Source organism: Lolium perenne, chromosome 4 (genome assembly GCF_019359855.2).
Source record: "Lolium perenne isolate Kyuss_39 chromosome 4, Kyuss_2.0, whole genome shotgun sequence".
Lineage (NCBI taxonomy): Eukaryota > Viridiplantae > Streptophyta > Magnoliopsida > Poales > Poaceae > Lolium > Lolium perenne.
Window position 1 is genome coordinate 227,855,903 of NC_067247.2, and position 144,179 is coordinate 228,000,081.

The window sequence follows — 144,179 nt, forward strand, 5'->3', positions numbered from 1 at the left end:
CTTGCTCCCCACGAGGGGAGCCGTCGGGGCCGAGTTTTGAGCCTCCTCTGTCTTGCCATCAGTTTTAGAGGGCGCTGCTCCCTCTGTACGGGTGTGCCCCTTGGTTCTGCAGTTGGCAGCCATGGGTGCGGTCTCGCTCTACCGAGGCGAGCCGTGGCAGTGGTGGTGGTGGTTTCTCCATGCTGGTTGCTATGCTCTTGCAGCGGGTTCTTGTCGGAGTCGTCCGGCGTGGTCGGCGCGGGTGGTCTTCGCTCGTGCTCTCGGCTTGCCCACCCTTCGAGTAAATCAGACCCAGGTGGGGTTGGGGTTGCTCTCGGTGGTGCTATGCCTTTCGACTACGGCGGTGACCCCCACGTGCGGTGAGGGTGCACCGTGCGCGAGTGCTCTTGGTGTGTCTGTGTTCTGTGATGCCCTTCGACTCTAGCTGGTAGGCACACAGGCGTCGTGGCGTCGTCTCAGCCGCGCGCCCCCCTTCGGCCACTCCCCCGACGCAGGTGGTGTCGGCGCGCCGAGTGGTCTGGGATGCGCGTTGCCTTTCGACTACGTCGACGGTGCAGTGCCGTGGCTGGGTCTCGGCTGACCATTGCCGTTCGATTACCCCGGGATGCCTCAAGCTGTGATGTCCCTCCTGCTGCCGTGTCGCTGGCTCTTTCTTGTGATCGCTATGCTTGTGCCGCGATGGGTTTTCTCATCGGTCAACTGTCTCCGAGGTTTTCTCGGAGTGACCTCCTTGTCTTTCTTGCTTCTGTGTGTTGTTGGGTGTGTTATTTTCCTCTTTCTTTCCCTGTAAAACTCCGGTTCACTTGAACCCTATCTTGTAGAGGCTGAAAAGCCTCATAGGCAACTTTGAATGAAATATATTCAGGTGGGGACCCGATCTGGGCCCGCATGGGCCGGCTCTGGCGCCTCTCTCTGCGGGTGGTGGTGGCCGGCTCTGGCCCTAGTCGGCGTTGGTGGTGGTGGCTGGCTGGTTGGTGGTGCTTTGGGGCCGGTTCTCCCAAGCTTTGGGGCCGGTTGCTCCTGAGCTGTGCTTCCCGGCGTGGTGCCGGGCATCTCCCCCGGGCTCCTGATGCCTCCCGGCTAGGTGGTCTGGGCTGGCCCACTTTACCGACCGGCGTGGTGCTGGGCGGTGGGTGGCTGCCCATGGTGTGCTTGCCACTGGTGGTCGGTGGTGTGCTCTCTGGTGGTTGCGCGGGTTGTCCACCTCTGTACTCGGTCATCATCCTCAGCGGGGTGCCGTTGGGGCTGACTGGTGTCGTGGTTTTGCTGTGGCGACCATGGTGGCGACTTGCTCCCCACGAGGGGAGCCGTCGGGGCCGAGTTTTGAGCCTCCTCTGTCTTGCCATCAGTTTTAGAGGGCGCTGCTCCCTCTGTACGGGTGTGCCCCTTGGTTCTGCAGTTGGCAGCCATGGGTGCGGTCTCGCTCTACCGAGGCGAGCCGTGGCAGTGGTGGTGGTGGTTTCTCCATGCTGGTTGCTATGCTCTTGCAGCGGGTTCTTGTCGGAGCTCTCTGGCGTGGCTGGCGCGGGTGGTCTTCGCTCGTGCTCTCGGCTTGCCCACCCTTCGAGTAAATCGGACCCAGGTGGGGTTGGGGTTGCTCTCGGTGGTGCTATGCCTTTCGACTACGGCGGTGACCCCCACGTGCGGTGAGGGTGCACCGTGCGCGAGTGCTCTTGGTGTGTCTGTGTTCTGTGATGCCCTTCGACTCTAGCTGGTAGGCACACAGGCGTCGTGGCGTCGTCTCGGCCGCGCGCCCCCCTTCGGCCACTCCCCCGACGCAGGTGGTGTCGGCGCGCCGAGTGGTCTGGGATGCGCGTTGCCTTTCGACTACGTCGACGGTGCAGTGCCGTGGCTGGGTCTCGGCTGACCATTGCCGTTCGATTACCCCGGGATGCCTCAAGCTGTGATGTCCCTCCTGCTGCCGTGTCGCTGGCTCTTTCTTGTGATCGCTATGCTTGTGCCGCGATGGGTTTTCTCATCGGTCAACTGTCTCCGAGGTTTTCTCGGAGTGACCTCCTTGTCTTTCTTGCTTCTGTGTGTTGTTGGGTGTGTTATTTTCCTCTTTCTTTCCCTGTAAAACTCCGGTTCACTTGAACCCTATCTTGTAGAGGCTGAAAAGCCTCATAGGCAACTTTGAATGAAATATATTCAGGTGGGGACCCGTCCCCCCCCCCCCCGCGTTGAAAATAAAAAAAAAAACAAAAAAAAATTTCACAACAAAGCCTGGAGGTGGACAGCTCCATCCTGGGCGAGTAATTCCAGTTTCACAAAGCCTGTAGGTGGGTAGCTCCATCCGTGGCGAGTAATTCAACCATTTGGCATCCATTCAGTTTTAGAGAAATTTTACACAAAAAACATTGATAATTGATAGACATAGCTGGGTTAGCCGGTGTTTGAACTGGTTCATGGCCGTTAAAACGTTTAGTTGATTGTGCCACTGATATTATATAACGGTATTTAAGGGATAAGATTTATACCTCTTGCTTGGCTTGATGCTGTGTCCATTCCATAACTGAATCTAACTAAAACTTATTTCCTAATCTACACCTATAACAATAAAGGGATTCACCTCTTTTGCTCTTCCACTAAAATCACATAATACATCAAAATTATCATTGTGTGATACCGACATGCGGGCCAATCATGCCATAGACACAACAGCTGCTCAAACTAACCTTGTTAATGGCGATGACGGTTTCCTACGTAGAGTTAGGCAAGACGCCTCGTCCCCGTTGTGGCTCGCCACACAATGGCGTTAATGCCCACAATTGATCGTTCTCGCGCTTTCTAAGAGCTTCTTGCCTCCATTTCCCGCCCAGTGCTTCGGCTATAAAACTCAGCCACTATGCGACAACCCAAGCCACACTCACTCCTTGCCGCTTTGATCCTGCCTCACTTGCAACAATATGCCTCGTTGCCTTCCAACCACCTACGCTATGTTCGGTCACCTAGTCCCGCCGCCGGAGCTGGATCCAAACTCACAGACGCCGGAACATAACCTGCCGCCTTCGGATGACGCCAACTCATCTAACTACAACGAGTTTGGCGAGGAGGATGAGTTGGAAGCGATTCGGAAGGCAAAGGAGGAGAAGGCGCAGTGGGAAGACAAGCCGACGGACCCGGAGCAGGTTGCGATGCCCACCTCCTACGAGATGGTGCGCTGGGAGAGGAATGCCACCCGAGCTCTCGAGTAGGCCGACGCGGCCCTTGTGGAAGGTGTCATGGGCATCTCTTGCAAGAGGCTGCCAATGGAGGATGCCGCTTGTCTGCTTATGGCCTTAAGTCAAAATTTTAAAATTTGACCAAAGTTATGCAAAAGAGGATCAACACATATGACATCATATTACTATATTACTAAATTAAATATTTCAAAATTGAGAAAGTGATACTCCCTCGGTCCAAAAAGTAGGGTGTAGACTTATGAGCATAGGTATCAAGGACAAGCCAATCGCTTATTTTCTTTCCCATGCTGCCCTCGGCTGAAGGTATCTCTCCGCTCATCGTCTCTTCGCTCATCTTTTGGTGTAACAGTGGTACCCAATGCACATGTATGCAGTAAGACTGCTCATAGCTAGTAACATCACACATCTCAAGTTATTTTGGTGACATGACATGCCAATAAATGAAAAAAGAGAGTGAGGTGGTAACTAGCTATGTTACCATAACATCACACACCCAAAACAAAATGAGTCTACAATATAATAAATGACACAATGCATGACACCACATATAAGTTACTGCCACCATGAAGGTAGTAACCTAGACTAGTAACATGACATATGTTACTAATCTAAGTTACTTCCCACTATAACCAGCCTAAGAAAGAGCTAGGAACATGACATAGTAACGGAGTACTAGGAAAGAGCTGGCCAAACTCCAATGTACGCCTTCATTTTTTGGAAGATTTGAGGAAAATCTGTGCGCCTTCTTTTCTGAACCGGAGGGAGGGAGTACTAATTCAGCGCAATAAATGTGGCTTCGGTTTTGAATAAAGTTGATCAAATTTAGGGGAGTTTGACTTAAAACAAAGTAAAAAGGTAGAAATACATTACCGAGGAAAATGAGAGAGTAAGGGCATCTTTAACCCGGTGACCCAAACGGACGCGCAAGGCCGTTTGGGTGGCCGCGCGGACACCCGGACAGCGCCCCGCGTTCGCGTGTCCATTTGGGTCGCACGGTGCGCCCAACGCAGCGACCACCCATTTAGCATATTTCTTTAGGAAATAGGTCATCTGGACACACATACTTATAAATAATATCAACAAATGTAGAATAATATGTAACAATTATAGAATAATATCAAATAGCATAAAATAATATCAAATAAAATGTTGCGTGATGAAGAAATGAAATGTGCCATGGTTCGAACAAATATAAAAATTACAAATTTAGATTGTCAACTCAATTTGGGCGCTCTAGGATCTCCTTCTGCCTCTTCTGGAACCAAGCTCTCTTCGCATCACTCATGTTGGTCAAGTCGGCGTTCATGATCAGCTTGTCCCCGGCTTGCCGTTTGACCTCCACTTCCTTCGCCTTCAACTCCACCTCTTTGGCCCTTGCCATTGCTAGGAGCTCAATTTCTCGATCTTTGAGCTCAATTTCTCTAGCTTTGGTCTTGGCCTTGACCTCTTCAATCTTGATACGTCTCCAACGTATCGATAATTTCTTATGTTCCATGCTTGTTTTATGATGATACATACATGTTTTATACATACTTTATGTCATTTTTATGCATTTTCCGGCACTAACCTATTAACGAGATGCCGAAGAGCCAGTTGTTTTTTTCTGCTGTTTTTGGTTTCAGAAATCCTAGTAAGGAAATATTCTCGGAATTGGACGAAATCAACGCCCAGGATCTTATTTTTCCACGAAGCTTCCAGAAGTCCGAAAGGGAAACGAAGTGGGGCGACGAGGCGACGCCACAGTAGGGCGGCGCGGCCCAGCCCCTGGCCGCGCGGCCCTAGCGTGTGGGCCCCTCGCGTCGCCCCTAAACCTACCTCTCCGCCTATAAGAAACCTTCGTCGATAATAACTCCAGTACCGAGAGCCACGATACGGAAAACCTTCCAGAGACGCCGCCGCCGCCAATCCCATCTCGGGGGATTCAGGAGATCGTCTCCGGCACCCTGTCGGAGAGGGGAATCATCTCCCGGAGGACTCTTTACCGCCATGGTCGCCTCCGGAGTGATGTGTGAGTAGTTCACCCCTGGACTATGGGTCCATAGCAGTAGCTAGATGGTTGTCTTCTCCTAATTGTGTTATCATTGTCGATCTTGTGAGCTGCCTAACATGATCAAGATCATCTATTCGTAATGCTACATGTTGCGTTTGTTGGGATCCGATGAATATTGAATGATATGTTATGTTGATTATCAATCTATCATCTATGTGTTGTTTATGATCTTGCATGCTCTCCGTTATTAGTAGAGGCTCTGACCAAGTCGTTACTTGTAACTCCAAGAGGGAGTATTTATGCTCGATAGTGAGTTCATGCCTCCATTAAATCTGGGACAGTGACAGAAAGTTCTAAGGTTGTGGATGTGCTGTTGCCACTAGGGATAAGACATCAATGCTATGTCTAAGGATATTTGTGTTGATTACATTACGCACCAAACTTAATGCAATTGTCGGTTGTTTCCAACTTAATACTGGAGGGGGTTCGGATGATAACCTGAAGGTGGACTTTTTAGGCATAGATGCATGCTGGATAGCGGTCTATGTACTTTGTCGTAATGCCCAATTAAATCTCACACTACTCATCATAACATGTATGTGCATTGTCATGCCCTCTTTATTTGTCAATTGCCCAACTGTAATTTGTTCACCCAACATGCTATTTCTTATGGGAGAGACACCACTAGTGAACTGTGGACCCCGGTCCATTCTTTACATCGAATACAATCCACTGCAATTCTCATTCTTACTGTTTTCTGCAAACATCATCATCCACACTATACATCTAATCCTTTGTTACAGCAAGCCGGTGAGATTGACAACCTCACTGTCACGTTGGGGCAAAGTAATTTGGTTGTGTTGTGCAGGTTCCACGTTGGCGCCGGAATCCCTGGTGTTGCGCCGCACTACACTCCGCCGCCATCAACCTTCAACGTGCTTCTTGGCTCCTACTGGTTCGATAAACCTTGGTTTCTTACTGAGGGAAAACTTGCCACTGTACGCATCACACCTTCCTCTTGGGGTTCAACGGACGCGTGTTGTACGTGTGTCAAGCATATTTTTCTGGCGCCGTTGCCGGGGAGATCAAGACACGCTGCATATTAAAAATTAGTTGCTAGCTTTACTATCTTGTTTGCGGTCTCCATATTAAAAACACAAAAAATTAGTTACTTGCATTTACTTTATCTAGTTTGCTTTATTTACTATTGCTAAAATGGGTACTCCTGAAAATACTAAGTTGTGTGACTTCACAAACACAAATAATAATGATTTCTTATGCACACCTATTGCTCCACCTGCTACTACAGCAGAATTCTTTTAAATTAAACCTGCTTTACTGAATCTTGTTATGAGAGAGAAATTTTCTGGTGTTAGTTCTGATGATGCTGCTGCCCATCTTAATAATTTTGTTGAACTATGTGAAATGCAAAAGTATAAGGATGTAGATGGTGACATTATAAAATGAAAATTGTTTCCTTTCTCATTAAGAGGAAGAGCTAAAGATTGGTTGCTATCTCTGCCTAAGAATAGTATTGACTCATGGACTAAATGTAAGGATGCTTTCATTGGTAGATATTATCCTCCTGCTAAAATTATATCTTTGAGAAGTAGCATAATGAATTTTAAGCAATTGGATAACGAGCATGTTGCTCAAGCATGGGAAAGAATGAAATCTTTGGTTAAAAATTGCCTAACCCATGGACTGACTACTTGGATGATCATCCAAACCTTTTATGCAGGACTGAATTTTTCTTCGCGGAACCTATTGGATTCAGCTGCTGGAGGTACTTTTATGTCCATCACTTTAGGCGCCGTAACAAAGCTTCTTGATAATATGATGATTAATTACTCTGAATGGCACACGGAAAGAGCTCTACAAGGTAAGAAGGTAAATTCTGTTGAAGAAACCTCCTCCTTGAATGATAAGATTGATGTTATTATGTCTATGCTTGTGAATGGTAGATCTAATGTTGATCCTAATAATGTTCCGTTAGCTTCATTGGTTGCTCAAGAAGAACATGTTGATGTGAACTTCATTAAAAATAATAATTTCAACAACAATGCTTATCGGAATAATTCTAGTAACAACTATAGGCCATATCCTTATAATAATGGTAACGGTTATGGTAATTCTTATGGGAATTCTTACAACAATAATAGGAATACACCCCCTGGACTTGAAGCTATGCTTAAAGAATTTATTAGTACACAAACTGCTTTTAACAAAACTGTTGAAGAAAAGCTTGGTAAAATTGATATACTTGCTTCTAAAGTTGATAGTCTTGCTGCTGATGTTGATCTTTTGAAATCGAAAGTTATGCCTAATGAAGATAAAGATATTAAGTCATTTTCTACAGCAAACGCCATCCAAGTTAGAATTAATGAGAATATAAGATTGATGGCCGAATTGCGTGCTAGGTGGGAAAAAGAAGAAAATGCTAAAGAGAATAATATAGCTAAAGTTTGGACTATTACCACCACTAGCAATGAAAATGCTTCACATGTTGACACACCTCCTACTATCAATGGTAAAATAATTGGTGTTGGCAATGTTTCTACTCCTAATGCAAAGCTTGCAAAACTGCCCGAAACTGCTAAAACTGCTGAAACTGCATGTGATAAAACTGCTGAATTTTTTTTCCAATATTGGGGACAATGATTCCATTGCTGTAGATTATAATGGTTTAGATTTTGATGATTGTCACATCTCTGAAGTTATAAAGTTCTTACAAAAACTTGCTAAAAGTCCTAATGCTAGTGCTATAAATTTGGCCTTTACAAAACACATTACAAATGCTCTCATAAAAGCTAGAGAAGAGAAGTTAAATCGTGAAGCTTCTATTCCTAGGAAGTTAGAGGATGGTTGGGAGCCCATCATTAAGATGAAGGTCAATGATTTTGATTGTAATGCTTTATGTGATCTTGGTGCAAGTATTTCCGTTATGCCTAGAAAAATCTATAATATGCTTGACTTGCCACCATTGAAAAATTGTTATTTGGATGTTAATCTTGCTGATAATTCTACAAAGAAATCTTTGGGGAGGATTGATAATGTTCGCATTACGGTTAACAATAACCTTGTCCCCGTTGATTTTGTTGTCTTGGATATTGAATGCAATGCATCTTGTCCCTTTATATTGGGAAGACCTTTTCTTCGAACTGTTGGTGCTATTATTGATATGAAGGAAGGTAATATTAAATATCAATTCCTCTCAAGAAAGGTATGGAACACTTCCCTAGAAAGAGAATGAAGTTACCTTTTGATTCTATCATTAGAACAAATTATGATGTTGATGCTTCATCTCTTGATAACACTTGATACACACTTTCTGCGCCTAGCTGAAAGGCGTTAAAGAAAAGCGCTTATGGGAGACAACCCATGATCTTACTTCTGCACTTTTATTTTATATTTGAGTCTTGGAAGTTGTTACTACTGTAGCAACCTCTCCTTATCTTAATTTTATTGCATTGTTGTGCCAAGTAAAGTCTTTGATAGTAAGGTTCATACTAGATTTGGATTACTGCACAGAAACAGATTTCTTGCTGTCACGAATTTGAGCAGTATTCTCTGTAGGTGACTCAGAAAAATCCGACAATTTACGTGAGTGATCCTCAGATATGTACGCAACTTTCATTAAATTTGAGCATTTTCATTTGAGCAAGTCTGTTGTACATAAAAAATTCATCTTTACGGACTGTTCTGTTTTGACAGATTCTGCCTTTTATTTCGCATTGCCTGTTTTGCTATGTTTGATGGATTTCTTTATTCCATTAACTTTCAGTAGCTTTGTGCAATGTCCAGAAGTGTTAAGAATGATTATGTCACCTTTGAACATGTGAATTTTGATTATGCACTAACCCTCTAATGAGTTGTTTTGAGTTTGGTGCGGAGGAAGTTTTCAAGGATCAAGAAAGGAGGATGATACAATATGATCAAGGAGAGTGAAAGCTCTAAGCTTGGGGATGCCCCGGTGGTTCATCACTGCATATTTCAAGAAGACTCAAGCATCTAAGCTTGGGGATGCCCAAGACATCCCCTTCTTCATCGACAACATTATCAGGTTCCTCTAGTGAAACTATATTTTTATTCCATCACATCTTATGTGCTTTACTTGGAGCGTCTGTTTGTTTTTGTTTTTGTTTTTGTTTGAATAAAATGGATCCTAGCATTCATTGTGTGGGAGAGAGACACGCTCCGCTGTTGCATATGAACATATATGTTCTTGGCTTTACTCATAGTGTTCATGGCGAAGGTTGAAACTGCTTCGTTAATTGTTATATGGTTGGAAACGGGAAATGCTACATGTGGTAAATGGTATAATATCTTGAATAATGTGATACTTGGCAATTGTTGTGCTCATGTTTAAGCTCTTGCATCATATACTTTGCACCTACTAATGAAGAAATACATAGAGCTTGCTAAAATTTGGTTTGCATGATTGGTCTCTCTAAGATCTAGATATTTTCTAGTAAGGGTTTGAACAACAAGGAAGACAATGTATAGTCTTATAATGCTTTTCATATGTTCTTATGTAAGTTTTGCTGTACCGGTTCATACTTGTGTTTGCTTCAAATAACCTTGCTAGCCTAAGCCTTGCATTGAGAGGGATTACTTCTCGTGCATCCAAAATCCTTGAGCCAAACACTATGCCATTTGTGTCCACCATACCTACCTACTACATGGTATTTCTCCGCCATTCCAAAGTAAATTGCTTGAGTGCTACCTTTAAACAATTCAAAAGTTATTACCTCTTATTTGTGTCAATGTTTTATAGCTCATGAGGAAGTATGTGGTGTTTATCTTTCAATCTTGTTGGGAAACTTTCACCAATGGACTAGTGGCTTCATCCGCTTATCCAATAATTTTGCAAAAAGAGCTGGCAATGGGGTTCCCAGCCCCGAATTAATTAACTCTCATAAATTTACAAATAGACACTCCTCCATGGTATGTGATTGTTGGACGGCACCCGAGGATTCGGTTAGCCATGGCTTGAGAAAGCAAAGGTGGGGAGGAGTGTCATCTAAATAAAACTAAAATAAAAAGGCACTCCTTCATGGTATGAGATTGTTGGCGGACACCCGAGGATTCGGTTAGCCATGGTTTGTGAAAGCAAGGTTGGAAGGAGTGCCACCCAAAAATAAAAATTTCATGGGAGCCACTCTTTGAAAGTCTGTCTGGCAAGGGGGTTAGAGTACCCACTACCATTCGTTGACAACAACAAACACCTCTCAAAACTTTACTTTTATGCTCTCTTTATGTTTTTAAAATGAAAGCTCTAGCACAAATATAGCAATCCATGCTTCCCTCTGCGAAGGGCCATTCTTTTACTTTTATGTTGAGTCAGTTTACCTATTTCCTTCTATCTTAGAAGCAAACACTTGTGTTAACTGTGCATTGATCCTTACATGTTTACTTATTGCACTTATTATATTACTTTGCATTGATAACTATCCATGAGATATACATGTTACAAGTTGAAAGCAACCGCTGAAACTTAATCTTCCTTTGTGTTGCTTCAATGCCTTTACTTTGAATTTATTGCTTTATGAGTTAACTCTTATGCAAGACTTATTGATGCTTGTCTTGAAAGTACTATTCATGAAAAGTCTTTGCTATATGATTCAATTGTTTACTCATTGTTTTACCATTGCTTCGAATCGCTGCATTCATCTCATGTGCTTACAATAGTATTGATCAAGATTATGATAGCATGTCACTTCAGAAATTATCTTTGTTATCGTTTACCTACTCGGGACGAGTAGGAACTAAGCTTGGGGATGCTGATACGTCTCCAACGTATCGATAATTTCTTATGTTCCATGCTTGTTTTATGATGATACACACATGTTTTATACATACTTTATGTCATTTTTATGCATTTTCTGGCACTAACCTATTAACGAGATGCCGAAGAGCCAGTTGTTGTTTTCTGCTGTTTTTGGTTTCAGAAATCCTAGTAAGGAAATATTCTCAGAATTGGACGAAATCAACGCCCAGGATCTTATTTTTCCACGAAGCTTCCAGAAGTCCGAAAGGGAAACGAAGTGGGGCGACGAGGCGACGCCACAGTAGGGCGGCGCGACCCAGCCCCTGGCCGCGCGGCCCTAGCGTGTGGGCTCCTCGCGTCGCCCCTAAACCTACCTCTCTGCCTATAAGAAGCCTTCGTCGATAATAACTCCAGTACCGAGAGCCACGATACGGAAAACCTTCCAGAGACGCCGCCGCCAATCCCATCTTGGGGGATTCAGGAGATCGTCTCCGGCACCCTGCCGGAGAGGGGAATCATCTCCCGGAGGACTCTTCACCGCCATGGTCGCCTCTGGAGTGATGTGTGAGTAGTTCACCTCTGGACTATGGGTCCATAGCAGTAGCTAGATGGTTGTCTTCTCCTAATTGTGCTATCATTGTCGATCTTGTGAGCTGCCTAACATGATCAAGATCATCTATTTGTAATGCTACATGTTGCGTTTGTTGGGATCCGATGAATATTGAATGCTTTGTTATGTTGATTATCAATCTATCATCTATGTGTTGTTTATGATCTTGCATGCTCTCCGTTATTAGTAGAGGCTCTGGCCAAGTCGTTACTTGTAACTCCAAGAGGGAGTATTTATGCTCGATAGTGGGTTCATGCCTCCATTAAATCTGGGACAAAGGATGAAAGTTCTAAGGTTGTGGATGTGCTGTTGCCATTAGGGATAAAACATCAATGCTATGTCTAAGGATATTTGTGTTGATTACATTACGCACCATACTTAATGCAATTGTCTGTTGTTTGCAACTTAATATTGGAGGGGGTACGGATGATAACCTGAAGGTGGACTTTTTAGGCATAGATGCATGCTGGATAGCGGTCTATGTACTTTGTCGTAATGCCCAATCAAATCTCACACTACTCATCATAACATGTATGTGCATTGTCATGCCCTCTTTATTTGTCAATTGCCCAACTGTAATTTGTTCACCCAACATGCTATTTCTTATGGGAGAGACACCACTAGTGAACTGTGGACCCCGGTCCATTCTTTACATCGAATACAATCCACTGCAATTCTCGTTCTTACTGTTTTCTGCAAACATCATCATCCACACTATACATCTAATCCTTTGTTACAGCAAGCCGGTGAGATTGACAACCTCACTGTCACGTTGGGGCAAAGTAATTTGGTTGTGTTGTGCAGGTTCCACGTTGGCGCCGGAATCCCTGGTGTTGCGCCACGCTACACTCCGCCGCCATCAACCTCGTGCTTCTTGGCTCCTACTGGTTCGATAAACCTTGGTTTCTTACTGAGGGAAAACTTGTCGCTGTACACATCACACCTTCCTCTTGGGGTTCCCAACGGACGCGTGTTGTACGCGTATCAAATCTCAAGCTTCTTCTTTTGGACATCGAAGTAGTTCTTCCTGTCCTCTTCTTTCTCCCGGCGCCTCCTCTCATCCCTCTTGTCCGTGGACACCTCTCTATCCGCATGCATCTCCTTCAAAGTGCCAAACAATAGCATGGATGAAGCATCACGCTTCATGTCGGCTTTGGTTGCCTTGTGGACGACTTGCACGAGAAGCGGAGCTACTACAAGGCTGCCCACCATCAAGGTCAATGACCGTGGGATCTTTGGCGGTCTTGTTGCCAGTTAAGGTTGCCATGTACCCCTCGTACCCCTCCTGAAACTTGGGGGTGCCTTGGAGTTCCTTCCAACAATGAGGGAATGCAAAGGTCGTTTCTCCATTGTTGCTTTTGTACCATTCCAAAGCTTGCCACACCTAGAGCAAAGCGAGACAACAACGATAAACATATGTGCAAACATTGGATGAATAAGTTGAGGTTAAGAATCATACCAAGTCCTTCACACCCATGCCACTAACGGGGATCCGCTTCACGTGATCATACGCCGCCTGGGACTTGTTGCATTCCGTTTGAATTGCTCCCCACCTCTTTTGGAGCGATGTCTCGCTGCGGTCGCTCTCAAATGGCTCCAGTCCGTATTTGCGATGTTCATGGAAATAATCATAGATCCGGCGCCAGAATGCGGTCCCCTTATGCTCGGCACCCGTCAATGCATCTTGCCCGATGGTCAACCATCCTTCGACGAGCACCTTGTCCTCCTTCTCCGTGTAGTTGGTGGTTCTTTTGCTTACACGGCGAGCTCGAGCTTGTGCAGTTGCGGCTTGTGTGAGCTCCTGAGTGAACAATGCCCCCTCCTCGATGTTAATGCTGCCGGGACAGGCAGTGGTGTCCTCCTGTGTGTCAATGGGAGGTGGCTGGGGAGCCTGCTGTGTCAAAGGATATGGCATGGTCGTCGGCATTGTCTGCGGGAACGAGGGGCCTGCACGGTGGACGGTGCCTGCAACGGTGGCTGCGCGCGCTCGACCGACAAATCGTCGAGCAGGTTGCGTTCACCGGCCATCGCTGCTGCTCCCAGGTGCTTGGGGCCTTTGGAGCCGGCGCACGGTTGAGGTCAATGGACGAAGGTGACGGCCCCGTCATGGACTCGCCCACCTCCGGTGACCCATCCCGTGACGGGTACGCGTACCGCCCTGACTGCGCCCCCATTTCGTGCGCGCCGGGCATGTACGCAAACGGGGCAGTCGGCGGGTCAGTTGACCCTGGAGGAAGGGGTCGGGTCACGGACGAGGCCGAGCTCCCCCCCGAGGCCGTGCCGGTGCCCGGGATGATCATGTGCTGGCCGAGCGCTACGTGGCCGTAAAAGAGCATGGCCTGCGCCTGTTCTTGAATGACACGAGCCTTCGCCTGCGTTTGGAGTTCGAGGAGCTGCTCCGCCGCCCGATGCCGCTCCTCCGTGGCGGTGGCCTCCCTCTTCCGTTGCTCGAGCGCCCTGCGCCGGCCCCCCGCTTCTTGCTCTCCATCGCCCTCTGCTCCGCGGTGAGCTCGGGCTTCGTCGGCGGCCCGGGCTCCACGACCACCGGAGCGTCTAGTTGAGGAGCCGCCTCCACAGGAGGAGCGGCTACGGCCGCGAGCTGTGCCTCGTCTCCGATGGTGGCGGTGGTGGCGGTGACGGCGGCAGTCGCTTCGTCGGTCATCTCTAGGTTTTGGGAGTGGAGTGGAGTGTTTCTGTTTTGGGAGACAGACAGGCGGGCCAGGGACGGACAAGGGGAGGACGCGAGCGACCAGCCTTCGGCGTTCGCGGCCACGCAAACTCGTCCTAGATTTGGACCGGGTTTGGATCGTCCCGAACGCCGCGGCCATCCGTTTAGGAATGGATCCACGCGCTGGACCGCGTTTTTGTCCGATTGGACCCATCCGGACGCACAAGCGCGGGATCGATCGCCCCGTTGGAGCTGCCCTCGGCGGGCCGCTTGAAACCAGGCCGTCAGGGAGATTTTTTCGTTTTTCATGGAGAGAAGAAGGTCTATGGAGGATAATGAGGTGTGCTCCATGAATTACGGAGAGCAGTAAATCCATCGGAAAAGATGAAAGTAGCCTACCGGCGAAGGATTGTGCCCACACCCGTGAAAGCAGAAGATTCCCCTGCCGCTTTGTCTGACGCGGAACCAAACGGCCATAGTCCCGAGTCCTCCCTCTTCTTCCTTGAGTCAAAAAGCGCCCCCCCAAAGCGGCCAAGCACCAAAACCTTCGCTCATAAGTCATACCAGATCAAACCCCACGCGCGCACAACACATACTCAACCGTGCGGCCGTGCGCCTCCGCAGCTCAATCCTCGCACACGCCTTGCCCCCCGCCCAACTCCGAAATCTCACCCGTCACCACCATGAATGGCTCCGCCGCGGCGGCCACCGCCGCCGCCGCCGCCGCCGACGCGCCTCCCTCTACGCGCCACCCCGGAATCTCGTCAGACACCACCATGGACGACTCCGCTGCCGCTGCCGCCGCGCCTCCCTCTACGCGCCACCCGGGAATCTCGCCAGACACCGCCATGGATGACTGCGCCGCCGCCGACGCCGCGACGGACGAAGAAGCGCCCAAGGCGGATCGGCACACTCTAGCGAGATGGTGAGTTTTGTTTCCGCCATCACGCCTACCAAACTGCTGCCACCGATGCCGCGCGCGTGACGAACGCGTGCGCGCGTGCGTGCGTGCAGGTACCAGCTGGAGGCGCTGGAGCGGGCCCTGGCCGGGAACACGGTGGCCTTCCTGGAGACGGGGGCCGGGAAGACGCTCATCGCGGTGCTCCTGCTGCGCTCCTACGCGCACCGCATCCGGCTCCCCGCGCGGGACTTCGCCGTCTTCCTCGTCCCCACCGTCGTGCTCGTCGAGCAGCAGGCAGGGGTCGTCCAGGCGCACACCGACCTCCGCGTACGCAAGTTCTTCGGCGCCATGGGGGTCGACTTGTGGGACGACGCCACCTGGAGCCGCGTCGTCGACGAAGCAGAGGTGCTCGTCATGACGCCGCAGATCCTCCTGGACAATCTCCGACACAGCTTCTTCCGCCTCAAGGACATCGCGCTGCTCATCTTCGACGAGTGCCACCACGCCAAGGGAGATTCCCCCTATGCCTGCATTCTCAAGGTCCAAAACTCACAACCACTCTATTATTCCACCTTTTTTTTCGGGTCACATTTATTGCACCAAGTCGCCAACCACACTAGTTTGATGCTTCCTCTTGTCTTTAGACACTTCTATCAACTCCCAATTTGGATCATCGATTTTTTTTTTTGGCTAAATTTATAATTCCAGTTATTAGAATAATGGCTGTCCTATTTCCCCCCTTGTATAACAACTTTTGCAAATCCTTCAATGTATTGTAGGAATTCTACCACCCCCAACTGAATTCTAGGCCATCGGACCCTTTGCCTAGGATATTTGGGATGACTGCTTCGCCCATATATTCCAAAAGTAACGACAAAGCCATAAACTCGTATCTTCGTAAGTTTGATATTTTTAGACAATCCTCTCTGATAACCAACTGTGTCACTCAATTCATTCCATATATAGGTTTGCATCCGGCCAGCTATGCCAAGCAAATTTCTGAATTGGAGAATCTAATGAGTTCAAAGGTCAGACCATATAAGAATGCCCATCCTCCCTCTACTGAAGATAATCATTCTCCTTACTTTTTGTACATTCAAGGATAATATTTTTTCTATTTTCTGTTGAAGGTGTACACTGTTGAGAGCGAATCAGCTTTATCCGAATACATACCATTTGCCGCTACCAAGATTGTGTATTACGATGGTTCCATCACTCCATCGAACTCACATAACCATATTGTGGGTTGCTTGCAGAGATTGCAACAAAAGGTAATGTCTTAGCCCCTATGCATGATTTTCTATGCTATGCACACACTGCTTCCGGTTATTTAGTCACACTTCGCTTGCCATACAAAGTCTAGAAGACATGTACCATTACTTTTTGGTGTCACTTACTATGCAATAGATGCTCCTGTGCAATGCATTTTGTTGCATGCTCTTTTTCCCTCTTATTTACTCCTCATTTGTTTGTACACCGAGTTGGACTCAGTAATTAGTAATCCAAAATTGGAATCTGCCATCCCTTGGTGTTACTGAATTAGCTAAAATTGATGGTACAAAGATATGCTGTCCTTGCACAACGTGGCAACTTGCACAATACGGGGTCTAGTGAACTACAGTAGATGTCAAACCGTAAGATTGGCGGGAGCAACACACTGCTGTACTATTTGAGAGATTCCCAAAGCTCAATAGAACTAAGTTTGAATGTCAGCATAGTTTTGCTTGTACAGTTTGTTTTGAGGCAAACATGGTGATAATCGATATTTTTGTACACATTTGCGTAACAAGACTATGCTTATGACTGCACCCTAACATTCGCACAGCTGCCCTGTGACTTCTTCAAATCTGGCACTTGTCCTGATCTCAAGGAAGATGCTATGTTGTAGTATACTCCCTCCGTTTCAATGCTTAGGGCGTATATTATTTGGCTCTTCGATTAAGGAAATCCAGCGAAATCAGATCTTTCCAGAGTTACCCCTATTAAATCGTGTAGTTAGTTCCTTAATTTTCTCCTCCACTTTAAACCGTCTCCTCACTTTTCTCCACGCATGGCATGCATGCCTTCTATCTCTCGTTTCCAAGGTGCAATAACTACTCCTTAGGCTGCATGCATCGTGCTCGGCCAATTGCCGGCTCCACAATTACTGCTCTGTGTCAAACTTTTAGGCCCAAATAAACAGCCGGAAAGGGTAGTTTTGGGAAAACTGGGTAAGTCACATCATGCGCCTTAAGCTATGGCGAAAATCTGAAAAAATGTATACGCCCTAAGCATTGAACCGGAGGGAGTATTTGTAAGGGTGCTCCCACACTTGATAACTGCATCACCAGTTCACCACTTCTCTTCTGCACTTTTTTTCTTTTCAGTTTGACACCCAAATTGATATAGGTTGTGTCATGCACCTAGTTACTGTTCTGTTTTACATATTCTGCCGTTCTTGTCTCATTGTTAAACAATTACGTATTACTTTGTGGATTTTGAATACATCAATACGCACTCCGGCTTATAATTTATTAGAAGAAGACGGAGTTAGATATTCATAAGAAACTTTAATGTTATGAAGTATCTGTTGATTCCTCTACTATTGCCTTGGTTTAGTTTACACCCTCAACTTGCTGTTTGCAAATAGACTACTGAACCCCATTATAACATGGGTTTGTCCAATACATCCGCCCTAATGTCATCCTTGCAAGCGTTGTCACCCAAATAATCAGCCCTATCTATTAGTATTTGGTTGCTCATTTTTGAAGATGTAATCGTTTCTGCCTGCGCAAATTGACCAAGCTACTGGGATAATTATCGCCGTGGAGAAAGCCAGCACCAGCCTGTTCTTAAGAGATCAGCAATTATGTCATGAAAATTTGAGCCCAAAATCCCTCTGTACACAAATATTTAAAGCAAGATTGGCAAATTTACAGTGTAAGAAAGGTGCTCTGTAGCATCAGGTACCTGCAAACCACACATGACACCTGTGTGATGGAATGGAGAAATTTTTATTGACATACATGTCCGAGTGCAAACCACACAACACAATTCACTATTTTTCCAATTGCATACATAGATGTTTCCATAGTTGGAATGTTCCTGTACAAATGCATCATATTTTGTTTCGCTCGCCTTCTGGTTCATACTGGTGCAATTTTGATTTATGTGAATGCATGGCCTTGTTGTAGCACTTTCAGGAACTTCTTTAACACTGTTTACATTCTCTTAGCATTTAGAAGTTCTGGAAGGAAGTTTGCATGGCTCGTCTCTGGAAAATGCGAAACAAAGGATATCAAAATTACACCGGACATTCTTATATTGCACAGCTAATCTAGGAGTGTGGCTGGCGGCAAAGGTGTGATGAGGACATATGATGATTCATTCCTGTATATTGTTTCTGTAGTTTTGAAATGCCCGAATCTTTTTGTTTTCAGGCTGCCGAGGTACAATCAACTAAGGAAAAACTCTTATCCTTTTGGGGTGACAAATTAGATAAAAATGTTGAAAGCTTTATTAGAAAATATTGTGAGGAAGTATACAGAGAGCTCTCTTGTTTCTCAAAGAGAGGTAGTCACATGGTTGCAATTCTTTTGTCTTTCCTGAATTTTTTGACATTGTGTAGGCTTTTGGGGAAATTGTGGATGGGTTGGTCACTTGGACCTCCACACCCTCTCATATATATAGCTCAACTTAGGCTTACATGTTAACTCATACACTAGAATAGTCTAGACACTACTACTATACTAACACTCCCTAGAATACTCTAGACTTTGCTAATAAACTAACTTAGATTCTAGCACACTACTGGAATATTCTAGACTTTCCTAGGAGACTACTACTAATCTCCAATTCCCCTAGAGCATTCTAGACTCTACTAGAGTACTATTACACTAATCTTAGATTCCAACACTCCCCCTCAAGATGGGCCATGGATATCTATCATTCCCATCTTGTTACATGCCAACAAACATTCCTTACTACCTAATCCTTTGGTTAGACAATCTGCTATTTGTTCTCTAGAGGTTACATGGCTTAACTTCAAGGTTCCTTCGTCAAGCCGTTCTTTAATGAAGAATCGATCTATTTCCACATGCTTTGTTCGGTCATGCTGAACGGGATTGTTAGCAATGTTTATTGCTGACTTGTTGTCGCACCAAAGATTCAATGGCCCTCTCCGCAGTAGCTTCAATTCTGATAGGAGGCCTTTCATCCATAACATCTCACACAAACACACCGCCATTGCTCTATACTCGTCAGCTTGATCTTGAGACCACATGCTGCTTCTTGCTCCTCCAAGATACCAAGTTTCCTCCTACGAAGACACAAAAGCCTGATGTTGACCTTCTGTCATCAAGGCAACTTGCCCAATCAGCGTCACAATATCCCTCCACACTCAAGTGCCCATTGGCCTTGAACCATAGACCTTTTCCAGGACTTCCTTTCAGATAGCGTAAAATTCTATAAGCTGCCTCTAGATGTCCACTTCTTGGGTCATGCATGTAGCGGCTCACCACACTCACGGCATAAGATATATCAGGTCTCGTATGGCATAAATAGATAAGTCGACCAACAAGCCGTTGGTAGCGCTCTCTATTAACTGGATCTCCTGACTGAGCACATAGCTGGTGATTTTGCTCAATAGGAGTTGAAGCAGGCCGACACCCAAGCATACCAGTCTCATTGAGTAGATCCAACACATATTTCCGTTGAGAGAAAACTATTCCTTTAGGAGATCTCGCAATCTCAATACCCAAGAAATACTTGAGTTGTCCTAGATCCTTAACCTCAAATTCTCTGCTCAATCTCCAGTGATAACAATGTCATCCACATAAACTGCAAGGATGGTAATATGACGCCCTGAATACCTATAGAACACGGTATGATCCCTATTACATTGCTTGTAACCCATATTGCGCATGGCTCTCCGGAACCTATCAAACCATGCTTGAGACCATACAAAGACTTCTTCAGTCTGCACACCTTCCCCTGGGTGTTGGAGTTACTAAAGCCAGGTGGAATGTCCATATAAACTTCTTCCCGGAGATCTCCATGCAAGAAAGCATTCTTGACATCCAGCTGATGCAAGGGCCAACCAAAGTTAGCAGCACAAGAAATAAGAGTTCTTATAGTACTCATCTTTGCAACAGGCGCAAAGGTCTCGTCATAGTCAATCCCATATGTTTGACGTAACCCCTTGCCACCAACCTTTCCTTGTATCATTCTATCACCCATTTGCAAGTAACCGGACGTTTTCCAGCTGGAAGAGTAACAAGATCCCATGTATTGTTCTTCTCAAGAGCTTTCATTTCCTCCAACATGGCCTCGTACCACTTTGGGTCTTGTTTTGCTTCTTTCCAATCTCTTGGGATCACCACAGATTGCAATGATGCGATGAAGGCCCTGTAGTTCGTAGATAGAGATGCATATGATACATAATTAGCAATGTCATGCTCCTCCTGGTACCAATTTGGAGGTTTTCTAGCTGCAGCTCGGGTTCCTTTTCTTAAGGCAATGGGCAAGTCCATTGAATCCCTCGTAATAGATGGATCTGCGTCATCAGACAATTCATCAGTTTCAACATCTGTTGGAGCATGTTGCTCCCCCTGCACCTGTGTGTCACTTGTCGTGGGAGCCTGTTGTTGCACATGTTGCTCCCCCTGCACCTGTGTGTCACTTGTCGTGGGAACCTGTTGTTGCTGCTGCTCATGCTGCGATTTTCTCCGTGTATACACTTTCAAGTTCTCTTCCTCGTTTGGCTTTCTCCATCTCTCTTCACTTGTAGCTTGTCTCCTTGTAGACACCCTTAGATTTTCTTCCTCATTTGGCTTTGTCCATCTCTCTTCACTCGTAGGAGATGGAATTGAACCAACAACAACTCTGGATGGTTCATGTTCCTTTGTCCTCAAAAGTTCACTCTCCCCCTCTTGACTAGCTTCGATTGTGCTAGGAGAGTCAAAGTCAAACAACGAGCTGAGGTCCGTCTTCTCTCCATAGAACGGCTCAGACTCTCTAAATGTCATATCCATGCTAACAAATGTTCTCCGCTCACTAGGGCTCCAACACTTGTAGCCCTTTTGTCCAGATGGGTATCCAATGAAGATGCACTTCACAGCACGAGGATCCAATTTTCCCACCGAAGGTCTATGGTCTCTAACAAAGCAAGTACACCCAAACACCTTTGGCGGAACGATGAACTCATTTTGGCCATAGATCGTTTCATATGGAGTCTTCATCCCAAGCACTCTTGAGGGCATCCGGTTGATGAGATAAGTAGCAGTCATAACCGCTTCACTCCACAAGAATTTGGGCACATTCATGGTAAACATAAGTGATCGAGCCACCTCCAGCAGATGACGATTCTTCCTTTCAGCTACTCCATTCTGTGGAGAAGTATCAGGACATGAAGTTTGATGAAGTATTCCTTTTTGGGAAAGAAAATTGCCAAATTCATTGTTCACATACTGGTCCCATTATCTCATCTCCGATAATTTGAATACTAGCGTTGAAGCGATTTTGGACATATGCATAGAAGTCCTTGAAGCATGTAAGCACCTCACTTTTATGTTTCAGAAGATATATCCAAGTCATTCGGGAGTAGCAATCAATGAAGGTGCCAAAATATCATCCCGCTAACAGAGACCACCAGGGAAGTCCATACATCAGAGTGAATCAGTACAAAGGGCAACGTGCTCCGCAGTCCACGACTCACATATGATGTCCTGGTGTGTTTTCCAAACTCACATGCATCACACACAAGTTTTTCTTTGTCCACCTTCTTCATTTCTTCAGGGAATATCTTACTCATAGTATCAAAGGACATATGGCCCAATCGACAATGTTGGTGTATCAACCTTGCCTCATCATCATTGGTAACAACTGTGAGAGCAGTGCACAACGCTTCATCGGTTTCCCTTCTATCCAAGTACCACAATCCCTTATGTCTCACACCTATCCCAAGCCTCCTTCCAGTCTTCCTCTCTTCAATTATACAATTCTATCGATCGGCAATTATTCGACAATCAATATCATCAACCAAAGAGCTTATAGACACCAAACTCACCGGAAACGATGGAGCATATAATACCGAAGACAATGTAATGGACGGAGTGCATTTCACTGTGCCGACCCCTTTCACAGGTTGATAAGTTCCATCGGCTGTTTGGATTGTCTCTTTATGCATGGTGGATGTGGAGTATATGATGCAAACTCACTCCACTTACCCGTGACATGTGCTGATGCTCCCGAATCCAGAATCCAATTTGAACAAGTTCCATTTAATGCAGGAGCCTGACTTGAGATTGCTTCTTCTGTTTGTGCAAGATTCACACAATTTCCTAGGATAGTTGTTTTTCCACTTTGTTTTGGAATTTCTGCACTCTCCCTTGATTGTCTCAACTTCTCAATCTCCTTGAGCAATTGAGTCATTTTCTCAAGTAGCTTCTCAATTGTTTGATTCTCCCCCATTGATCAATATTGCTGAAAATCACCAACAAACCAGCTTATGTGCTTCTTCTCTTCTCTGCTATATTTGACCTACTCTTGCAGATCTCTCGACCCCTCTGGATCTTTCTTCTGGCTGCACACGCAGCTTAGGTCTCTCCTCTGTCCTCTACTCGCACACGCAGAAATCAGCACCTTTGCTTCTCCCTCTTCACTGCAAGCCACAAGCAGCTGCACCTCACCCAGCTGCTCCCTTCACCACCACTCCGAACGCTGCAGACGGTTGGCTCCGCACCTCTGCAGCAGCTCACATCAACACTTCTACCTGGGCAGCACTCCACTCCTCTGCCCGTCTGTTGTATTTCCCCTGGATTTTGCGGAACTCCACCTCACTCCACCGAATCACCACAGGCAGCCCGTAGCACACACCATCACTGCCTCTAGCTCTGATACCATGTAGGCTTTTGGGGAAATTGTGGATGGGTTGGTCACTTGGACCTCCACACCCTCTCATATATATAGCTCAACTTAGGCTTACATGTTAACTCATACACTAGAATAGTTTAGACACTACTACTATGCTAACACTCCCTAGAATACTCTAGACTTTGCTAATAAACTAACTTAGATTCTAGCACACTACTGGAATATTCTAGACTTTCCTAGGAGACTACTACTAATCTCCAATTCCCCTAGAGCATTCTAGACTCTACTAGAGTACTATTACACTAATCTTAGATTCCAACACATTGTGTAGTCTGTACATGACCGTTCTGCTAATGGTGTCATGTACTGTTATCTCAAAATCATTCTTTCTTGATAATTACTGAATATTAAGTTTTGTATCTACACCTACTGTAGCTACTGATGTGCTAGGCTGGTAGCTAGACACCTATTGATGGCATAGCGCAATTTACTGATTTTCTAGGCTGCTAGCTAGACCAACTTACTAATCAAAAAGTTAGGCTTTTTACGTTGAGGTAGACAACATGACCTGAGGCTGAGGTAGATAACAAAGTCATATTCCCTTGTGATAGCATATGGTCCAAACTTGAAAATAAATCATACTCATCTGTAACTCAAATTTAAGGATTGCAACATGATTTTTAGATGCTGTTTTCTCAGGTCATATTGGCGAAGATTTTGCAGCCGATATACAAGATGGGCTATTGACGTCTAAAGTTCATTGCCTTGTCCAATCTCTTCTGGAATACAGGTGATAAAATACTTGGCCCTTATATTAGTATGCAAGAATGGTTTACATTTCTGTTCCCTTTGTAGACTTGTAGTTGCATTTGCTTGGCTGCAACAGGCTGACACAAATAAATGATATTTATGCCATAAATTTTGTATGTGGTGAACAACAATGTGCTGTACTCCTTTAGTTCCTTTTTCCACTTCATCAACTCTCAACCTCTGTCCACCTTCAGTTAATATATCAAATGCTGCACATGGTTGTAAATATAAATCAGCAAAACTAATAAGAATATCCAGGAAAAATACCGTAAAAATAGAATATTAAATGTAAAGGCTATGGTAAAGTGCATAAGTTACATAAACATATAGATTGGTCACTCTCAGTACAATTAGGAAACAGTTCCATGTTTCTTCAAGAATTGATTTTAGGCAGATATTTTGTTTTAGCGATGTTTTTTGTGCCTAGGTAGTTCCTATTAAGCCTTTGATCCATTTGAACTTTGTTTGGTCGAAGAATAACTACTATCTCTCGCTCTCTCAGGCATGTGCAAGACTTGAGATGCATTGTATTTGTCGAGAGAGTTATTACAAGCATTGTGTTGGAATCCCTCCTGTCCAGTATCAGTCAAATGTCTGGGTGGAATGTTAAATACATGGCAGGGGACAATTCGGCTTTGCATCCTCAGAGTAGGAAAAAACATACTGAAATTGTTGACTCCTTTCGAAGTGGAAAGGTTTACCATTAATTTTGTTATGCTGTGGCCACACTCTGTCAATGATATTGCTCTGATGAGAAAATGTTTTTCCTGTAGGTACATCTCATTGTCGCCACACAAGTTTTGGAGGAGGGCCTGGATGTGCCAAGTTGTAACTTGATAATTCGGTTTGATCCAGCAGCAACTGTATGCAGCTTTATACAGTCACGTGGACGAGCTAGGATGCAAAACTCTGACTATGTTTTGCTTGTTAGAAGGTATGCCTCTAATTTGCTGCTATTTTATCGTTTTCAGTGCATAATTATTATTTAAATCTTTAGGGAATTGGAAATGTGTATCTTGTTCATGGTGAACATTATCCCTCCATTTGCTACTAAATTATTTTTTTCTTACATTGTAAGAAACATCCCTGGTTAGTGCCTATAAATGCGAGTGCCAATATGACTCCTAGTCCTGTTACGGTGATACCTCAAACAATGGGAAGAGTAAGATCGAATGATGCTTTACTCTTTACTCAAATGTATAGTTGACTTGACTAATATTTCGTGAACCATGAGCAACCATAGCATGCTTATAATTGGTTTCGAATTGGAAGGAATTTTGAGTAGAAAGCCAGCCAGTTTCTGCGCTAAACTAGTATTGAGACTGGCCAGTGCTTATGAGTATCTTTTGAGTCGGTAGTGGGACAGGAGCTGTTGGTTCTAGTCCTACTAATCAAATTTCTTGTTGGCTTATAGAATGTTGATACTTAAATATTTTACTCAGGTTGTTTTAAATTGATACATTAGTATCCATTTCGACCTTAAGTGGCATATAACCTGCTTGATGTTTTGTTGTCATCATTATTTTGCAACTTATTTGACATGTTCACATCATGATGATACAATTTTTGTTTCTGTACCAGAGGAGATGCAGAAGCTCTTTCTAAGACAGAAAAATTTCTTGCAAGCGGACAAATAATGCGCGAAGAGTCTCTGAGGCTGGCATCTACTATGTGTCAACCACTTGAAAACACCTTGTGTGAAGAAGATCATTACTGTGTTGAATCTACTGGAGCAATTGTGACTATGAACTCCAGCGTTCCGTTGATTTACTTTTTCTGCTCAAAGCTCCCATTTGACGAGTCTGTTTTCCTTTCCATAACTAATCGTTTCCTTTTGCTTCATATTGCAAACAATTTCCAGTCACAAATATCATGTTTCTCATGTACCATTTTTCTGTCTGTTAGGTATTATAAACCTTTACCAAGATTCACTATTGATAAGGCATTATGCTCATGCACCCTGCACCTTCCGAAGAGCAGTCCTGTACAAACAGTTTATACAGAAGGAGAAGTTTCTGTCCTCAAGAAGGCAGTTTGCCTTAAGGCCTGCCGAGAATTACACGCCATCGGCGCCCTGACAGATTCTCTGTTACCAGAACTAGGTGTTCCATGGGAAGAAGAACCCGACATTGGTATGCTTATTGATGATGAATTCGACTAAAACTAATTCATTTGGTACAATATTTGTAACTTTCTATTCTGATTGATTATACATGTGAGTAGTTTTGTATGCAGTTGTGATGGTTGATTATGTAGCTTGGATTAATTTATTTTGTTAGTTGTGATAGTACAAATTTGTAGTGTTGGGCACATACTCTTTTCTGACAGCCAAAGAGGATCCCAGAATAGAGTTGGGAATGTTGAGTCAATCTCGTTTGGAAACTTATTTTCCTTGTCTCCTTGCAGTTTTGTTGTTCAATTTGAATGAATACATTACATGCAGTTGGAAATCTGGAATGATATTCTGTATTAACATTGGTTTAATGATCTTCTTGTAGTTGTTGAGAAATACCAACACGAGCAGCCTGACTACTATCCAGAAGAATTTGTGGACAACTGGTTCTCGTTTTCCTGTCTTGGCATATATTATTGCTACAAGATTTCACTGGAAGGATATTTTAAAACAACCGCTTCTCCAACTGACATACTTTTAGTGGTGAAATGTGATTTGGGACCTGACTTTGTATCTAGCTCATTTAAATTGCGTGGTGCGCAAGACTATGTTAATGTTGCCATTAAATACGCAGGAATAATTCATCTAAACCAAGAACAGGCAAGTTTTGGCTAATATCTGTCTAGTTTGGTACTCATCATGTAATTATTATATAGTCTTACTCTCTCTCATCAGCATACTTTTGTGTGTGCTAGTCTGCATGATGAAAACAAAATATTTGTTTCTTCAGGTAACTATGGCTCGAAGATTTCAGGAAACTGTTCTTTCTTTGCTTATTAACAAAGACCAGTCTAAAGGCATCGATGCTATTAAATACTTCCATGAAATGGAAGTGACCATGGGAATTGTATACCTACTACTACCCTTAGTTTCTGGTAAAGTTGATTGGTGCAGTATCAAGTTCTCCGCCTCCCAAGTATATGAAGCTAGCAACAAAGATACAAAACACTGCCATTCTTGTAAAGAGGTTGATTTACTGCAGACAAAAGATGGTCCTCTGTGCAGGTGTATGCTTAAAAATTCTATTGTCTGTACCCCTCATAATATGGAATTGTATGCTGTTACCGGGTTCCTTGAGTTAAATGCCACATCCCAACTGCATCTACGTGATGGGAGTGCCGTTACCTACATAAGCTATTTCAAGACTAGGTACAAGTTTGTCCTTTCAGTTTTAATCTGTATGCACCTGTTCCTAAGCTATCTACACTTGTATCTGTATGTACTCATTGTTTGCTTTTCCAGGTATGGTCTCGGCTTAACACATAAAAATCAGCCCTTATTGGCTGCCAGTAAACTTGTTGAAGTACGGAACTTCCTCCACAAGCGCCATTATCATGAAAATAAAAAAGGTTTCATTCTAGCTTTCTGCAAATATAGTTTTTGACTCTGTTATGATTTATTTGAAGCTTGTGTTGAGTTAATCTTTTCTGGTCAAACCCTGGAGGCCAAGTCTGTGGTTTCTTATCATCTATAAGTATGATCTGATTAAATAACTTATTTTTATATTTGAGAAGCCTTCAAGCGTTTTTAACCTTCAACTTTGGATGTGGTCTTGCTGTCAAATCAGTGTGTAGTACAGACCCATCTGGGATTTCTGTACAGCCAACTCTTGCTTGACAGTGAACCTATTCTTTTTTTTTTTTTTGCAGCTAGTATGTTCGAATTTAATATTATATTAATCCTTAATTTCATTACAAATATATAATACATGAAGTATGCTATGAACTTCATCTACATTTTAGTTTAATTTATAATTAAATTTGTACGTCAAACTGCCAGTGCTTATTAGTTGTACCGCGAGAACATCTTTTTATACAAACACTTTTGCACCACAATTGTGGAACATCCATGCCATCCGCAGTTCTTCCACCAGCAGTGCACCTACCGCAGGCAGAAGAACCGCATCCATGCCATCCGTGTCGAGGGACAGATGCTGACTGAGCACGCCGACATTGCTGCAGCCGCGTTCCTGCACTACGATGGCTTGCTGGGCACGGATGTTGCTCGCGACTGCACGCTTGACTTTGCGCACCTGATTGAGCCCGCTGCTGGACTGGACGCTCTCGAGGCTCCCTTCTCCGCTGATGAAATCTGGAACGTTGTGAAGCGCATGCCCGCCCGCAAGGCGCCGGGACCTGACGGGTTCACCGCCAAATTCCTTCGTGCGTGTTGGAACACTGTCAAGCAGGACGTTGTGGACGTGTTCCAGCAGCTCTACGACCTGCGTGGCCGAGGCTTGATGACACTGCTCCCTAAGCGCGCTGACGCGATCACCCTGGGTGACTACAGGCTAATCAGCCTCATCCATCTGATTGCCAAGCTCTTCGTGAAGATGCTGTCGCTGCGCCTGGCACTGCGCCTCGACGAGCTCGTCAGCACAAACCAGAACGCGCTCATCAGCGGCCGTAGCCTGCACGACAACTTCATCCTGGTGAAGCCGTCCTCCCGCCTCCTACATCAGCTCGGAGCACCACGTGTCCTCCTCAAGCTGGATCTTGCGCGCGCATTCTACTCCATCTAGTGGCCCTTCCTCTTCGAAGCGCTACGGCAATATGGTTTCAGGGACCGCTTCCTGGAATGGCTGGCGATCCTGCTCTCCTCTGCCAGCATGACGGTTCTGATCAACGGCGAGCCTGGGCCGCCTATCTGGCACCGGCGTGGACTCCGGCAGGGCGACCTGCTGTCGCTGCATCTATTTGTCCTTGGCGTCGACGCCCTTGTCCGCCTTGTTCAGCGTGTGATCCACTCCGGCATTCTGCAGCAGCTGCACCTGCGGCGCAGCATCCCGGCGTTCTCGCTCTATGCCGACGACGTGGTCATGTTCTGCTGCCCCACGATGGAGGATGTGGTGGCCGTGCGTGAGATCCTGCGGCTATTTGGCCACGCGTCTTGGCTGCAGGTCAACTTTGCGAAAAGCTCTGCCACGCTCATACGCTGTGACCAGAACGCCGCCACACCGGTGCTCCAGGAGCTTGGCTGCCCCATCGTCGAGCTGCCCATCACCTACCTCGGCATCCCGCTTACCTTACGGCGACCAACTGCTACGCAGATGCAACCCCTGGTTGAGCGTGCTGCTGCTGGTTTCCCCACCTGGAAGGCGAAGCTCGTGACCAAGGCAGGGCAGGTGGCACTGGTTAAATCGGTGATCACTGCCATCCCGATAGACCAACAACTCGTGCTGCCATCGCCTATGGCGGCCTGGGCGTGCCTGATCTGGAGCGCACTGGCCTTGCCCTGCGCCTACGCTGGCTCTGGTTCTCCCGCACTGATAACCGGCAAGCATGGAACGACCTAGACTTGCAGTTCATGGACGACGAGCGAGCGCCGTTCTTTGCCTCCACCACCATGGTGGTAGGGAATGGCCAGAAGGCGCTCTTCTGGGAGGACAGATGGATCGACGGCTGCGCTGTCTGCGAGATTGCGCCCAGGCTATACAATTGCATCCCCAAGCGCCGGCGCAAAATCAGGATTGTCGCCCAAGGGCTGCAGGGGAACAGCTGGGCTCAGGACATCCATGGCATTCTTGGCGTGCACGAGGCTGTCCCAGGAGCCCGACAGGCTTATCTGGAAGTGGACTGGACTGACAGTGGTACCTACACTGCCAAGTCTTGCTACCAGGCGCAGTTTCATGGCTCGACCGCGTCTAACTCCTGGAAGCTCACGTGGAAGACATGGGCGCCGCCGCGAGTCAAGTTCTTCTGCTGGCTTGCGTGCATGGATCGGTGCTGGACTGCGGAACGCCTGGCTCAGAGAGGCCTGCAGCACCTTCCCAGATGCTTGCTGTGCGATCAGATGCCGGAGACCATGCACCACCTCATCCTCGCTTGCCCTTTCTCCCGGCAGGTTTGGCATGAGGTGCCGGCTCGCCTGCGCATGACCTGCCAGCGCCCCAACGACGGCGACACCTCCCTTGATGACTGGTGGCGCAGGGCAAGGCAACTAACCCCGAAGCCCTTGAGCAAAGGACTAGACTCCCATCACCCTGCTCACACCATGGCTGATCTGTAAGCACCGCAACTCGTGTGTCTTCGACAGAGCCCGGCCCTCGGTTCGTGATCTGGTGAAGGCCATCTTTGACGAGGCAGGTTCGTGGGCTAGAGCTGGCGCGAAAGGCGTAAGGGTAGTCTTGCGGACGACTTGGGACGTGCACTGATGTATTTCCATACCTGTATCTTGCCTCCTAGGAGGACTGTAAAACACTATCTTTTCAATGAAATGAAACGTAAGTCTTTTGCGTGTTCTCGAAAAAAAAACAATTGTGGAACATTTCTCATGCTGTTCCATTTAATATTTGTTTGCCTTTTGCAGTATGATTTTTCTGCTTTATTATACATATTCTCATTAACTTGTTGATGTGTTATTATCTGCTGCCATAATCTTGTTCTTGTTTAATTGAACATATCTCAAAATAGTTTTTAATAACGGTAATTATCATTCTTCTCAAGATTTAATAATTGTATGAGGGAAGAATTTGGCATGGAGCTTAGCCTCTTTCGATAAGGCTTCTTAGAGAAGTTGGTAGAGAATGGATTCAGCCTTCACTATTGTCAGAAGCAGTAGAGGATGCCCCCTATGGGAAGTTGACATGCATCTTGGTGTCTTTAAGCGAATGCTTAAGCCTTCCCAAATTAGGGACCTTAGGAAGCATGTAATTTTTGTATAACTATCAATGAAACACACACAGGAGTTAGAAATATATCCTTTGACCATACTTGCAGAGTTCATCTGTTACAGCTGTGCCCATGACTGGCTTGACCATACCTTGTTAGTTGATACATAATTGTGCAGTTCATGTTTAAGCCCTCGAAGAATAGGGGCCTTCCGCCTTATGCAGTTTACATATTCATGTAATTATCAATGGACAGGCACAATAAGTTCAAATATACCTTTGGTCATACTCCAGTTAGCAGAACTCGTTTGTTACAGCTGTGGCCATGACTGACTTGATCATACCTTTCCTTGTTACAGAATCTTGCAATTCATATGCTGTTGAGTTGCCACCTGAGCTCTGCAGAGTTCTGATGTCACCAGTGTCTGCTAGTACTTTGTGCAGCTTCTCGATTATTCCTTCTGTGATGTACCGCATCCAGTGTATACTTCTTTCTGCAAAGTTGAAGGTTCAGTTGGGCCCAAGAATGCAACAGTTTGTCATACCAGCTCTGAAGGTTAGATTTCCAACTATACTGCAAGTAGTCTTACATGTGAGAACGAAGGCTTTATATCCCCTGTTTTTCTAAGCCTTGAAAATATTTATTGTCATTGGTGTAGAAGAGGAAGAGTGGCTAACCTTTGGGGCAGCAGCCAGCAGCTGTTGTGTTCTTTCTTAGGGTTTCTTACATACCACTCTCAGCTTATATACCATCCTAGCTTACATGTGAGAATGAAGCTTTTATATCCATTGGCGGCGCCAGGAAATGGCGCCTGGGTATTCCGTCCAAAATAAAAAAAATTGCTCTAAATGTAGTATATGAATCAAACACCACAATACTATCAATATATGAATAAGACAACACTAGCATAACAACAATAGCCACAACCACACCACAACCAAGCCTTCAGTCCCAAACAAGTTGGGGTAGGCTAGAGTTGAAACCCATAAGATCTCGAAGCCAAGACATGGTTCCGGAACATGGATAACAACAATAGCAATATTTTAATTTATAAGCCCATAATGACATGAATACATCGGTACCTTTTGATTGATAAAATGATGATATTCCATCTTACATTATAACTTTAGGTTTGCCTTTTTGGAAGAGATTGAATACATATGTATGCTACTGCCAACAATACCACTATTCTTCTTCTATAGTAAAAAAAAACAAGAAATAGAAAATTAAAATCTTGCATCTACGAAGCTAATAGGAGTGGATGATTCCTCTCAAAGCAAGCAATCAAGCAAATCAAGCAAGAACAAAATTGGGGATGAGGAACTGAGGAAGGCGGCTACCTTCAGCGCTGCTCGGGGATGCTGGGGCGGGGCGGCGCGGACAGGAGGGGCGCGGGTCGGCGGGCGGGGCCGGGGCGCCGCCACCGTGGCGGGCGCGGGGTCATCGCCTGCTCCTCCAGGCTGCATCGCCGGCGGCAGTTCGTGGGCAGGTCTAGGTCGAGGACGAGGACTCCAGGGTCCAGGCGCTGTGCGCGCGTGCTGCGAGGCGAGCGAGAAAGGGGTTCGCGTTTGCTGGTTCTCGTGCGATGCAGCGATGGCCCGGTTGGGCTGGACCAATCTGCCTTGTTGGACTGGGCCAATATCTGCATTTTTTTTTCACCTCCAAATCTTGGGTATTCCAGGGAAGACAGGGGAAGACCCCCAGCGCCGCCCATGTTTATATCCCCTGTTTTTCTAAGTCTTGAAAATATTTATGTCATTGCCTCAACAACCTGTAACTCCCCCTGCGGTTGCTGCTCCCCCTGTTCTTCTGCATGGTACTCCACCTGTTCTTCTATCCTTGGTCTCCGTGAGTACACACGAAGATCGTGCTCTTCATTTGGCTTTGGCCAACTTCTAGCATGTGGAAATTCTGGTACAATAAGTGGTATGGACCCAACAATCAGAGGTTGTTGTTGCTCCACCAGAGGAGAGCTGCTATTGCTTGCGCTGCTGCCACTTGCACTCTTCCCCTCTTGACCAGCAATATTCAGTGGCTGGTCAAGCCCTTCAAATATAGCACTCAAATCTGTTTTTTCACCACAAAAGTTGTTAGATTCCCAGAAAGTAACATCAAGATTTAGAAATGTGCATCTCTCCGAGGGACTCCAACATTTATATCCTTGCTGTAGCAGGATAGCCAATGAAGATGCACATAATAGCTCTAGGGTCAAATTTTGTCACCGAGGGCCTGTGATCACGAACAAAGCAAGTGCATCCAAACACCTTGGGAGTAACCACAAACTTGTTCTCTCCTAGTAATAATTCATAAGGAGATTTCATATCTAGTATTCTTGAGGGCATGCGATTGATAAGAAAAGTAGCAGTCATCACTGTCGCAGAGGAATCGTGGGTCATTCATGGTATAAATTGAGGTGGAGTATCTGAACATGATGTCTATGAACATGATGTCTATGTAGAATATCATGATCATATAGGAACCCGCAAAACTTCTTGTTAATATATTGTCCCATTGTCTAATCTGAGCATTTGGACTAGCACCTTGAACTGGGTTATAACATATGCGTAGAAATTCTGGAAGCAAGAAAGCACTTTATCCTTATGCTTCATAAGGTACACCCAAGTCATTCTAGAATAATAGCCAATGAATGTCACAAAATACTTATCCCACTGATAGAGGAAATAGGACATGTCCAGACATCTGAATGCACAATCATAAACGGGGATATACTTCTGAGCTCCTTACTCACATAGGTGTTTCTAGTATGTTTAGCATACTCACATGCTTCACTCTTAAGACTATTCTTATCAACTTCACTCATTACATTTGGAAAGACTTTAGTCATTTTATCAAAAGCAACATGTCGCATTCTACAATGATGCATCATAGCATTTTTCTCCTTCTACCGCAGTGCTGCAACTAGTGTTGAACTTCCTAGCTTGCATGATTCATCATGGTCCATGTACCAAAGGCCTCTACGCCTGGTTTCGGTTCCAATCTTCCTTCCACTCAGCCTCTCGTGCATAAAGAATAAATACGTATCTATCTATCATAGGTTACACGATAGTCTATTTGATCAACCAGTGCACTTATAGAGAGTAAATTCACAATGCAGGTATGTGTATGATTGATGATAGCTTAATATTTCCTTTGATTGGTTGGGCTGTACCATACCATCAGCAGTTGAATTGTTTCTTGATGCATGGGAGTGGCTGGCCTATATGATTCAAACTCTTCAATGCTATTAGCAACATGTTTCAGTCTTACCTACCGAGTAGACAAAGTGGGCGAAGTGCCCAAAACTTGCATTTGTTTGCTGCTCTCCCATCTTTACTTCACTTTTGCTTGAACTAGACTGTCCTTGCCCTTCATCCACGGCTACATGTTTGCGCTAGCACTCACTTGATGGTTGGAATACCCTGCATTCCTGCCTCTAACTCCCCTAAAATTTCCTCGGCCATACCCCCTTCCACTGCCACAATTGTGACTTAGATGCCATTTTATTCCACAATTGTGGCAATCCCGTGTCTCCTGCCTATTTGACACATAGTAAGCTGGTTTAGGTACTATCTCCACTTCCTCCATTTGTTTCAGCCTAGTTTCTTCTTGTGCCATGGCTGCAATTGCCTCTTCCAGTGTAGGCAAGTGAGGAAGATGCATCAGTGCAGCCCTCCTCCCCTCAAATGCAAGATTCAGTCCTTTCACAAATTTCATCACCCTTCTGTCCTCAATCCACTTCTTCACCGCTGCCACACAAGGCAGCACCAATGGTGCAAGGTGATCCAGATCTGCCCATGCATGTCTCAACTCTCCCACATATGTCATCACTGATATTTCACCTTGAGTCAAATCGTGTATCCTGTCTTCAATTTGAGAGACCAACATGACATTTCCCTTGCCCGAATACATCTTTGACAGGGCATCCCATACATTTGTTGATGATGCTGCAACAGCATTGGCGGGCAACCTTGCCACCATTGTCGGGTCAATCAAGCGCAATGGCGTCGCGGATCCCGCTAGATTCGAACTCGCGGGCAACCTTGCGGCCCGCCGGGGAGATAGCTTGGCATGTTGTGGCGAAGGGGGCAATGCGTATGTGGAGGCACATAGACGGTTGATGGGACTGATACTCTGTGTTGTGTGTGTGTGTGAGAGAGAGAGAGGAGGGAGCGGTGTGTGGGAGGAGTTGCGAGCACAAAAGTAAATGCAGCGTCTACCCGGCTTCTCCACGCGTGTAACCGTTAAACGTCCTAGTGCAATTTTTCCCCGCGTATTTGGTGAAGCTCCGCCACAATGGGATGGGCAGCCTCATGTAGTCCTGTTCCATGATCTCTCTTTGGTTTTGCTAGGTCAGGGAAACCTCGGGACATGGGACAGATGGGACAATAGTGTCTGCCTTCAACCTCCGCGGGATCTGCTGCCACAAGATCCCACACCACCCTGAGCTTATATACTATCCCAGGTCACTTAGGCTAATGGGCCACATGGGCGAGAATAGGAAGGATGTAGCTCATATACTGTTCAACAATTAGGAAGAGCTATACATCTTGTGTGTTTTTCATTATGAAAACTTAGGTTCTACTTTTTTAGTATGCCAATGAAATGTACGACCGAGACTGGTTATTCCTATATCAATGCTAACATTTTTTTTGAGTGGAAAACGGTAAGGGAGGCTTTGATTCACTGAGATTCCACCCAATAAACTGTAAGGGAGGCTTTGATACACTGGGATTTCGCTGATGAATCATGTCCTGAGTGTTGAGCCTGTTGTCCAGAAGCAGCCAAGCAAAAACCTTAACCCCGTGGAGCATTTGGACTGCCGGATCATGCTAATGGAAGTAGGGTTTGGGTGTGCTGAAGCATAGACTGGTAGCATTTTCTGGCCGAGAAGTGGGAGCTTCCCTAGGGGCTTTTCCAGGAGTCAGTTGCCTTATGAAGGTCTTGGGCATGATGAGAGGAATTGCTGGAGGTCATGAAGTTCATCAAAGACTTGAGTAGAGTGGGAGGTGGAAAAGCTATAATGGCCCAGTACAGTTCGGCGCACTGAGCCGAGTAAGGTTGTCCAGCACCTAAGAGTGAAGTTAAGGAAATCCGGAAAGGAGGGCTTCCAGCGATTGCTCCAGAAAAGATAAATGTCTCCCTTTGCAATGGTGTAAGTGGTTAGTCATTGGAATTGATCAGAAAGAGTTGCATCACCGGAAGGAACCAACAGTCCCAGCCGCGTGGGGGACTTAGGAGGGGTAACATCTCGTGATAAGGTTAACCGAAGGGACCTTGTGCTTGTGGTAGAATCTGTGCAATAATTTCATAAGCAGTTGGCCATTTTGGAGGGGGAGGTTAGCGATAGCAAAGGTTGTCAGAGACTTGGGCTTTGAAACTATGTCCCAGGCGGTGAGAGACCTCATGTACAAAAGATCTCCAATTTTCAGAGGCTGATGCGCCTAGCTCTATCTATATCATCAGTGACATCTTCCGGCAGCTTGAGAAGTGTTGTCCATTTTGTAGCAGCAAAGTGGAGTTATTCCTCGTGAATTTGGTGCCTGCTTCACCTTGGGCCTAGGCCAAAGTCCTTTAGAAAAAATCTTTCAGAAAAAGTGCAAATGTTACACGAGGATGACATTTGGAACCCTAGGATGCACGGATACTTAAAAAATGTGACGTATTGGCATATCGGATACACGGATACTTTCGGATACCATCGGATACTTATTCCTTGATTTTATATTTTTTTGAATAATAAAGTAATTAAGATATGCGTGAAGGGATCATATCGTGCCCAAACATGATCTATCCTATGCTTGACAGCTTCATATTGAAGTTCTGGCAGCTGCAAAAATATTTCTGTCATCTTATTAGTATTACTGAACTCCCCTAGTTTTTAAAAAATTATTGCTTATATATAATTTTGATTAGTTATTGTATACTATATACCAACAACAACAACAACAACAACAACAACAAAGCCTTTCAGTCCCAAACAAGTTGGGGTAGGCTAGAGTTGAAACCCATAAGATCTCGAAGCCAAATCATGGTTCCGGAACGTGGATAGCTAACTTCCACGCACCCCTGTCCATGGCTAAATCTTTGTCGATATTCCAAACCTTCAGGTCTCTCTTAACGGACTCCTCCCATGTCAAGTTAGGTCTACCACGACCCCTCTTAACATTCTCAGCACGCTTTATCCGTCTGCTATGCACTGGCGCTTCTGGAGGCCTCCGTTGGATATGTCCAAACCATCTGATATGTCCAAACCATCTGAGACGATGTTGGACCAGCTTATCTTCAATCGGTGCTACCCTAACTCTCTCTCATATACTATATACCAACGTTGAAAAATTGACGTATCCCGGTATCGCCGTATGTGGGTATCCTAGTTGGAACCTAGGCTGGGCCCAACCCTGGCTCCGTCCCATCAATACTAACAAAGGATCTCAGGGCTTTAAACCTTTTGCAGAAGAGTACTGAGGGAATCATTGATGCTTTGAAGGATTGCATCACCTCTATGAAAATGCGACAGAGCTCTGGAGAGGCGAACATTACAACTCTGAACTTATTGCCGAGTTTAATTTACAACCCTCAACTCCAAAGCTGGCTAGGATCCAACGTGTAACCGTCAATACCATTTAGTTTTGACCCCACTGAGACGATTTGAAGGTGGTTGTACATGACGTGGCGTCCCAGAAAACTAGTCAATGTTAATGGGGCATCCTAGCCAGCATGAATGATTAAACAAATTGTAGTCTAGGCTAGTCCCACATGCCGTATATTTCTTCCTTGTCTATGTGGTTGTTCATGAGCACTAGTCGCCGCTCACAACTAAAACTCAGCTTTCTTAACTCCTCGCCGAGCAACTCCTTTCAATTAGGGGTGGAAACGGATTGGATGCGGATCAGATAGAGCCCTTACCATATCCGTTTCCATATTTTCAAAACAAATATGGATGTGGATGTTTCCGAATACGAATTCGAAGTGGATGTTACTCGAATACGAATACGGGCCGGATGTTTTCTCAATTTGGAGCGGATACGAATAAAAGGAAATAATAGATTCATGTCTTATAATGAGCCAACTATAGAATGATAGAGAGATAAATATATTGATATAATGCATAGTAGTTTCCACTTGAATCACATAAAAGAACATTTGGCCGATTTGTTAGTTCCTCTAGTTAGGTAATTGGCATATTGGGGTCAAATTACTAAAATTGGCTAACATAATCTTATTCGGATACATATATTTCCATATCCATATTTGCTTCAAAATTCAATACCATATTTGTATTGTTTTAGTAAAATGATCCAGATATTTACCATATCCATTTTTAGTTTTCCACGGACGTCCGGATTGGGATATTACCACTTCCATTTTCAATTTCTCGAATACAGATGTCAGATAATGTAGGCTTTTGGGTAAATTGTGGATGGGTTGGTCACTTGGACCTCCACACCCTCTCATATATATAGCTCAACTTAGGCTTACATGTTAACTCATACACTAGAATAGTCTAGACACTACTACTATACTAACACTCCCTAGAATACTCTAGACTTTGCTAATAAACTAACTTAGATTCTAGCACACTACTGGAATATTCTAGGCTTTCCTAGGAGACTACTACTAATCTCCAATTCCCCTAGAGCATTCTAGACTCTACTAGAGTACTATTACACTAATCTTAGATTCCAACACTCCCCCTCAAGATGGGCGATGGATATCTATCATTCCCATCTTGTTACATGCCAACAAACATTCCTTACTACCTACTCCTTTGGTTAGACAATCTGCTATTTGTTCTCTAGAGGTTACATGGCTTAACTTCAAGGTTCCTTCGTCAAGCTGTTCTTTAATGAAGAATCGATCTATTTCCACATGCTTTGTTCGGTCATGCTGAACGGGATTGTTAGCAATGTTTATTGCTGACTTGTTGTCGCACCAAAGATTCAATGGCCCTCTCCGCAGTAGCTTCAATTCTGATAGGAGGCCTTTCATCCATAACATCTCACACAAACACACCGCCATTGCTCTATACTCGCTTACTGCAGATTGATCTTGAGACCACATGCTGCTTCTTGCTCCTCCAAGATACCAAGTTTCCTCCTACGAAGACACAAAAGCCTGATGTTGACCTTCTGTCATCAAGGCAACTTGCCCAATCAGCGTCACAATATCCCTCCACACTCAAGTGCCCATTGGCCTTGAACCATAGACCTTTTCCAGGACTTCCTTTCAGATAGCGTAAAATTCTATAAGCTGCCTCTAGATGTCCACTTCTTGGGTCATGCATGTAGCGGCTCACCACACTCACGGCATAAGATATATCAGGTCTCGTATGGCATAAATAGATAAGTTGACCAACAAGCCGTTGGTAGCGCTCTCTATTAACTGGATCTCCTGACTGAGCACATAGCTGGTGATTTTGCTCAATAGGAGTTGAAGCAGGCCGACACCCAAGCATACCAGTCTCATTGAGTAGATCCAACACATATTTCCGTTGAGAGATAACTATTCCTTTAGGAGATCTCGCAATCTCAATACCCAAGAAATACTTGAGTTGTCCTAGATCCTTAACCTCAAATTCTCTGCTCAATCTCATCTTCAGCCGGCTTATTTCATCATTATCGTCTCCAGTGATGACAATGTCATCCACATAAACTGCAAGGATGGTAATACGACGCCCTGAATGCCTATAGAACACGGTATGATCCCTATTACATTGCTTGTAACCCATATTGCGCATGGCTCTCCGGAACCTATCAAACCATGCCCTTGGTGACTGCTTGAGACCATACAAAGACTTCTTCAATCTGCACACCTTCCCCTGGGTGTTGGAGTTACTAAAGCAAGGTGGAATGTACATATAAACTTCTTCTCGGAGATATCCATGCAAGAAAGCATTCTTGACATCCAGCTGATGCAAGGGCCAACCAAAGTTAGCAGCACAAGAAATAAGAGTTCTTATAGTACTCATCTTTGCAACAGGCGCAAAGGTCTCGTCATAGTCAATCCCATATGTTTGACTGTAACCCCTTGCCACCAACCTTGCCTTGTATCGTTCTATTTTCCCTTCTGGGGATTGCTTCACGGAATACACCCATTTGCAAGTAACTGGACGTTTTCCAGCTGGAAGAGTAACAAGATCCCATGTATTGTTCTTCTCAAGAGCTTTCATTTCCTCCAACATGGCCTCGTACCACTTTGGGTCTTGTTTTGCTTCTTTCCAATCTCTTGGGATCACCACAGATTGCAATGATGCGATGAAGGCCCTGTAGTTCGTAGATAGAGATGCATATGATACATAATTAGCAATGTCATGCTCCTCCTGGTACCAATTTGGAGGTTTTCTAGCTGCAGCTCGGGTTCCTTTTCTTAAGGCAATGGGCAAGTCCATTGAATCCCTCGTAATAGATGGACCTGCGTCATCAGACAATTCATCAGTTTCAACATCTGTTGGAGCATGTTGCTCCCCCTGCACCTGTGTGTCACTTGTCGTGGGAGCCTGTTGTTGCACATGTTGCTCCCCCTGCACCTGTGTGTCACTTGTCGTGGGAACCTGTTGTTGCTGCTGCTCATGCTGTAATTTTCTCCGTGAATACACTTTCAAGTTCTCTTCCTCGTTTGGCTTTCTCCATCTCTCTTCACTTGTAGCTTGTCTCCTTGTAGACACCCTTAGATTTTCTTCCTCATTTGGCTTTGTCCATCTCTCTTCACTCGTAGGAGATGGAATTGAACCAACAACAACTCTGGATGGTTCATGTTCCTTTGTCCTCAAAAGTTCACTCTCCCCCTCTCGACTAGCTTCGATTGTGCTAGGAGAGTCAAAGTCAAACAACGAGCTGAGGTCCGTCTTCTCTCCATAGAACGGTTCAGACTCTCTAAATGTCATATCCATGCTAACAAATGTTCTTCGCTCACTAGGGCTCCAACACTTGTAGCCCTTTTGTCCAGATGGGTATCCAATGAAGATGCACTTCACAGCACGAGGATCCAATTTTCCCACCGAAGGTCTATGGTCTCTAACAAAGCAAGTATACCCAAACACCTTTGGCGGAACGATGAACTCATTTTGGCCATAGATCATTTCATATGGAGTCTTCATCCCAAGCACTCTTGAGGGCATCCGGTTGATGAGATAAGTAGCAGTCATAACCGCTTCACTCCACAAGAATTTGGGCACATTCATGGTAAACATAAGTGATCGAGCCACCTCCAGCAGATGACGATTCTTCCTTTCAGCTACTCCATTCTGTGGAGAAGTATCAGGACATGAAGTTTGATGAAGTATTCCTTTTTGGGAAAGAAAATTGCCAAATTCATTGTTCATATACTCCGTCCCATTATCTGTCCTGATAATTTGAATACTAGCGTTGAAGCGATTTTGGACATATGCATAGAAGTCCTTGAAGCATGTAAGCACCTCACTTTTATGTTTCAGAAGATATATCCAAGTCATTCGGGAGTAGCAATCAATGAAGGTGACAAAATACTTCATCCCGCTAACAGAGACCACCGGGGAAGTCCATACATCAGAGTGAATCAGTACAAAGGGCAACATGCTCCGCAGTCCACGACTCACATATGATGTCCTGGTGTGTTTTCCAAACTCACATGCATCACACACAAGTTTTTCTTTGTCCACCTTCTTCATTTCTTCAGGGAATATCTTACTCATAGTATCAAAGGACATATGGCCCAATCGACAATGTTGGAGTATCAACCTTGCCTCGTCATCATTGGTAACAACTGTGAGAGCAGTGCACAACGCTTCATCGGTTTCCCTTCTATCCAAGTACCACAATCCCTTATGTCTCACACCTATCCCAAGCCTCCTTCCAGTCTTCCTCTCTTCAATTATACAATTATATCGATCGGCAATTATTCGACAATCAATATCATCAACCAAAGAGCTCATAGACACCAAACTCACCAGAAACGATGGAGCATATAATACCGAAGACAATGTAATGGACGGAGTGCATTTCACTGTGCCAACCCCTTTCATAGGTTGATAAGTTCCATCGGCTGTTTGGATTGTCTCTTTATGCATGGGTGGATGTGGAGTATATGATGCAAACTCACTCCACTTACCCGTGACATGTGCTGATGCTCCCGAATCCAGAATCCAATTTGAACAAGTTCCATTTAATGCAGAGCCCGACTTGAGATTGCTTCTTCTCGTTTGTGCAAGATTCACCCAATTTCCTCCGATAGTTGTTTTTCCACTTTGTTTTGGAATTTCTGCACTCTCCCTTGATTGTCTCAACTTCTCAATCTCCTTGAGCAATTGAGTCATTTTCTCAAGTAGCTTCTCAATTGTTTGATTCTCCCCCATTGATCAATATTGCTGAAAATCACCAACAAACCAGCTTATGTGCTTCTTCTCTTCTCTGCTATATTTGACCTACTCTTGCAGATCTCTCGACCCCTCTGGATCTTTCTTCTGGCTGCACACGCAGCTTAGGTCTCTCCTCTGTCCTCTACTCGCATACGCAGAAATCAGCACCTTTGCTTCTCCCTCTTCACTGCAAGCCACAAGCAGCTGCACCTCACCCAGCTGCTCCCTTCACCACCACTCCGAACGCTGCAGACGGTTGGCTCCGCACCTCTGCAGCAGCTCACATCAACACTTCTACCTAGGCAGCACTCCACTCCTCTGCCCGTCTGTTGTATTTCCCCTGGATTTTGCGGAACTCCACCTCACTCCACCGAATCACCACAGGCAGCCCGTAGCACACACCATCACTGCCTCTAGCTCTGATACCATGTAGGCTTTTGGGTAAATTGTGGATGGGTTGGTCACTTGGACCTCCACACCCTCTCATATATATAGCTCAACTTAGGCTTACATGTTAACTCATACACTAGAATAGTCTAGACACTACTACTATACTAACACTCCCTAGAATACTCTAGACTTTGCTAATAAACTAACTTAGATTCTAGCACACTACTGGAATATTCTAGGCTTTCCTAGGAGACTACTACTAATCTCCAATTTCCCTAGAGCATTCTAGACTCTACTAGAGTACTATTACACTAATCTTAGATTCCAACAGATAATATGGACTATCCAGTACCAGTTTCCACTCCTACCTTTCATGCCTTCATGTTGCCACGTACCTCATCCAACGTATTGCGGTGACCGTGCTTACCTTACCTCTCTTGGACGCTTCTGCATGAGCAGGAACACTCCGCACCGCCCCCGGCGGCTCTCACCAGCCTTGGCTGAAATATTAGAGCTCGCATGGCGTATACCCTCTCATTCATGGCGGCCCGCCTGTATGTGATGATGCGGCTCTCTTAACTTAAGAGTGTGCTTCTCCTTCAGACAATCCCACTCTTCATCAGACACCTTGTGTGCATTGTGCACAACATCTGCATGAGCTCCACACATGTTCTGCTCAAGTCAACACCCCAATCCACACCTCCACGAGAACGCTACACTAAAGCCAGGCGCACATTGCGGCGTGCTGTGTGGATGTGTTGTCGATTGTTCCGTGCACTATTTCATTTCCTACCATTGCGTTCCAATCTGTCAGACCAAACTAAAACACAATGAAACTCGATAAAACTTGGCGAAACCGTGTGGCACGAATCTTATGGTAGGGAATCAACAGCATAAACATGCAGAGACCTCCCGGGATAAAAACATTTCTCGATGAATACACAAGGTTTTGAGCCGATAAAGGGAATTTATTAATATCGCGAAAATACCAATTATACCCACAGTAGGTCTCGCTCGCTTGCGTTAAGCCTATGCTCGAACCCGACGTGACATGGCACAAGTACAACAATTAGCTGGTTGTTCCATGCCTGCCCTCCAGCCTCGCTCCACGCCTTAGCCTGCTCAAGCAGCGCGCCAGATGCCGAAATGAAGCTGCACCGATAACGAATAGCCTTCTTGGTGGAGTAAAAGGCCTTTCTGATAACGAGTCAAAGCAACTTCTTCACTTTCGTGTACCCATCGAACGGCAGCCCTTTCGGGGGAGCATTGTTGGCTGGTAGTTGGTGTGTAGGAAGCCGTTGGGCACCTCATGCTTTGCTCATTGATGTTGCGGTGGGGGCATGGCGATGGCAAACCGCCTGGTTTGAGGCAAGTGAGAGCCCAAGAAAGGCAAAGATGGAGCTGAGCAAGGAGTGCGTGGGGTGATACGAAAAAAGAAAGAAGAACCACATGACAAGTGGGAGTGGCTGAGACCACTAATTGTCAAATAGTTGTGAGCTGACATGACGTGCTAACTGGGCTCTATGACTAGGTCAAAGGGATGTCATATGGTTCACAACAGCGTTGGGTTGACCCATGGCTATTTTAACCAGTATTGGTATTGGAGGTTGCGTCAGAAATTCCTAACCAGTTTTTGAAGTCAAGGGTTGTAAAATGGACTTAACAACAAGTCCAGCATTGTAAAGTGCACTTTTCTCTTAATAGAATAATTTTTTAAATAGCGCAAATCATCCATGGGGTATTAGCATTATTTTGGTTCCTGTCTAATTTGCAAATAGAATTATTTACATATTGATATCCATGGTACTGTTTTTCAATAAGCAAAATTTTGAGTTGATTTTGAGCTGTTTGCAGATACTAGAAGCGATAACAACAAAGGAATGCCAAGAGGAATTTTCTCAGGAATCATTAGAAACTCTTGGAGATTCTTTCCTCAAGTATGTCACAACACAACATCTTTATAGCAAATACAAGCTTCATCATGAGGGAACACTAACCAAGATGAAGAAGAACTTGATCTCCAATGCAGCTCTATGCCAGCTGGCCTGCAACTACAACCTTGTGGTACCCAAGATTCTACTCATACTCTGCTTTGCATAATTTTTGTAAGCTCGTCATTTTGTTCTGGAGTATATCTGGGCTTGATAATGTCATGCTGCATTATGGACCCCAAGATTATTTCATGTCCCTTATCCAAATATGTATGCCATCTTTGCAGAAGCTATTTCCGCTCTTTTGAATAGTCTAATTGCTATCTTGCCATACGGCAATGCTCTACATTTTAGCGTATATAAGAAGTCAAATGCTCTATTCAATAGTAATTTGTATGCCAAAGGAACAAATATGCTAAAAGTACTGAATATTCATAGCCTTATACTTTTCGCAGTTTTAAGCTCCTAGGATCAGGGGTTTCCTTGACCTGTATCACTTGGATACAATTTTCTCTACTGTCTCTGCTGGAGCTTGCTTAAGCTGGGTGATAACCTGTTTGTTCATATTGCCAACTAATGGCGTTTTTATATCTGTTCCTACTTCATGGTATTGGTTTGACATGGCTAAGACCAGGTTATGGAATGAAATACAAGTTCCATGTGGACAAAATTTATTCATTACTAGAGTTGCACTATGTGATTTTGTACCATATAGCATCTATTTTTTTTGTCAGGCTGCACAGAAATGGGACTTATCTATGATCATTATTTTTTGTATTAGGTGCTAGATAACATTGGTTTCCCTTCTGTTTTGTTGGCAGGGCTACATTCAAGGTGAAGAGTTCAAACCGAAATGTTGGATCATTCCAGGTCTTGGTTACGACACGAGTAGCAACAGCAAAATTTTGTCTGCAAGCTCCAATGGTATGTACAGTTTGAGGAAGATGTCTCTTAGAAGTAAGAGAATAGCGGATACAGTTGAGGCCTTAATTGGAGCCTACCTCAGTGCTGCTGGTGAACAGGCAGCATTTCTTTTCCTAAAATCATTAGGAATGGATATAGAATTTCACACTAAAATTCCACCAGAGAGGACGATTCTTATAAAATCTGAGGAGTTCATCAATGTCAGAAGCTTGGAAACAATTATTGGTTACGAATTCAAGGATCCTTTATTGTTGATGGAGGCGCTGACACATGGGTCATACCAGATTGCTGGCACAACTGCATGCTATCAGGTTGATCTGAAAGCCTTTACACCTCTATATCTGGGTTTCTGTATTCCTGTTTTACTTTATCTTTCACAAACTTCCTTTTTTCACCAAGTTCAAAGGTCTAATTATTATTGCTAAGTTGGAAAATGGAAACTATGACGGTCGGTGCAAGTTTTTTTTAGAGGATAGTCGCTGCAAGGATGGGCGCTAGAGAAACATAAAAGTCCCAACAAAGTACATTGCCCTCACTAGAGACAATGATGTTGTGACAAGTGTTTTCACATGTGATAGTGAAACCGATACCTTTCAAATCACACGATAGGATTACATCAAGGGCCAGCCCTTACTATGATTATTTTGTTCTCTCTCTTTCTGTTTTTGTTTCCATATGTTTCTGTTGGGTTTCATATTTAGCCTACCCAACTTGCCTTGGAAAAAAGCTTTTGTTGTTGTTAGTTAGTTAGTTTTGATGCAGATACCAAGGAGCTACTGCATGGTTAGTACATGTAATTCCACTTTATATGTTATACATTTGGTGGTGTAAGCCGTGAGTATAGTAGAGACATTTTTGTTGGTAGCCTACGCTTAGATGTGGGTTTTAGGGGGCTAGATAAAAAATGGGGTACCAAAAATGGACCAGGCTGATTTATGTTAGGCTACACTTGATGAATACGTGGACCACTCTGCTGGAAGAATGATATTCCTTGTTGTCTTGATGGGACCACACAATATTTAAATTTAAATTCACATAGTAACGTGAGCCTTCATAGAATTTTCTTAGTTGATATATTTGAAGATCTTTTGGTATGTAAATTCGAATGTAGTACAGGGGAGCATGTATCATTTCAAGTGAATTTAAGTCTACAAGCCGCAGTATATAGTTCGACATATGTTCTTACAAGTTTGCCTCACGCAGAGGCTCGAGTTTCTGGGAGATGCTGTATTGGACCATCTCTTCACTGTATATTTCTACAACCAGTACCCTGAATGTACTCCGGCATTGCTGACAGATCTTAGATCTGCTTCTGTGAACAACTACTGCTACGCACATGCAGCTGTTAAAGCAGGATTAAACAAGCACATTCTTCATTCTTCATCAGAATTGCACCGAAAGATGGCTTGGTACCTTGAGAAGTTTGTGCAGTCATTTACGGGTCCATCACATGGTTGGGAAGCTGGCATTGGTCTACCTAAGGTGTGTCCTTTACTTTTTTGACGACTTTGATCCTTATTTCTACACTCAGTTCCATGCATTTCTTGCATTCCTATATTCTTTTACACACCCCTTAAAACGTCTAATCTTGAACCTAGGATAGTTACCCCTAGTTGCAAGATAATGATACAAAAAATCACCAGAGTTCAGCCCATCACAGCCAATGATGCATGAAGAATATTGAACCTAGGATAGTTACCAACCGAAGTATTGTGTGTGACTACAACCAGCCAATTACCAATGAACAAATGTTTAACAGGTCTATTTTATTATATATGCAAATGCACATCACTTGAGGCATCATGGCTAGGTAACAAATATTTGAGCCAAATTGCTTTCAGTAGCATTCACTACTAGTTTCATACAAGAAAATACTAACAGTGAATCCAGTTTTCAAATTTCAAAGCTAACATGTTCAGACCAATAATGTTTTTACCAGTCTAGGATGACACGCCCGTTTTCCGCTGATTGTTTCACCACCAGTTGTAGCTAAACAGCCAAATTCCAGTCTCATGTTTTCGGAGTGTTTAATGATCTCTACCACCAAATAGTACCTCCGGCTAGTGCCTAGGTCAATAAGAAATAGCAAAAGAACGTGCACTAGTAGCCATGTTGCTATTTGGATTGACCTGTAATACTGGTAAATTTTAGGCCTGAACCAGCCTGGACCAGCTGTTTTTGGGAGTTGAATAATTGTCTATGCTTATCTTCCCTCCTAAAGATATGTTCAGGATAAATGATACATAAAAGTACAATTCCTAGGGTTTCCAGCATTTCTGTAGTTTGTCCACTCTGGGATTCTTTTTCCCAGCTCGTGGATCAAATTGACATGCTGCTTGTTTTCTAACAAAACAGGTTCTTGGGGATGTTATCGAGTCAATAGCTGGTGCAATATATATTGACAGCAAGTATGACAAAGAGGTGGTTTGGAAAAGCATGAAACAACTGTTGGAGCCTCTTGCTACGCCAGAGACTGTTGAGTGTGACCCAGTGAAAGAGCTGCAGGAATATTGTGATCGCAGATCTTACATTAAGTCTTACACAACAACCCACAAGGACGGAGTATCATCTGTGGTTGCAGAGGTTAAAGTTGAAGGGACTATCTACTCAGCAACTCAAACTGGCCATGATAAGTCTGTGGCCAAGAAGTATGCAGCGAAGTTGCTGCTAAAAGACCTCAAGGAGAAGGCGTGCCAAGATTGTATCAGTCAACCGTGACTAGCCTGTTGGTACACAAATCAAAGTTTTTGTGGGATCTTGGGACAGAGATCTGGTGCATATGAGCACCAGTGATCCCTTTTCAGAAAGGTAATTAAAAATCATATTTCTAAGTTTCAGAAAAATCTGAAAATAAATCATTGTGTAGTCAGTATATGTGGATCTGAGTATAGTGATTCAAATCTCCAAAAAAAATCAGACTTTGTTGTTTTTGTGTTACTCAGAAAACAAAATATTTGTAATTGAGATTTTATACGTTAGTGGAATACATCATTAGCTACTTTATGAAATTTGTTACATAATTTTTTGAAATATATAAATATAAATTTTGAATTTTTTAATACAATGAGAGCACTGGTGCCTATGATCCAAAAGGACTTTTCGTGGGATCTTGCGTGCACTTTACAAATGTGCAGGTTAATCTATGTCTCTGAATATTCTGCTTCATGAAAATCTGGCATGTCTTGTGGTCTGTAAGGTATCGAGTGAACTGCACACATGTAAAGTACGTGCAAAGTATCATGTACATACAAATATGCTGTAGTATTTCTACCTCTCTACTTGTAAATGTGTAAATCATTTTTTTTAGCAGGAGCGTGTAATTTTCGTTAGGGAAATATTGGTTGAATAGTTGTGTTTTACAGCTCAATAATACTTGTTGTAATTCCTTTACGCGGACATACTTCCAGTGTAATGTGAACAGCCAGATCTGCCAATGTTTGAAACATGTCGGTTTTGCTCTTTGCCTTTTCATAGTTCAATCGAGCATGCCATAAGAGGTTAAAAATGGAAAACGTTTAGAATCAGATGACCAGTCACTCTCGCAGGGACGAGAACCAATTTGTGCTTGGATGGTTAGGAGCGTAGTGGTACCTCACCCCACTAGAGTTCAAATCCTAGATTTGATCCTTTGGTGTCTTACAAAGTCGGAATATTCTTCAGTGAGAGTGTCTCATAAAGGCGGAATATTCTTTAGTGGGAAACGACGTTCTCGTCGACAGCGAGGCACCTGTGGTGATTTTGTCAATCTCAAGTTTCGCTGGATCAGTTCTTCGACGCAGTCTCTCGAAGATGCTTATAAGGGTATGGTGTGCATATGTGCGTTCATAGGGGTGGCGGGTACAAATAGCATAAAAAATGTAACCAACGTTTATTGGAAAAAACAACACCAAAGATTTGGGGCCAAAAGCGGTTAGCAGTGACCATTGAATAAGTTTCTTCAGCTTGAGTTGGGTTAAAAGCGCGGAAAGTATTTGCACCATCACCGTCCTCGAATAGAGTGTTTTCTACGGTAGCTCCATGAATAACGCATAGCAGAGCCGCGTCTAATACTCCGACAACTCCCATCATATGAAATGGGTTCAACGTCCAATCATGAATCCTTGGAAGAAAAGGATGAATCGAAATATTGCTGCTACGCCAAAACTCGGCGCAAAGAACCAACCGAATCGCCCCAGTGGATAAATAAGGAATACATAAACAAAAAAACCGCGATTGACTAGAGAATGAGATGGCATTATAAGGCCTGCCATATCAGTTCTTCGACGCAGTCTCTCGGAGATGCTCATAGGGGTAGGATGTGCATGTGTGCGTTCATAGGGGTGAGTATATGTGTTCATGGGGTGAGTGTGCGTAGCGAACCAGAAAAATCCACATATTAGATTTGTTTGTTATTTCTCTCTTATGCATAAACATGGCATCATGCATATCTTTGAACTCCAAAACTATTTTACTAAACCCTATTTCATTGCTAAAACTAATCCCTCTCTTTTATCTAAAACCAAAATATATTTCTTCCTTATTTTTCTGCTCTTAAAAATCTGTTTGAAAATGGTTTTTAAAACAAACAGAAAAAATAATAAAAAGGAAACAGTTTTTAAATATAAAAAAAGGGGAGGCAGACTCCCCAACCGGCCAGGCCAGCACAGGCCCAACCGGATCCCTCTCCCGGCCCAGCTAACCCAACCCAGCAAGCCCCACCGAAACCTAGAGCCCCTGGCTGTTTTTCACTCCACCCCCTCCGCCGCTGGCCACCCCTTCTTTGCAAAAATCCCCTCTGCTCTTTTCTTTTCGCGAGTCGATCCTCCCACCTCTCCGCTCCAACTTGCTCGAGCCCGAGTCCAACCTCGTCGCTGCGCCCTCGCTCCCCTCTCTGCTTCCCCGAGCGCCGCCTCCTCTCCTCGCTCAACCCCGACGGCCACCACTCCTCTCTCCTGGCCGTGCGCCGCCGCGCGCCCCTCCCCGGCCGTCGTTTGCGTCCACGTCCGGTGCGTCCTTCCGACCCCGCCTCGTGCTGCGAGCCGCGCCCGCATCCAGGCGCCCTGGCACCCTGCTCCGCGCCGTCGACGTCGTCTCCGCGTGCTGCGACCGCCTCGACCTTGCGCGCGCCACCAGGACCATCTCCGCGCCGCCCGTCGCCTTCCCTCCTCAAACCCCTGCTTGCTCTGCTCCTCTGTGCACCGCGCCAACCGTCGCCTTTGGCCGCGCGTGCCCGACATAGCCATGGCGCCAAGTCCGCCTCCTGCTCTGCTCGCCTGCGTGCGCCCCTCCGCTTTTCTGTCCCGAGCTCGCCGTCCTCGCCACGAGCTCTTCAGGCATGCTACCATGCGTCGCTGCACGCACATACATGTGCTCTGTATCCTGTAGTTCTTTTTTTTTGACACTGGAAATAAACTTCTATTAACCAGAGAGCACAGCCTGATCGCTGGCTGCAAGAACATGGGCAAAACCTGGAGCATATCCCGGCCATACGGCTTGGGGATTATACTCCAGCTTAGCCCCGTGCATCGCCCCCGTGCATCGAAGTATATGGGATGGTTATTGGTTGACCGAATGGCGTCGCCCCCAAGCAACCTAGCTCCGCCCGCAAGCAACCTAGCTCCGCCCGCAAGCAATCTCGCACCACCGCCCTGCAACCTAGCGCCGCCGGCGACCACTCCCCTCGATCTACATCTCCCGCGGCAAACTCTTCCCATCTTCAGAGAATCGCGCGCAGTGATTCTCCGATTTGTTCGGGATGGTTTCATCGTTCGTACTCCTGGGATTGCGATTTGGGACTCCTCGATTTCACGTTTTTACGATTTGAATCGTAATTTCATCGCTGAATCTGATCACAACGTTTCTGTTCTTTCGAGTGGGACAGCGCAGGAGATCGGAGGATTTCAAATCTTGTTCGGCCCGAGTATTGGATGTGGGTTGGACCGAATTTTTTTGGGTCGAGCCCAACGTTCTCACTCGCCCATTAGTCGTAGATGTGAGTGGATCTCGTTGCGACATGGATCTGGAGCTCCCCCAACCTCCCCAGTGGCGCCTTCTGCTGGGCCACAGCCCAACACTGTTCATCGAGCCCCGCTTTTAGCCTGCGCTGCGGAGAGGGTCAGGGTAAACCCTAATTCTTTTGGCACTGGAGCGGTGGTTTTCATCGCATCGCCTACATCCCCCAGATCTGTTCTCCCTCAACCACCTCCTCCCCGTCGCTGGTCTGGGACTACCACCGGCGACAGTAGATCGTTTGCTCAGATCGCCGCCCTGCCACGGATGGATCGGAGATTTGGAGGCCCGCGCAGATCTCCTCCAAGGAGAAGCAATTACTTCGGCTACCGGCCAAGGGCTGGATCTGATGCCGATCGAAGAGATGAGCAGCGCCGCTGGGAAGATGAGCGCCACCGTGATGAAGAATGGCGCCGCGAAGACGAGAATCGACGTCGTGAAGAGGAGCGGCGACATGCAGATCAAGAGCGACTCCGATTTGAGGAGCGCAGAAGGCTGGATGAGCGCATGCGCCTTGATGAAGAGCGCCAACGTGAAGCAACCCGTATTTCGGAGAGGGTAGCGCGCGAGCGAGCCCTTGCCGAGAGATCTCGCAAAGATGATGATCTGCGTGCTCGAGATCGATGGGCACAAAAGTAAAGTTTTGAGAGGTGTTTGTTGTTGTCAACGAATGGTAATGGGTACACCAACTACCTCGCCAACCGGACTTTCAAGAGCGGCTCCCATGAATTATTTGCATATTTATGTGGCACTCCTTCCAACCTTTCTTACACAAACCATGGCTAACCGAATCCTCGGGTGCCAGCCAACAATCTCATACCATGAAAGAGTGCCTTTTTATTTTAGTTTTATTATGATGATGACACTCCCCCCAACCTTTGCTTACACAAGCCATGGCTAACCGAATCCTTCGGGTGCCGTTCAACAATCACATACCATGGAGGAGTGTCTATTTTTGTTAATTAATTTGGGACTGGGAATCCCATTGCCAGCTCTTTTTGCAAAGTTATTGGATAAGCGGATGAAGCCACTAGTCCATTGGTGAAAGTTTCCCAACAAGATTGAAAGATAAACACCACATACTTCCTCATGAGCTATAAAACATTGACACAAATTGAGAAGCATTTTGAATTGTTTAAAGGTAGCACTCAAGCAATTTACTTTGGAATGGCAGGAAATACCACATAGTAGGTAGGTATGGTGGACACAATTGGCATAGTGGTTGGCTCAAGGATTTTGGATGCATGAGAAGTATTCCCTCTCGGTACAAGGCTTAGGCTAGCAAGGTTGTTTGAAGCAAACACAAGTATGAACCCGTACAGCAAAACTTACATAAGAACATATTGCAAGCATTATAATACTCTACACTATCTTCCTTGTTGCTCAAACACTTTTACCAGAAAATATCTAGACCTTAAGAGAGATCAATTATGCAAACCAATTTCAACAAGCTCTACAGTAGTTCTCCACTAATAGGTTTAAACTACATGAAAAAACTTAATCATGATCTACTTGAGAGCTCAAAACAATTGCCAAGTGTCAAATTATTCAAGACATATGAGGCATTTTCTGTTTCCAACCAAATCACAATAAGTGCTGTAGCTTCCAACTTTTATCATTGAACTTTAAAAGTAAAACGAAGAACAAGTGTTCATATGAAAAAGCGGAGCGTGTCTCTCTCCCAAACAAGGATTGCTAGTATCCATCTTATTCAAACAAAAACGAAAATAAAAGCACACAGACGCTCCAAGTAAAGCACATATGGTGTGACCGAATAAAAATATAGTTTCAGGGGAGGAACCTGATAAGTTGATGAAGAAGGGCATCCCCAAGCTTAGACGCTTGAATCTTCTTAAAATATGCAGGGATGAACCACGGGGGCATCCCCAAGCTTAGACTTTTCACTCTTCTTGATCATATATCACCCCCCTCTCTTGACCCTTGAAAACTTCCTTCACAACAAACTTCTCATAAACTTCATTAGAGGGGTTAGTACTCAAAAAATTTGAATCCACCTTGGTCCTGTAGTGGCACATTGCAAGAACTCAATAAAACATTACCTACAGCTCTCTATGTCTAGAAAAGCTCGCTTAAAGTCCACAAGAGACAATGCAAAAAACAGAGACAGAATCTGCCAAAACAGAACAGCCAGTAAAGACGAATTTTAATAAAATACTTCCGTTGCTCAAATCAGAAAACTCAAAACTAATGAAAGTTGCGTACATATCTGAGGAACACGCACGTAAATTGGCATATTTTTCTGATTTTCCTACAGAGAAAACAGCCCAGATTCGTGACAGATAGAAATCTGTTTCTGCGCAGAAATCCAAATCTAGTATCAACCTTCGATTAGAGGCTTCACTTGGCACAACAAAACACAAAACTAAGATAAGGAGAGGTTGCTACAGTAGTAAACAACTTCCAAGACACAAATATAAAATAAAGTACTGTAGCAAAATAACACATGGGTTATCTCCCAAGAAGTTGCTTTCTTTATAGCCATTAAGATGGGCTCAGCAGTTTTAATGATGCACTCGCAAGAAATAGTATTTGAAGCAAAAGAGAGCATCAAGAGGCAAATCCAAAACACATTTAAGTCTAACATGCTTCCTATGCAAAGGAATCTTGTACACAAATAAATTTATGAAGAACAAAGTGACAAGCATAAGAAGATAGAACAAGTGTAACTTCAACAATTTCAGCATATAGAGAGGTGTATTAGTACCATGAAAATTTCTACTACCATATTTTCCTCTCTCATAATAATTTTCAGTAGCTTCATGAACAAACTCAACAATATAACTATCACATGCAGCATGCTTCTCATGATTTCCAAACACATAATTTTTATCAAGTTCAAGAATAGTGGAATAAAAACTTTCAAACTTACTTTTATTAATAATATAACAAGGTAGTTGATCAATCTCAAGAGATATGGGACTCATAGAATAAGTCAAGGACTCTCCAATCCCATTTTCATTAGTAGTACAATTAATATTATCTAGTAACATAGGACCATCATCTAGAGCTTTATCATAAACATTTGCCAAGCAAAATTCTTTAGTACCATGCATTTCGACATCAGGCACAAACAAAGCATTATCATAAGATTTATCAAAGTAGCATGGATTATCATAAATAACAGTAGCATAATTATTCTCACAAGTTTTACTCATAGGGAATATTTCAAGAGAATCCACAGGAACATAACATTCAACTTCTTTCGGTAAGCATGGAGGACAATCAAATAGTGTAAGAGATAAAGAGTTACTCTCATTAGAAGGTTGGCATGGGTAGCTAATCCATTCTTCCTCCTTTTGTTCGTCGCTCTCCTCTTCTTTTTCATCCAATGAGCTTTCAGGTTCATCAATTTCCTCCTCTTTTTCATCCAATGAGCTTTCAGGTTCATCAGTTTCTTCTTCCACCGGTTCTGCCAAATTGCGAGTGCATTCTTGTGCATTAATGTGTCTCTCTTTATAATCAAGGATATAAGGATTCCTACTGTAGCATTCTATGCAAGAATTAAGGATAGTAGAGACATAATCTTTAAGGTCCTTACAAATAGCACAAGTTTCATAATTCTCAACCATGAAGGATTCTATCTCGGAGGCTCCCATAAATAAGACAAATTGTTCTACCTCTTCGAACCCATAATGAATATAGCAATTCCGGTTATAGTTCTTAATAAAAAATTCCTCACTAAAGCCACATTGAAATTTAAGATGATTAGTATCCTGTTGAGAGCAACAGTTTATATCATGGCGTCTAAGCAAGATTCTAGCAATTGTATTTAATTTCTCTATCATAGCACTCATTATTTTACCAGTTCTTGATTCTCTATAATTATTATAACATTCTATAAGCTCCAAGTAGGTTGTAGGTTCTCCCATAACAACAGTTTTTAATTTTTTGGTTTTTCAAATTTTTATGGATTTTTGGGTATATGAGACAAATAAAACAAGACAAAAATAAACTAAGCAAAAGTAAACTACGCAAAATAATACTAGACAGAAATAAACTAAGCACAAATAAACTAGACAAAAGTAAACTAAGCAAAACAAAATAAAATAAAACAGAGAGAGAGGTAGAGTGTACTCCCCAGGTGAACTTATGAGTAGAGCTATGCCTCCCCGGCAACGGCGCCAGAAAACAGTCTTGATGACCCACAAGTATAGGGGATCGCGATAGTCTTCGAGGGAAGTAAAACCCAAATTTATTGATTCGACACAAGGGGAGGTAAAGAATACTTATAAGCCTTAACAACTGAGTTGTCAATTCAGCTGCACCTGGAAAAGCACTAGCAACAGGGGTGATGTGAAAGTAGCAGTAATATGAGAGCAATAGTAACAGTAACACAGCAGCAGTAATAGCAATATGAGAGCGATGGCACCAGAAGATAGTTGATACTACTTCCAATGACATGTAGAACGAGTATGTAATGATGGGAGATGGACCGGGGTTCCCAGCGATCTACACTAGTGGTAACTCTCCAATAACAAGTGTCGGGTGAACAAATTACAGTTGGGCAATTGATAGGAATCAAAGCATTAAGACAGAACATCAAGATTATTAATCATGTAGGCATGTTTTCCGTATATAGTCGTACGTGCTCGCAATGAGAAACTTGCACAACATCTTTTGTCCTACCAGCCGGTGGCAGCCGGGCCTCAAGGGAAACTACTGGATATTAAGGTACTCCTTTTAATAGAGTACCGGAGCAAAGCATTAACACTTGGTGAAAACATGTGTCCCTCACATCACCGCCATCCCCTCCGGTTGTCCCGATTTCTGTCACTTCGGGGCCTTTGGTTCCGGACAGTGACATGTGCATACAACTTGTAGATACAATCTAAGCAATAATTATAAAGCTCAAATCTAAGATCATGCCACTCGGGCCCTAGTGACAAGCATTAAGAATAACAAGATTGCAGCAACAATAACTTCACAAACTTTATAGATAGACTAATCATAATGTATCATACATCGGATCCCAACAAACACAACACCGATTACATCAGATGAATCTCAATCATGTAAGGCAGCTCATGAGACCATTGTATTGAAGTACATGGGGGAGAGTATACCGACATAGCTACTGCTAGAACCCGTAGTCCATGGGGGAACTACTCACGGAGCATGGTGGAGGCGGTGGCGTCGATGGAGATGGCTTCCGGGGGCACTTCCCCGTCCCGGTAGGGTGCCGGGACAGAGACTTCTGTCCCCCGAATCGGAGTTTCGCGATGGCGGCGGCGCCCCTGGAGTCTTTCTGGAGTTTCGTCAATTGGTACGGTGTTTTTAGGTCGAAAGGGATTTTATAGGCGAAGAGGCGGCGCGGGGGGCACCTGGGGGCGCCTCACCCTAGGCTGGCGCGGGCCCAGGCTAGGCCGCGCCGCCTTATGGTGTGGTGGCCCTCTGGCCCCTCTCCGACTCTTCTTCGGTGTTCTGGATGCTTCCGGGAAAAATAGGAGGTTTGGCGTTGATTTCGTCCAATTCCGAGAATATTGCCCGAACAGCCTTTCTGGAACCAAAAACAACAGAAAACAGGAACTGGCACTGTGGCATCTTGTTAATAGGTTAGTTCCGGAAAACGCATGAAATCATTATAAAGTGCAAGCAAAACATGTAAGTATTGTCATAAAACAAGCATGGAACGACAGAAATTATGGATACGTCGGGGACGTATCAGGACTCCTTGTTGTTCACATAACACACATGTATCAATGTTTTGGTTAATACAATTATAGCATGGTATGTAAACATTATCATAAACTCAAAGATATTATAATAACCATTTTATTATTGCCTCTTGGGCATATCTCCAACAGAGAGATGGACCGGGGTTCCTAGCGATCTACACAAGTGGTAACTCTCCAATAACAAGTGACAAGTGTTGGGTGAACAAATTACAGTTGGGCAATTGACAGGATTGAAATAGCATTAAGATAGAACATCAAGATTATTAATCATGTAGGCATGTTTTCCATATATAGTCGTACGTGCTCGCAATGAGAAACTTGCACAACATCTTTTGTCCTACCAGCCGGTGGCAGCCGGGCCTCAAGGGAATCTACTGGCTATTAAGGTACTCCTTTTAATAGAGCACCGGAGCAAAGCATTAACACTTGGTGAAAACATGTGATCCTCATACCTACGCCTTCCCTCCAGTTGTCCCAATTTCTGTCACTTTGAGGCCTTTGGTTCCGGACATAGACATGTGCATACAACTTGTAGATACAATCTAAGCAATAAGTATAGAGCTTAAATCTAAGATCATGCCACTCGGGCCCTAGTGACAAGCATTAAGCATAACAAGATTGCAGCAACAATAACTTCACAAACTTTATAGATAGACTAATCATAATGTATCATCCATCGGATCCCAACAAACACAACACCGATTACATCAGATGGATCTCAATCATGTAAGGCAGCTCATGAGATCATTATATTGAAGTACATGGGAGAGAGAGTACCAACTAGCTACTGCTAGACCCCGTAGTCCATGGGGAACTACTCACGGAGCATGATGGAGGTGGTGGCGTCGATGGATATGGCTTCCGGGGGCACTTCCCCGTCCCGGCAGGGTGCCGGAACAGAGACTTCTGTCCCCCGAATTGGAGTTTCCCGATGGCGGCGGCGCCCCTGGAGTCTTTCTGGAGTTTCGTCAATTGGTATCGAGTTTTTAGGTCGAAAGGGCTTATATAGGCGAAGAGACGGAGTCGGAGGGGTTACGGAGGCGCCACACAACAGGGCGGCGCGCCCCCCTCCTGGGCCGCGCCAGCCACATGTGTGGGCCCCCTGTGGCCCTCCTCTGGTCCCCCTTTGACTTTCTGGAAGGTTCCGGGAAAAATAAGATGTTGGGTCTTTGTTTCGTCGAATTCCGAGAATATTGCCCGAACAACCTTTCTGGAACCAAAAACAACAGAAAACAGGAACTAGCACTTCGGCATCTTGTTAATAGGTTAGTTCCGGAAAACGCATAAAAACATTATAAAGTATGAGCAAAACATGTAGGTATTATCATAAAACAAGCATGGAACATCAGAAATTATAGATACGTTGGAGACGTATCAGTGACCTGTAAGGGTAGGGTGTGCTCCAGCTTGTATTGCAAACCTGTTTTTTTTTGAAACTTAAAACCTCATATATTAAGGTCAGCAAGCCGCCTCATTAAAAACCTTCCAGCCCCCTTCGGTACCCTGGAAGGAAAAGAGTGCGTCTGAAACTTGCTGCCTTCTCAACAAAGAAATTACATTGTTGTGAGCAAAGTCACATCATTCATTACATAACGGAGAATAAAACTTGGAATATCACCCTGCCAAAGCTGAGTATCATTTGATCTATAAGCATACTTTGCTAACCCATGAGCCACTTGGTTTGCTTCCCTGTGGCAGTGAACAAACGAGATCTCCGTCATATCACTAGCCTTCTGGAAGCATTCAGCTAAGATTGCAGCATAAGGACTATTAATATCCACTTCGCCGTTGCATTCTTTTATAATATCCAGGGAGTCCGTTTCTACTTGACAGGAAGTACAACTTAGTTTCTCCAGAAGTTCAAACCCCCTAAGGATCGCAGTTGCCTCAGCAGTTGCCGGGCTGAGCATATTCTCCAGTATACAGTAGTATCCCGCCATAACCTCCCCTTTTTCATTTCTCAAGACTCCTCCTGCGGCACCAGAACCATTCGTAAAATAGGATGCATCAGTATTAAGTTTTAGTTTACCTTTAGTTGGTTTCAACCACTTGGATTCCTTTTCCTTTGACTTCACCTGGCTAGCTCCAAAGTTTGCAGTAAGAGCCTTAATTGCGAAAGCTGAGTTCTTTGGAGGACTTACTCTCTCACCCTTCACTGCCTCCCTCCGTTGCCACCAAATATACCACCCTCCGACCGCAATTAATTAATGTAATGTGACTCCTTCAAGATTGGGAGCCTCTCTATTAGGTGATCGGAGGATAAACTCGAGGACAACAGAGCCTGAACGATCAGCTAGAAGTGCATGTTGAATCTCATCCGACAAACCCAATTCATTCCAAATCTCCTTTGCTCTTAAACACTTAAAAGGAATATGACAAATGTCCTCCAGACCACTTCTGCAAATTGGGCATTGAGGAGATACCTTAATATGCCGCCCTGCCAAAATGGCCAACTCAGGAAGAACACCATGTAATGCCTTCCATAGGAAAATTTTCACTTTCCTAGGAATGTTTAACTTCCACATAATATCCCATAGAGGGTTTATTTGAGCCGAGCCCTGGCCGTCTCTTCTTCTTCTCATATGTCCAAACAGATGTTGCCACTGAACATGATAAGCAGAACGAACTGAAAACAAAAGTTCTTTGTGTACTGCCATGCCACGAAATCATCCGATAGATGATGGCTTAGGGGGATCCTTAGAATTCTTTCAACATCTATCTGTACAAAATTGATCTAACCAGCTCCTCATCCCAACTATTAGTAACCGGATCAATAAGATCATTCACTGTCCTCACCAGATTATGTCCCCTTCTTGTATAAACTTTTCTTGTCGGGCTTGATGGTATCCAGTGGTCCTCCCAAATGTTCACATTTTCACCAGATCCAATTCTCCATATATGACCCCTTTTAAAAGTTTGTAAACCTGCTACAATACTTTGCCAGGTGAATGACGAACCACTCTTGGGTCCCGCATATAAAAGATAAGTATTTGGAAAATATTTTGCCTTGAGAGAACTTACAGTCAAAGAAAAGATGGAAATCATCTCACATGCTGTCTGGTTTGCATCTCCCCTTGGGCTTAGGGTTGAAGGTTTATATCATCTGGACAACACCCATATTCAGAACACGATCAACTATATTCTCAGTTTTTACAAAAATGAAAATGCTCTTCAAAAAGTCCTTTGTATCCTTTGGTGCATTTGGAAAGCTCGTAATGACTTGATATTCAAAAGAATCAAAAGTACTCCTTTACAGGTATTGTTCAAAGCAAAAGCTATACAAGCGGAAAAAGAAATTTTTTCCAATGGTAAAGATCAAGAGTTAACTAGTAAAAAAGAAAAGGAAACAAGAGTTAACTACTTAGAACCCGATCCGAATTATATTGAAAGAGGTCCCAATATCTACACTGATGCTGCCTGGAAACATAGTATCTTAGCAACAAACAGAAATCATATTCGAGAAGAGAAATCTGGTATTGGTATTTATATCGACTGGAAAGAAGGAGATCATCATACTATCTATATTCAGGCAGCCTCTGTTGCATGTTCAGCACTTCAAGCAGAAGCCCAGGCGTTGGAATTAGCAGCGCATATTGCAAGATCTCTACAACTTCAGGAACCAAAGTTTCTAACGGATAATCTCACATTGGCTCAAGTGATTCAGAAAAAAGATCCTACAGCTTATCCTGGACACTGGAGTATAAGACCGAATCTTTACCAGTTCTTTCATCATACTCAGGGTTATCAAGCCAATATCTTCAAGATCAAGAGGGACATCAACAAAATTGCTCATAAACAGGCTCAAGAAGCATTCAATATACATAGAATAGGGGTCTGCCTTTACAATTGTACTAAACATCCCTCAGATCAGTGCCCTGTAATTGCTGTTATCAGCAATCTAAATGTGCATCCATGCACATTACTTTCTGTAATCTGTATTTGATATCAATGAATAATATTTTGAATTGTAAAAAAAAAATTTGGTGAATTGGTGACGTTGTGGAGTAATAAAATGACAGCCATTTGATCTAAAAAAAAGAAGACGCGAGAAACGGCGTGCGAGTATCAAACACGCGCTAGGGACTGCGGGCGGAAGCGGTCGTAGGTGGACAATCTTTCAGTGGCGGGCTTGGATCCGAGGAGGTCGGCGTCTAATCTGCGCGCGCGTCGATTTCCAGCATGGTGGAGCTTGCCGGCGGCGCTCGTGGCAGCTTCTCGTCCTAAATTTCGTGAGCCCGAGGGAGCCCGCGTTCGAGATTAACTGGGCTGATTTACGCGACTCTGCGGGCGGCCCGCTCCCACTTGCACTTCGTCAAAGAATAAACCTCCTCCGGCTGTCAGGTATAGGGGGGGCGCCGCCGCCGGTTCCGGCTGCCGGTGCGACCTCTCCACCCTCTCTGCTTCCCCGCGCGCGAGTAAGTCGCCGCGGGCCGCCTCCGCCGCCGCTGCTGCTGCTTCTCCTAGATCTCTGCCGGCCGCTGCTGCTGCTTCTTCGGCCTCAATCATGGCTCCGCATTACCAAGCTACTACACTGATTGCTTCCCCATCCTATCCAAATGCCATCACCTGGTCAAGTGAGAACTTGGTGGCTGTTGCTTCTGGCCACATCGTCACTATCCTGGTATGTGTGATTTCATCACCCTATCATACTTGCCCTCACCTTCACCATCAGGCACTATGACAATTAATCTATTGGATTGACCTTGCATTCCTCTTGTATTTTCACTTTAGAACCCGGCCGCACTTGATGGGCCTCGAGGACTTGTTGTGCTTGGCCCTAGCAATCCTTTTCCCATAGGTGCGGTTAACAGGGAAGGTACGTCTCAAGCTAAATGCAGGCATTATGCTATGTTCCTTTATATATATAGTACATGTTGGTAGAATACTCATGCAGTTTGGTAAGCGCAACTAAGTGGAATAGGGATTCGATCTTGAGTAACATACTTAGAATTCTTGCTTTAATTTGTATAGACAATATTAAAGATTCAGTTCACTTATAATTTAATCAAAAGTTCGTTAACATTGATATTGTAGGGAGACTATAATAGGATAGTATGTTATTCAAAAGAAGTGAAAAGACCACTCATCCGGGACTACTATTTTGATGTAATTTAAGAAGTCGGCTACTTTGCGACAACTGAAAAATAACAATTCTTGCTATTTTTGAAATGTTATCTATATTTGCAGATCTACTTGAACCATGTTTAGTGCCAACATGCTTATCACGTGATACTGAACCATGTGCACGGTCAGTTTCATGGTCTCAGCAAGGATTTGCTCCTAATTCTGGGTATGGGCTTCTGACTGATATGTGATGTTCCTCCTATGCATCTTGTCGCCTAACATTTTTTGTCCATATCACTATTTCAGTTGTTTGCTAGCTGTTTGTAGTGGTGATGGGCGTGTGAATCTTTACCGCCCGCCAATTTTTGAATTTGGTGATAACTGGGTTAAGGTAAGCCCGTTTGGCTATTGCATATTTAATTTGGTTCATAGACAATCTCGATTTGCATAAGTCGTTCATATTAAGACAGATGGAGTTTGAATGGATACCCGCCACATTTCTGTTTGGTCTTCATACTTGGGACCAAAGATTGAATGACCCATATGCATATGTGCCTATAATTTATTCGTCAATATTTGGAAATATTATTTGGGACTTGGAAGTCAGAATGAGCTCACCGTTAGCAGCTTCATATATTTAGTACCTTTTTCATCTGTTACAAACAAAAGAAAGTTGAACTTTACAATTTTGAACTGTAATTTTACCCTTTTGTTCTACTAAATTGCGTACAAGTTTGCTCTTGCCATAGATTAATTTCTTGTTTTCATTTCATTTTTTCGTCCGTCATTTTTGCTCATCAGTTATAAACTATTTTTTAGGTTGCAGATATATCTCAACTGTTGTTTAACTATTACCAAAGCATTAACTTCCGAGAAGATGATGGTCCAATTTCGTTTCCTCTGGTATTCTCCCTTCCACTTGAGCACTGAGTTTTTTCCTGATTATTGTACAATTTTGTTAATAGTTTCTCTCATACATTAGGAAGCGGCAAATAATGAGCAAGCTCCTCAGGTATGCTTCCTTCCACTCGAGCACTGAGGTTTTCTTGATTATCATAGAACATTGTCATAAAAAGTTCTTTCATATATTAGGAAAAGTTAAATAGCGAGCATGGACATGACACAGGATATGCTGGTGAATTGCAAGAACCTCTTTCTTGCAAGGTTCTTGGAAGGAGAAAAAGGAAACCAACAAGGTGCATCGTACTTTCTATTAAATCATCAACACTTTTCACTGAAAAACATAGCCAAGTTTTGAAATAACAGGATAGCCAAAAGGGTTCTAGTTCAAGAAAAGCTTATAAGATTGACTCACATGCCTTTGTGACTCGATGACGGGAAAAGATTTGGGTGTCAACACAGTTCTAGATCAGATCAAGCAACTCCAGAGAAATATGTGTTTGGAAGTTTACTCTCAGCCTCTGACTTGAATCAGCACTTGTTTTCTGGGAGAGATTGTACCTTCATTATTTTTAACTGTTTCTTTCTGAATGAAGTCAATGAAAGAGAGGTCAATCGAGTTGAAGATGCACAACATTGCTAAAATCCATTAGTTATTATCTGGAGTGCTGAGTATTGATATATAAGTTTTATCTAGAACACATAAATAAGCGGTGTATGCTTGATATATAAGTTATTATCTGGAGTGTTGAGTATTGTTTACCGCATTTTGGTAATTTTAGGAAAATTTGGCATCCATTTGTTCATCACCAATCTGATATGGAACTTCGGTTGGATTTCTTTCAATTGGATCTTCAGTTCATTTTTGTCTGCAAACTTGGGCCAAAACATGGGGTTCATGACCAATTTTTTTACTGGCAAACAATGGAATGGTTTGTGTATGGCATGAACCAAACATCCCCTCCTACCCGTCTGACCCTCTTAAGCTGATTTGTTTTATTTCCATGTAAGGCCAACATTCTTGGTGGCCTGTCCAGCATTCATATACTGTGCCTGAATTTATCTGAAGTAGGTGTTAATTGATGTAGATTTGAAGGCTATGTTTATGATGAGGATGAAGATGGTTTAGGTGCTTCAAAGGATGCAGACTTCTCTCCGAATCCATGTTCTAGGTTATCCAAGGGATTTATGAAAAAGGTAGGTTCCTACATGTTGACCTGTAGGCAAACTTTTCAGTTTAACTCGATTTATTTTTAACTCACAGAAGAAAATTATGTTACCTCTTAACAAAGGATTACCCAACTATCTTGCAAGGATGATCTATTTCATAACTTGTATCACATGATTCTTTATTTGGCACTGGATTTAACTTTGCCCCTTGTGATTCCAGATTGTCAAGCCTGTGCATGAAATGGCTGTCGTAATTGGGGAAGGTGGATTACAAAATACCAAAGAAGCACTCTCTTGCAATGGAGAAAACAAGCTTGTTCCTCTTATCACAGCAAAACAATATGCACGTCGGAATGCACATTTATTTTCCCTCGTAGTTGCGTGGTCGCCAGTTTCGCCGTCACACGACACTACTCATTGGTGCATTCTTGCTGTTGGATCAAAGTCTGGGGATGTTTCATTTTGGAAAATACATAAGCCTGAGCACTACACAATAGATGTTGGTACTGTTAACAGAGATCCAATATTTGTTGGGGTTCTCCAAGCTCATATTTCGGGGGTTTGTGCCATGAGCTGGGAAGTTACCTGTGCAAGCTCTTCAAAGTCCTCATTGCTTTTAGCAACTGGATGCTTGGATGGAAGGTGGGCACGGTTATGCTTATTCGTTATCAACTTTACATTTCATTGAGCTATTACCCACTGATGACATGATGAAAAGGATAACTCTACTATTAATAAATTGGAAACAAGATTATTTTGCTATTTCGGAACAAGGTCCAGGACGCTACATTGGCATTATAGAAACTGTGGGCATAATGCTTTTCCATAATTTTTCCAGTGTGAAGATATGGTCAGGTGATATGAAAGGATTAAATCAATGTACTGATGTAAAAGAAGTGCCATTTTCATTACTGGCAGAGGTACATATTAAACAGCACGTGTGCCTATGATTATATTTCTTATGCATATAAGTAGATACTTGATACTAAATGATGCAACATTCAAAGAATATAGGCATGTCTGTCTACAGTTTTTTTTCTTGCTTCTCTAGTATATTCTCAATTCCAAATGTTCCTCTGTTCAGGTCACCACTAATTCATCAGCTCCAGTCTCTTCAATTTCATTGTCCGCGCCAGCTCAGCCTCGAGATGAGGTTAATTTGGCAATTGGAAGGGTATCTGGGTCACTGGAAACATGGAAATTGGACCTATGCAACAACAAAATTGAGAATAGCAGTGCATGTCATGCACATGACCGAGTGGTAAAATTTCATTGTAATTGAAGGTCTTTTCTCTCCAATAAAATACAACTAATTATCAACATTACCATAGGTGACAGGTTTGTCATGGGGTTTTGATGGCCACAGTTTATACAGCTGCAGTCAGGTGCATTAACTTGTCGCAACTCTATTTGATTAATTCTTTCTGATTGTGGTTGGGTAAAAAATCTTGAAATTGGGTCCTCTGCTACCCTAGCCATGCCCTTTTCGGTCCCTGAGCTCCAACAGGGTGCAGCTACTCCCTACAATCCAAACTCCTAACAGTTTTTTATGATGGTAATATGGGCTATATATGTTGGGCTGATGGTTAAAATTACTGAAACCACTCCAAATGTACTAGAATTAACAACTTAATTATGAGATATATAAGGATGTCAACTTGCAATACCTTTAGAATATCAAGATCCATGCCAGAGCATCAGATGTTGCTATGGCATATGTATGTCACGATGTCGGTGTTTCTCTTGGTGTACCACTAGAACTTGTTGGAGTAATGGGGAACTTCATTCCATTAGCTGAATCTTTAAGAGATGAGTGAAAAGGTAACCGGAGCATTGGGACCTATGTTGAAAATTACTAAAGCTAAAGGGCTAGTTAACCACTTGACCTAGTTATGGACAATTAGTCAATGACTATAATCTTTGTCCTTTAACATATGTTGTTCTAGTGCCGATGGCTATGTACTACTGTGCTTATGCTGATACCTTTTGATACTTCCATCCAAGTTTGTTGTACTAATTGATAAAACTTTACGAGTCCTACTTTTAGTAACTCCTGTCTCCATGTTCTTGCACCTAACTGTGTATTGTTATTTTGTGTTATCTTGAACCTTGTTTCCCATGATGATTCTTTATGTTTTCCATCTTTATCAGGATAATTCTGCACGCTGTTGGATCTTAGAAAAAAATCAACTTGAAGAAGTTCCTGTGTACACAAATTTCCCAGAGCTAAAAGAATCAACCGATGTAAAACTGAAACTCGACCTTTTTGACCTTCCCCTTTTTAATGATTGCGTGAGTTTGTATCTTTCTGATCGGCATCTGTAATTTCATGCAGCTCTCAGTAGTATCTGATCGATGCTTTGGTCTTACACTTGCACCTGGAGAATTAATGATTGCTGTGGTATGCTTTAAGTTATTCTTTAAATCTGACATGTGTGGCCCAACTGTAGTCTTTGCACTTGAGCTCATGCACATAAGCTACAAAATTTGATGGAGATTGTCTATTTCAGGTCCGCAGCTTGGATCCGAATATGCTAGATCCGATGTATCAAGCCAGGTATCTTAGTTACGAGCCCACTGTGGGAAGTACTGGAGTTTTATAATAGAAATGTTCATGTATTGGAAAGTCCATCATCATGGTAACACTTTTGTTAACAAAACCAACAGGACACAAAAGGCAGTGGTTGAGTTCATTTGGATTGGTGGTCAGTTCCTTGGCATTGCACTACACAAGAACATTCATATCTCCAGCGAACAGTCCGTGCTGTTATCTGATACTAACTTCTTATGGTGGGGATCCAACATTTTTTGGTCATTGAAGAAATATGAAAAAGGTGAAACGGGGCTTGTATTATGGGATGTCATAGCTGCTTTACGAGTGCTCAAGAAATCCTCACCAATATTTCTGGAGACATTACTACATAATTGGGTCTTGGATTTGTTTTCAAATGATCAACAGCGTGTTTCTTTCGATATCCTGTATCAGTCTAGAAATGACATGATGTCCAAGGTCAGCTCGCGGAAGCTACACTTGCTGAATATCATTTGTAGGAAAGTAATGCTTAGCGATAATGCACAATATTCTCCTGGTGGAGAAAACAGCACTAGCGTGTCAACTGATTTATGGAACAATCTTCTAGTGAGCAGCGAAAGAGAGCTACGAGAGAGGCTAGTGGCTTTCACTTTTGCTGCAGTTTTGAATCGACTATCATATTTTCAAAAGGGCACCTGTGCTGAAAACATGTGGTTTCCTGTTGGAGTTGCCCAAATGTATACTTGGTTGTCTATGAACAATGGAAAAGTGCATAATCAGCTTAAGTCTCTCCGTTCGACAATTAAGGGTCTTCGAAGCAGGTATTTTTTTTGGTAAAGTTATTCATGATCCATCATGGCCAATTTCATTCCTGCAAGGACCAAAAGATTTTGTTTGTTCTTTCAGTTCGTTTAAACAAAGTACTGGTGTTTTTTAATTGTTCTCCTCTTGCAGGATTTCTTCTGTGTGTGAATACTCAGTTGAAGAATCCTGCACCTATTGCTCTGCACCAGTCTATTTCGAGTCACCTGATGTAGCCTTGTGTGGAAGTGGCGATCCTGTTACTTCTCCCGCAGAAAGGCACAAGTTGTCAAGATGCACGGCATCGATGCGCTTATGCTCTGTTCTGCAACCAATCTGGTACTGTGTGTGTTGTGAAGGAATGGTTGACAAGCTGGTTCCGGGGACCTTCTTCACAATGACGACACCCCCTTTGCAGGTGAACCATGATGGTGAATTGCTTTATTCAGCACCTGTTGTTCCACTTTGCCCCTTCTGCGGCATACTGCTGCAGAGGTTGATGCCAGAGTTCCTGCTCTCCGTCTCCCCAGTGTAGAAGCTAGTGAGAATTTGCTGCTCAAGTGCATGTCAATTCTGTCTTCTTTTGCAGTATTGTACATATGTTCGTTCTAGAGGTTGTTCGTGATCCTGTCAAAAAGGATTCTTATGATAAGCATGGAAAGGAACGTCATCCCGAGTAAGTCCTGAAATTGTTTATCAGTTTGTATTGAAATATTAAGCTCCAAACACCCTCTCAACACACAATTAGGATTTTTTTTTGCAGAGTATGCAATGACCAGAAACGATCTGAGCTTTGTCTTGCATATATAGCATGCACAGTGTATTAGCTAATAGGCCTGCTGTTAAAACTTCTTTTTACAGCAAAGCACTTTTTTTTATTAATTTTCAATAATGTCATCATGTATCAAAAGAGGTACAATACTAGGGGGAGGATCCTCCATCCAACCAATAGGTGGGGATCGTTTAGCTAAACTAGCTAATTCATGAGCAACGGCATTTGCATCGCGGGGGCAATGCTCACAAATGACCTTCACAAAATCTCTTGTTAAATGATAGCGGTCACTATATAGCTGCAGCTGGACTCGCAGATTGCCCGCTGTCTACCATTGCTTGAATAACCAGCATGTCCCCGCTCACTGTTATACGATTACATTCTGCTGATTGTCTCAAAGCAGACCAAACAGGAGAGCTATTGCTATTGACTGATGTACGTCGGCAAACCAATCTATTTTTTTTTTGTTCCCCCTGCGATGAACCTTCCTTTCGAGACACAAACAGGTCATGGTAAAAGGAAGCATCAACATTCAATTTCACAACAAAGCCTGGAGGTGGACAGCTCCATCCTGGGCGAGTAATTCCAGTTTCACAAAGCCTGTAGGTGGGTAGCTCCATCCGTGGCGAGTAATTCAACCATTTGGCATCCATTCAGTTTTAGAGAAATTTTACACAAAAAACATTGATAATTGATAGACATAGCTGGGTTAGCCGGTGTTTGAACATCCTGGGCGAGTAATTCCAGTTTCACAAAGCCTGTAGGTGGGTAGCTCCATCCGTGGCGAGTAATTCAACCATTTGGCATCCATTCAGTTTTAGAGAAATTTTACACAAAAAACATTGATAATTGATAGACATAGCTGGGTTAGCCGGTGTTGAACTGGTTCATGGCCGTTAAAACGTTTAGTTGATTGTGCCACTGATATTATATAACGGTATTTAAGGGATAAGATTTATACCTCTTGCTTGGCTTGATGCTGTGTCCATTCCATAACTGAATCTAACTAAAACTTATTTCCTAATCTACACCTATAACAATAAAGGGATTCACCTCTTTTGCTCTTCCACTAAAATCACATAATACATCAAAATTATCATTGTGTGATACCGACATGCGGGCCAATCATGCCATAGACACAACAGCTGCTCAAACTAACCTTGTTAATGGCGATGATGGTTTCCTACGCAGAGTTAGGCAAGACGCCTCGTCCCCGTTGTGGCTCGCCACACAGTGGTGTGGCGTTAATGCCCACAATCGCTCGTTCTCGCGCTTTCTAAGAGCTTCTTGCCTCTGTTTCCCGCCCAGTGCTTCGGCTATAAAACTCAGCCACTATGCCACAACCCAAGCCACACTCACTCCTTGCCGCTTTGATCCTGCCTCACTTGCAACAATATGCCTCGTTGCCTTCCAACCACCTACGCTATGTTCGGTCACCTAGTCCCGCCGCTGGAGCTGGACCCAGACTCACAGACGCCGGAACATAACCTGCCGCCTTCGGATGACGCCAACTCATCTAACTACGACGAGTTTGGCGAGGAGGATGAGTTGGAAGCGATTCGGGAGGCAAAGGAGGAGAAGGCGCATTGGGAAGACAAGCCGACGGACCCGGAGGAGGTTGCGATGCCCACCTCCTACGAGATGGTGCGCTGGGAGAGGAATGCCACCCGAGCTCTCGAGTAGGCCGACGCGGCCCTTGTGGAACGTGTCATGGGCATCTCTTGCAAGAGGCTGCCAATGGAGGAGGCCGCTTGTCTGCTTATGGCCTTAAGTAAAAAATTTAAAATTTGACCAAAGTTATGCAAAAGAGGATCAACACATATGACATCATATTACTAAATTAAATATTTCAAAACTGAGAAAGTGATACTCCCTCCGGTCCAAAAAGTAGGGTGTAGACTTATGAGCATAGGTATCAAGACAAAATGAGTCTACAACATAATAAATGACACAATGCATGACACCACATATAAGTACTACCCACTATAAAGGTAGTAACCTAGACTAGTAACATGACATATGTTACTAATCTAAGTTACTTCCCACTATGACCAGCCTAAAGGGTATACTAGGAAAGAGCTGACCAAACTGCAATGTACGCCTTCATTCTTGGAAGATTTTTGGAAAATCTGTGCGCCTTCTTTTGAACCGGAGGGAGTACTAATTTAGTGTAATAAATGTGGCTTCATTTTGAATAAAGTTGATCAAATTTAAGGGAGTTTGACTTAAAATAAAGTAAAAGGTAGAAATACATTACCGATGAAAATGAGAGAGTAAAGGTTCGGCGGGCCGCTTGAAACCAAGGCGTCAGGGAGGTTTTTTCGTTTTTCATGGAGAGAAGAAGGTCTATGGAGGATAAGAGCAAGTATAGTAAGTCCTAGTCAATTGGCTATAAGGATTAAAATAATATATTGTTGCTTAGTTGGAGGAGAGAGGAGAGGAGAGAGAAGAGAAGTGGGCTCTTATGCAAGAGCTAGCTCTAGCACGTGCTCCTAGGCACTATGTAAGAGTGAATGGTGGGTCATGCACTAATAAAGTAGTACAATTTTATAGCTCATTATTGGTTGGCTCTAAGATGACTATAGATGACATGACACTTGGCTTATAGCCAACAGTTAGCTGTACTATTATACGAACCGGTACGGTGCCAAGGGAACCCAGGAGGCGGCGGAAAAAAGGCAAAAAACCCATCTAGGGTTCCGTCCTCCTCGCCGGCGATACTGCCGGTCTGCTCCGCCTCCGGTGGCCTTCGGGCATTGGAGGTGTGGTGGACCACGGTCCCTCGTCGGCGGGGAGTTTCTGTTCTTAATTTAGTTTGCTTTTCAGTCTCTTTTTTGGGATGGTGAGGCGGCGGCTACATCCTGAAGTCAGAATAAGGTCCTCCCCGCCATATCCTCGCTCCGGTGGTGCATCTAGCGCTGTCGGAGGGCGCGTGGAGTTGTGTGCCCATCGGATCTGCTGGGATCCGGTCGGTTTTCATGTTTGTTGGTGTGGTTTCATGATAGTCTCTTCCGATCTACGGTTGTCATCATTGGCGATGGTTGTTGCTCTGGTGCGCTGGTCCTTTGGGACCTTAGCACGACGACTTCCCGTCTGTCTACTATAACAAACTCTACTACGATAAGCTTTGCCTGACTCCGGCGATGGAGGGGCGAGGACAGCGGCGCGCCTTCGGCTCGTGCTAGTGTTTGTAGTCGTCGCTAGGTGGTCCGAATACCAATTTGTAATTTTCTTTACTTTTTGGGTTATTTGTACTACTGTTGATGATTATTAATAGATCGGTGGATTTCTCGCAAAAAAAAGAAAAAACAGTTAGCTCTATTGAATTGCGGAGAGCCGTAAATCCATCGGAAAAGATGAAAGTAGCCTACCGGCGAAGGATGGGATTGTGCCCACACCCGTGAAAGCAGAAGATTCCCCTGCCGCTTTGTCTGACGCGGAACCAAACGGCCATAGTCCTGAGTCCTCCATCTTCTTCCTTGAGTCAAAAAGCGCCCCCCAAAGCGGCCAAGCACCAAAACCTTCGCTCATAAGTCATACCAGATCAAACCCCACGCGCGCACAACACATACTCACCCGTGCGCCTCCGCAGCAGCTCAATCCTCGCACACGCCTTGCCCCCCATTACGCCCCACCCCAAAATCTCGCCCGTCACCACCATGAATGGCTCCGCCGCGGCGGCCACCGCCGCCGCCGCCGCCGTCGCGCCTCCCTCTACGCGCCACCCAGGAATCTCGTCAGACACCACCATGGACGACTCCGCTGCCGCCGAAGAGCACCTTCCGAAGAGCAGTCCTGTACAAACAGTTTATACAGAAGGAGAAGTTTCTGTCCTCAAGAAGGCAGTTTGCCTTAAGGCCTGCCGAGAATTACACGCCATCGGCGCCCTGACAGATTCTCTGTTACCAGAACTAGGTGTTCCATGGGAAGAAGAACCCGACATTGGTATGCTTATTGATGATGAATTCGACTAAAACTAATTCATTTGGTACAATATTTGTAACTTTCTATTCTGATTGATTATACATGTGAGTAGTTTTGTATGCAGTTGTGATGGTTGATTATGTAGCTTGGATTAATTTATTTTGTTAGTTGTGATAGTACAAATTTGTAGTGTTGGGCACATACTCTTTTCTGACAGCCAAAGAGGGTCCCAGAATAGAGTTGGGAATGTTGAGTCAATCTCGTTTGAAAACTTATTTTCCTTGTCTCCTTGCAGTTTTGTTGTTCAATTTGAATGAATACATTACATGCAGTTGGAAATCTGGAATGATATTCTGTATTAACATTGGTTTAATGATCCTCTTGTAGTTGTTGAGAAATACCAACACGAGCAGCCTGACTACTATCCAGAAGAATTTGTGGACAACTGGTTCTCGTTTTCCCGTCTTGGCATATATTATTGCTATAAGATTTCACTGGAAGGATATTTTAAAACAACCGCTTCTCCAACTGACATACTTTTAGTGGTGAAATGTGATTTGGGACCTGACTTTGTATCTAGCTCATTTAAATTGTGTGGTGCGCAAGACTATGTCAATGTTGCCATTAAATACGCAGGAATAATTCATCTAAACCAAGAACAGGCAAGTTTTGGCTAATATCTGTCTAGTTCGGTACTCATCATGTAATTATTATAGTCTTACTCTCTCTCATCAGCATACTTTTGTGTGTGCTAGTCTGCATGATGAAAACAAAATATTTGTTTCTTCAGGTAACTATGGCTCGAAGATTTCAGGCAACTGTTCTTTCTTTGCTTATTAATAAAGACCAGTCTGAAGGCATCGATGCTATTAAATACTTCCATGAAATGGAAGTGACCATGGGAATTGTATACCTACTGCTACCCTTAGTTTCTGGTAAAGTTGATTGGTGCAGTATCAAGTTCTCCGCCTCCCAAGTATATGAAGCTAGCAACAAAGATACAAAACACTGCCATTCTTGTAAAGAGGTTGATTTACTGCAGACAAAAGATGGTCCTCTGTGCAGGTGTATGCTTAAAAATTCTATTGTCTGTACCCCTCATAATATGGAATTGTATGCTGTTACTGGGTTCCTTGAGTTAAATGCCACATCCCAACTGCATCTACGTGATGGGAGTGCCGTTACCTACATAACCTATTTCAAGACTAGGTATAAGTTTGTCCTTTCAGTTTTAATCTGTATGCACCTGCTCCTAAGCTATCTACATTTGTATCTGTATGTACTCATTGTTTGCTTTTCCAGGTATGGTCTCGGCTTAACACATAAAAATCAGCCCTTATTGGCTGCCAGTAAACTTGTTGAAGTACGCAACTTCCTCCACAAGCGCCATTATTATGAAAATAAAAAAGGTTTCATTCTAGCTTGCTGCAAATATAGTTTTTGACTCTGTTATGATTTACTAGCACAAATACCCGTGCGTTGCTACGGCCTAACAAACGTAAACTAATTAAACGGATCATAATTCAACATCAAGTGTCTAAAAACAAATTCTCGATGAGACTACCATACCATTCCAGTTCACCAGATTGAACTTGTCAACCTTCCTGATTCTTTGGGGGTAGATTATGATAATTAGATTTAATAATATCTTGACAAACATGAATCTAGGCATCTCAAGCTAGCATGACATAAATATAATTAAAATAAAAGAATTCTCGTAGGCTAAGGTCAAAGTCCAACGTAGAGCACTGCCTAGCTTAGCCGCTTGCCACATGCAATTCTTCTTCAGATGTGAGGCTGCCCGACGATGGACGAGAATTGCCTAATTTTCTGTACTTTTAGGAAGTAGATATTACTCTTGTCTAGTTCTATAGCAACATCATATGAAGGTGTAGTCCTAGCGGGGCGTCGGTAAGGTCGTACCTGATGAGGCGTAGACGCCGACAATGGTGGCACCTCTCGCCGAGCTCGACGAAGATAAAGGAGGCCACCGACGACGGCCACGGAGCTGTGTCAATGCCAATGCTGTGGTAGCACCAGTAGTTCATGAAAACTGCATATAAACAATTCAAACATGTACAACAACTTAGCTAAGGAAAAACAATATGGTTTACTCAAATCCGCGCTGAGCTCTAGAAGCTTCTGGAAGACCTGAAAGAAAGAGACCAATGCACTGAATCAATCCCTCAATCAAAGGTCGACCTGGCACACATCAATGGGTACAGATTGATGAGCAGGCATCCTATCCAACCTTGACACTCGTTGGAGACGTAAAATCATGTGAAGGAGATTTTTTTTTGGAGTCGATGCATACCTGCACTTAAGGTATATGTGTAGATGTGTCATATGCACTGCTTGGTGCTATACTTGCCGCAAGACACCAGAGATCCAAAATCCATGACAAAATTTACGATAGATTTCAGAAATAAGAAGAAAGTACACATAGGGAGATTAGATCCGGCATAAGGTGCACGTTGCACCTAGCGCCATGCATACATTGCAGGCTGAGTCTGCACCAATCGCTTGCCATCTCTTTATTCTCCACTGCCTGAGAAGACATCGAGTCCAATTAAAAGAAACAGATCGAGTCCTCGGCTAATCTGATCTCCGGAACGAGATAATCCAGGATCTAATATAGCGCAGCACAACCAGGCCCAGCCACCGGCTTCACCTCCAGCAGCAAAAGCGCTCTCGAGACCAGGCTCCACCGCCTCCTTTCTCTTCTCACGGAATCCGGTCGGGGGAAGGGTTGGTATGGCCGCCTGTTCCCTGGCGGCGGAGTGACGGCCGCGGGACACCGCGGCGCGCATGTTGAAGAAGGGAGGTCGGACGGGACAGATGTCAATCACGACCGGGCGCACGGCGGGCGGCTATGTCGCCGGAGTAGCGGGGTCGAGAACAGGAGGTTGGCGGCGCGAGCGAGAGGATGCGATGCGCAACTCGATTGAACGTACTGTGAGAACGAATCAGCAGGCGACTCTCCATGCCCTCTCTTTCTCTGATGCGCCGGTGACCTCCTCTCTTCCCGAGCTCATCCTGAGCCGCTGCTCCTCTCCCATGGCCGTAAGAAGGGAGGATTGGCCAGGTGCGCCGTAGTAGATCGATGTGCGGGCGTGTATGGTTGCGCGGTACAAAAAACGAAGGAGAGCGCGACCGGTATTTGACTAAGGCGGTGGCAGTTGCTGTAAATTTGACCGAAAGATAAGGATAGTTTAAAAACGGACGAAAATTCTGGGGAGAAACCTTCCTTCCTTTATTAGTAGGTATAGATTTGAAGCTTGTGTTGAGTTAATCTTTTCTGGTCAAACCCTGGAGGCCAAGTCTGCGGTTTCTTATCATCTATAAGTATGATCTGATAAGTAACTTCTTTTTATATTTGAGAAGCCTTCAAGTGTTTTTAACCTTCAACTTTGGATGTGGTCATGCTGTCAAATCAGTGTGTAGTACAGACCCATCTGGGATTTCTGTACAGCCAACTCTTGCTTGACAGCGAACCTATTCTTTTGTTTTTTTTTGCAGCTAGTATGTTCGAATTTAATATTATATTAATCCTTAATTTCATTACAAATATATAATACATGAAGTATGCTATGAACTTCATCTACATTTTAGTTTAATTTATAATTAAATTTGTACGTCAAACTGCCAGTGCTCACTAGTTGTACCGTGAGAACCTCTTTTTATACAAACACTATTGCACCACAATTGTGGAACATCCATGCCATCCACCGTTCTTCCACCAGCAGTGCACTCACCGCAGGCAGAAGAACCACATCCATGCCATCCGCGTCGAGGGACAGACGCTAACTGACCACGCTGACATTGCTGCAGCCGCGTTCCTGCACTACGATGGCTTGCTGGGCACGGATGTTGCTCGCGACTGCACGCTTGACTTTGCGCACCTGATCGAGCCCGCTGCTGGACTGGACGCTCTCGAGGCTCCCTTCTCCGCCGACGAAATCTGGAACGCTGTGAAGCGCATGCCTGCCCGCAAGGCGCCGGGGCCTGATGGGTTCACCGCCGAATTCCTTCGTCCGTGTTGGAACATCGTCAAGCAGGACGTTGTGGACGTGTTCCAGCAGCTCTACGACCTGCGCGGCCGAGGCTTTCACCGCCTAACCCAAGCCCTGATGATGCTGTTCCCTAAGCGCGCTGACGCGACCGCCCTGGGTGACTACAGGCCCATCAGCCTCATCCATCTGATTGCCAAGCTCTTCGCGAAGACGCTGTCGCTGCGCCTGGCACCGCGCCTTGACGAGCTCGCCAGCACAAACCAGAACGCGCTCATCAGCGGCCGTAGCCTGCACGACAACTTCATCCTGGTGAAGCAGTCCGCCCGCCTCCTACATCAGCTCGGAGCACCATGTGTCCTCCTCAAGCTGGATCTTGCGCACGCATTCTACTCCATCTAGTGGCCCTTCCTCTTCGAAGCGCTACGGCAATATGGTTTCGGGGACTGCTTCCTGGAATGGCTGGTGATCCTGCTCTCCTCTGCCAGCACAAGGGTTCTGATCAACGGCGAGCCTGGGCCGCCTATCTGGCACCAGCGCGGACTCCGGCAGGGCGACCCGCTCTTGCCGCAGCTATTTGTCCTTGGCATCGACGCCCTTGGCCGCCTTGTTCAGCGTGCGATCCACTCCGACATTCTGCAGCAGCTGCACGGCGCAGCATCCCGGCGTTCTCACTCTACGCCGACAACGTGGTCATGTTCTGCTGCCCCACGATGGAGGATGTGGTGGCCGTGCGCGAGATCCTGCGGCTATTTGGCCGCGCGTCTGGGCTGCAGGTCAACTTTGCGAAAAGCTCCGCCACGCTCATACGCTGTGACCAGAACGCCGCCACGCCGGTGCTCCAGGAGCTTGATTGCCCCATCGTCGAGTTGCCCATCACCTACCTCGGCATCCCGCTTACCTTACGGCGACCAACTGCTGCGCAGATGCAACCCCTGGTTGAGCGTGCTGCTGTCGGTTTGCCCACCTGGAAGGCGAAGCTCATGACCAAGGCAGGGCGGGTGGCACTGGTTAAATCGGTGATCAGTGCCATCCCGATACACCAACAACTCGTGCTAGGGCCTCCCAAGAAGACCCTAAAGCTCATCGACAAAATCAAAAGGGGATTCCTCTAGGAGGGGAAAAGGGAAGCCAAGGGCGGCAACTGCCATGTCAACTGGAAGCGGGTGTGCAGGCCATCGCGTACGGTGGCCTGGGCGTGCCCGATCTGGAGCGCACTGGCCGCCTTGCCATGCGCCTATGCTGGCTTTGGTTCTCCCGCACTGATAACCGGCGAGCATGGAACGACCTGGACCTGCAGTTCACGGACGACGAGCGTGCGCTGTTCTTTGCCTCCACCACCATGGCGGTAGGGAATGGCCAAAAGTCAAGCGCCGGCGCAAAATCAGGACTGTCGCCCAAGGGCTGCAGGGGAACAGCTGGGCTCAGGACATCCATGGCATCCTTGGCGTGCACGAGATTGGGTAATACCTGACGCTCTGGACGGCCGTCGCGCGCACGACGCTGTCCCAGGAGCCCAATGGCTTATCTGGAAGTGGGCTGACAGTGGTACCTACACTGCCAAGTCTTGCTACCAGGCACAGTTTCATGGCTCGACCGCGTCCAGCTCCTGGAAGCTCACGTGGAAGACATGGGCGCCGCCGCGAGTCAAGTTCTTCTGCTGGCTTGCGTGCATGGATCGGTGCTTGCTGTGTGATCAGATTCTGGAGACCATGCACCACCTCATCCTCGCTTGCCCTTTCTCCCGGCAGGTTTGGCACGAGGTGCTGGCTCGCCTGCGCATGACCTGCCAGCCCCCCAACGACGGCGACACCTCCCTTGATGACTGGTGGCGCAAGGCAAGGCAACTAACCCCGAAGCCCTTGCGCAAAGGACTAGACTCCATCACCCTGCTCACACCATGGCTGATCTGTAAGCACTGCAACTCGTGTGTCTTCGACAGAGCCCGGCCCTCGGTTCGTGATCTGGTGAAGGCCATTTTTGACGAGGCGCTTTGTGGGCTAGAGCTGGCGCGAAAGGCGTAAGGGTAGTCTTGCCGACGACTTGGGACGTGCACTGATGTATTTCCATACCTGTATCTTGCCTCCTAGGAGGACTATAAAACACTATCTTTTCAATGAAATGAAACGCAAGTCTTTTGCGTTTTCTCGAAAACAAAAACAATTGTGGAACATTTCTCATGCTGTTCCATTTAATATTTGTTTGCCTTTTGCAGTATGATTTTTCTGCTTTATTATACATATTCTCATTAACTTGTTGATGTGTTATTATCTGCTGCCATAATTCTTGTTTAATTGGACATATCTCAAAATAGTTTTTAATAACGGTAATTATCATTCTTCTCAAGATTTAATAATTGTATGTGGGAAGAATTTGGCATGGAGCTTAGCCTCTTTCGATAAGGCTTCTTAGAGAAGTTGGTAGAGAATGGATTCAGCCTTCACTATTGTCAGAAGCAGTAGAGAAGGCGCCCCCTATGGGAAGTTGACATGCATCTTGGTCTCTTTAAGCAAATGCTTAAGCCTTCCCAAATTAGGGACCTTAGGAAGCATGTAATTTTTTGCATAACTATCAATGAAACACACACAGGAGTTAGAAATATATCCTTTGACCATACTTGCAGAGTTCGTCTGTTACAGCTGTGCCCATGACTTGCTTGATCATTGTGCAGTTCATGCTTAAGCCCTCGAAGAATAGGGGCCTTATGCAGTTTACATATTCACGTAATTATCAATGGACAGGCACAAGTTCAAATATACCTTTGGTCATACTCCAGTTAGCAGAACTCGTTTGTTACAGCTGTGGCCATGACTGACTTGATCATACCTTTCCTTGTTACAGAATCTTGCAATTCATATGCTGTTGAGTTGCCACCTGAGCTCTGCAGAGTTCTGATGTCACCCGTGTCTGCTAGTACTTTGTGCAGCTTCTCGATTATTCCTTCTGTGATGTACCGCATCCAGTGTATACTTCTTTCTGCAAAGCTGAAGGTTCAGTTGGGCCCAAGAATGCAACAGTTTGTCATACCAGCTCTGAAGGTTAGATTTCCAACTATACTGCAAGTAGTCTTACATGTGAGAACGAAGCTTATATATCCCCTGTTTTTTAAGCCTTGAAAATATTTATTGTCATTGGTGTAGAAGAGGAAAAGTGGCTAACCTTTGGGGCAGCAGCCAGCAGCTGCTGTGTTCTGTCTTAGGGTTTCTTACATACTAGTCTCAGCTTATATACCATCCCAGCTTACATGTGAGAATGAAGCTTTTATATCCCCTGTTTTTGTAAGTCTTCAAAATATTTATTTTCATTGCCTCAACAACCTGTAACTCCCCCTGCGGTTGCTGCTCCCCCTGTTCTTCTGCATGGTGCTCCAACTGTTCTTCTATCCTTGGTCTCCGTGAGTACACATGAAGACCATGCTCTTCATTTGGCTTTGGCTAACTTCTACCATGTGGAAATTCTGGTACAATAAGTGGTATAGACCCAACAATCAGAGGTTGTTGTTGCTCCACCAGAGGACAGCTGCTATTGCTTGCACTGCTGCCACTTGCACTCTTCCCCTCTTGACCAGCAAAATATTCAGTGGCTGGTCAAGCCCTTCAAATATAGCACTCAAATCTGTTTTTCACCACAAAAGGGGTTAGATTCCCAGAAAGTAACATCAAGACTTACAAATGTGCGTCTCTACAAGGAACTCCAACATTTATATCCTTGCTGTAGCAGGATAGCCAATGAAGATGCACATAATAGCTCTAGGATCAAATTTTGTCACCGAGGGCCTGTGATCACGAATAAAGCAAGTGCATCCAAACACCTTGGGAGTAACCACAAACTTGTTCTCTCCTAGTAATATTCACAAGGAGATTTCATATCTAGTATTCTTGAGGTCATGCGATTGATAAGAAAAGTAGCAGTCATCACTGTCTGCCTCACTCCAGAGGAATCGTGGGACATTCATGGTATAAATTGAGGTGGAGTGTCTGAACATGATGTCTATGTAGAATATCATGATTATATAGGAACCCGCAAAACTTCTTGTTAATATATTTTGTCCCATTGGCTAATCTGAGCATTTGGACCAGCACCTTGAACTGGGTTATAACATATGCATAGAAATTCCGGAAGCAAGAAAACACTTTATCCTTATGCTTCATAAGGTACACCCAAGTTATTCTAGAATAACAGTCAATGAATGTCACAAAATACTTCATCCCACTGATAGAGGAAATAGGACATGTCTACACATTAGAAATTCAGAATGCACAAGCATAAACGGGGATATACTTCTGAGCTCCTTACTCACATAGGTGCTTCCAGTATGTTTAGCATACTCACATGCTTCACACTTAAGATTATTCTTATCAATTTCACTCGTTACATCTGGAAAGACTTTAGTCATTTTATCAAAAGCAACATGTCACATTCTACAATGATGCATCATAGCATTTTTCTCCTTCTACAGCAGTGCTGCAACTAGTGTTGAACTTCCTAGCTTGCATGATTCATCACGGTCCATGTACCAAATGCCTCTACGCCTGGTTCCGGTTCCAATCTTCTTTCCACTCAGCCTCTCGTGTATACAAAATAAATACCTATCTATCTATCATAGGTTACACGATAGTATATTTGATCAACCAGTGCACTTATAGAGAGTGAATTCACAATGCAGGCACGTGTATGATTGATGATAGCTTAAGAACAACACCAGTTCCTTTGATTGGTTGGGCTGTACCATACCATCAGCAGTTGAATTGTTTCTTGATGCATGGGAGTGGCTGCCCTAGATTTAAACTCTTCAATGCTATTAGCAACATGTTTCAGTCTTACCGTCACTAAGTAGATAAAGTGGGCGAAGTGCCCAAAACTTGCATCTGTTTGTTGCTCTCCCATCTTCACTTCACTTTGGCTTGAACTAGACTGTCCTTGCCCTTCCTTGATGTTCGCGCTAACACTCACTTGATGGTTGGAATACCCTACATTCCAGCCTCTAACTCCCCTAAAATTTCCTCGGCCATACCCCCTTCCACTGCCACAATTGTGACTTAGATGCCATTTTATTCCACAATTGTGGCAATCATGTGTCTCATGCCTATTTGACACATAGTAAGCTGGTTTAGGTACTATCTCCACTTCCTACATTTGTTTCAGCCTAGTTTCTTCTTGTGCCATGGCTGCAGTTGCCTCTTCCAGTGTAGGCAAGTGAGGAAGATGCATCAGCGCAGCCCTCCTCCCCTCAAATGCAAGATTCAGTCCATTCAAAATTTTTATCACCCTTCTATCCTCAATCCACTTCTTCACCGCTGCAAGGTGATCCAGATCTACCCATGCATGTCTCAACTCTCCCATATATGTCATCACATATTTCACCTTGAGTCAAATCGTATCGTGTCTTCAATTTGAGAGACCAACATGACATTTCTCTTGCCCGAATACATCTTTGACAGGGCATCCCATACATTTGTTGATGATGCTGCAACAACATTGGCGGGCAACCTTGCTACCATTGTCGGGTCAATCAAGCGCAATGGCGTCGCGGATCCCGCTAGATTCGAACTCGCGGGCAACCTTGCGGCCCGCCGGGGAGATAGCTTGGCATGTTGTGGCGAAGGGGCCAATGCGTACGTGGAGGCACATAGACGGTTGATGGGACTCATACTCTGTGTTGTGCATGTGAGAGAGAGGAGGGAGCGGTGTGTGGGGAGGAGTTGCGAGCACAAAAGTAAATGCAGCGTCTCCCGAGCTTCTCCACGTGTGTAACCGTTACACGTGCTAGTGCAATTTTTCCCCGCACATTTGGTGAAGCTCCGCCACAATGGGATGGGCCGCCTCATGTAGTCCTGTTCCATGATCTCCCTTTGGTTTTGCTGGGTCAAGGAAACCTCGGGACACGGGACAGATGGGACAATAGTGTCTGGCGTGCCAATTCCGTCATGTCTCAGCTGACCGTGCACGATGATGGGCTCCTCTGCCTTCAACCTCCGCGGGTTCCGCTGCCACGAGATCCCACACCACCCCACGCCTGCCCCTTAGAAGAGCACCATCATTGTAGCCCTGGTTGTCACTGGTGCCGCCACCACCGCCGCCGGTGGCACTGATACCATGTAGAAGAGGAAGAGTGGCTAACCTTTGGGGTAGCAGCAGCTGCTATGTTCGGTCTTAGGATTTCTTACAAACCGGCCTGAGCTTATATACCATCCCAGGTCACTTGGGCTAATGGGCCACATGGGCGAGAATAGGAAGACAGACTACTAGATAGGATGCAGCTAATGGGCCACATGCAGCTCATATACTGTTCAACAATTGGTAATTTGCATGTGTTAGTTTACTAGGCATCAATTAGGAAGAGCTATACATCTTGTGTGTTTTTCATTATGAAAACTTAGGTTCTACTTTTTTAGTATGCCAATGAAATGTACGACCGAGACTGGTTATTCCTATATTAATGCTAACATTTTTTTTGAGCGGAAAACTATGAGGGAGGCTTTGATTCACTGAGATTCCACCCAATAAACTGTATGGGAGGCTTTGATACACTGGGATTTCGCTGATGAAGCATGTCCTGAGTGTGTTGAGCCTGTTGTCCAGAAGCAGCCAAGCAAAAACCTTAACCCAGTGGAGCATTTGGACTGCCGGATCATGCTAATGGAAGTAGGGTTTGGGTGTGCTGAAGCATAGACTGGTAGCATTTTCTGGCCGAGAAGTGGGAGCTTCCCTAGGGGCTTTGCCAGGAGTCAATTGTCTTATGAAGGTCTTGGGCATGATGAGAGGAATTGCTGGAGGTCATGAAGTTCATCAAAGACTTGAGTAGAGTGGGAGGTGGAAAAGTTATAATGTCCCAGTACAGTTCAGCACACTGAGCCGAGTAAGGTTGTCCAGCACGTAAGAGTAAAGTTAAGGAAATCCGGAAAGGAGGGCTTCCAGCGATTGCTCCAGAAAAGATAAATGTCTCCCTTTGCAATGGTGTAAGTGGTTAGTCATTGGAATTGATCAGAAAGAGTTGCATCACCGGAAGGAACCAACAGTAGTCATTGGAATTGATCAGAAAGAGTTGCATCACCGGAAGGAACCAACAGTCCCAGCCGCGTGGGGGACTTCAGAGGGGTAACATCTCGTGACAAGGTTAACCGAAGGGACCTTGTGCTTCTGGTAGAATCTGTGCAATAACTTCATAAGCAGTTTGCCATTTTGGAGGGGGAGGTTAGCGATAGCAAGGTTGTCAGAGGACTTGGGCTTTGAAACTATGTCCCAGGCGGTGAGAGACCTCGTGTACAAGAGATCTCCAATTTTCAGAGGCTGATGCGCCTAGCTCTATCTATATCATCAGTGACATCTTCCGGCAGCTTGAGAAGTAATACATAGGCAAGGAGCTCATGATGGCCTTGGTCACCGCGCATGTCTGCCAATGATGGAATGAAGAGCACGAAGCCAGACTGCGATCGAAAAGGTGGCCATAGTCGCTGATTCTCAGCCTAGAGAGGCCAAGTGGAAAACCCGAATAAGTGAAGGGAGACATGTTGATTTTGTAGCCAAAGAGACTAGCTAGGTGTTATGCGGTAGGAAACAAGATTTGTAGTTGGTATGGATGCATGTGTATTACCTAAAAAGTTTGAGAAGGCCCTTAAGTAGAAGAGGTGTCTGACACATGCTTGCATGATTATTAAGTGTCATGGCATAATGAAGAATGTGGAAGTGGTAGTGGATTGGCGAGGGGAGCTTTAACAGACTGCATGACAGGCAGAGTTAACGACCGCTTGGTGTAGGTTTGCAGCTAGAACAGAGTAGGGGCAATAAATCATCTCCTTGCCTATTACCCTTGTGTAAATAAATCTTATTTCTAGGGACATCATTGAAAAGGACAAAAGAGATGTCTGGGCTCAGGATGGTCTATATAGAACTGATTTAGTGCTTGTCAAAGGCAAAACTTCCCATAACAACACTATTGTCAAAGGCTTTTCGAAATCTAATTTAAGAAATACAAAACTCCATGCTCTATGGTCAAAACGCTTATTCATTCATTTGGACAATTCTGAGGAATCACTTTTTAGAGCAGGTCAGCCAGGATTTTAGTAAGAAGCTTTAGGTAAGAAATGAGAAGATGAGGTGCGGTGATAATTAGGGATGGAGAAAACCCTAGGGCAAGTTAGGCTATAGGCGATATCTAGGACAACATGTTGGAGATGTTCCTTGAACCTTTGTGCAGCAAAGTGGAGTTATTCCTCCTGAATTTGGTGCCTGCTTCACCTTGGGCCTAGGCCAAAGTCCTTCAGAAAAAATCTTCCAGAAAAAGTGCAAATGTTACATGAGGATGACATTTGGAACCCTAGGATGCACGGATACTTAAAAAATGTGACGTATCGGATACACGGATACTTTCGGATACCATCGGATACTTATTCCTTGATTTTATATTTTTTGAATAATAAAATAATTAAGATATGCATGAAGGGATCATGTTGTGCCCAAACATGACCTATCCTATGTTCGACAGCTTCATATTGAAGTTCTGGCAGCTTTCTATCATCTTATTAGTATTACTAAACTCCCCTAGTTTTTTTTTAAATTATTGCTTATATATATTTTTGATTAGTTATTGTATACTATATACCAACAACAACAACAAAGCCTTTATTCCCAAACAAGTTGGGGTAGGCTAAAGGTGAAACCCATAAGATCTCGTAACCAACTCATGGTTGTGCACATGGACAGCAAGCTTCCATGCGGCTCTTTCCATGGCTAGTTCTTTGGTGATACTCTAGTCCTTCAGATCTCTCTTTATGGAATTTTCCCATGTCAAGTGTGGTCTACCCCATCCTCTCTTGACATTATTAGCATGCTTTAGCCGTCCACTATGCACTGGAGCTTCTGCCTGCGCTGAATATGCCCAAACCATCTTAGACGATGTTGGACTAGCTTCTCTGCAGTCGGTGCTACCCCAACTCTATCTCGTATATCATCATTCCGGACTCGGTCCTTCCTCGTGTGGGCACACATCCATCTCAACATGCGCATCTCCGCCACACCTAACTATTGAACATGCCGCCTTTTAGTCGCCAACACTTAGCGTCATACAACATTGCGGGTCGAACCGCCGTCCTATAGAACTTGCCTTTTAGCTTTTGTGGCACTCTCTTATCACAAAGAATGCCAGAAGCTTGGCGCCACTTCATCCATCCGGCTTTGATCTGGTGGTTCACATCTTCATCAATATCCCCATCCTTATGCAGGATTGATCCCAAGTATCCAAAGGTGTCCTCCTGAGGCACCACCTGCCCATCCAGGCTAACCTCCTCCGCGTGCCTAGTAGTACTAAAACCGCACATCATGTACTCAGTTTTAGTTCTACTAAATCTAAACCCTTTCGATTCCAAGGTTTGTCTCCATAGTTCTAACTTCCTATTGACCCTTGTCCGATTATCATCGATTAGGACCACATCATCCACAAAGAGCATACACCATGGGATATCTCCTTGTATATCCCTTGTGACCTCATCCATCACCAAATCAAATAGATAAGGGCTCAAAGCTGACCCCTGGTGTAGTCCTATTTTAATTGAAAAGTCATCGGTATTGCCATCTCTTGTTTGAACACTTGTCACAACATTATCGTACATGTCCTTGATGAGGGTAATGTACTTTGCTGGGACTTTGTGTTTCTCTAAGGCCCACCACATGACGTGTCGCGGTATCTTATCGTGGGACTTCTCCAAGTCAATGAACACCATATGCAGGTCCTTATTTTGCTCCTTGTATCTCTCCATGAGTTGTCGTACTAAGATGGCTTCCATGGTCAACCTCCCAGGCATGAAACCAAACTGATTTTTGGTCACGCTTGTCATTCGTCTTAAACGGTGCTCAATGACTCTCTCCCATAGCTTCATTGTATGGCTCATAAGCTTAATTCCACGGTAGTTAGTACAACTCTGAACATCCCCTTTGTTCTTGAAGATTGGTACTAATATACTGCGTCTCCATTCTTCTGGCATCTTGTTTGAAAAATGGAGTTGAAGAGCTTAGTTGGCCATACTATCGCTATGTCTCCGAGGCCTCTCCACACCTCAATGGGATACAATCAGGGCCCATTGCCTTGCCTCCCTTCATCCTTTTCAACGCCTCCTTGACCTTAGACTCCTGGATTCGCCGCAGAAAACGCCTAGTGGTATCATCAAAGGAGTTGTCCAGTTCAATGGTAGAGCTCCCAGTCTCCCCATTGAACAGCCCGTCAAAGTACTCCCGCCACCATCTATGCTTAATCTCCTTGCTCTGTCCTTGATGCATTTGACTTGGTCAACATCCCTCGTCTTCCTCTCTCGGATCTTGGCCATCCTATAGATGTCCTTTTTGCCTTCCTTCGTGCCTAACCGCTGCTAGAGGTCCTCATACGCCTGACCCCTTGTTTCACTCACAGCTCGCTTTGCGGCCTTCTTTGTCATCTTGTACTTCGCCATGTTGTCTGCACTCCTATCGAGGTACAGGCGTCTGAAACAATCCTTCTTCTCCTTAATAGCCACCAGGTATCCCTAACTTCACTTCTACTTCCCTTGGACACTGGCCACCTTACAAATACAGGTTGCCATCTTCATCCACATATTGTCCGCATCACCTCCTTCCTCCCAAGGGTCCTCCTTAATGACCCTCTCCTTGAACGTATGGGCTACCTCCCCCTTGAGCTTCCACCACTTCATTCTAGCGACTTTCGCACGCTTATCCCGTTGGACATGAAGTCGAAAGCGGAAGTCAGCCACCAAAAGCTTATGCTGATGGACAACACTCTCTCCAGGTATCACCTTACAATCTAGGCACCCACTCCTGTCTTCTCTCCTTGAGAGGATGAAGTCAATCTGGCTACTGTGGTGGCCACTACTAAAAGTCACTAGATGAGATTCTCTCTTTAAACCTTTTGGCTATTGTATACTATATACCAATGTTGAAAAATCGACTATCCCGGTATCGCCGTATCTGGGTATCCTAGTTGGAACCTAGTCTGGGCCCAACCCTGGCTCCGTCCCGTCAATACTAACAAAGGATCTCGGGGCTTTAAGCCTTTTGCAGAAGAGTACTGAGGGAATCATTGATGCTTTGAAGGATTGCATCACCTCTATGAAAACCGCGACAGAGCCCTGGAGAGAAGCGAACATTACAACTCTGAACTTATTGCCGAGTTTAATTTACAACCCTCAACTCGAAAGCTGGCTAGGACCCAACGTGTAACCGTCAATACCATTTAGTTTTGACCCCACTGAGACGATTTGAAGGTGGTTGTACATGACGTGGCGTCCCAGAAAACTAGTCAATGTTAATGGGGCATCCTAGTCAGCATGAATGATTAAACAAATTGTAGTCTAGGCTAGTCCCACCTGTCGTGTATTTCTTCCTCGTCCGTGTCGTTGTTCATGAGCACTAGTTGCCACTCACAACTAAAACTCAGCTTTCTTAACTCCTCGCCGAGCCACTCCTTTCATTAGGGGTGGAAACGGATCAGATGCGGATCGGATAGTGCCCTTACCATATCCGTTTCCATATTTTCAAAACAAATATGGATGTGGATGTTGCTGAATATGAATTCGGAGTGGATCTTACTCGAATACGAATACGGACCGGATGTTTTCTCAATTCGGAGCGGATACAAATATAAGGAAATAATAGATTCATGTCTTGTAATGAGCCAACTATAGAATGATAGAGAGATAAATATATTGATATAATGCATAGTAGTTTCAATTTGAATCACATAAAAGAACATTTGTCCGATTTGTTAGTTTCTCTAGGTTAGTTAATTGGCATATTGGGGTCAAATTACTAAAATTGGCTAACATAATCTTATTCAGATACGGATATATCCATTTCCATATCCATATTTGCTTCAAAATTCAATACCATATTTGTATTGTTTTAGTAAAACGGATCCAGATATTTACCATATCCATTTTCAGTTTTTCACAGACGTCCGGATTCGGATATTACCACTTCCATTTTTTTTCGAGAAAAGGCAAAAAGCCTCTGCGTTTCATTTCATTGAATAGATAGAAGGTTTACGGTTACATGCCCCCTAAGAGGCGATACAACACGGGTGGAAAAAGAAAAACAGGTGGAGCGCAGGTCCTACCTGTGTCCACTTCCATTTTCAATTTCTCGAATACGGATGTCAGATAATATGGACTATCCACTACCAGTTTCCACTCCTACCTTTCATGCCTTCATGTTGCCATGTGCCTCATCCAACGCATTCTTGCGGTGACTGTGCTTACCTTACCTCTCTTGGACGCTGCTGCATGAGCAGGAACACTCCGCACCACCCCCGGCGGCTCTCACCAGCCTTGGCTGAAATATTAGAGCTTGCATGGCGTATACACCCTCTCCTCATTCATGGCGGCCCGCCTGTATGTGATGATGCGGCTCTCTTAACTTAACAGTGTGCTTCTCCTTCAGACCAATCCTACTCTTCATCAGACACCTTGTGTGCATTGTGCACAACATCTGCATGAGCTCCACACATGTTCTGCTCAAGTCAACGCCCCAATCCACACCTCCACGAGCACGCTACACTAAAGCCAGGCGCACGTTGCGGCGTGCTGTGTGGACGTGCTGTCGATTGTTCCGTGCACTATTTCATTTCCTACCATTGCGTTCCAATCTGTCAGATCAAACTAAAACACAATGAAAATCAATAAAACTTGGCAAAACCGTGTGGCATGAATCTTATGGTAGGGAATCGACAACATAAACATGCAGAGACCTCCCGGTATAAAAACATTTCTTGATGAACACACCAGGTTTTGAGCCGATAAAGGGAATTTATTAATATCGCGAAGATACCAATTGCACCCACAGTAAGTCTCGCTCGCTTGCGTCAAGCCTATGCTTGAGCCCGACTTGACATGGCACAAGTACAACAATTAGCTGGCTGTTCCATGCCTGCCCTCCAGCCTTGCTCCACGCCTTAGCCTGCTCAAGCAGCGCGCCAGATGCCGACATGGAGCTGCACCGATAACGAATAGCCTTCTTGGTGGAGTAAAAGGCCTTTCTGGTAATGAGTCAAAGCAACTTCTTCACTTTCGTGTACCCATCGAACGGCAGCCCATTCGGGGGAGCATTGGTGGCTGGTAGTTGGTGTGTAGGAAGCCGTTGGGCACCTCATGCTTTGCTCATTGATGTTGCTGTGGGGGCATGGCGATGGCAAACCGCCTGGTTTGAGGCAAGTGAGGTGAGCAAGGAGTGCGTGGGGTGATACGACAAAAGAAAGAAGAACCACATGACAAGTGGGAGTGGCTAAGACTACCGTTTGTCAAATAGTTGTGAGCTGACATGACGTGCTAACTGGGCTCTATGACTAGGTCAAAGGGATGTCATATGGTTCACAACAGCGTTGGGTTGACCCATGGCTATTTTAACCAGTATTGGTATTGGAGGTTGCGTCATAAATTCCTAACCAGTTTTTGAAGTCAAGGGTTGTAAATTGGACTCGACAACAAGTCCAGCATTGTAAAGTGCACTTTTCTCTTAAATATATATATACTAATAGAATAAAAAATTTCAATAGTGCAAATCATCCATGGGGTATTAGCATTATTTTGGCTCCTGTCTAATTTGCAAATAGAATTATCTACATATTGATATCCGTGGTACTGTTTGTTCAATAAGCAAAATTTTGAGTTGATTTTGAGCTGTTTGCAGATACTAGAAGCGATAACAACAAAGGAATGCCAAGAGGAATTTTCGCAGGAATCATTAGAAACTCTTGGAGATTCTTTCCTCAAGTATGTCGCAACACAACATCTTTATAGCAAATACAAGCTTCATCATGAGGGAACACTAACCAAGATGAAGAAGAACTTGATCTCCAATGCAGCTCTATGCCAGCTGGCCTGCAACTACAACCTTGTGGTACCTAAAATTCTACTCATACTCTGCTTTGCATAATTTTTGTAAGCTCGTCATTTTTTCTGGAGTATATCTGGGCTTGATAATGTCATGCTGCATTATGGACCCCAAGATTATTTCATATCCCTTATCCAAATATGTATGCCATGTTTGCAGAAGCTATTTCCGCTCTTTTGAATAGTCTAATTGCTATCTTACCATAAGGCAATGCTCTACATTTTAGCGTATATAAGAAGTCAAATGCTCTATTCAATAGTAATTTGTATGCCAAAGGAACAAATATGCTAAAAGTACTGAATATTCACAGCCTTATACTTTTCGCAGTTTTAAGCTCCTAGCATAGCATCAGGGGTTTCCTTGACCTGTATCACTTGGATACAATTTTCTCTACTGTCTTTGCCAGAGCTTTCTTAAGCTGGGTGATAACCTGTTTGTTCATACTACCAACTAATGGCGTTTTTATATCTCTGTTCCTACTTCATGGTATTGGTTTGACATGGCTAAGACTAGGTTATGGAATGAAATACAAGTTCCATGTGGACAAAATTTATTCATTACTAGAGTTGCACTATGTGATTTTGTACCATATAGCATCTATTTTTTTGTCAGGCTGCACAGAAATGGGAGTTATCTATGATCATTATTTTTTGTATTAGGTGCTAGATAACACTGGTTTCCCTTCTGTTTTGTTGGCAGGGCTACATTCAAGGTGAAGAGTTCAAACCAAAATGTTGGATCATTCCAGGTCTTGGTTACAACATGAGTAGCAACAGCAAAATTTTGTCTTCAAGCTCCAATGGTATGTACAGTTTGAGGAAGATGTCTCTTAGAAGTAAGAGAATAGCAGATACAGTTGAGGCCTTAATTGGAGCCTACCTCAGTGCTGTTGGTGAACAGGCAGCATTTCTTTTCCTAAAATCATTAGGAATGGATATAGAATTTCACACTAAAATTCCACCAGAGAGGACGATTCTTATAAAATGTGAGGAGTTCATCAATGTCAGAAGCTTGGAAACAATTATTGGTTATGAATTCAAGGATCCTTTATTGTTGATGGAGGCGCTGACACACGGGTCATACCAGATTGCTGGCACAACTGCATGCTATCAGGTTGATCTGAAAGCCTTTACACCTCTATATCTGGGTTTCTGTATTCCTGTTTTACTTTATCTTTCACAACTTCCTTTTTTCACCAAGTTCAAAGGTCTAATTATTATTGCTAAGTTGAAAAATGGAAACTATGACGGTCGGTGCAAATTTTTTTTTTGAGAGGACAGTCGCTGCAAGGATGGGAGCTAGAGAAACATAAAAGTCCCAACAAAGTACATCGCCCTCACTAGAGACAATGTTGTGACAAGTGTTTTCGCATGTGATAGTGAAACCGATACCTTTCAAATCACACGATAGGACTACATCAAGGGCCAGCCCTTAATATGATTATTTTGTTCTCTCTCTTTCTGTTTTTGTTTCCATATGTTTCTGTTGGGTTTCATATTTAGCCTACCCAACTTGCCTTGGAAAAAACTTTTGTTGTTGTTAGTTAGTTTTGAATTTTGATGCAGATACCAAGGAGCTCCTGCATGGTTAGTACATGTAATTCCACTTTATATGTTATACATTTGGTGGTGTAAGCCGTGAGTATAGTAGAGACATTTTTGTTGGTAGCCTACACTTAGATGTGGGTTTTAGGTGGCTAGATAAAAAATAGGGTACCAAAAATGGACCAGGCTGATTTATGGTAGGCTACACTTGATGAATACGTGGACCACTCTGCTGGAAGAATGATATTCCTTGTTGTTCTTGATTGGACCACACAATATTTAAATTTAAATTCACATAATAACGTGAGCCTTAATAGAATTTTCTTAGTTGATATATTTGACGATCTTTTGGTATGTAAATTCGAATGTAGTACAGGGGAGCATGTATCATTTCAAGTGAATTTAAGTCTACAAGCCGCAGTATATAGTTCGACATATGTTCTTACAAGTTTGCCTCACGCAGAGGCTCGAGTTTCTGGGAGATGCTGTATTGGACCATCTCTTCACTGTATATTTCTACAACCAGTACCCTGAATGTACTCCGGCATTGCTGACAGATCTTAGATCTGCTTCTGTGAACAACTACTGCTATGCGCATGCAGCTGTTAAAGCAGGATTAAACAAGCACATTCTCCATTCTTCATCAGAATTGCACCGAAAGATGGCTTGCTACCTTGAGAAGTTTGTGCAGTCATTTACGGGTTCATCACATGGTTGGGAAGCTGGCATTGGTCTACCTAAGGTGTGTGTCCTTTACTTTTTTGACGACTTTGATCCTTATTTCTACACTCAGTTCCATACATTTCTTGCATTCCTATATTCTTTTACACGCCCCTTAAAACGTCAAATCTTGAACCTAGGATAGTTACCCCTAGTTGCAAGATAATGATACAAAAAATCACCAGAGTTCAGCCCATCACAGCCAATGATGCATGAAGAATATTGAACCTAGGATAGTTACCAACCGAAGTATTGCATGTGACTACAACCAGCCAATTACCTTTGAACAAATCTGTAACATGTCTATTTTATTATATATGCAAATACACATCACTTGAGGCATCATGGCTAGGTAACAAATATTTGAGCCAAATTGCTTTCAATATCATTCACTACTAGTTTCATACAAGAAAATACTAACAGTGAATCCAGTTTTCAAATTTCAAAGCTAACATGTTCAGACCAATAATGTTTTTACCAGTCTAGGACGATACACCTGTTTTCCGCTGATTGTTTTGCCACCAGTTGTAGCTAAACAGCCAAATTCCAGTCTCATGTTTTCGGAGTGTTTAATGATCTCTAACACCAAATAGTACCTCCAGCTAGTGCCTAGGTCAATAAGGAATCAAAAAGAACGTCCACTAGTAGCCATGTTGCTATTTGGATTGACCTATAATACTGGTAAATTTTAGGCCTGAACCAGCCTGGCCAGCTGTTTTTGGGAGTTGAATAATTTTCTATGCTTATCTTCCCTCCTAAAGATATGTTCAGGATAAATGATACATAAAAGTACAATTCCTAGGGTTTCCAGCATTTCTGTAGTTTGTCCACTCTGGGATTCTTTTTCCCATCTCGTGGATCAAATTGACCTGCTGCTTGTTTGCTAACAAAACAGGTTCTTGGGGATGTTATCGAGTCAATAGCTGGTGCAATATATATTGACAGCAAGTATGACAAAGAGGTGGTTTGGAAAAGCATGAAACAACTGTTGGAGCCTCTTGCTACGCCAGAGACTGTTGAGTGTGACCCAGTGAAAGAGCTGCAGGAATATTGTGATCGCAGATCTTACATTAAGTCTTACACAACAACCCACAAGGACAGAGTATCATCTGTGGTTGCAGAGGTTAAAGTTGAAGGGACTATCTACTCAGCAACTCAAACTGGCCATGATAAGTCTGTGGCCAAGAAGTATGCAGCGAAGTTGCTGCTAAAAGACCTCAAGGAGAAGGCGTGCCAAGGTTGTATCAGTCAACCGTGACTAGCCTGTTGGTACACAAATCAAAGTTTTTGTGGGATCTTGGGACAGAGATTTGGTGCATATGAGCACCAGTGATCCCTTTTTAGAAAGGTAATTAAAAATCATATTTCTAAGTTTTAGCAAAATCTGAAAATAAATCATTGTGTAGTCAGTATATGTGGATCTGAGTATAGTGATTCAAATCTCCAAAAAGAATCAGACTTTGTTATTTTTGTGTAACTCAGAAAACAAAATATTTGTAATTGAGATATTATACGTTAGTGGAATACATCATTAGCTACTTTTAGAATTTTGTTACATAATTTTTTTAAATATATAAATATAATTTTTGAATTTTTTAATACAATGAGGGCACTGGTGCCCATGATCCAAAAGGACTTTTGGTGGGATCTTGCGTGTACTTTACAAATGTGCAGGTTAATCTATGTCTCTGAATATTCTGCTTCATGGAAATCTGGCATGTCTTTGGTCTGTAAGGTATCGAGTGAACTGCACACATGTAAAGTACGGGCATAGTATCACGTGACATGTACATACAAATATGCTATAGTATTTCTATCTCTCTACTTGTAAATGTGTAAATCATTTTTTTAGCAGGAGCGTGTAATTTTCGTTAGGGAAATATTGGTTGAATAGTTGTGTTTTACAGCTCAATAATATTTGTTATATTCCTTTACGCGGACATACTTCCAGTGTAATGTGAACAGCCAGATCTGCCAATGTTTGAAACACGTCGGTTTTGCTCTTTGCCTTGTTTCATAGTTCAATCGAGCATGCCATAAGAGGTTAAAAATGGAAAACGTTCAGAATCAGATGACGAGTGGCTCTCGCAGGGCGACTCAGCGCCGCTGACGTACTTCTTGCTGCTCTGTCGCGTGCACCCCTTCCCGCTGCTCTGCGGCCCCCTTCTCCCATGGAAAAGCCCCTAAAGCTCAAGTTCAACGATTGGCCATGGCCATGGTAGCTCTTAAAACTGGAGGTCCTCTACCGTGTGAAGCAACTGGGCAGGGATGCACGATTGTCACGAAGAAGAGACAATAAAATACATTTTCTTCAACTATTGGATTGCTAGGTCTATATGACTATATGGTCAATCATTCAGATAGGTTCTAATTTATACCCATGGGCGGACACACAGGGTGGGCTGGGTGGGCGGCCCACCCCAAAATCTGAGACTTTTTTTAACTACCTCAGAAAAGAAAACCCTTTCTGGTTCATCGATAGGAACCCAGTGTTCTGCCTGGTCTTCTCGTCTTCGCGTGAGCCATTGCTTCCTCCCTCGATCCCTGCTGGTCCATGCCTCCCTGGTCGGCTCTCCTAGCGCCCTCACCGGATGCCCAGCTCGTCGGCTCGGTCCCTCCTCCTACCCACCGGCCCACCCGACCATCACCACCCAGCCATCCCCGCCGCCCCTCCGGTCTCTGGGGATCGGACGGAACAACTCAATCCGTGGCCCCGAGCCGCTCCGGCTCGGCCGGCGGCTGCCTCGCCGGTCGCCGCCCTCTTTCCAACCAGTATCTGACTATCTGTTGCCGTTCGTCGGCCAGCAACCTCTGTCCGTGCAACGCCCAGCTCGGTGGTCTTCCTTGACTGAGCTAGCATGGTTCACTGGCGTCACCTCCGCTGGACCCTCTCGGCGCCATGGCGGGAAGCAACCTGTTCAGGACGACCGAACGGAGGAAGAACATGCACCCATCATCGTCAACATCGCCAAGGCCCGCGGCATCGCCAACATTCGCCTCCTAGCTGTCGGAGTCCTGCTATCGACGATCTTCATCACATCGGAGAGACTGGTGAGCTATATGAGGAATGTATGGAAGATTCGTGGCCATATCGAATCCCTGGAACTTGCAGATAACCGCTTCATCCTCGAATTCTCCTCCACAGGTGATTACGAGCACGTCACCGAAGGTGGCCCATGGAGGTACCAGGGCGATGACGTCCTCATCCGCAAGTTGGAGGACCATGAAGACCCAAAGACGGTGCCGTTTGATTCTGTGCCCATCTGGGCGCAGTTCAGAGGCCTCCCCTTCTACCTCCTCTCCAAACAGCTGGCGAGGAACCTGGGAGCGAAGATCGGTGAATTCATCTGCATCGACAACAACGCAAGAGGCGACATCGCTGACAAGATCCTCCGCGCACGGGTCCACCTGCCTATCGCCCGGGCCCTGCAGAGGTGGATCACGCTCGAGGACGAGCTCACCGACGACAAGGTGGTCGTCTCAATCTTCTATGAGAGACTGCCAAGCTACTGCACCTGTTGCGGAGTGATCGGCCACCAGGCGGACGCTTGCGAGCTCCCCGCCACGCTGAGGAGGACACGCTACGCCAACAACCTGAGCGTCCCTCCGACACACCGCGACGACAAGCGCAAGTGGTACCTCGCTGAGAGTGCCCTCGAGAACGGGCGCGCTCTGCAGACGGACATCCCCTGGAGGAATGTGGCTGCCCTCGGACCCAGACGCGACCAAGCTCCATCTCGCGAGCTTGGACTGGTCGCCCAGGTCGTCAAGGAGGTCCAGAAGTTATCGGTCAAGGACAACAACAACAGCGACATGAACGGCAAGGGCGACACCACCATCGTCACGAAACCGATAGCCTCTCCAGCGGACGTGGCGATCACCGCCAAGCCCGGCAGCGACACCAAGCAGCACAAGGCAAACTCCACCACCACGGGTGCGAGTGACATCAACAAACCCGTGGAAGCCAAGAAGGGAAGCTGGAAGAGGAAGGCAAGGAATGAAGATGAAGGAGAGGCCGAGGAACTTGCTGATGGACATACAAGTTCACCAGCCCCTGCGGTGGGGGGGTTGGTGCTAGGTAAACGTCAAGGCCACGTCCAGCTGATGCAAGTCGACAGTAAGTCTGAAAACAAAAAAGAAAAGGGCGGAGGACACTGAGCTGGGACCTGAGGTCATAGCCAACGATCCAGGGGAGGAGGGAGACAAGGCAGCAACCAGTCCAGGGGCTACTGGTCAACTGACAGGCGCAAGTGTCGGCGCCTGTCAGGCGCCATGATCGTCTTAGGTTGGAACTGCCGGGGACTTGGCTTGCCCCGGACAGTTCAAGAGTTGGTGCAGTTGGTGCACACCCACAAGCCTAGGATCGTTTTCATTAGTGAGACCAGACAGTGTGAGAAAAAGCTAAAAGAACTTAGAGGTAGGCTAGGACTAAAATTCTGTATCACTCAAAAAGGTGCAGGATCGGGTGCTGGCATAGCCTTGTACTGGGATGAGCAGATCCAAATAAAGGTTCTGTCTGAAGGTTTGAGGTACTTTGATGTGTTGGTAAACGATGTTCCCAATGGCCGTAAGTGGCGGGGCACTTTCCTCTATGGTGAACCAAAAAATTCAGAAAGGCACCACATGTGGAACACCATTCGAAGAATTAAGCCAAATGCCAGTGAACCTTGGTTGATGTTGGGTGACTTCAACGAATGTAAATGGCAGCATGAACACTGGTCCGAATCTAGGAGATCAGAAAAGAGGATGGCAGAGTTCAGAAAAGTTCTTAAGTTCTGTGATCTTCAGGACATCAAATTTAGTGGCACCCCTTGGACTTATGACAACAAAAGGAAGGGCACCCACAACGTGAAAGCTAGGATTGACAGAGCAGTGTGTTCTCCAAGCTAGACTACCCTATATCCTGAGGCTAGACTCTCACACATTTGCTCTACAAGGTCAGACCATCTACCTTTGGTCCTTGACTGCGACAACTCCAGCAACCAACCTAAGGCCGAGAAAATATTCAGATACGAACAAATGTGGGAGCGGGAGGCATCCTTAGCCGACGCCATCGAGAATGCCTGGTCTAGTCTGCCAAAGTGTGCGTCCCTGGGTGATCTAGTACAGAAAATCAGCAAAACCGGAAACCACCTGAAAGAGTGGAGTTCCGAGAACTTCACCAAGGTTACCAGTGAAATCAGAAAGAAAAGAAACAGACTCAAAAAACTCTGGAAGAGGCAGCCCAGCGACAGTAGGGATGATGAGGTGAGGAAGATCTCTATGGACCTTGATGAACTGCTTCACAGAGAGGAGATGATGTGGAAGCAACGCTCCCGTATTAAATGGCTGCATGAAGGAGATAGAAACACCACATACTTCCACAGAAAAGCCAATTGGCGACGATCAAAGAATAGCATCAAAAGAATCAGAGGCCTAAATGGTAACTGGACAGATGACCCTGAAGAAATTAAAAAACTAGCTGATGACTTCTTCCATGAACTATACTCTCAAGACACAGACGTTACCCCGGACGAGATCCTAATACACATACCAGAGATGATCGATGACGAAACAAATTATGAGCTATGTAGAGAGCTCACTGACGAGGAAATCAGCGATGCCCTTTTCCAGATCGGACCTCTGAAGGCCCCCGGACCTGATGGGTTACCTGGCAGGTTTTTCCAACGTAATTGGGGAATTATGAAGTCAGAAGTGATCACTGCCGTAAGAAGCTTCTTCAGCTCTGGAATTATTCCCCTGGCCTGAATGACACTGTGATCGTGCTAATCCCAAAAGGCAACAATCCTGAGACACTCGCTGACTACAGGCCAATCAGCCTATGCAACGTTATCTACAAGGTCATTTCCAAGTGCCTTGTAAATAGATTGCGCCCTTTGCTGAATGATCTTATCTCTGAAACTCAAAGCGCGTTCATCCCTGGGAGACTTCTGACGGACAATGCAGCTATTGCCTTTGAGTGTTTCCATAAGATCCAGAGGAGCAAAAATCAGAGAGATACCCATTGTGCATACAAACTAGACCTCTCAAAAGCATATGACCGAGTTGATTGGCGCTTCCTCGAGAAAATGCTCCGGAAACTTGGCTTCTGTAGCAGATGGACTAATTGGGTGATGAGTTGTGTCACTTCTGTCCGATTCTCAGTCAGAATTAATGGACAAACAACACAGGCCTTTTCCCCCTCGAGGGGCATCAGACAGGGAGACCCCCTTAGTCCATATCTATTCTTATTTGTTGGGGAAGCCCTTTCTTGTATCCTGAAAGGGGAAACCAGTAAGGGTACCATCACTCCTTTGACAGTGGCACGAGGTGCCCCGGGTATTTCAAACCTCCTCTTTGCCGATGACAGCCTCCTCTTCTTCAAAGCTACTGCAGAGGAGGCTAGAGCAGTTGACAGCACTCTGAAAAAATTCCAAAGGTGCACGGGTCAACTTTTGAGCCCAAGCAAGTGCTCAATCATGTTTAGCTCTGCTTGTCCAGAGGCAATCCAGTTGGAAGTGAAATCCACCCTATCTGTTACCACTACCACTTTTGAAGAGAAATATTTGGGCCTTCCTACCCCAGAGGGTAGAATGAAAAATGGCAGCTTCCAACCCATCATGTCTAGGTTCTGCAACCGGCTCACATCCGGGGATGAAAGGTTCATGTCCCATGCTGCTAAGGACACCCTCATAAAATCCGTGGCTCAAGCTCTCCCAGCTCATGTGATGGGGATCTTCAAGCTTTCTAATGGCTTTTGTGAGCAGTATGAAAAACTAGTGAGAGACTTCTGGTGGGGTGATGACAAAGATAGAAGAAAAGTACACTGGATGGCTTGGGACAACCTGACAAAACCAAGATGCAGAGGTGGGCTGGGCTTCAGAGATATGAACTTGTTCAACCAAGCTATGCTAGCCAGAATGGCATGGCGCCTGATCCAACACCCAAACAGCTTATTTGCTAGGGTCCTCAAGGCAAAATACTTCCCCAATGGCAACATCTTGGACACGGTTTTCTCGACAGATCCCTCGCCTGTCTGGAGAGGTGTGGAATTCGGCCTTGAACTCCTAAAGGAAGGCATCATTAGCCGCATTGGTGATGGCAAAAACACTCAGATCCTTAGAGACCAGTGGCTACCCAGAGACAGTGGACACAAAATTACTGCTATGAAAAAGAACTCGCATCGACGATGGGTTAACCAGCTCATAGACAGTGGTACAAAAACCTGGAAGATGGACCTCCTCCATGAATTATTCTATGATCACGATGTGCAAGCTATCTTGAAGATTGAAATTCCTCAACATGATCAAAGAGACCGATTGGCATGGCTTCATGAAAAGAATGGGAACTTCTCGGTTAGGAGTGCATACCGCCTTGCCTATAACCTGAAGCATAGAAACGGGGATATAGGCAGCTCAAGCAGCAAGCCAAATGGAAAAAGATCAATCTGGAATACCATCTGGAAGGCCAGGGTCCAACCAAAAATCAGAATTTTTGGGTGGAGACTAGCCACTGACACGTTGCCTACAAAGAATAACAAGTGGAGAAGGAATTTGGAGACAAACAACCTATGCTGCATCTGTGGGAATGGTGTTGAGGATTCACATCACGCCACTGTCATCTGCACCAAAGCTGTTGCACTTAGACATGCCATGCGACAGAAATGGAGCTTACCAAAGGAAGATATGTTCAGATATACTGGGAAAGACTGGCTGCAAATTTTGTTGGGCCAGGTTGATGTCATCACTTGTGCAAATATACTGAAACTCTTGTGGAGAGCTTGGCACTTGAGGAATAACATCATCCATGAAGACGACAAGAAACAATTGAGAAATCAGTATCCTTCCTCGAATCGTATGATTCTGAGGGGCTCCACACTCAGTCTGCAACTGAGAGCCACAAAGGCAAGGGACCCCTGACTTTCCAGGAAATACCGATCGCAACTAGGATGAAGACCACGACAATCTCGACTTGGTCTACACCTCCGGAAGGTTGGGTGAAGCTCAATACCGACGCCTCCTTCATTGGTGCAGATAAACCCGGTGGTGCGGGAGCCGTGGTCAGGAGCAGTGACGGGCGTGTTGTCCTGGCTGCCTGCTCGCCGATCACTACCTGCCACGATGCGGAGGATGCAGAAGCTAAAGCGGCTCTGTTGGGAACCAAGCTCATGCAAGGCATGGGCTATGACAACATCATTCTGGAAACTAATAATGTCACGGTGGCCTCCGCCTTGAGATCCAATGATATTAACAGATCAAAGCAATGGTCCATTTATGATGAGACCAAGATGCTTCTGAAGAACTACCGAAATGTCAAGGTTGTCCATGCTAAGAGAGAGAGCAACAGGGTGGCCGATGCTCTTGCAAAGGCTGCTAGATCGGCCGGGAGCTGCATATGGTTCGATCAACTACCTGACCATGTTACCCAGCTTGTATCAGAGGACTACAATGTAAACTGTCTCCCCTTATGATAATATAAGCTCTCTTTCCCTCAAAAAAAAAAAGAGGGGACCAAGAAAAGATTCTATAAAAGGATCAAGATTATTTTACTGGTGAAATATTGGTATGTTCATATTTCCATGTTTCGTGCACTGCGAAGTAGAGAGCGAACATGCTGGGCAGCTGACTTACTAGGCAAGATATTAGGGTTATAAACATGATGGTTGAGAGATAAACACGTTTTTTTTCTTTCAAATTGCAGCGACTGGCTTTGTTTCTGGCAAACTGGGGAAGAAAGAAAAAATTTAGATTTATATTTCTTTCTGATGGGTTAAAATCGTTTAGCAAATTATTGGCTATCTATATTGCCCATTTAGCAAAATTTTCTCACAATTCGAGCAGCGCAAAAAAATTTGAGGTGTGCCCACCCACCAATTTTTTTCTGCGTCCGCCACTGCTTATACCCACCTCGTAGCATTGCAAATATTTTTGGCAATTGGCTAAATAGAGTGAATTTTAGGTATAAAATGCTTATCAAAGTGGGCGCGATTGCGGTCGTTTGGTGGCTTCTATTCTAAATCCTCTCATTTCTGGCTATGTAGAAATGATAAGATTTTTAATGATAAAAATTCTTCTCTCAAGGTTATTTACCGGTGTACGACATTGCTCCGTTCATGATCGCTACTTTAATGCTTGGAGGACCGCGACCTCTTTACGGAGATGTCTACACCATTGGAGAATACAACTAATGAGTTTATTTTCCAACATGGGTGGCTGCAAAGTCGCCGGATTGCAGTCAACGTAGGTTAGACTAGTTGGCTTTCTTTCTTACTTTTACAACTTCATATTTGTTTCTACTTGATACTCGAACGGCTGCGTGCATCTTAGTTATGCAGAGGCTGGGTGTAATGCTTAAAACTTTTGAGTAATGAAGCGCCTTTTATGAAAAAAGTGGGAACGGGTTTGGGGTCACCAGATCTAGCGCAAATGGCCCTCATGGATGAGACTTTTTAGGTTAGTGATATGTGATGTTGCATATGTCCAACCGGTTTTTCTGAACGCATACACAACGTGCTATGAAAGCTGAAGCGAGATGTTGAACGGTTTTTGTAGGTGTTTGCTTCAAGTCTTTGTTTGGCTTGAATTTACATGATTCCACACCTGAAGTTGCAAGGTTTCATGAGTGCTTCCTACAAGTCTGGGTGTTTTCTCGAAACTTTCAATGATGTTTGACATGTTTTCTTAAAGCATGCAAACACATGGTTTTTATTGTAATTATTGGAATAGGTTGTTATTTTTGTTGCAAATGAATCCACATTTGGCTCTTTTTTTTTGCTTAGCCTCTTTTCTATTGTTGCAAACACATGGTTTGTTGTTGTCATCATTTGAGATTTTTGTTGCAAATCAATGTGCATAAAACAAATTATAATAGCTTTTTTGCAGCATTAGATCTTTTGAAATGTTGTGACAATTTTTGCAATAGTATTTTTTTACTCTAGGGTGAGGGATATGTTGCAATGTTCGAGATGGCTCAGATCAACCATAGGGGTAAATCACCGTGGTGGCATATCTAGTGTAAGTATCGAAAAGGTCAGGGCAAAACAAGTTGATTTTCCATAAATGAGGGGGCTAAATATAATATACCATTTTATTTTAAGTGAAGAAACTCAGCACTATAGGTTGATTTTCCAATACCTAAGGGACTACAAAGTTTATGTTGCATAATACGAGGCTCGATCGACCAATCCACCAGTGCACCACACAAAGCTATCAGTGGCTACCAAGCCAGATACGGAGTCCAGGAAGGAGGCTAGTCACAACAAGGAACCCTACTCTCGGGACTTGGGAGCAAATAACACATAACGCCACCAGGTGGGTTTTGTTTTGTTGAACAAAACCACAATAGTGCTTTACTTTTGCACAAAATACCATGTTTCATTGCATAGTAGCGTAGAACACACATCTCATCATTAAAGGTCCCGATAACCAATTAATAAAGTATAACAAGTCCCACTATGAGGAGCCACACTGGAAAATTTAATTATATTCAATACCCTGATTTGAGATACTTTGTTGCATTTTTTACTAGGATGCACCAACTTGTTCTTACTGTTCATCCCTTCGATCGGAAGTTACTGTACCGTGATATTAAACAAGTTGTTCGTATCGTGTTAGTTGTTGTACACGATAGGATATATATGATCAGTTGTAATCTATTTCTTGTATCTCACGATAGCAAGATGTAGATTAGTTGTACATACGATTTGATCGTATCTATCTGTTGTAACCGTGGTGCCCCTAAGGATATATATACATTAAGCCCGATGACCCTGGAGGTCAAGCCGCCCAAACCAATCTTTGTATTATTATATGGTACCAGAGCCCATCCCTTCCACCATGTCGAGCGGTGCTTCATCCTTGTCCTCGTCCGCCCTAGCTAGCACTGGTCTGCAACATGGATCGGTGATCGAGAAGCATGAGACGGACAACTTACCACTTTGGAAGGCACAAGTCATGCTGCCTCTGCGGTCGCTCCAGCTCGTCGGCTTCCTCGATGGCACGATAGAGGTTCTGCCGAAAACCATCACAGTGGAGATGGAGAACAAGAAGGGGCAGAAGGTTCCCTAGGTCATTCCCAACATGGCCTACTCTCGGTGGGTTTCTGGTTCTTGGGTTTCTCATGTCCTCCCTGTCACGGGATGTGCTCACGGCGGTCGCGGTGCTCACTACTGTCACATAGGTTTGAGGTCTAGGAGGCTTTGTCAGTGATGCACTCGTCAAAGTCCCGGGAGATTATCATGCAGCTCTAGATGTAGCTCGCCACCACCCATAAGCGCGATCTGAGGACCGTCGAGTACTTTGCAAGGATGCTGAGCCTCGGAGATTCCATGACTACTGCTGCTCCAAGATGGAGGATGACGATCTCGTGTTGTCCATCCTCGCTAGCCTTGACTTCAAGTGGAACCCGCTCGTCATCACCATGAACACCAAAACTGGTACAGTATCTCTCTCTGAACTATATTCTCGCCTCATCAACTTCAAGAATAGGCTCAATATACAGAACAAGTGAGGCTCTGATTGCAACGCCAATTTCTTCATATACAATGGCGGTGGTAGTCTTCCTGGTGGTGGCGGAGGTGCGTCATCCGTGAATCTGGCATCCCGTGGCGGGCGCAATGGTGGCAACCGTGGTGGCGATGGAGGCGGTGGTAATCACGTCCATGGAGATGGAGGCCGTGGCGGTGGCGGTGGTAACTACAACAATAAATCCAACCGCATCCAGCAACCCTTCTACACCAACAGCAACCCACGTCCTCAATGCCAAGTGTGCTACAAGTATGGGCACACATCGTTGAAGTGTTGGGAGCGCTTTAACAAGGACAACATGGGAGAAGAAAAGGTGGTCGAAGCTTTCACCCACTCATATAACATCGACCATGCAGTGACCCAGTACACCACAATATGTCGTAGTGTACAAGTCGTTCGCATGACACTCATGTAATAATGTTCCACGATTATTACACCCAACAAAGTGGCAACGAAAACATCACAAGTTCAAAGGTGTCTGACTATAGTATTTCATCACAATATACCATGCACAAGAGATCTCCGGAACCTCCATGGCATAGTGAACTTTCCAGGTAAGTTCATGTTCCAACCAAAATCTAGAAGAAGCAACTCGTCGACTGCTCCACAACGAGACCTAGTTCGAGTACTACTTGGCTTACGATTGTTGCTACAGCAATACTTCAATGCTTATAGGGTTTGGGGATAGATTCGCTTCCTATTCTTCAGTTCTGTTTCCACCGACTCTAGCTACAGTTGTTGGCTACTATTCTCCAGGTGTCTAACCTCTGCTCCACGTAGTATTCCTCCTCGTCGTATTGGGGTTTGGACGGATATCCTGACTCTTCTAGGGTCTAGAAAGGGATAAGAAGATAGATTAAGTATGGGTGTACCCAGCAAGGTCAACTATGTGGGTGTTCGATGTCTAGAGTCGTGGATCAGGGCATCCTACGCATATGCATGTTTTCGAAAATGTTTTATTTTAGAAATGGTAAGTTTTATATTGTGAAAACTATGTGACTTCATGGGTTGTGATGAAGTTCTTTCCCGCCAGATCATATCTCTTTTCCCAAGAACCGGGAGTACAGTGAAATGTTCTATCCACTCTAGAGAGGTGCACTAATTTACCCACAAAATTCTTTAGCCATGTAACCATGTTACACATCTGGGTTTGCTAGTCTGCGCCGCCGATTAGACTTCCTAGGTATGAGTCCCGGTATAAAGACTAGCCAATCATTGTCCTTCTTTGCGGCCCCACATTCCACCCAATGTAACGAGTTTTGGTCATGGAACCTATGCTCAATTACCCTTGATACCATAGCTGTCATTCTGAAGCACGAAAAAGGATATTACAGGCTCCTACCCTGCTGATTCATCGACTAAAACAACCCAACCAAATATGTGAGAAATGCGAAAAGAAGAAGATCCAACTGATTTACCCGTCCCACTCTGGGATTTGTGGTAGAGTTGTATATATGAAACTAGAATGGATGACTTCAGTTGTTGTTTAATCCGCATGGTGATATTAGTATAGTGGAACCTCGACCATAGAGTTTCACTCTCAACCATGGTTTCACTGCCGACCCGATTGATAACTCGACCCAGGGGTCAGTAACCCTCAATTAATACTTAGAAATTAATTTTATTTTTGAATGCAGGTGACAAGGTACGTAATTTTGAAAAGTTTTTCGTGAACAAAGTAAAACAATTCAAGGATTATGCAATCCCCACCCCCTATAAGCTCATCAAATAACTATGAGATGACTGAGTTTCGGCATCTCCCTTTTCTATATATTTTGGAAAGCAATCAAGAAAAACTTTTTTTGGCACGAGGAAGTCGCCATGAATCCACTAATTATTTTTTGCTTCTATTATTGCTTCTAGAAATTTAAGTAGTGTTGGATTGATATCTAACCCATTACTTCCCACAGTATTGTTCTTTGACCCCTCCCATAAAGGTTTCTTATGTTGAGACATAGTCATCTCGGAAGGTATGATTAGCAATAGTTTTTATAGATTTTTGTTTTATATTATGTTTGTTCTTTTCACATAAGTAAAAGCAATAAGACAAAAGTAACAAAGTGAAATAAACTAAATACAAATGTTGTTTTCCTGAAACCTGCAAACATCTTTAGCACAGAAGTGATAAATAAATCGATAACTAAAAACAAATACCAATAGTGCTTAGCTCCTCGTAACGGCGCCACAAAATAACTTGATGACTGCAAGTGCACAGGTAGATGTTGCTAGTTCCGAATAAGAGTATCGATCCCACAGAGAGCCTATCGGCTATGGTCTTTATGCCCCTCGTTGCCCTTCACCAAATAATGCATGTAAGCCATCCAAGCAAGAGTGTAAATAGAGTGAAAGTAATTCTAGACAAAACAATAGTACACTAGAGCAGTAAAACTAACTAAACTATTAAACAAGAACAAAAGCATGTGAATGTGGTGATGAAGTGTAGCAATATGTAAAGCAGTCCTCCGGGAGTGTTGGTTCCACCACTAGTATTTGAAATATTAATGATTAGGGATAGTTCTAGCCATTATTTACACATGTGTATGTGAGAAGCTCCACATCGGGCAGTTGCGGACCAGCCATCTGATCAACCATCCTCTCATAACCACATCAATGTAAAGGGCATGCCATCTCAGTACATTACTATTAGAGGTTCCGTTAAGATCCCATGGTTATGGATGTACGCTCTATGATTCTTCTCTTATTCCCCCTTGACCACGTGATAGAGGATTAGCGTGAGGGTGTCACTTGACGCCTTCTCTCTACCACATGTTCAAATATAATCCCCTCTCTTCCCTTTAAAGGAAAATGTTGCATGGTCGACTTCATACAACATCAAGAGAGACAATTAACACACAATGATAAAGGAATGAATAAAACATATTTATTTCATCTCAATCCATAAATAGGGTTTCACCATATCCCCAAGAACAAGAGAATCTACTCACGCATGGAGGTAAGCAACATCATCATAGTAATAATACGGATTAAGTACATGGGGATGAATGGATACTTGTTCAAATCCACAACAAAGTACATGAAATACAACAAGATGGGAATAAATGATAGTGTTGATGATGATGATGACGATGATGGTGTTGATGCAGCGTTTGGTGATGGAGATGATGCCCACGCTATAAGGATCCAAGTCCCTTCTCCTCTTGTGTGGTGGTGATGGTGGAGATCTTCGTGGCGGCTATGGAGGCGGTGGAGACACAGGGCTCTGCCGTGGCGGCTTGAATGGATGTGTATTCTCTTTTGCCTCCCCACTCCTTTATATAGGCCTAGGAGGGTCTTCCTTAGCCCCAAATACCGCCCCAATGACCTAGATAAGGTCCAGGGACAATCAGGGGCGGATTCCGTGAAGAAACGGGAAAGTTTGCGAGGCCTCCGTCTCCTGGAAGCGGCAGCATGACCGGGCTGCGACCGTACCAATGGTCGCCAAACTCGCTGATTGCTTCGGTAATTTGGCCATTATCTTCTCATACGAACTCCGATTGAGATGTTATTTGGCTCGTTGGACTCGTATAGACAAGGGCTACAACACCATGGTCTTGGATTTTTTATTTTGAGATGATGGAAAAATTCTCATTTTCCCACTCCTTCAATCGCTAAGTCTAGGCCTGTAGGTCCTCCATATTATATCTGATTTGCTCCTCTTGCCTTTGTTTATCCATGATCTTCCGTAAGACCTACACACATATCAGAACAAGGAAAAGTGATAAAATTCTACCTAAACTACTACTCCTTCCGTCCTAGAGTGTAAGGCATATTCCCAAAACTATTTGTCCCATAACCCCCACCTCTAAGACATAATTTTATTTAATGAGGGAGAGAAAGGGGTTGCATGCACCAATGAGGGAGAGAAAGAGAATGCATGCACCAATGAGGGAGAGAAATGGGTTGCATGCACCAATAAGAAAGGGAAAATGAGACCCAATCAGCTAGTACCTTGACCCAAGATATTCAAAAATTATGACTTACAAACTAGGACGGAGGGAGTAGTTGTGCAAAAATCATATGAAAATAAATGAAAACCAGTAATCATGTATAATAGGCATAGTTGTAACTAGTTTAAGCATGAGATGACTGCTAACTATGCATAAAGTGTGATCTAAAAGTGCACATAAATTTGACTCATCAGCGCCACAAATGGCAACACCTCTGTGGACTTGCACACATATGATGCTCGACAACGACTCCCGGTTCTTAGATCCAGCACAGAGTGCAAAAGTAGATATTTCGGATCGGAACACTAGCACACTAGCAATATGAAGGCATGTTGGGGTGGAGTTAACTCCAATGTGCGCATTTCTTCGAGGAGCTGCGTTTGAGAAAGAAAACAAGGCAGAGAGGGGGATGGCATGCGGGGGAGGAGACGAGCTCTCCTCTTGGATTGTCCTAGCCCCCACCACACGTGTGCCCCCTCCTTATATCACTACAAGAAAAGCTGCTATGGTTGACGAATTTCAAATCGGGTTGTAGTTGTTGATGCACCATCCCCGACGATTTTTGCTCTCTTTGTGGTGCATCTCAAACATTTTTTTCTCGTTTTTGAGGCCATATAGCACCACAAAAATGTAAAAACGTCGCGCATAGTGGCCTAGGACGTGGTGCATGATGACTTATCGGGTGCACCGGCCAAGTCAACGAAAATCCGCACCGCCCAGGGCTGTAGGGCCCAGATGGCAGCATCTCTAGCGATGTTCTTTTTTCGATCGCGCCCTCTCGTTCACGTTTTCCGATCGAGCCGCTTACGCTGCTAGCTCATGGGTCCCGCATGTCATCCTCTCTGAACGATAAATATTTCTTTTATTGGATTTTTTTGACCCCCTGATTTTTGGCTACTCACGTTTTCTTTCGATCCCATGCTGTCTTGTAAAGGCTGAGACCGCTCCTGCAAAATGGGACCCATATGTCATCCTCTATGTACAATAAAAATTTATTTTCTTGGATTATTTTTGGCCCCTGATATTTGGTCACTTGCCTTTTTCTTTTGATCCCCTGCCACCTAGTTAACGTTGACGACACTGCTGGCGGATTGGTCCCACATGTGAGCCCCTCTGAACTATAAATGTTTCCTTTCTTGGATTTATTTTTGACCCATGATTTTGAGCTAGTTGCCTTTTTATTTCTATCCCCTGCCTCCTGGTTAACGATGAGGACGATGCTGGTAGATCGGTCCCACATGTCAGCCCCTCTGAATTATAAACCTTTCCTTTCTTGGATTTATTTTTTACCCCTAATTTCTGGCTACTTGCCTTTTTCTTTCGATCCCCTGCCGCCTGGTTAGCGTTGAGGACGATGTTGGCTCATGGGTCCCACATGTTAGGATCTATGAACAATAAACCTTTCCTTTGTTGGATTTATTGTTGACCCCTAATTTCTGGTTACTTGTGTTTTTCTTTTGATCCCCTGCCGCCTTTGAAATGTTGAGGACGCTGCTGGCTCATGGGTCCCACATGCCAGCCTCTCTGAATGATAAAACTTTCCTTTTTGGATTTATTTTTGACCCCTAATTTTTGGCTACTTGCCTTTTTCTTTTGATCCCCTACCGCATTTGAAACGTTCAGGATGCTGCTGGCTCATGGGTCCCACAGGTCAGCCTCTATGAACAATAAACCTTTCCTTTGTTGGATTTATTTTTGACACCTAATTTCTGGCTATTTGCCTTTTTATTTCGGTCCCCTGCTGCCTTTGAAACTTTGAGGATGTTGCTGGCCCATGGGTCCCACATGTTAGCCTCTCTGAACGATAAAACATTTCCTTTCTTGGATTTATTTTTTACCCCAAATTTCTTGCCTTTTCTTTCAATCACCTGCCGCCTTTGAAACATTGAGGCCGCTCCTGCAAAATGGGACCCATAAGTCATCCTCTCTGTAAATATACGTTTTCTTTTCTAGATTATTTGTGGCCCCTTACTTATAGCAAATTAACTTTTTCTTTGGATCCCCTTCCGCCTTGTTAAGGTTGAGGCGACTGCTAGCTCATGGGACCCATACGTCAGCCTCTATGTGCAATAAACCTTTCCTTTCTTGGATTATTTTTAGCCCCTTGATTTTTGGCTACATGGATTTTTCTATCGATCCCATGCCGACATTGGAACGTTGAGGCCGCTGCTACAAAATAGGTCCCACATGTCAGCCTCTGTGAATGGTAAATTTTCCTGATCTAAAAAAAATGGTAAATTTTCTTTTCTTGGATTTTTTAAACCCAGTATTTCCTGCCTACTTGACTTTTTTTCGATACCATGTTGCCATGTTGACGTGGCAGGATGATGGGTCCCTAGTGTCAACCTCTAGGTACAAGAAAGATGTGATATCTCTATTATTTTTTACCGTTGATATTGCGGGATATTTACCTTTTTAATCCCCTCCGTTTAAATTTTACCTTTGTTATAACTTGGAGGGACGCTGATGTTGCTGGCTGATGGTCCCAGATGTCAGCCTCCTTGTACAAGAAACTTGAGATATCTTGATTTGTTTACCCGTTATATTGCGGGATACTTGCCTTTTTCAATCCCTTCCGTTTGATTTTACCTTTTAAAAGTTGAGGGACGCTGCTGGCTGATTGGTCCCCGATATCAGCCTCCCCGTACAACAAACATGTGATATCTTAATTAGTTTGCAGACAATGAACAATTTATTTCTCTATGAGCTCTTGCAAATAGATAAATTAAATCTTTATTTTTTCGTAAACCAACTTATATGTTGAATCTCCTTGTTTTTTTGTTTTTGCGAAGCATAGGAGTTTCGTGTTCTGGAGTGGCCTGAAAGGGCACGAGTCAAAAGGCCATCATGAGTTGTTGGGCTAGCTTCATGCATGGCCTGAAGTACAATTAGTCCAACAGGAAAGTTTGAAGGCCTAGATGGCCGGATACAACTCCAATTGAAATATTTGTCACTCCCATTTTTTGGCGGTAATAGTTTTTCCAATCCTCTTTGGAATCAGAGAAGGGCATGAGACTTCAAATCAAGAAGGTTGCAATCCTCTTTCTACAAAGGTTGTATTTCTAGATAGCTAAGCTGGATTCGAATCTGTCGTGGTTCAGGCAGCTCGGGTAAGCCTTCTTGCACTGATTAATGGAAGTTTTGTATAGCAGGGTCAAGACATGTGGCTCGGTGTAACGAATCTATTTGAATCATGTTCTGGGTTCAATCTGCTAGTTCTCTAACGCCTCAACCAAAATACAAATTAAGTTTTTTCTGAAACAGAAATGCAAATTAAGATGAACACAAACATTAGTTGTCATAATAGTTGCTCATACATACATACTTGCTAAGAGAAAAAGCTTGCCACAGTTTTACCACCCAAATAATTAACAGTTAAGATAAGATAACCACATATATCTATAACTACAAATGCATTTGCTAAGAGCTCATGGGATAACAAAACTAGACAGCCAGGAACTTCACGACCAACATGTCGTAGTGCAGGCATCGATAGATCTTGACCTTGAACTTTGATCCAATGCCAAGTTTGGCACCGCCAATGAACTTTTTCCACCTGAAAGTAACAACCAAGCGGCATCTGTGGGATTGACGGAGTACCATCCCTCCACGGTGAGACCTCCAATTCGCATGCCGAGGGATATCTTACAAGAGATACTTTTAGGAAACTTCTACTTCAAAGCAAGAGATACCACCAAAATTAGTCAAATGCACTGAACCATGTGAGACTTTGAGCAGAGAAGATGTCAAGATAAGAGCATTTATGTTGTCATATTGATGCCCATAATTATAGGGGATCGTTGAAATCTTCGATGGGAAGTATTACCCAAATTTATAGTTCGACTCAAGGGGAACACAAGAATACCAGTAAGACTTTAGACATTGAGACGAAACTCTCAACCACACATGTATATCAATAAACTCACAAAGAAAATGGTGATTTTCTAGCAGTTGATTCAAAGCAGTAAAAGCAGACGGTAAATAAAAGCAGCAGATTTCTAGTTTTCACCGGAATAAGTAGTATGTAACTTTCAGTGACTTAAAGTGTAGGCATGAGGCATCAATGGGGTAATGTGTGAATGATATTTATCATATAATTTAATCCAACTAACATATCATTTATCTCTAATTCAGTTGTGTGTAGGTGTGTGATCCAAATATAGTCATGCATACTAACTAAGAGAATTTGCATAACATCTTTTATCCTGCTTGCCCATTTTACCGCGTCCAACTTGGAACTACAAGCAATTAAGGTATACCCTATCGAATAGCCAAGAAAAGAGCATTAAGATCCATGAACACACATAATCATCGAACTATCACATATTCCCCTTATTTTTTCCTATCTGACACCTTAGGGATTCGGAGGGTCAACATAATAATAAGTAATATACCTTGCAAATAGATAGAAAACTCATATATATGATAAAAAAATATAGGTTCGGTACTGAAATCATGTCACTCGGGCCCTAGTAACAAGCATTAAACATAGCAAAGGTGTACCAACACTCATACATGAATATCCTCAAGAAAAACACCTCAAATCTCAATACATATGGATGACTACACGATCAATCTCATCCAAAACCCATCTACCTCTTAAACCTACAGAGAACTACTCACTCATGGTGATGGAGAGTGAGTCCATGGTAGTTGGTGATGATGTTGGTGGCGGTGATATGATGAAGAAGCCCTCGAAGTCTCTCTCTCTGGGGTGGACAGCAGGATCAATCTGGCCCCCGAAACGAAGATCGTGGTCTCGGAGATGCTCTGTTTTGCGAAACGACCCCACCTTTTGGCAGGGTAGGTTTTTAGGGTATATAAGGTACCACGCGAAGGGGGAGGCGAGACGACGATCGAGGGCCAAACGGGCCCTGGTGGCGCGCCCTATGAAGGTGGGCGCACCACCTAGCTCCGTTTGGTCCTCGTAGCTCCCCTCTCGTGTTCCAAAGCTCCATGCCCTCTATTTTTATGAAAAACTCTCCTGGTATTTTTTTTTCTTGATTTTATTTCCTACGAAAACTGACAAAAAAAGACTTTGCTAAAAACAGTGTCGGATTCAGCAGTTTTTATCCAAGTATGGTGAGATTCCAGAGCAAATCTTTGAGCAAAGTTCTTGGAAAAGTAGACACATTTGAGATGTATCAACTCCCCCAAGCTTAGCTCGTTCTTTGTCCTCAAACAACTCAAACGTAGTGCAGAAGCGATAAAAGAATTTGACAAGATCTTTGCTCTATGCATAAACAAATTAACATGGCAAGTATTCGATACATAGCTTCACAAACGAATGGCAAAGTGTTACTAAATATGCACTATGTTCATGTTCCTCTATCCATGGATGGTGTAAAAGAGGTACTATATGGCAACGCTACTTGGACAAGATTAATTGATAGTGGCGACAAACAACATCCTTGCGTCGCATTTGATTGAATCATTATCAAAGTTTTTAAGGACTTTGATTCTTTCATTTGTCGACTAGTAATATCATTATGTATGCATTTGAAAACCAAATAATGGGAGGATGGTGTATCCTTCCAGTCCTTTAACATTCAAACTCTCATAGAGGACTCATATATGAGTAAGTAGCTAGTATCTTTGGTTGACCATAAAGCAGAGTGAAAATGGGTTAGGTGCTCGCTTCTTAGCTTTTCACCTTATGACTGGCAGGGGTGCGTCCCCTTTTTAGCACAAAAGGTACTTGGTAAGGTAGCGGGCACTTCTTAGTTTTAGCCCTTTTCTTTGACATCATCATAACAACCAACTCACTGGGTTCTATCTATCCTTCTTTTCTCTTTTTTCTGTTTTTTTCTTTTCTAAGTGGTGGCTCAATGGTTCAAAAGTCTAGCAAAAGAATGGTGGGTGAACCAAAGATACTATCAGCCGACTTATATATGCTTCAACGATGAGATTCGCCATTGAAAAGATTGGACCGTCATACATACATCAACCTTCATATTTTAAAGACACGTAGAAATATAATTCATCATTGAATACGTGCCAAGTCTGCAATAACAAGTATAATGGGATGCATAGACTTTTATTTTGAGCCACTATCTTTCAATCATGTATAACTAGTATTCCTCAATAATATCTCGTTTGCATAAAAAATAAAGAGGATAACACAAAGATAGTAGACATCTAATATTACTTCCCCAAGTATTGATGAAACTATGCACAAACATTTGCTATCTTTAAACTCCATACATGAATATAGCAAAGATGTCATACCTCTTTTATCGATCCTCACATACAGTTTCATCATTATTGTTCTTCCTCTCCCAACTTGAACTGCATAATATGCTCACATATAGAATTAAGAAATTTGAACTTGGTTCAATCAAAGCATCTTATTCTTGCAGCAGCAATCTCAACAAAATGATGTCAATATGATGTCTCATGTGGCTGGGATCCATATAGAAGTATAGATTTTATTTCGGACCATTAGCAAGTTCAACTTGCCACTTTTAGTGATGAAAAACCAAATCTACCAACAAATTCCAGCAGTTTTGCATATCTTTTTAGCCCTACTTAAACATCTCAGGAATTTTTGTGAGAGTGGGGGATGAAAAATTATAAGTTCTACAGAAAAATCAACCCAATTGGAATTACGGGCTAAGAATTAAAAATAAAACGGTCAACAACATCATGTGGACTTCTGCAACTCCTTTTTCACTTTTGTAAGCAAAATAAAAATATTTTTGTGTTTTTGAAGTTTTGTTGTGGTAAATAAAACTACTATGCAGCAAGCATGCAAAGAGAGAAAACAAATCTTCTTGGTTTTTGAGTTTTTGTTTGAAAGAAAACAACATGCAAAACTAGAAAGCATAAATCTTTTTGGGTTTTTCAAATTGCGAACTAACAAGAACCATAATGCAACAAGCTGAACTAAAAGTAGCATGACATTATACAATGAAGATGAGAGGAAGAACACATACTCCCCCAAGCTTGGGCTGAAGCTAGTAGCCCAGGTAGTCGGGGTTTGAGCCCCAGCCGAATGATTCATTGTCATAGTAGGGACCTTGCTGTTCCAACTGTGACAACTCTGAAGAAGCACCCTCATTCCCCCACTGGGAAGAAGATCATTCCCCAGGGTGGTAAGCAGGGGTTGCAGGAGCATGCCCCCATGCATCATGTCCAATGCTCAAGGCGAGGAAGCATGGTGAAATTAGAAACATTCTCCCTAACCATGTATCTATACTTCACAAAATTATTGTCCCATGCTCTTACTAGTATGCCCATTTTAAACAACATATCAAAGTCTAACAAGTTTGATTCTAAGATTTCAGTGCCTATTTCTCCAAGTTTCTTCTCCTCTTTAATGTATTCAAATACCATGGTGGAAATGGCTCCAGAGTAAATAGGTTTAGATTCATTATGGGCAACAACATAAGATAAAGATCTAGCAAGAATAACACCCAAGTTAAAGTCAGGGTAAGTTCCCTTCTTTCCGCATCTCAATAAATATGAAATGGGACCAGTGCAAGCATTAGTATTTTTTTCTTGCTAGAAATCCTCTAACAAGAAACAAATCAAAGTACCTCGGTCCAGGATGTTGGATAGTTGAGAGCTTACCCCTGTGGATGCTCAAATGAGCGTGCACAGTGATGCTCCTCTAGAAATCCCGGAGGGATGCATCAGAGTCACTTGGGACTTCATCCCACTTTCCAACATTCACAACTTTGATGGCCTTACAAAATTCCTCTAGGGACATAACAAATCTTTGGCCCTTCATAGTAAATTTGACATCAAAAGCAGCAAGGTTGGTTTTACCTCTTTTGCCTTACCTTCTCCTTGACATGTTGATGACGGCTATTAGCAACGCCAAAAAGATCTTGATACGTTGGGACTCCAAGTGCAGTGTGTTGTATCAGTAGAGTATCTTCCCCACAAGGGTTACTCGAGGTTTATATCAAATTCTCGGGGAACTAGACAAAAGAGTATTCTCTTCTCCCTTCTTCTAGCAATCCTGCAAGTAAAATAAAAGCCTTGTGTCCCCAACTCTATCGTGTGGTTGTCAAGCACAAGGTTTCGCGTAAGTAAATAACACAAGTATAAATAAAACAAGTAAAAACTAAACTACATAAAATAACTAAGTAAAAATAGTAAATAGGTTGATTGTTTTTGGTATTTTACATGCAAATAAGAAAAGTAAATATTTTTGTAATTTCGGATTAAAATAGTGCAGCAAATAAAAAAAATAAGGTAAAAGCAATAAAGGTGTTTCTTATGATAAAAAGTGGACCGGGGTTCATGGGTTGACTTGACTATTCTCTCTTAAAATTGTGGTGGACAAAACGCAATTCATCAATGAGATATGAAGGTGCAAATAATAGTATATGTAAGATCAGAATTAATATGGGCATCACGTCCTAACATAGAGATGATGCAACACACATCTCTTATCTCCACAAGCAAGAAACTTCATCAATCTTGTATTCAGAATTAACAGGGCATAGCAAAAAGTACTTTGACATGAAGTTTGAATATCAAATATGCTACCTTGAACAAACAAGATCACCACTACTGTCACATGATGAACATAGCACATGCATTCACTTTATCCCTACTGAGGTAGCAAAATAAAGGCAAAGCCATACTAGATCTTGAACATGTTGTCACTATTCAATCACTAAAACCATGCTACTCCATCTAATACACGCATCACCCCACAAATGCTCTTGAACATATGTTTGATCAGAACAAATACTTAAGAACGAGGTACATAATATGCGTCTATAAATACATCTCACCATATAGTAAGATCAGATCTCATAAAACAATATGATAGAATAAGGATCCACCACATAGGTATTACAAATATGGCCATAATCATGATAGGTAGCTCATATGGCACTAAGTACTATGAAGAACATGAGAGAAATAGATCAAGCTACTGCCACAAACCCGTAGTCCAGAGGTGGACTACTCCCTCTTGGTCATGGTGATGATGATGAAGACGTTGGAGAAGGTGGAGATCCCTCCGGCGGTGATCCCGGCGGAGTTTCCATGTCCAATCTTCTCTGCAGCAGCCTCCGTTTTCGTGTTTCTGTGTTTATGCGGCGCTCCCCTCCCGAGAACTCTTCGGGGTCATATATATAGTCATTTTTAGGGCAAACTACGTCGGTCCGCGAAAGAATCAGGGAAAATGGACAATCGAAGGCTGAAAGAGGGGGTGGCGCGCCCTCCCTTCCTAGGTGCGCCACCTGGACTCTTTCAGCCCTCAGGCCTCTCCAGGTGAGCTTCCAGGGCCCATGTTGCTTCTCCCGATGAAAAAGTGACACTCCAAAAATCCAAGGTCAATTTGATTTCGTATAGGTCTCTAAAAGTGAAAAATACACAAAACAGGGTTTTCCTGTTCTGCAGTGTTATAACCTAAATAAAGGGGATCATTGGTAAATCCCCATAAATCAATGTAAAACATGGTATTATCATCATATATGTTGCAAATATGTGGGAATTCAATATGATAGAGGACAAAGTTCATGTATGCATTTTACATGCATCACATGCACAAACCTGAATGAGCAAGAAACTCATGGCTTATTTTCGCATAGTTCTTGTATGGGCGACTTGCAAAACCTTGTAACATGGTTTTATCCAGGAAGTAGGTGAAGTATTCTTCAATATGGAGCATGCTCAACATAGTTGGATCTTGGCACCTCGTGGCATGCATATGCAAGAAGTCAAGTGATACATCGTATCTTCTTCTTCTCGATGCTCATCGTCCATATTTATGGAGACTATGAAGTTCATTCTCGATCTCAATCCACTAAATAGGCCTTTTACCTTGTCCATGAGTATGATACCTTGCAACACTAAAATCAAAATCAACTAAATAATTAGATGTAGTAAGTTTTAACAACTTAATAATACTCACACACGCTCTACCTAGCAAAACTATAAGTCATATCAACTTAAAATTTGCAAATCCATGGTTTCATGCATAATATGTGACACCAAGAACAACATACTCCCCAAAATATAAAGCATCATATAGAAAATAAATTGGATGGGTGAAAGAGTCACATACCAAAGAGCAATTCCACCAAAGGAATTTGAAAATGGATGCCCAAATTGATAGATCGAAAATGGAGCAGTAAGGGAGCAGTGGTTTTCCGAGGGTACCTGGTCGGGTTTTGGGTCGAATGGAAGGACCTGGGCACTTTCCCCTCACCTAACCCTCTCTGTGGGCCCAAACAGTACAGGTGGCCTGCCCACCAGCATAGGGCGCGTCACCTCTGCTCTTTCCTCCCATGTTTGTTGTTTTGTCTCGTCCTTTTGCCTGGTGGATCCTCTATGCAGAAAAATGACCTGTGTATTTTTAGAGAACATTTTTGGTGTAAAATTTTTAGAACTTGAAACTAGTGAAAAACTGGGAGAGAAATAACAAAAAAAACTAAATAATACTTAAGAGAATTCAAATGATTTTGGTCGTAATGCGGAAATAATTAAATAGGAATCATCATATTATCATTTTCATATTAATAATGAGGTTGATAAAGTCTCATTATTACTATGATAAGGATAGAAACAACAACTCAATGATTATAAAAATAAAGTAAAGCTCTGGGTACCTCATAATGGATTGGAATTGTTCCAACCATTAATCTTTGGTACTTTGGTTTGGTAGGAGGAATTGGTATTTTGAATATCCCAATTTTAAGAACACTTGATTCAATCAAGTTTACACCTTTCTTGGGTAGCTCAATAGAGTTTTTCTTCAGAAAATGAATAGTATGCTCGTTTGCTTTTCATTAAAGGTGACCTTGCTTTCAGTGCAATTTATAACACCCCCTGCAGTATTTAGAAAAAGTTCTACCAAGAACAATAGATAGATTATCATCTTCATGCATTTCTAATATCACAAAGTTTGTAGGAATTTGCATATTAGCAATCATAATAGGAACATCCTCACATGTACCAATAGGAATAGCAGTAGATTTATCGGCCATCTGAAGTGAAACCTCGGTGGGAAATAATTTATTCAAGTTAAGCTTCTTATAAAGAGAAAATGGCATGAAACTTACCCCTGCCCCAAGATCACATAGAGCATATTTCACATAGGTGTTCTTAATTGTGCAATTCATAGTGGGGATACCTGGGTCTCCACGCTTTTCTGATAACTTTCCCTTAAAAGAATAATCAGCAAGCGTAGTAGTAATAGCTTCATTAGGGATTTTTCTCCTGTTGTTAACAATATATGTCATATATTTGGAATATGGTGGAATCTTAATAGCATCAACAAGAGGAATTTGCAAGTATAAACTCTTTATCAATTCAATAAACTTCTCAAATCTTTCATTATCAACAGTTTTCATTACCTCTTAACTTCTTTGTTAGCAACATCTTCAGGTTATTTTCATGTGTTGAGACATTTCCACATATTCTTCATTATTATTATCTTAAGTTTACGAGCTTCTTGTTCTTCAGAATTCTCATTTTCTTCTCTCTCCTTGGGGGATTCTCCTGCAAAAGATTTCATTTTACAAGCTTCTTGTTCTTTTCTCTTTGGATGCCCTTCAGGATAATCAGGGTCCTGATTACTTGAACCTCCTCTTGTATTAACTCCACAAACCTGTCTTTTCTCATCAAGAAGCTTCTAATGTTTGATAGTCATTTTAAGAGAATCTACACAAGAACTCAACTTCTTATGAATAATTTATATATTGCGAGAATTTTCCATTATATCTCTTCTAATACCATAATCAAAACCTATTTTATCATCAGTAGAATCATTAACAAAAGATACTTCAGTAGGAGATGATACCTCTTTATTACCTTTACCAGAACTTATAGCATGTACTTGAATAGGAAAACATGTCTCATCAATAGGAAGTTTAATACCTTGTTCAGAGTTTCTATTTAAGTAAGAAGTTTTAGTGCCCTTTTCTTTAATAGACCTTGAAACTCATTTCATGTCTTCATTAGATAATTCATGAATGCCTCTTCGATGTGTAATATGTTCTTCAATATGCCAATCATCATAGTTCTGCTTGATGGTATTCAATAATTCCTTAGCTTCTTCCACAGTCTTGTGCCTGAAAATATTACCTGCAATGTTGTCTAGATAAGATCTAGATTCTTTAGTTAATCCATTATAAAATATATCAAGTAATTGGTTATCTTTTAAACCATGGATTGGACACTTCCTCTCAAGGGCACTATATCTCCCCCAAGCTTGAGGAATGCCTTCTTCTTTACCTTAAGCAAAGTTAATAATTTCCTCAACCATAGCATGTATTTTACTAGCATGGAAATATTTATTACAAAACAAATAGATGCATGCTTCTTTACTAGTAATGGACTTAGGTGCTAAAGAGTTATACCAAGCTTTTGCTTCTTGTAACATCCCAAATTTTAAAACAAAGATAAAATGAATTTCCCTATTTCCAAAAATGAGAACCAACAAAAACTTTTATTACAAATTGTGCTATGCATAGTACTCATGCTTAATTCTTGTGCTATTGCCATGATGAGTGTTGTTATGTTTATCAAAGGTTCCAAAACCCTAAACCTCGCCCCTCTTTTCACCATCCAAGATAAACCAAAATAAAAAGAAATTGCATTAAAAAGAAAGGCCTATGTAAGCCTATGGCTATTATTGCAAATAATGAACTAGTCCAAGTTCTACCTTGTTGAATGGTTTGCAAAATCTCAACAAACCTAACCTAGTGCTTACCAACTAAAAGCCAATGTGAAACAAAAATAAAATAAAAATATGCATAGAGGCATATGTGGCACATAGCCATATTACCAAACCTTGACCTATGCCATTATACTTTGCCCAAATGGTTTGAAACCATTACTAAACCTAATCTCACCCTAAATGGACCCTAGAACATGCCCAAAGGAATCAAGTGAAACAAAATAGAAAAATAAGAAAAATGCAAATAACACATCTATGTGAGTATGGCCAAATTTGCAAATCCTTAACAAAGGCCACAATGGCTTGTGCCAATGCTTGGGAAACATCAATAGATCAATAAAAAACACTTTTGCATCAAAGAAACACAAATCAAAGCCAAGCAAATTCAAATTCTCATCACATATGATAATGGTCAAATCTGCCCATAATAAAATGTTACCCACTTTGAGCCCCTGGTTTAAGAGATTCTTAAACTAAACCTTCTCAGTTCTTTCCACCTCATCCAAGACCATATCAAGATGAACACTTTTTGTGTTGACCACCATAGTTGACTCTGCCTCTATTGCTCAATATAAAAGTGACAAGTGGCAACATTGAAACAAAGTGTAGATCATACCCATTTTGAAATTTCTCAAACTAGCACCATTTTGCACACCACCACCACCACTATGCTCCAAATATTTTTCAAATCAACTCCACCAAAAATCTCTGCAAAATTCAAAATAATGGTTCATGCGGCCATTTGGTCGAGCACCTTGTGTGCAAAAATCAGTAAAGTGGATACATGCTATTATCCAGTGAATTCTTGACTAAACCCTCCCACTTTTTGTCACCCTTGGTCTCCTCTTTGATATGGATATCCGGGCCTGGTACTCTAGGACAGCCATTGATATGATATTTGGGTCTAAGGTTGTACCTATAGTTTATTATAATCTTGTTATTAGGAGATAATAATGTAGCCAGGTCATGATGTGGGCCATCTAGGGTTTTAATAGAGTCCATTTGACTTGGGCCTGTCCAAGTCGAACTAGGTTAGGCCCAATAGGGGGGCCGGCCGGCCACCTCTCCCTCTCATATAAGGAGATGGCACGGCTAGGGTTAGGGGAGAACAAGTTTAGTCTAAAAGTTAGGTTATACCTAGTTGCGTGTGTTCACGTATATCATCCCTCCGGGGGTACGGCGCTGCCGTTTATCTATACTATTATCCGATGCGAAGGTTCTTGTGTTCATCAAGGATTGTCTAGCTCTTGGTTTGAGGCGCATCGTTCATCGATCCGTTGCTTGCTGGATTCGTTCCCTCTTCTCCAGGCTGCGTTCATCGCGTTGTTGGGAGGATTCTCTACCCCAGGTTCTCGCTGTGAAAGATCGGGCATCAACTTAGGTGGATTGGCTTGGATCCAATCCTCATCATGTGGTATCAGATTGCTAGGTTGATCACGGTGCAGATTGGTTTGTTGCTCAGTTGTTTCTGCTCGATTGTTGTGGCTACCATTGGGTACGTCGCCGCTATCGGTGTTGGTGAAGATCAAGGAGGAGGAAGTGGGCAGCAGAGTCAAGTTCTCACAGCCTTCGTGCATGCGGAGGTGGTGGCTGCAAGGGGGAAGAAGGAGGAACGCTGCTCAAGTTCTGCCATGGCAGAGTTTCGTCGGAAATCTGTGCCGCGGCAGGAAATTTCGCGAGGAAGGAGGCAGATCCGTCCGGCGGCCGGCGCGCCGCCCGGCAGACCGGCTCCACAGCCGACCGGGCCGGTCACCAGGCCGGTTGACCGGATGCTGTAACCGGCGGGTCCGGCCACCAGGCCGGTCGGACCGGCTGCCGAGGCGGGCGTTCCGCGGCAGGGCCGAGCGCTGGCGACGCCGACCGGGCCGGCTACTGTGCCGCCCAACGCCGCGGCCGGTCGCCAGGTCAGTCAACCGGGCCCCAGGCCGGCTGGGCCGGCTCCCAGGCCGGTTAGACCGGGCTCTGGGCCGGTTGGGCTGGCGTCCAGGACGGACAGACCGGATTTCTGGCCGACCGATTCGGCGTGCAGTCCTGCGGCACTACTGGCGTCCAGACCTGCAGCGTTGCGATGCTGTTGCTGTTTGTTCGTCGCGGAAGGGAAGGAAGTTTGCTCTTCGCGAAGGATGACATTGGAGTTCAGAAGGGCGCATACTCGGGTGTATTCGGCTTATTTGGATCTATGGCGTGCAGGAATTTGTTCTGTATGTCTTGGGTGGTATGCATGTTGCACTTTCAGTTTGTGTTTGGAGGATGCCTGTGTCTCAATCAGGTTGATGGCGTCGAAGACCAAAGGGGCGCCAAGGTCAAGACAAGCTAGTCGAGAGGGAGGATGTGGTGTGGAAGACTGGCGAGGCTTGAAGATGAAGTTCGGCGATGTTCTTATCTGACTTACCCTTTTTCTAGCAGACCCTCACGCGTTGGGGACAACGCTTCTTGAAGAAGGGGAGAATGATATGGATATCTAGGCATGGTACACTAGGACAGCCATAGATACGAGGATTAAGTCTAAGGTTGTACCATTATTATTGTATCGTAGCATTGTTATTAGGAAATAATGTAGCCAGGTCATGTGGTGGGCCAAATTAGGGTTTTAATAGAGTCTATTTGACTTGGGCCTGTCCAAGTCGAATTAGGGTTAGGCCCATGAGTGGGCGCCCCAACCCAATAGGGGTTGGCCGGCCGGCCACCCTCCCCCTCATATAAGGAGGTGGGGCGGCTAGGGTTTCAGTAGTCTAGTTTTGATTCAAGTTATGTAGAACCTTGGGTTCCTCCAGTATCACCATCCCTGCGGGGTTGGCCCTATGACAGCGTCTCGGACGTTCGTCTAGTTATCCAATAAAGATGTGTGAGTTCTTGAGTTGTCAAGAGTAATCATATGTGCTTGAGTATCCTTGAATCTGTCGAGGAAGTTCAAGATCTATCGGTCCTATGGATCAACAAGGTGCATCGTTAAAGATCAGGAAACTAATCCTCATCACTCTTACACCCAGTACACCATCCCAGGCTTTGGAGACACTGATTAAAGCAAGACATGATCACTTTCGATCCATGCCGAGCCCCTTTGGCATCACCATGCCATTCATCTTTTCCTCCCTCTCTGGTCCACTCCATCATGTCAACAAGATAGCCTACACTCCCCTAGTCCTGCCTGTACAATCCCTGGCCAGAGGCGAGCACGCCAACGCCCAGCACAGACGTGCCCAGACCGCGCCCACGACGCACATGCCATGCCAGAGCGTGCACTGGCACCGCTCTGGACGCGCCAGTACGCCGCCAAGCCCCGTCTCCTCCGTCCTCCCCTAGCCTTCTCCTTTCGCACGCGCACGCCCCTCTGACCCAGCTACCCCGTAGACACGCTCGAATGCACGCGGAGGCACCGCCGCCGTCGTCCTCTTCAAAGTTTCGCCGCCAGTACCGTGGTAGATACGACAGCATCCCGAGCCGTCCCCTCCTCCTTTCTCTGCGCCGGCAAGCCGTTGAGCATCGCCATGCTGCGGGCCATCCCACGCGCACCTCGCCTTGCCCCTTCCCTGCTCCAAACATCGCCGCCATGATCGACCGCATGCGCACCCCCGCAGCACCCCTCCACCCTATAAATACCAGCACTCCTGCGCCTCCATCTCCACACCGCAAGCTTCCCCTCTCCTCTCTGACCCTCCTCATCCACTCGCCGCTCAACATTAGCCACCATCGCCGCCCAATTGCATCATCGGAGCCCGTGAGCCGCCGCAGAAGCCGCCGGTGATAGACGCCATCTCCCACGACGCCGCCGGTACTAGACGAACCGCCGCCGTCGACAACGTCCCCGCGCACATCGCTGACCCTCGCCGGAGCTCCGGTGAGCGCTCCGACCCCCTGCCCGTGCCGCCAGTAAGCCTCCCTCTCACCGTCGACGACGATGGCCGTGAGCCGTTGGATCGTCGCCTAATCGTGCGTCCCACGCTAGTCCATACCGGTTCGCGTTTTAAGTGACGCTGACAGTGGGTCCCAGCGTCAGGTGGCCTGCATGTGCTAGACACCCTGCTGGGCCCGCCCATTCCTTTTCTCTCTGTTTGGCCCAACTGTGTTTCCCGCCTAAGCCCAGCATTTCAAATTCAAATATCTCGATTAATTCAAATTCCTTGCAGATGCTGTTTTCAAAATTAAATAGAATAAAATCTACCAAACCAAATTTGATAAATTTTATATATTTGGAAAGCTTATAAAATGCTCTATCCAACCCCACTGGTCTCAACTCTAGATTCATTGTAGAATTAATGTGATAAAAATAACAAGGCAGGGCCTTTTCAAACTTCAAACATTTATTAAAAATCAACCCTAAGTGATTTTGAGTTGATTCCAACTCTCATAAATCACATTTCACATAATCTACTTAGATATGTAAAAATATCACATAGTTGTTTGTATGATCATGGTCTAGATTAAATAATGGATCTATGGCTATTTCTAGTCCATTTAAATTGTTCAAAATTACTTATTAAATAGTAGGTGAGATATTCTCTCATTTAAATATTGTCTCAAATAACTCAACATGAGGTAGTGACCATGGTCTATATAATCTCATATTGAATTATTTGGTGACATTAAATCACTACTATGTTAGTATTAAATTTCATGAGGTGTAGCACCTCATTTAAATCATTTTCCCAAATGATGATTATGAAGTATTAACCTTGGTCAACATGGGTTCATACATTATTATTTGAGGAGATTAAATCTTAACAAGATTCAATGAGAGGAAATTATTCCTCAAAGAACTAAATAGAAACCCAAATCAATATTTGTAATGAGAGGAAATTATTTTTCTTAAGAAGAAAACAAAGTCAACCAACATGATAATAATGTTGTGATGCTAGAATAGCTTGAGTGAACCATTTGTGCGCTTAGTCTAGCTCTTAAGCTTTGATTGGTGATTATTAGCTCGTATCCATTTTTAGACGCTAGTACCGAGGAATACCAGGAGGAGGAGGTCTACTTCCAGGAAGAACAAGACCACTTTGATCAGTACACCAACCAAGGCAAGCTAATATTCTTGCAAGCTCCCCTAAGGCAAAGCTCTACAAGTGCAAGGCCCCATTACAGATTACTTTATGCTTAATGATCCTATCCCAAGTTTTTACCTTACAAGTTTTCAAGTTTTGTTTATCAAAGTTTACTTTTTGATTCATGATTTCCCTTGGTCTAGATATGGAGTAGAACAAGAGCATCAAAGTTAGCCTAGAGCAATCAAAGCTAGTTAGCACCCCTCATGACTAGTTGCTAGTGCTAACAAATAAAATTGACTACTCTAGATGGGAACATGTGAAATGAAATGACTTTGAAAACCTTGGAATGATGAGTCATTCTATTGAAAGAGTTTTAAGGTGAATGTGACTTATGAATGACATGGTGAACTTTACAAAAACTGATGGTTGGGTTCGGATGCAATACCATTCCAATTTTTGAGTACCCCCACAATACCTGATTATGGGTAGGGCTTAACTGGAAGTTTATGTGTCTTAGTATGGGTTCCCTCTAAACAAGCGTCATAGGGGTTATGCCGAGGCTGCCTCCGTTGAAAGTGAAATGACGTGAAATGAGGTGAATGTCCGGCCCAAGCCCTGTGCAGTTCCCAGGCTGACGGTTTGTCTTCACTGGGAGGCCAAGCTCATGGGGAGAGGTGCCTATACTAGGATATGTAAGTGAAAGGTTATGGTTGATGATCCGCATACTGAGTATGATTATTCAGGGCTATCCCTGACGGATGTAATAAAAAGTTGTGGCACAAGTGTACAATCTCTGCATAGTGTAAACCTATTCGAATAGCCGTGTCCACGGTTACGGACGATTGGAAAGGCCATACTGTTCCGTCATCAGACCAAATTTCGAAAATGTGACATGTGAAGGGTGACTTGTGACTCGAATTTGAATGGTGACTTTGACTTGAATCACAACAGAGTTGTGGGAATGACACTAATGTTCCCACTTGAGTTTAGTTAAGCAAATGAATAGTCTTTTACTACTAAATGCTTATGAAATAAAACTAGCTTCATGCAAATAAATCTAGAGCTTAGAACCCCCTTACTATAGTTGATAGTGCTTACACTAGTATTAGTTTGCGAGTACTTTAAAGTACTCATGGCTTTGTCCCTGGCTATTCAAATGGCCAGAATATGAAGAAGAGAACCAGTACCAGGAAGATGGACAACAAGACGTCTATGATAACTAGGACTACTCCTGACGTCAACAGTTGCCTGTGGAACAGATGGACCACGACCACTACTTCGCTTCCGCTATGTGTTTAAAGACGATTATGGTATGTAATGAATGATGTTCTGTGATATAAATCTATTATGTCTCGCAAAAACAATATTCCTGGGATTGCGATGTACGGCATAATAGGCATCTGGACTTAAAAATCCGGGTGTTGACACTTCTCCTCCCAAAGAGAAGGGAAACTATCGAGGGTTTCGGTATCCGATGAGACACGAGTACCTCGTCAAGAACCTTGAGGTTATCAGACCACATGGGCCTAGAAGCAACGCTCTGAGCTTAACGCCAGCACGGGGAAGTAGGAGCAACATGATGAAGGCACGACAGAGAGAGACACAACATTTACCCAGGTTCAGGGCCCTCGTGGTGAGGTACAAACCCTACGTCCTGCCTTGGAGTGGTATTGATCTTGCTCCGAGAGGAGTATGGTGTACAAGGTGGTGAATATTCTCTTCTCCCAAATCTATATGGGATCTGCTCTAGGTAGAAGACGCTGACATCCGAAGAGCATCTATTGGGGATCTAGGGAGAGAGCAAAAGATCAGCCGGAAGAAGCCCCTTTCTACTAGGCAACTACCCTCCCTTTTATAGAGGCCTTGGCCCTCCTCCCCAAGAAAGCTTGGTTGAGGGGTAATCATAGAATGACCTAAGGAAGAGGACAATTGTTCTAACCTAACCACGAGTTTAACCCATGGTAACACTCACTAGCCTGGTTTCCATGGGGTGGTTGCGATCGATGTCGACACCCCCTGCTGTACTTACACCGTCCACCCCGCACCTTTGGGAAAGGGGGTAACGGACAACTCACTTTGTGCAAGCAAACTTGGACCTTCACTCGTGTGTGTCACAGTTGGCGTCATCTTGGGGGGGGGGGGGGCGTTGCTCCCACACCACTGCCATGGATGTCATCTTGACGACATCTTCTAAGATACCTCTCGCGGAGGGAAGCTCCGCAAGGCCTTACAGTAGCCCTAGAACGGCTAAGTCTTGAAGTTATTCTCGCGAGATATCCCTTGCCGAGGTGCTCACCCCCCACGGAGACCTCCTGTCTCCCAGAGGAGCAATCCTTGTCTTCTGTTAGTGTGCCACTGGGAGGGCCTAGCAGCAGGTGTGCATGGTACCCTGGGTCCCATAACATCGACAGAAACAAATTCAAGAAGTAATATCGCTTTTGGATCTCAGTATTACCAAACACATTAGCTAGCTCAAAGAGGTTTATTAAGTGTTCCCAAGGAAGTTCATCCTCTCTACCATTAAACTTAATAGCTTCGGCTTTCTCTAATTTCTCAGGATCAACATTAAATTCATAGTCTTTATCTTTAATGTGTATCATAGGTGCTTCAGTTTCTCTAGCAACATGAAATAAATCATCTAAGCAAGAACCAAGACTAGCTTCAAATTCATCCAAATCATCTAATTCCGTATTCATAAAAGTTTCAGTGAAGGTACCATCTTCTTTAGCATTTGCTACTTTAGGACTCAACAAACTATCATCTTCATTATAAAGTTTATATTCTTTATATTTAGATTCCATGTGTTCATCAAACAAAGACTTAGATAAATCAGGTGACCCATCTTTATCCTTGTCAATATCTAACAAATCATTTTCAATTGTAGTTGACATTATAGATAATGGTGAACTTGTTTGAGCAATAGCTTTCTTTTTAGTAGCAGGAGTAGTAGCAGCATCAGGTGAAAAATGTGGTCTAGAAGGCAAATTCGTACCTTTCCTTGTAGTGGAGGGCCTAAGGTCCTTCTTAGCAGGTTCCTTATTGTTTCCCATGGTGAGAAACAAATAAGAAGCAAGTAAATCATAAAAAGTGGTCTTACCAATAAATCTAGGTTCCCCGGCAACACCGCCAAAAAATGTCTTGATGCCCACAACTATAGGGGATCGCTGAAATCTTCGATGGGAAGTATTACCCAAATTTATAGTTCGACTCAAGGGGAACACAAGAATACCAATAAGACTTTAGCAATTGAGTAGTCACTCTCAAGCACACCTGTATATCAATAAACTCACAAAGCAAGTGGTGATTTTATAGCAGTTGATTCAAAGGAGTAAAAAAAGACAGTAAATAAAAGTATCACATTTCTAGTTTTCACTGGAAGTAGTAGTATGTAACTTTCTCAGTGGCTAAAAGCGTAGGCATGAGCACTGTTCAAAAGATCGTCTGATTCAACGACTAATCGGCTGATTAATCGCTACTTGATGGTCACCGACTAACTGATAAAATTATAATCACCTTATTAACTCATTTATTGCCTGATTAATCGGCCGATTTTACTATTAATTAATAATCGCCAGTCGGCCGAGTTGACACCGATAAACGATTCCTCAACATTGGGAATGAGGCAAAAATGGGGTAATGTGTGAATGATATTGTGTTGGAGATATGCCCAAGAAAGAGGCAATAATAAAGTTGTTATTATTATATCTTTGTGTTTATGATAAATGTTTACATCCCATGCTATAGTTGTATTAACCGGAAACATTAATACATGTGTGTTTTGTAAACATAAAAGAGTCCCTAGTAAGCCTCTTGTTAAACTAGCTTGTTGATTAATATATGATCATAGTTTCATGATCATGAACATTGGATGTTATTAATAACAAGGTCATATCATTAGGTGAATGATGTGATGGACATACACCCTTAGTAAGTGTAGCATATGATCAAGTCATTTAGTTCTTTGTGCTTCAAGATTTAATATTCATAGTAACTTAATCCTTTGACCATGAGATCATGTTAATCACCTACACTGGATGGATACTTTGATGACACCAAACACTACTACTTCGTAAATGGGTTGTTATAAAGGTGGCATTAAGTGTTCAGAAAGTATAGGGTTGAGGCACATGGATCAATAGTGGGATTTGTCCGTCCTAACGATGGATAGATATACTCTGGGCCCTCTCGGTGGAATGACATCCAATTAGCTTGCAAGCATGTGGCTGGTTCACAAGGGATATCATATCATGGTACGAGTAAAGAGTACTTATCGGTAACGAGGTTGAACTAGGTATGGAGATACCGCTGAACAAACTTCGGATAAGTAAAATATCGCGAGACAAAGGGAATTGTTATTTTATAAGAATGGTTCTTTCGATCACGAAGTCATCGTTGAATATGTGGGAGCTATTATGGATCTCCAGGTCCCGCTATTAGTTATTGATTGGAGAAGAGTCTCGATCATGTCTGCATAGTTCTCGAACCGTAGGGTGACACACTTAAGGTTTGATGTTATTATAAGTAGATATGGAAAATGGAATGGAGTTCAAATGTTGTTTGGAGTCTCGGATGGGATCCAGGACGTCCCGAGGAGTTCCGGAATGGTCCGGAGAATAAGATTCATATATAGGTAGTCACTTTCCAAGTTTGGAAATGATACGGTGCATTTATGGAAGGAGCCAGAATGTTCTAGAACCTTCTGGAATAAATCACTATGGAAGGTGGAGTCCCGAATGGACTCCACCGACCCTTTCCAGCCAACCAAGAGGGAAGGTGGAGTCCATGGTGGAATCCACCACCTTGGCCGACCAAGGGTGAAGGAAAGGGAGCAATCCCACTTCCCCTAGGTTTCACCCATATGGCAGTTTTGGAGTTGGACTTCAATTTGGTTTTGGGGCAAACCCTAGGGGGTTCCACCTATATAAAGAGAGGGAGAGGGATAGGGCCGGCCACCTCTTGAGCCGCACCACCAAAGGGCACCCAAGGCCGGCGCCCCAAGTGCCCCCTCTCCCAAACCCTAGCCACTCCCCTCCTCCATCTTCTCCCGCGGTGCTTACGGCGAATCGCTATCGGAGATCTCCACCACCACCGTCACCACGCTGTTGTGCTGGCGGGATTTCGAGGAGGATCTACTACATCTGCTGCCCGCTGGAATGGGGAGAAGGATGTCGTCATCAACACCGAACATGTGACCGAGTGCGGAGGTGCTGCCCGATTGTGGCACCGTCAAGATCTTCTACGCGCTTTTGCAAGCGGCAAGTGATCGACTACATCAACCACGAGATTTATCTCATTAACGCTTAGTGATCTTCAAGGGTATGATGATCTTCACCTCGTTGCTACCATCTACTAGATTAGATCTTGGCTTGTTATTCGTTCTTGAGGTAGTTATTTTTTGTTTTCTATGCTAAGACTATGGTCAGCTCTTGTTGCAACCACGAGATTTATCTCATTATCCGTGGCATCTTGTTGCACTCAGTTGTTATGGATCGCCAATAACCCATTCCAACATTGCCAACGAAAGTGAGTTGGTCAGCAAACCTTGAAAGACTATGGTGTGTCTCTTGGTACGGTGCCTCTTCTATGTGACAACGAAAGTGCAATAAAGATCGCCAATAACCCAGTCCATGTCAACACCCGGATTTTTAAGTCTGAATGCCTATTATGTCATACATCACAATCCCAGGAATATTGTTGTTGCGAGGCATAATAGTTAAGTATCACAGTCATCATTCATTACAAACCATAAGTCTTACAAATTGGAATCACATGATCCATATTACACGAATAGTTGATCTATTGATCAACGAACAAACACAAGTTCATAGTTCAACATAGCGGAAGCGTAAGATACAAGGACTCTCTAGTCCACAGGCCAACGCTTGACGTCGGAAGGCGCTTAGTTGTCGTAGGCGTCCTGCTGGTCATCTCCTTGTTCATCTTCATACTCTGGCCATTTGAATAGCCAGGGACAAAGCCGTGAGTACATTGAGTACTCGCAAACCAATACTAATGTAAGTGCTAGACATTCTAGTATGGTTTGCTAAGCTCTAGTTTATTTGCATAAAGCTAGTTTTAGTTCACAAAGTTTGAGAAAAAGCTTATTCAAGTGCTAACTAACTCAAGTGGGAACATTAGTGTCATTCCCACCCTTCAAGTGGTGATTTCAATTCAATCCACCACAAGTCATTTCACCATCATCCTTTTCAACATCATTTTCAAAGATATGACATCGGAAACTGTATGGCCTTTCCAACCGTCCGTAACCGTGGACGCGGCTATTCGAATAGGTTTACACTCTGCAGAGGTTGCACACTTGTGCCACAACATTTGATTTCATCCGTCGGGATTTCCCCGAATCATCGTAACACAGTACGCGGATCATCAACCATAACCTTTCACTTACAAATCCTAGTATGAGCACCTCTCCCCATGAGCTTGGCCTCCCAGTGAAGACAGACAGTCGGCACAGGAAGCTGCACGAGGCTTGGGCCGGACATTCACCTCATTTCGCATCATATCGTATCGTTTCTTTTGTGGTAGAGGCAGCTTTCGGCATAACCCCGATGACGCTTGTTTAGAGGGAACCCATACTAAGACGCATAAACTTCCAGTTAAGCCCTACCCATAATCAGGTATTATGGGGGTACTTGATAATTGGAAAGGTATCGCATTCAAACCAACATCATGTTTTATCAAAAATCACCATCTTCTCTTGGTCATATTCACCTTCAAAAAATCATTCAATGGAATGCATCTTCATTCCAAGGTTTAAAAATCCTTTCAAAATTCACATGGTTCCCATCTAGAGTAGTCAAGTTTTAATTCTTTAGCACTAGCTCTAATTCATGAGGGGTGCTAACTGGCTTTGCTTTGGGGAGACTAACTCACTACTCTAGGACTCAACTTGTACCTTGACCAAAGTTAACTATAAAAGTAACTCATTTAGAAAACAGGTAACAACTTGTAAAGTAAAAACTTGGGATGGGTTCATATAAGAAAAGGTAAGAACATGGTGCCTTGCCCCAAGGGCTTTGCACTTTGCAAGAATAATAGCTTGCATTGGTAGTAGCTTGCCTTGATAGTTCTCAAACTGTTCCTCCTCTTCCTCCTGGTAACAACCTTCTTCTTCGGCGTACTCTCCGGTGCTACCGTCTAAATTTGAATACGAGTATAATTACTCACTAATTCAATGGCTATTCCACACATCACAAATAAACACACAAACTACTCTATGCACACAAAATAAATAAACTAGGGTGCATGGGTTGTGGGGTTTAAATAGAATTCACTTCTTTGCCTTTCCTATGTAAGTGATAGTTTCCATAGGGTTCTTGAGAAATAATTTCCTCTCATTGAAATCTTCTTAAGATTTAATTTCTCCAACAATCATGGATGAACTCATATTGACCTAAGTCAAATGTTCATCATCATCATTTGGGAAAATGGTTTAAATGAGGTGGATCACCTCATACCATTTAAATAACACTACCTTTGATTTAAATCTCAAGTAATTCATATAAGAGAGTTTGGGACCAGGGGTCCAAACATCCCATGAATCCATGTGAGAAAAGTTTAAATGAAGTGTAAGACTTCACACAATTTAACTTTAATAGTTTTGGATAATATCAACTAGTTAAACTAGTCAAAATATCCATTCATTAAACCATGGCATGATCAGGCAAAGTGACCACCCCATTTTATTGCATAAACAATTAGTGTAAGTCAAATGGGAGCTATTAGAGTTGGAAAAGACTTAATATCTATTTTGGTTGATTTTTAAGAATTATTTGAATAGGGAAAAGTCCCTGTCTTGTTATTTTTGTCACATTAATTCTACAAAGAAATTGACCATGAGGCTAGTGGTATGTTGTAGAGAATTTCAGTGGCTTTCTAACAACATAAAATTCACTAGATTTGGTTTAGCCAATTTGAAATGGTTGAATTTCAAAGTGGAGGCAGTATTCAAATTCATTTGAATTAATTAAACTAGGTTTGAATTAAAGGGCCGGCGGGAAAAGCTATTGGGCCAAACGATTTGAAAACGGCCCGAGCCAGCCCACCACGGTCCACGGACGCGCGGGCTGCCTGACAGGGTGGGGTCCGCCTGTCAGCGGCTCATCTCACCCGAATCGGTACGTTTTAATGTGGGGCGTAGGATTAGAAGGGGATCGGACGGCGCTGGTGCGTCGTCTTCTCCGGCGAGAGGCAGGGAGGTTGGCGGCGAGGTAGGGGTCGGAGAGCTCACCGCGGCTCCAGCAAGGTATGGCAGTGTGCGCGAGGTAGATGTGGACGACGGCGAAGCAGCTGGTAGCAGTGGCGGAGCTCGAGGCGGCCTGGATCAATGGCGATTTCTCCAGGGCTTCCGCGGCTCCGATCTTGCAATTGGCCTTGCTCCGGCAACGATCGAGGTGGCTAACGGTGCGAGGCGAAGTGGTGAAGGGTGGGGAGTGAGGTGGTGTGCTCAGTTGCTTCCAGGGAACGCTCTATTTATAGGATTGAGCAAGGGTTGCGGGGCAGGGTGGTGGTCGACATGCTCGCGGCGTCTCCGGCGAGCTAGCGAGCTAGGCGAGGTGGCGGCAGTGCTCTGTGTGTCCAGGCGAGTCTAACGGCAGCGACAGCTTGGTCGGGGGAGGCCCGGTTGGGTCGCGTTGCTTCCACGACGGTCGCGGCGTTCACGGGATATGGTCGTCGTCTCCGGCGCTGGCGGTCACGGGTCTGGGCTGGGTGCGTGTCTGGCGGCGTCGCGGTGTCACTGCGGTGCTCAACGCGTTGCAAGCGGGGCCAGGGCGTGCTCGAGGTAGTGGCGCGGCGCGTGTCCAGGGCGCGCGCTTGTGCGACGTCCACGGCATGGCGTCGCCGTGCCGGGCGCGTGCGTTCCGGCCAGTGTCGAGCTTCTCCTCGACCGTGGCTTGCCCTAGCATGCTTGGTAGGATGCGGTGGCGTTGTTTGGCAAGGTGGGCAGGGGTGGCGATGAAGGAGAGAGGAGGTGGGGCGGCATGGTGGTGCCATGGCCGGCATGCCATGCACATGTGAGCTACCCCCTCCTCCTTAGCTCCACTATGTGTCCTTGATGGTTAGAGGGAACCAGGGGACCAAATGGGCTAGGTTTGATGTAGATTAGCTGTGTAGATCACTATAGCAAATAGTGTCCAAATAGTGCCATATTTTGCAATTTGCAAAATTCTCCAAATTTGACTTAATTCAAAAAGTGAAAGTTTTTGAAATGTGAGTGTTGAGATAAGTTGTAAATGACCAGAGGTGATTGGAGGTGGTGGTGGAAAAATTTGAATTCAAAGATTGGCCAAAATGGCTAAGTGGAGATTGTTGCACTTGTTAAAATGTTGCAACTTTGGATGAGCATAGCTATTGATCCAAGATGAATTTGGCAGGGTGATCTTCATCAAAGTTCTTCACCTTGATGTTGTCTTTGAAATGGTGCAAAGAGTTAGCAAGAATTGGTTTGGGAAAATTGATTTGCAGGGGCTCAAAGTAGTGATCAGACTAAATTTGGCAGATTTGGCCATTATCTCATGTGAGTGGGAATTGTGTTTGAATTTCATTTGACTTGTGCAACCTTGATTCCATAAGTTGTAATAAGTGTTTAGTAACATTATCCAACTAATGGTGAAGACCAAATAGGTCTAGGGTCAAGATTTATAAAAATGCCATAGAGCATATGTGAGGGTTTTTAGGGTTTTGCAATTTATGGAATTTCTTCCTCTTTGATTTATTTGGTTGGTGATCTTCACATGATCACTCTAGGGTTTTTAGAGCATAGCAAATACAAGTAAAAGCAATCATCATGGCATATCACTCAAATGCACAAGTCCTATGCATGGTACTATATGCAAAAAGAAAAGTTTTTGTTGGTTTGAAATTTTGGTTTCTGGATTTCTCTAACTTTCTTTTTATTGAAATTTGGGGTGTTACAAACCCTTCCCCCTTACAAAAGATCTCGTCCCGAGATCGAAAAGAAAGTTAGGTACTAAAGAGATCTGGGCACTCCTTCTTCATGAAGTCTTCGCGTTCCCATGTGGCTTCATCCTCGGTATGATTGCTCCACTGGATCTTCAGAAACTTGATGCTTCGAGTGCGGGTGGTTCGGTAAGCTTCTTCCAATATGTGAATCGGCACTTCGCGGTAAGTCAGATCCTTGTTGATATCCACCGATCGGTGATCGATGTTCTTGAACACTTCGGTCTTCTCCGGGACTTCAAGGCATTTCCGGAGAAGTGAGTTGTGAAACACGTCGTGCACAGCCGACATTTCTTCAGGCAACTCTAGTTGATAAGATACTTCACCTCGGCGGCTAAGGACTTGGAAAGGTCCAACATAGCGAGGTGCAAGCTTTCCTTTCAGCTGAAACCTTTGCATCCCTTTCAAGGGGGATACTTTGAGATAGACGAAGTCTCCGATCTCAAAGGTCATCTCCCGACGTCTCTTGTCGGCGTAGCTCTTACATGCAGATTGCGCAGTCTTGAGGTACTCGCGGATCTTGTGGACTTTCTCTTCGGCTTCACGAAGAACATCTGGGCCGAAAACTTGGCTTTCTCCGACTTCTGACCAGTTCAGGGGGGTACGGCACTTCCTTCCGTACAAGGCTTCAAAGGGGGCCATCTGTAGGCTGGCTTGGTAACTACTGTTGTAAGAGAATTCTGCGTAAGATAGGCAGTCTTCCCACTTGGATCCGTATTCCAGTACGCATGCTCTAAGCATGTCTTCCAGTATCTGGTTTACTCTCTCAGTCTGTCCGTCGGTCTGAGGGTGATAGGCGGTGCTGAAATTTAGGCGAGTGCCTAGTCCTTCATGCACTTTCTGCCAGAACCTTGAGGTGAACTGTGATCCTCTATCTGACACTATCGATTTGGGGGTTCCGTGCAGAGCGACTATTCTGGAGATCCAAAGTTCAGCTAACTTGGGGCCTTGATAGGTGGTTTTGACGGCGATGAAATGGGCGACTTTGGTCAATCTATCGACCACTACCCATATTGAATCATTGCCTTTGCTGGATTTGGGCAGTCCGGTGATAAAGTCCATTCCTACGGAGTCCCATTTCCATTCCGGAATCTGAAGGGGTTGCAACAGTCCGGCGGGTCGTTGGTGTTCCGCCTTGACTCTCTGACAGATGTCACATTTAGCGATATAGCTACCGATCTCTCTCTTCATTCCGTGCCACCAAAATTGTTCTTTCAGGTCCTGGTACATCTTGGTACCTCCGGGGTGGATTGAATAAAGGGTGTCATGGGCTTCTTGCAGAATGACTCGTTTCAAGTCAGAGTCCGATGGTACGCAGAGACGTTCTTTGTACCAAAGCACTCCGGCTTCGTCTACGGTGAATCCGGGGGCTTTTCCTTCGGCTATCTGTTTCTTGATTCCGTCAATGCTAGCGTTGTCCTTCCGGGCTTCCTTGATCTGACCAACCAAGGTGGGTTGCAGTTCTATGCTGGCTAGGAATCCTTCACTAACAAGTTCCAGTCTGAACTGTTCAAACTCTTGGTGCAAACTGGGCTGTTCGGTTGCGAGCATGGCGTTCAACTGGCACGGCAGTCGACTCAAAGCATCCGCTACCACATTGGCCTTGCCGGGGTGGTAGTGAATCTCCATGTCGTAATCCTTGATCAATTCGATCCATCGGCGTTGTCTCATGTTCAACTCTTTCTGGGTGAAAATATATTTGAGGCTTTTGTGGTCGGAGTAGATCTCGCATCGATTACCCATGAGGTAATGACGCCAAACTTTCAAGGCTAAGACCACGGCTGCAAGCTCGAGGTCATGGGTTGGGTAATTCTGTTCATGTTGCTTGAGTTGTCTTGAAAGGTAGGATACAACCTTGCCTTCTTGCATAAGCACGCATCCAAGTCCAGTCTTGGAGGCGTCGCAATATATGTCAAAGGGCTTTGCGATATCTGGCGTGATCAGGATTGGGGCTGTTGTCAGTCTACTCTTGAGCTGTTGAAAGCTCTCTTCGCATTTGTCGGTCCACTCAAACTTTCTGTCCTTTTTCAGCAGTTGGGTCATTGGTCGAGCGATGCTCGAAAAACCTTCTACAAATCTGCGGTAATATCCGGCTAATCCAAGAAAAGCGCGGACCTCGGTTTGTGTGGTTGGGGCTTTCCATTCCATAACAGTTTTGATTTTGGCGGGATCTACGGCAATTCCTCCTGCGGACAAGATGTGTCCCAGGAATCCAACTTCTTCCAGCCAAAACTCGCACTTGCTAAACTTGGCATACAACTTGTGCTGTCTAAGGGTTTCTAGGACAATCTCCAAATGCTGTTCATGTTCCTCTTCGGACTTGGAGTAGACGAGAATGTCGTCGATGAAAACAACGACAAACTTGTCCAAAAAGTTCATGAAGATCTTATTCATGAGATTCATGAAATAAGCGGGGGCATTGGTCAGTCCAAACGACATGACGTTGTACTCATACAACCCATATCTGGTGGTAAAGGCAGTTTTTGGAATGTCGGTGGCTCGGATCTTTAGTTGGTGGTATCCAGTTCTAAGATCAATCTTGGAGAAAACTCGGGATCCGGTGAGTTGGTCAAACAAGTCTTCTATCTTAGGTAAGGGGTATTTGTTTTTGATGGTGACATCGTTAAGCTTACGATAGTCCGTGCATAAACGATTTGCACCATCCTTCTTGTCGACAAACAAGACGGGGGATCTCCAGGGGGATGCACTTGGTCTAATCAAACCTTTGGCTAACATGTCATCAATTTGCTTCTTCAGCTCCACAAGCTCGGTTGCGTTCATGCTGTAGGCTCTCTGGGCGATGGGTCCAGTTCCGGGGATTAACTCGATGATAAACTCGATATCCCGATCCGGGGGCATACCGGGTAGATCATCCGGAAACACATCAGGGTAGCGACAAACGACCCTGATTTGATCCAGAGTTGGCTTGGATACACTTTGGTTGCAGGTAAATTTTCTGGGTAGTTTTTCAGAGACGTGCTCAACTACGATACCGGTGCTGCTAGTCATGGTTATGGCTTTCTTGGCGCAGTCTATCAATCCATTGTGCTTGGACATCCAGTCCATTCCTAGGACAACTTCCAAACCTTTGGTTCCAAGAATGATTAGATTTGCAAAGAAATCTATATCATGGATTTTGATAGGCACATTTTTGCAAAATTTTCTGGCTTTGGTGGTTGATCCGGGGATTTGAACTATCATAACATGCTTCAAACTGAGGGGTTGAATTTTACTTGTTGATGCAAAATCTTCGGTGACAAAGGAATGAGATGCTCCAGAATCAAACAACACTCTAGCAGGGGTGTGGTTGACAGAAAACATACCCAGCACAACATCTGGTGCTTCCTGGGCTTCTTCGGCGTTCATGTGGTAAAGGCGGCCGTTGCGGTTGTTGGGGTTGTTGGGGGCGAACTTCTTGCCGGTGGAGACACGGCGTTGCTGCTGAGCAGGTGCAGCGGTGTTGCCGGCGAGCTTGGCGAGACGCTTGGGGCACTCGTTGGAGTAGTGTCCCACTACACCACACTCGTAACAAGTGATAGTGCTCTTGTCCTGCTTGTTCGCAACGGGAATGGCATTGCTTCCGGTTCTGGGGTTGGTGTTGGTGTTGGTGTTGTTGTTGTGGTAGCCTCCTGGCTTGAAGTTTCCTCCACTCCGGTTCTGATAACCGGGGCGAGGGTTCTGCATCGGGGGTTTGTTGTTTCTCGGAGGGAAACCTCCGCTTGAGCTAGGGCGAAACTTCTGGGGGTGGCTTGATCCACTCTGACTTGCCATGCGGCGCTTGCGGTTCTCATTGGCTTGGTTTAACTTGCCCTCCATCTGGATGGCGGAGTCAACAAGGGCTTCGAGGTCGGCGAAGGGGATGTTGACGAGGATAGTCTGCATCTCATCATGCAGCCCGTTCAGGAATCTCTCCTTCCTCTTCTCAACAGTGTCAGTCTCATCAGGGGCATACCTTGACAAGGTGAGAAACTTATCGCGGTATTCAACCACCGTCATGCGACCTTGTTTCAGCTCACGGAATTCATCCCTCATCTTCTTGATAAGACCCGGGGGTACATGGTACTTGCTGAACTTGAGTTTGAAATCCTCCCAAGTCATGAATTGACCTCCGTTCATGGCACGGGTGCTTGTCCACCAAGCGCGAGCTGGTCCAGCGAGATAGTGAGTGGCGAACAACACCTTCTCGTTGGCTTCCACTCCAGCTACCTCCAGATTGTTCTCCATAGTCTGGAGCCAATCGTCGGCGTCGAGGGGCTCCTCGGTCTTGCTAAACATCGGAGGGTTGGTGTTTTGGAAGTTCTTGAGCTTGGATCCGGGGTGGTCATGATTTCCATGGCCTTGGTTGGCGATGTTCTGCAAGGCGATGAGGTTGGCTTGGCGCTCGGCTCTTTCAGTTTCCCGGTCGGCAAGCAGGGTTTGCAGAAGTTGCAGCATCGCATCGTTGGTGCGATTCGGAGGGGCCATCTGAAGATGTAGAAGATTATGAGATAAGAGGGAACATTCTATGGTTCATTTTGGTTAAGTTTGAAAAGCATTTGAAAACTTGTAATCTTTTCATGACAAACATAACATTCATTCATTCATGCAACACATAGTACAAACTACACACATACTACAATGGTTTTAAGAACCATTCTCATGCTATGATACAAAGGACGGGATACAACTCACACCTACTATAAGCGGAACTAGTGCAACTACTCCTCATCATCGATATCGATCGGGACGTAGTCGTCGGGTCCTGCCTCCAGGAACTCGTAGTCCTCCTCCTCGGTGTTCTCGTCCTCCTCAAAGTCGTCGTCATCGCTCAGAAAGGCGTCTCCTCCCTGAATATCGATGCCTCCATCGTCATCCTCCAGCTGACGAATCTGATCCTCCTGGGCCTTGACAGTGGCCTCAAGTGACGCGATCCGGGCGCGAAGGCGGCGAATCGTAGCGTCCTTCTTGGCACGCTGCTGGCGAAGGCTCCTGCGGTCGTTGTTGAGTAGCTTGATCGCCTCACCCTGCTCGGTGATGTGAGCATGGGTCTGGTTCGCGTAAGCGCGAGAGGCGTCGAGGTCCCTCTGAGTCTGGTAGAGCATGAAGTCCAAGTGATCCACATGGTGCCTCAACTGGGGGTGCAGTGGCACATCCATGGGTCTTCCGTCAGAGTTACGCCTCGCGAGATGCGCAAAGCGTTCCTCACGAAGTGCTTCCGCATTCTGTCCGCACAGACGAGCAAGTGCTTCCTGAAGAGCACGTGCAAGCCCGTCGAGCCAGTTGCTTTCCCTGAAAGAGAAAAGGATCCTCTCCGAGGTGGGAGGCTCCAGCTTGCCCCTCAAGTCAGCGGTGATAATCCACTGCAGTTCCCCTCCCGGCTGGTCGTCCACCTGAATCCCGTGAAACTCGGGGTGTGGGCGGCCAAGGTGATCCGACAGGGAGTCGAGGTCATGCTCGAAGATCAAGCTTCCTCCGTTCCCAAGTTGATAAAACTTGGTGTTGAGGGGTTCATTCGGCTCCATCTGAAAGAGAATTGGATGAGTAAGTTAGAGAGTGCAAAGTGTGGCAAAATTTTAAGTTGATTCAACAAGATAGACATGATTCATCAAATTTTGGCAAAGTCTCAAAGACAAGAGTGTAGTAAATTTTCACAAATAGTTTCTTTCATTTGATTTCAAAGTTAAATTTTTCAGAACGCCCATTCTAACTAAGGTCTTCTAAGGTCAAACAATGGCTCTGATACCAACTTGTCAACACCTGGATTTTTAAGTCCGAATGCCTATTATGTCATACATCACAATCCCAGGAATATTGTTGTTGCGAGGCATAATAGTTAAGTATCATAGTCATCATTCATTACAAACCATAAGTCTTACAAATTGGAATCACATGATCCATATTACATGAATAGTTGATCTATTGATCAACGAACAAACACAAGTTCATAGTTCAACATAGCGGAAGCGTAAGATACAAGGACTCTCTAGTCCACAGGCCAACGCTTGACATCGGAAGGCGCTTAGTTGTCGTAGGCGTCCTGCTGGTCATCTCCTTGTTCATCTTCATACTCTGGCCATTTGAATAGCCAGGGACAAAGCCGTGAGTACATTGAGTACTCGCAAACTAATACTAATGTAAGTGCTAGACATTCTAGTATGGTTTGCTAAGCTCTAGTTTATTTGCATAAAGCTAGTTTTAGTTCACAAAGTTTGAGAAAAAGCTTATTCAAGTGCTAACTAACTCAAGTGGGAACATTAGTGTCATTCCCACCCTTCAAGTGGTGATTTCAATTCAATCCACCACAAGTCATTTCACCATCATCCTTTTCAACATCATTTTCAAAGATATGACATCGGAAACTGTATGGCCTTTCCAACCGTCCGTAACCGTGGACGCGGCTATTCGAATAGGTTTACACTCTGCAGAGGTTGCACACTTGTGCCACAACATTTGATTTCATCCGTCGGGATTTCCCCGAATCATCGTAACACAGTACGCGGATCATCAACCATAACCTTTCACTTACAAATCCTAGTATGAGCACCTCTCCCCATGAGCTTGGCCTCCCAGTGAAGACAGACAGTCAGCCTGGGAACTGCACAGGGCTTGGGCCGGACATTCACCTCATTTCGCATCATATCGTATCGTTTCTTTTGTGGTAGAGGCAGCTTTCGGCATAACCCCGATGACGCTTGTTTAGAGGGAACCCATACTAAGACGCATAAACTTCCAGTTAAGCCCTACCCATAATCAGGTATTGTGGGGGTACTTGATAATTGGAAAGGTATCGCATTCAAACCAACATCATGTTTTATCAAAAATCACCATCTTCTCTTGGTCATATTCACCTTCAAAAAATCATTCAATGGAATGCATCTTCATTCCAAGGTTTAAAAATCCTTTCAAAATTCACATGGTTCCCATCTAGAGTAGTCAAGTTTTAATTCTTTAGCACTAGCTCTAATTCATGAGGGGTGCTAACTGGCTTTGCTTTGGGGGAGACTAACTCACTACTCTAGGACTCAACTTGTACCTTGACCAAAGTTAACTATAAAAGTAACTCATTTAGAAAACAGGTAACAACTTGTAAAGTAAAAACTTGGGATGGGTTCATATAAGAAAAGGTAAGAACATGGTGCCTTGCCCCAAGGGCTTTGCACTTTGCAAGAATAATAGCTTGCATTGGTAGTAGCTTGCCTTGATAGTTCTCAAACTGTTCCTCCTCTTCCTCCTGGTAACAACCTTCTTCTTCGGCGTACTCTCCGGTGCTACCGTCTAAATTTGAATACGAGTATAATTACTCACTAATTCAATGGCTATTCCACACATCACAAATAAACACGCAAACTACTCTATGCACACAAAATAAATAAACTAGGGTGCATGGGTTGTGGGGTTTAAATAGAATTCACTTCTTTGCCTTTCCTATGTAAGTGATAGTTTCCATAGGGTTCTTGAGAAATAATTTCCTCTCATTGAAATCTTCTTAAGATTTAATTTCTCCAACAATCATGGATGAACTCATATTGACCTAAGTCAAATGTTCATCATCATCATTTGGGAAAATGGTTTAAATGAGGTGGATCACCTCATACCATTTAAATAACACTACCTTTGATTTAAATCTCAAGTAATTCATATAAGAGAGTTTGGGACCAGGGGTCCAAACATCCCATGAATCCATGTGAGACAAGTTTAAATGAAGTGTAAGACTTCACACAATTTAACTTTAATAGTTTTGGATAATATCAACTAGTTAAACTAGTCAAAATATCCATTCATTAAACCATGGCATGATCAGGCAAAGTGACCACCCCATTTTATTGCATAAACAATTAGTGTAAGTCAAATGGGAGCTATTAGAGTTGGAAAAGACTTAATATCTATTTTGGTTGATTTTTAAGAATTATTTGAATAGGGAAAAGTCCCTGTCTTGTTATTTTTGTCACATTAATTCTACAAAGAAATTGACCATGAGGCCAGTGGTATGTTGTAGAGAATTTCAGTGGCTTTCTAACAACATAAAATTCACTAGATTTGGTTTAGCCAATTTGAAATGGTTGAATTTCAAAGTGGAGGCAGTATTCAAATTCATTTGAATTAATTAAACTAGGTTTGAATTAAAGGGCCGGCGGGAAAAGCTATTGGGCCAAACGATTTGAAAACGGCCCGAGCCAGCCCACCACAGTCCACGGACGCGCGGGCTGCCTGACAGGGTGGGGTCCGCCTGTCAGCGGCTCATCTCACCCGAATCGGTACGTTTTAATGTGGGGCGTAGGATTAGAAGGGGATCGGACGGCGCTGGTGCGTCGTCTTCTCCGGCGAGAGGCAGGGAGGTTGGCGGCGAGGGTAGGGGGTCGGAGAGCTCACCGCGGCTCCAGCAAGGTATGGCAGTGTGCGCGAGGTAGATGTGGACGACGGCGAAGCAGCTGGTAGCAGTGGCGGAGCTCGAGGCGGCCTGGATCAATGGCGATTTCTCCAGGGCTTCCGCGGCTCCGATCTTCCAATTGGCCTTGCTCCGGCGATGATCGAGGTGGCTAACGGTGCGAGGCGAAGTGGTGAAGGGTGGGGAGTGAGGTGGTGTGTTCAGTTGCTTCCAGGGAACGCTCTATTTATAGGATTGAGCAAGGGTTGCGGGGCAGGGTGGTGGTCGACATGCTCGCGGCGTCTCCGGCGAGCTAGCGAGCTAGGCGAGGTGGCGGCAGTGCTCTGTGTGTCCAGGCGAGTCTAACGGCAGCGACAGCTTGGTCGGGGGAGGCTCGGTTGGGTCGCGTTGCTTCCACGACGGTCGCGGCGTTCACGGGATATGGTCGTCGTCTCCGGCGCCGGCGGTCACGGGTCTGGGCTGGGTGCGTGTCTGGCGGCGTCGCGGTGTCACTGCGGTGCTCAACGCGTTGCAAGCGGGGCCAGGGCGTGCTCGAGGTAGTGGCGCGGCGCGTGTCCAGGGCGCGCGCTTGTGCGACGTCCACGGCATGGCGTCGCCGTGCCGGGCGCGTGCGTTCCG

The 144,179-nt window shown here is 44.2% G+C and overlaps 3 protein-coding genes across 10 annotated transcripts; all 3 read left to right on the forward strand.

The window, feature by feature from the left end:
• Window positions 1–14,841: 14,841 nt before the first annotated feature.
• Window positions 14,842–48,150, forward strand: LOC127323291 (endoribonuclease Dicer homolog 2a). 2 transcript variants are annotated; one of them, XM_051351447.2, is made up of 20 exons: window positions 14,842–15,145; window positions 15,235–15,661; window positions 15,901–15,988; window positions 16,088–16,149; window positions 16,252–16,392; window positions 18,336–18,461; window positions 18,541–18,673; window positions 23,672–23,762; window positions 24,285–24,477; window positions 24,556–24,716; window positions 25,364–25,582; window positions 25,688–25,914; window positions 26,281–26,555; window positions 26,686–27,104; window positions 27,198–27,304; window positions 30,924–31,120; window positions 44,142–44,351; window positions 45,040–45,453; window positions 46,346–46,624; window positions 47,498–48,150. In XM_051351447.2, the coding sequence occupies exons 1-20, from the start codon at window positions 14,904–14,906 to the stop codon at window positions 47,858–47,860; spliced, it is 4,374 nt and encodes a 1,457-aa protein (XP_051207407.1). In that variant the 5' UTR covers window positions 14,842–14,903; the 3' UTR covers window positions 47,861–48,150. The 2 variants fall into 2 exon arrangements, with proteins under 2 accessions (XP_051207407.1, XP_071675190.1); XM_071819089.1 differs by lacking the exon at window positions 15,901–15,988 and having other exon boundaries at window positions 15,011–15,145.
• A 12,761-nt stretch (window positions 48,151–60,911) lies between these two features.
• Window positions 60,912–72,516, forward strand: LOC127323293 (uncharacterized). Of its 7 annotated transcripts, none has more exons than XM_071819091.1 (18): window positions 60,912–61,447; window positions 61,558–61,642; window positions 62,014–62,116; window positions 62,197–62,281; window positions 62,710–62,793; window positions 62,873–62,902; window positions 62,983–63,086; window positions 63,879–63,987; window positions 64,181–64,602; window positions 64,799–64,880; window positions 65,045–65,221; window positions 65,292–65,345; window positions 66,112–66,204; window positions 66,296–66,361; window positions 66,471–66,517; window positions 66,628–67,314; window positions 67,448–67,633; window positions 67,713–68,176. In XM_071819091.1, exons 1-18 carry the CDS (start codon window positions 61,331–61,333, stop codon window positions 67,714–67,716), a joined length of 2,535 nt encoding a protein of 844 aa, XP_071675192.1. In that variant the 5' UTR covers window positions 60,912–61,330; the 3' UTR covers window positions 67,717–68,176. The 7 variants fall into 7 exon arrangements, 4 of the variants coding, with proteins under 4 accessions (XP_071675192.1, XP_071675191.1, XP_051207411.1 ...); XR_011743372.1 differs by adding an exon at window positions 72,378–72,516 and having other exon boundaries at window positions 60,914–61,447; window positions 67,448–67,970; XR_011743370.1 differs by having other exon boundaries at window positions 60,914–61,447; window positions 67,448–67,970; window positions 68,058–68,415.
• LOC127323294 (endoribonuclease Dicer homolog 2a) lies at window positions 71,515–93,683 on the forward strand. The gene is made up of 9 exons (XM_051351454.2): window positions 71,515–72,011; window positions 72,378–72,652; window positions 72,781–73,199; window positions 73,293–73,399; window positions 78,842–79,038; window positions 89,669–89,878; window positions 90,572–90,985; window positions 91,880–92,158; window positions 93,032–93,683. The coding sequence occupies exons 1-9, from the start codon at window positions 71,726–71,728 to the stop codon at window positions 93,392–93,394; spliced, it is 2,550 nt and encodes an 849-aa protein (XP_051207414.1). The 5' UTR covers window positions 71,515–71,725; the 3' UTR covers window positions 93,395–93,683.
• The last annotated feature ends 50,496 nt before the right edge of the window (window positions 93,684–144,179 follow it).

What these genes read in the sequence shown, in the direction of transcription:
- LOC127323291 (XM_051351447.2), top strand. Translation starts at nt 14,904, where the DNA reads ATGAATGGCTCCGCCGCGGCGGCCACCGCCGCCGCCGCCGCCGCCGAC. An exon ending in CCTATGCCTGCATTCTCAAG is followed by an intron (nt 15,662 to 15,900) that starts GTCCAAAACTCA and finishes AATGTATTGTAG; the next exon opens with GAATTCTACCACCCCCAACT. An exon ending in TTCGCCCATATATTCCAAAA is followed by an intron (nt 15,989 to 16,087) that starts GTAACGACAAAG and finishes TTCCATATATAG; the next exon opens with GTTTGCATCCGGCCAGCTAT.
- LOC127323293 (XM_051351451.2), top strand. Translation starts at nt 61,331, where the DNA reads ATGGCTCCGCATTACCAAGCTACTACACTGATTGCTTCCCCATCCTAT. An exon ending in AGGTGCGGTTAACAGGGAAG is followed by an intron (nt 61,643 to 62,013) that starts GTACGTCTCAAG and finishes CTATATTTGCAG; the next exon opens with ATCTACTTGAACCATGTTTA. An exon ending in ATTAAGGGTCTTCGAAGCAG is followed by an intron (nt 67,315 to 67,447) that starts GTATTTTTTTTG and finishes CTCCTCTTGCAG; the next exon opens with GATTTCTTCTGTGTGTGAAT.
- LOC127323294 (XM_051351454.2), top strand. Translation starts at nt 71,726, where the DNA reads ATGAATGGCTCCGCCGCGGCGGCCACCGCCGCCGCCGCCGCCGTCGCG. An exon ending in CCTGCAACTACAACCTTGTG is followed by an intron (nt 89,879 to 90,571) that starts GTACCTAAAATT and finishes TTTTGTTGGCAG; the next exon opens with GGCTACATTCAAGGTGAAGA. An exon ending in GCACAACTGCATGCTATCAG is followed by an intron (nt 90,986 to 91,879) that starts GTTGATCTGAAA and finishes TGCCTCACGCAG; the next exon opens with AGGCTCGAGTTTCTGGGAGA.